Below are 144,179 nucleotides of genomic sequence, written 5' to 3'. Positions count from 1 at the left end.
TTTTTGATGCTGTGATGGATTTCGTTTTACTGGCTTAGATGCTTTGGGCACTTTGCCACTGCTGATCTGTGTCAAAGTAGAAGTGCTCCCTGTGTAAAGTGTAATGGTAATTGGATGTCCATGATTGGTATGTTTGCCTTACTAGTAGAGTCCCTAGTAAAGTGCAATATGTGTGTAAGGGCTGGTAATGCAAATGCTACTACTGGGCCTGCTGCACTAATTGTGCCACCCACACAAGTAGCCCTAAAGAGAGAACTCAGGCCTGCTAATGCAGTGCCTGTGTGCAGTTTGTTAAACTGCCATGTTGTCCTGACAAGTGCACCCACTTGCCAGGCCTTACCCTTCCCTTTTTATGCACCTCAGACACCCCTATGGTAGGTCCAAGGTACCCCCCTGGGCATGGTGCAGTGTATGTGAAAGGTAGGACATGTACTAAGTGTGTACGATGTCCTGACAGTGAAATACTCTCCATTTCATTTTTCACTGTTGCAAGGCCATCTTGCCCACTGGACAGAATAGGGAAGGCTGTGTAATATGTTTCCAGCCTATCTTCCCATAGGCTTAAGATGGAGCAGTGAAGTTTAGTGTGCCGGAACTCACAATTTAATAACACATCTTTTTGTGAAGGTGGTTTTTGCATTGTGTGTTTAGAAACCACTCTTTTAGAAGTGGCTGTGTTTTTGTGTTCTAACATTTCTGTGTGTCTCTGCCTGGTTGTGGATTGACTGTCTGGATTTGAATGTGATAGTCTCTGGGGGATATCTTGACCCAGGGGAGGAGGTGAGACAGCAACAGGCTGACCTGCATCTGGAGTGTAGGGGGGAGGAGTAGCCCCTGGAGATAAAGAGGCCTTGGCTGCTGCCATAAAACAATGGCTCCATTTCCAGCTGAGTGAATGAGGATCCAGACACCCCCTAATGGAAGGAAAAAGATATCACTGGCAGGAAGACACTCAGAACTGGTTTGGACAGGGGTCAGTGCCCCCCTGAACACATAGACTTCAAAGACATTTAGGGGTATAACTATGAGAGCTGAAACCCCTGAACATTGGAATGGAACTGTTCAAGACTGTAAAGGATTGAAACTACTTCGTCCGCCAAGGAAGAAACAGCTGAAGAGACTGAAGGAAAGGACTGACCCTTGCAGGGTGCTCTGGGGCTGGCCTGCAGTTTGCTGATTTAACCAAGGGGAGGATAAATTGACTTTGCTGTGTGCTGTGTCCCCCTGCTTGAAAGGACTTTACTGTGAGCTGTGTCCAGAAGTAACTTATCCCCAAGGGCCAGAGGAGAGCTGGCTCCCTGTTGTGGAAACTCAGGAACACAAAAGTTTCCAGGTGTGTCTCAGCGACGCTGTGTGCATGTACTTTTTGCAGGCTGAGACCCATGTAAGAATTGCCTTGTGATTGTGGGCACCTTGAGTCCAAGTGAGACTCAGCGACTCTGTGTGCGTGTGCTTTGTGCAGCCTGAGACCTTCGCGAGGATTGTCCTGTGATCGTGTGCTCCCGGAATTTAAGTGAGTTTCAGCAACACTGTGTGTGTGTGTGCTTTGTGCAGCCGGAGTCCTTCGTGAGGATTGCTCTGTGATCGTGTGCACCTGGAGTCCAAGTGAGTCTGAGCGACTCTGTGTGTGTGTGTGCTTTGTGCAGCCTGAGACCTTCGCCAGGATTGTCCTGTGATCGTGTGCTCCCGGAATTTAAGTGAGTCTCAGCAACGCTGTGTGCGTGTGCTTTGTGCAGCTCAAGACCTTCGTGAGAAATGCTCTGTGATAGTGTACACCCGGAACTCAAGTGAGTCTCAGCAACGCTGGGTGCATGTGCTGCGTGCAGCCTGAGCCCTTCGTGAGGATTGCCCTGTGAACATGTACACCCAGAGCTCAAGTGAGTCTCAGCAACGCTGTGTGCGTGTGCCCTGTTGCAGCCTGAGACCTTTGTCATTGCCATCAGCACGGACCAGCATCCCCAGAGGAGCTGTACACCTGCCAGAGCCTGTCTTTGCCTAGGAGGGACCTCGGACCATTCCCTTAGGGGGGCCCGAGTTCCACTGCCCAAAATCAACGAAGTCGTGAGGAGATGAGAGGAGAGTGAGGTTGCACCCCCCAGGTATCGCTCAGTGAGCGTGCATGTGTCGCCTGGGGCAGGATGCGGGCTCCGAGAGAAACACTCTCGGCCTTTCCCATTCTCGCAGCGCGAGCCTCTGCTCAAGGTTGTATCGTGGCCCGTGGATGTATGACGTTACAACGCAGGCTATTACAACGCCTGCCTTTACAACGCGGTTTTTACATCGCATACCATTACAACGCATAGTGCTTTTAAGCGCTGGATAGTGATTTATTTAATTTACTATTCCAACTCCAGTCCCCGTGGATAGTAGGGAAGGTGTTGGATAGTAAATTAAATATATTCCCTATCCTAGAGCGCCCCCCAGCGCAATGCGTTGTAATGGTTTGCGTTGTAATGACCGCGTTGTAATGGTAGTGCGTTGTAAAAGTTTCGTTGTAAAGGTTGTTCACCGCGGCCCATACTTGCCGAGGAGTGGCAGTACCAGAGCCGGAGTGTGGCGCTGCACTTTGTTTTCCACCATGCCCGTGTTGGGGGCATAGTTTGCCAGTAGCTGACCGCAAGTCACTAAGAGTGGCATAGAGACCGTCTAGAGCACCGTGATCGGTGCCGGAGTACATTATTGTTGGCATTACGAACTGCCTGATTGTTGTATTGCACATTGCATTATTTTTGCATTACAAACTGCCAGATTGTTGCATTACGCATTGCATTATTTTTACATTACGAACTGCCTGATTGTTGCATTACAAATTGCATTATTTTGGCATTACGAACTGCCTGATTATTTCATTACGAAATGCCTTATTTTGATATTATGAAGTGCCTGATTCTTGCATTACGAATTGCCTAGCATTGAATTAGGACTGCATTGGATCATTGAGAATTGCTCATTAATACTGCAAGAACCTACAAGGGCTTGCTGGCCTAATAACCGGCAAGGTAAAATATTACAAATCCGCATATGTTGAATTTTTATTGTGTGGTCTCATTGTATATCTTTTCTTTTATAAACATATGATTGTTTTTTATGAAACTGTGTGGAGTCCATTTGTGGTGTCACCTTTGGATTGCTAAGAGCGTGGTTGCAAATACTTTACACATTTGCCTTGAAGATAAGCCTGGCTGCTCGTGCCAAGCTACCAAGGGGGTGAGCAGGGGCTATCTGAGAAGGTGTCCTTCCTTTCCCTGACTTAGAAGCAAGGGCCTCTATTTGGACTAAGGTACCTACCTCAGCCAACTAGAGACCCCCGGTTCTAACAGTGACCACCTGACATGAAGGTACATTTTTGACAGGACTGTAAAAAATTCAGGACAAAGCGTTAGAATTCAGGACAAAGGGTCAACATTCAGGACAAAAACTCAGGATAAAAGGTCAATTTTATGAACACATCCAAGGAGAGGCCATACTACACTACTTTATCAGTGCATTTATTTACAATTTTATACATTGCACTATTTATTCACTATTGTCTTTAAGTGATTGCATCTAGGTATGCTACATCCAGGTGGCACATTATGTCCTTGTTCAATAGTAAATTAACGCCATGGAGCACAGTGCCAAGGGCATCACCCCAATACAGATTTATTCAAACTTTCCTGGAGAAAAAGCAACACCATAACTTTGATTGTTTCTATACATTTTAAAGCATATGGCAAACAGTTTGGGACGTAAGTGACCTTTTCCTGGTTTAAACAAATTAAACAAAAACATCTGGCTCACCTCAACCTCCAGTAAACGTTAAATCTAAAATAATTAATGAGGCACAGCATATGGTGTGAGCGACAGTCTCACACCTAATGTCAGGATGCGAGGTACGCACAACTTGTCTGTAGTCTCACACGACTAGAGTGTGCTTTTGGGACTCTACATTTAGCTCAGAACTGGGAGCCCAGAATGACAGACATATCGAATTAAAGAGCAGGATGAAATTGAGATCAGAGGCGAGATCCATAGCAACTGTTTCAAAAGGTTGTTGCTAAGAACCAGACAAATAAGAGAAGAACAAGGTGGGACGATTCCTAAAATCAGATAAGGTGTGTTGTATGTGTTATCCTATGTGCGCTAAGCAGAGATTTCAATCTAGTACCATGTTAAATTAGGCAGCATGTAATTGTGTGATATACGCTGAGGGGCTATGTGGCCACTGTATCCATTTTATAACCCGTACATGTATGTTTTGGTCTGCTTTGTTTCTGAAGCTTGTTAATTTGTTTAATAAAAATATATATTTTTAAATCAGACACGGTGGGCCTGATATGAGTATCAAAAAGTATTGTTCACCTGGAGATTTGTCTCAGCAGAGAGGAGAAAAACAGAAGAGACACTGCCAAGTGGTTGAACATGCAGCACCCACCCACTCTGGCAAGCTCTACTGATACAATGGTCCACTTGTCGCACTTGCGAAGGGTGAGCAGGAGCCAAACTCTTTGGAAGGTTATGCTGGGCAATTGCCCACTCTGTATATGTCTTAAAATGGTTCTGCAGTTGAGCCAAGACCAAATCAGTGATCTGCCTCATCCCTAACTGCCAAAGTTCAGGCAGAATCTTCAAAATATTTGCGATGTAAATTACACAAGCAAAATGTAAGATGATAAAGATTTTAAATGTAAGAAGTGTTTTTTTAACATATGTTAGGGTTTTCCCCTTGATATACAATTAGACCTCAGATTGAACTGTTAATCAGTTACCTTTCAATAAGAAGGGATTAATATCTATCATTACCCTGCTGGTTTGGAGGATGGAAATCTGGCCAGAACGACACAGTACCACGGAGCCCAGTTTAATTTTTGGTCTTCTCTTCCACTTTCAGTAATGGGCTACATGGCACTAGCGAAGATGGTTGTGCAACCTCAGTTATTATTTGGCAAGCTTTCCCCTGCATTTTCTGACACCTTGACACATCCCATTTCAGATTTGGGAGCTGGGGCGCAGCCAGTTAGCTCTTTACACACTAACGCTACCAGTGACTGCGGGTGGTTCAATCAATCAATCAATCATAACATTTGTAAAGCGCACTACTCACCCGTGAGGGTCTCAAGGCACTGAGGGGAGGGGTGCTGCTACTGCTTGAAAAGCCAGGTCTTGAGTAGCCTCCTGAAGGTGAGTAGGTTCTGGGTCTGCCGTAGGAGGATGGGGAGGGTGTTCCAGGTTTTGGCGGCGAGGTGGGAGATTGATCTGCCGCCGGTGTTAGTTCTTCGGGTTGCGGGGGACGGTGGCGAGGGCGAGGTCGGTGGAGCAGAGCTGGCGGTTCTGGGTGTAGAAGGTGAGTCGGCTGTTGAGGTATGTCGGTCTGCTGTTGTGGAGTGCTTTGTGTGCCTGGGTGAGGAGCTTGAAGGTGATCCTTTTGTTGACGGGAAGCCAGTGCAGGTCTTTTAGGTAGGGTGTGATGTGGCTGCAGCAAGGGATGTCAAGGATCGAGCGTGCGGAGGCGTTCTGTAAGCGTTGTAGTCGTTTTAGGAAATTTGCCGAGGCTCCTGCGTAGAGGGCATTGCCGTAGTCTGGCCTGCTGCTGACGAGGGCCTTGGTGACCGTTCTTCTTGTTTCGGTGGGGATCCACCTGTAGATCTTGCGGAGGGTGTTGAAGCAGGAGGACGAGACGGTGCTGACCTGCTTGGTCATGGAGAGTGTTGAGTCGAGGATGAAACCTAGGTTGCATGCGTGGTCGTGGGTGTTGGTGCTGCTCCAGATGTGGTCGGCCACCAGGAGTCGTCCCATGCCAAGGGAGTGGAGCCGAGGATGAGGACTTCCGTCTTGTCTGAGTTCAGCTTCAGGCAGCTGATCTTCATCCATTCTGTGATGGCTCTCATTCCTTTGTAAAGGTTGGTTTTGGCGGTGAGGGGGTCCTTGGTGAGGGACAGGATCAGCTGGGTGTCGTCGGAATAGGAGATGATGTTGAGGTTGTGCAGTCAAGCGACGTGAGCGAGTGGTGCCATGTAGATGTTGAACAATGTCGGGCTGATCGAAGATCCTTGGGTTACGCCGCAGATGATCTTGGTGGCTTCGGAATGGAAAGGGTGGAGGCGGACGCTCTGGATTCTGCTGGAGAGGAAGGAGGTGGTCCAGGTCCGTGCTTTGTCTCAGATTCCAGCGTTGTGGAGGCGTGTGCATAGGGTGCGGTGGCAGACAGTGTCGAAGGTGGCTGACAGGTCCAGGAGGATTAGGGCCGCGGTTTCGCCGTTGTCCAGTAGAATCCTGATGTCACCTGTGGCAGCTTTGAGGGCAGTTTCGGTGCTGTGGTTGCTGCGGAACCCGGACTGGGATGGATCCAGGATGCTGTTCTCCTGAGGTAGCGGGTCAGTTGTCTGTTGATGGTCTTTTCGATGACCTTTGCTGGGAACAGGAACAGGGAGATGGGTCGGAAGTTCGTGAGGTCTTTGAGGTCCACCTTTGGTTTTTTGATTTCAGTTTGCTTCCAGCTTTCCGGGAATGTCACAGTCTCAAAGGCGATGTTGAAGGCCTTGCAGAGATGGGGTGCGATGGTGGAGCTGGCTTTGTTGAGGATGTTGTGTGGGCATGGGTCTGACAGACAGCAGGAGTGGATGGTTTCATGATTTTTATGGTGCTGTCGTCGTCGTTTATGTTGGTCCAGACAAGCAGGGCATTCTTGTGGGCTGCGTAGCTGTCTGGTGTCTGTTCGCGGTGCCATTTCTTCTCTAGTTGTCAGCAGGTTTGCTTGGACGTCTTAAGCTCCATGGTGAACCAGGTTGCTTTCTTGTGTGTCTGTTGGAGGGTTTCCTGAGCGGGGCGAGGGTGTTGGTGCAGTCGTCGATCCACTGTCTAAGGTTGCAGGCGGCGGTGTCGTGGTCGGTGGTGGCGACGGGTGGGCTTAGGGCGAGGGAGGTGTTTAGCTGGTCTTCGGTGACTTTGCTCCAGCATCGGCGTGGGATCTGTTGGGTGCCGTGGTGCGTGGTGGGTTTCTGGAAGGTGAAGTGGATGCAGCGATGGTCGGTCCAGTAGAGTTCGGTGGTGTGGCTGAAGGAAACGTGGGAGCTTGCGGAAAAGATGGGGTCAAGCGTGTGGCCGGCAGAGTAGGTGGGTGTTGTGACAAGCTGTCCGAGTCCGAGGTTGGAGAGGTTGTCAATCAGGGTTGTGGAGTTGGTGTTGGAGGTGGAAGTTCAGGTCCCCGAGGAGGATGTAGACAGTGGAGGTGAGGGCGTGCCTTACTGACGAAGTCGGCAATGGTGCAGCTGAACTGTGGCCGTGGTCTGGGGGGTCTGTAGATGAGGGTTCCTCTGAGGGTGGTGTTGGAATCAGTGTGGATCTGGAAGTGCAGTTGTTCGGTGGTGCTGAGGGTGTTGTCGGTGCTGGTCGAGACTATTAGAGTGTTCCTGTGGACTATGGCTAGTCCTCCTCCTGTTCCATAAGTGCGGACCCTGCGGGTGATCTTGTAGCTGTCCTGGATGGCTATAGCGATGTCTGGTGCCACGGAGGGCTTCAACCAGGTCTCCGTCAGGAAGGCGACATCTGGGGAGGTAGAGTCAAGTAGGTCCCAGAGTTTGATGAAGTGTTTCCTGGCTGAGCGGGTGTTGAGTAGAATGCATCTGAGGTGGTTGCATCCTTTCTCGGAGAGTGATTTGTTGGCTTGGAGGCTGGTGAAGCTGCAGCTCTGGCAGGAGAAGGGTCCCTGGGTTCGCTTTGGGGCGGACAGGAAGCAGGTGTTTAATTGTCCGGTGTTAAGTGCATGGAGGGTGCTGGCATCGTAGCTGAGACGTGCTTCATGGGGACCAGGGGTTCTGGCACTGAGTGCGGTCCAGGCGCGGACAAGCGCAGATGGGCTTGCCTTAGGCGCGCCCGCTGCTCGCCCACGCAGTGGCTGCCATAAGAAGGGTAGGTGGGAGGGAGGAGCAGCTGGGAGGAGGGAGCGGACGAATGGGCGAGTGGGGGGGCGGGCCACAGGGGACGCAGCGGTGGGAAAAACGGGGGGAGGAACGGTGAAGGAAAGAGAAGGCAAAAAGGGCACAGGGAACAAAAATAATACAAGAGGGAAAAGGAGGAATGAAACGAAACAAATAAACAAATAAAAACAAAATGCAATACAATTACAACAAAAGCAGACCTACGGCCTACCACTGGCCACCAGGGATGAGATGCAGGTGGTAGCCTGCGGGTGGAGGAGGGCCTCGAACTCTGCTCAGCAGCAGCAGCTGGGGCTCAAGGCACGGACACACAGGTGGTGCTGTGCGGCGTGGGGAGCGACCCACCTAAAAAAGGGTTACGGGTCGCTCTCCCCACTGCGCAGCAGCCGCCATAAGAAGGGGAGGAGCAGCTAGGGGGAGGGAGCGGACGAATGGGCGAGTGGGGGTGAGCGGGGGGGCGAGCCGCAGGGGACGCAGCGGCGGGAAAACGGGGAGAGGAACAGCGAAGGAAACAGAAGGCAAAAGGGGCACAGGGCACAGAAATAATACAAGAGGGAAAAGTAGGAATGAAACGAAATAAATAAAAACAAAATGCAATACAATTACAACAAAAGAAGGCCTATGGCCTACCACTGGCCACCATGGATGAGGCGCAGGTGGTAACCTGCGGGTAGAGGAGGGCCTCGAACTCTGCTCAGCAGCAGCAGCTGGGGCTCAAGGGCACAGACACACAGGTGGTGCTGTACGGCGTGGGGAGCGACCTGCCTAAAAAAGGGTCAGCCCATCTGGACTTAGAAAACAATTATTTAGCTGCACAGCTCTAATGGGTGTTTCACTGTTTGTTTAGCCACCCCCTGGCATAAGACAGATTTACCAGTAAAGACTTTAAAGCGGGCTTGCTGCACTGCTCATCATTTCATACTGACCATTCCACCCAACACCACAGAGGGTTATTCCACCCGGCGTTGTCTTATCTTACCAGAACCCGTAAACTCACTAACACGAAGAAACCCTATGCTCACGCAAACCTTTACTAGACCTCCACACTCGCACACAACAGCTTCGCTCAAGGCAAGTCCTTCAGTGGCATGCTACAGTCCTCTCAAAATTAGGATATTTGTTTATTGATGGCAAGTTACTAGATGTCCAAACCCTTATGGCAGACTAGAGTCTTCACCTGGGTCAAATCCTTTCTTACGAACACCTTAAACAATCATTAAATGCCCTTTTTCATGTCCGTCACCTAGTACCAACCCCACATAAAGTGTACCAGATGCTATACACCATAGGGTCTGGCAGCAAACTGATGAGATGGGTGCACAGATCTTTCCTGCAACGTTAGGACCACTACAGGGCTTCTCTCTGTACTAAGTGAGAGACTGACATGGCCAAACTTCTGCACAATGGTGACTAGGCAATAAAAAGGAAATATCCCCACAAAGTATCACACAGCAACCATTTTAAGTATATGCAATTTAATATTCAATTTCTATTCAATTTAATATTAAATATATATTACATTTAATATTCTGAAATGAGCATCCATTACACCTGCCTGAAATAATAAAATATACCCAGAAGTTGCAAGTGCCAGTCCTCACTGTATTGAAATATGTTGCTTCGCTTCATTTGCTTGCCCCACACTCCTTTCATCCCAGTGGAGAGTTCCCAAGGTGAAGTCAACCAAGATGGGCCATGTTCTAATGAATTTCCCCGAGGTGGTCCTATTGGGTGTATTCTTCCACCCTAGGGGGCTCATTGCGATGGCGTAACAACCGTCACACCATAGTAATGAGAAATACCCCCTCCATATTATGATGGCGGTGGGCATCACGGTGGACGCAAAGTCCGTACACTGCTTTTTCTCCTATTGGCAATCGTTAGGATTGCCGGCCGGGCGGAGCTGGGCCAGTAATATGGTGGCGGTGTCTAGCAGGCACCACAAGCCATATTGTGATGTGGGTTTGTTCAAGGCCAAAAGGCAGACGGGGATTGGCTTTGGGGGCCCATTGCGGACTCCCGAGGGGGTGGAGGGGAGAGGGATGCACTTGGGGGATACCCATGGTACCCCCCTGTAGTGCCCTACACCAAGTGGCAGGCACATCATGGTGCCTATCACGTGGTGCAGGGAAATGCTGTGCATGCCCTTTTACCATTGCGGATGGTGCTGCATCCAGCAGCACCGTCTGCAATGGTGAAAGGGCAGGATGCTCCCGCCAGTATGCCGGGCACATCCTAATTGGGCTGGTGAGACCGCCGCACGTCTGGCGGTCGGTCCCATCCCCGTTATGATGTCGGACGGACTGATGTCCGCCGGCCATCTTAATAAGCCCCTAAGTTCGAGAAGCCCTCCACCAAGTTCTTTGACCATGCCCTTTCTTCTAACAAAACACAATATTACACCGCTCTGGAAGGATTCACTTCCTCCAGTTATCGTTGGACCAATGTCTCACTCTCTTGGTTTTGACATGACCCCTGGTATACAGGGAGAAATGAGCCGGTCTGATAAAATGTTTTATTGGACAGGGGTGAGATATTTTGGTGGAGGGCTTTAAAGACTGCACCAAGGATGATACTCTACCTCGTAATCCATCCCCGACACCTGTACTCTTGGTTTTTATATAGTAGTCTTTTCCACATCTAGACAACTACTCAAGGCAGAGTTTAAACACGTTCTTTTAAGAACCACATGGTTCATTGTTCTGCTTTCCTACACTGATAGTTAAATCAGCGGCAACTGGGCAGGTGGTTGGGGAGGGACAGTTTATCATGGATCAGTTTGTTAATCAGAAATGTCTTCAAATTTTATGCTAATTCTTCATAAATAGCCTAGCACTTTTTTTCTGGAATTCTACAATATCTATTGCTACATACCTGGCTACTATCATGATGTGTAACTTCTTTTGGCATACAACACTAAAATCTTTTTTAAACCACAAGTAATGTTTCAGTTTAGTGCATCAGATTACCATATTGCATTGACATTTAGTTGAAGTGAAAGTTTCCAAACATGAACTTTAAAACGTGTGTTAGAAATTGGGTCCAGGGTCTGTAGCAGGGTTGTTGGAAGTCTTTGAAATCCTTGAGACTTCAGAACAGGGGGCAAGCCAGCAAGCACTTGGTGTCACTTAGGTTCTGGGGTGTAGAGATGTAGGTCCAGTCTTTCTCACTCCCAGGCAAGGAGGGCAGCAGGGCAGGCACGGCAAAGCAGGAGACCATCAAAGACCAGCAGATTCCAGCAGAGTGGCAGTCTTTTCAGCAGCGCAACAGTCCTTCTTCCTGGCAGAGTGTCCACAGGTCCAGAAGTGTGATGAAGTGGTAATGTCTAAGGTCTAGTACTTATACCCACTTGTGCCTTTGAAGTGAGGGAGACTTCAAAGAGAGGCCTTTGAAGTACACAGGGAGCCTACCTTTCCTGCTCTGGCTCCAGACTCACTACAGGGTGGTATGCAGCTATTTGTGTGGGGACAGGTACAGCTTATTAAAGTGTAAGTGACAGCTGCTCCCTCCCATCTTGCCCTCCCATCCTGCCCAGGTTGGCCCATCCGGATGTGGATGGCCGTCAGTCACACCTAGGCTGTCTGGGGGAAATGCACAAAGCCCAGCTGTCACCCACCCCATATGTGTATTCAGAGACAGACAAAGGGCACAGAATGGGTGAAATAACAAACTGCCAAATTTCTAAAAGTGTCATTTTCAGACTTTCAACTTAAAATCCAACTACACCATAAGTTGTGATTTTTAAATTGTGAGTCCAGAGACACCAAACTTGACAAATCTATTTTTCCCAATTGGAAATTACACTTATAAAGTGTACTAAGGTAATCCCAGTGTTAACCCATGAGAGAGATAGGCCTTGCAGTAGTGAAAAATTAATTTAAGTGTTTTTCACTATCAACATAGTTAAAACTTAAAAGTACATATCCTACTTTTGGTATGCACTGCACCCTTCCCCTGGGGCTGTCCAGGGAATACCTTAGGGGTGACCTATATGTATGAAAAGAAAGGTTTGGGCCAGGCAAAAGGGTTAACTTGCCAGGTCGACATGGCACTTTAAAACTGCACACACACACTCCCTTCATACCACCTAATTTTTCAGATACCTCCAACTCCGCCACGTCCTCTCTGCACACATCACTCCAGGCACTTCGCTTCCTGAGTTTAGCCCGCTGGAGGCTCAGGTTATGATGGGGGACTTGGGCAGGGGAGGGGTGTCCCGGATATACCGCTACCTTGTGAACAATGGCCCTACCGCCTTAGATTCAATACATGCCCGCTGTGAGGCTTGGGTGGGTCCCCTGGAGGAGGCGGACTGGTGTGATGCCCTTATGGCACCTAAAACCCTGACGACTTCTGATGGAGCGAGATAGAGAATAACTTTTTATTCCAACTCGTGAAGTCATACTTCTATAAAATAAAATAATCCTATTAATGATTTGTGATGTATTTGTACTAAATCAACTTAGATTAAACTTTTACACGCGGGAACATTAACATAGGTGCTCATAAATGTGCATTACTGTTGCATCTTTTGTTCGTGCAAAAATAATAAATTAATTTTGTCGTTCTGTCATGTCATAACTAACTGCAGCTGAATTTAAAAAGTGGCATGTGCTTATTTTGCTTTCCTTGTCTATGTGATGTCATTCTACTCTCTATAGGTGCATAAAGAATTTTGTGGATTTTGAAGACTGGTAGATATAAAATGCTGCTTTATTTGTTTGCTTTTTGCTAGGTAACATTAGACTAATGGGTGGGATAAATAGTTAGTAAACAAAGGGTGGAAACAGAATAAATAATATTTCTTTCATTAATTATTTTCTTGTGTTTGTTTATACATTAGAGAAATTAAATTGACTGCTTTGGGCATAGTTCACTCGAGTTTACTAAAATGATGAATTTAATTTCTGCACGAAGCCTGAGATGTCCTTTCTAAAGTTTTCCATCGAAGTAACATTTGTTGAACTACGATGAGGCTCTGACATTATTCTGGTCGGACGTGGCCAAGGTCAGGAACCGGCAGAAGGAACATTTGATAACTTGGCATCCGAGGAAGTGAAATGAAACCAGTGAAAAACTATTACAAAATTGTTGCAAGCAAAGGAAGCCTCGGAGCACGTACAGTAGAGACAATGGAGTCTAAGAAAGTGACGGATCTGATGTTTTGAAATAATGGGGTGACATGTCACTTGTCACTCATGAACCAATGGGACATCGACTTTTGCAGAAAGATTTACTTTTACTTAGATTAGCTTAGCGCAGAAAGGTATAAAGACCCATGCCCCGAGGATGGGTCACGCTGCTGCTTTCTAACCTTTGGATGAGGGTGTCGTGCTGTCGGACTTTACTTGGAGCACGTAAGAAACCCTAAAGACTTTACTTTATTTCCATTTATTTAGCTAATTTAGGGACTTAGGTTTTAAATAAATGCTAAACTTATAATTCTTTGCAAATAATCTGAATTCTATAAAATGCTTACAAATATGCTTACAATGATTCTAATAAAAATGCATAAATAAACTATATTCTTATAATTCAAATAAATAGCTAATAAAATCTTACTTTTGAAACAAGCTGGTCTTGTCATTTCAGGAGAGCAGGTTATCATTAGCTAGATGCCATCGCCATAGTGGCCAATTAAATAGTTAGGATTTGTTTGAATAATGTCATTTTTTTACTGCGGATGTATATAAATGTATATAAATTGTATATAAGTTTAATTAGGCCACATGATTCAGTTGGTCAAAATATGTCAGGTTTTGTTAATGGGTCCATGTTTTTAAGTGGTGATTTTTAGAGTATGTTATGAAGTTAGGTAGCGTAGTTTATGACATATTTTCTATAGGCCGCTGGATCAATTCTTCTGGTAGCAGATTTTGATGGTTGCTATGGTAACCAATGCGTTCTGGTATGGATATAGGATCGATGTTTAACACATGTTGAGTTTGTTTTCGTGCTATATGTGAGTTGTACCGGTACAGATAGTGTGATGAGAAGGTAGTCACACAGTACATTTGATCTGTTTCAGTGTAGTGGTATCGCCGTGTATCACTAGTGTTGTGGCCGTGCAACACATGTTAGGGCTAGGTGTGAATGTTGTATAGTGAGGATTATCTAAGAAATTTGAACAGCATGAGTATAGGGACAATGAGACTGTTATAAAACTAACTGTGATAAAAGTAACAGTATATATTCGAGCTTGAATGAAGGATAGGATAACGTCGGTACATGATTATCTATAAACAGGTGAGAGTCCTGTAGGGATACATGTTTTATATCTATAAACAGGTGAAAGTCCTGTACGGATAACGTCGCTTATTTTATTAACGGTGCATGATATCTATAAACAGGTGAGAATCCTGTACGGATTTCATGTGTGTTTGATTTTAGGGTCTTTCCGTTTGAAAGTGTGTGATTGTTTTGTAATTGTGTTCAAGTCGAACTTTCGAATTGTCACTTAGTTGTGCATTCTGAGGGAAAACGAGTTCATTAATTACTTGCTTGAAGGGTAGAGTAAAGAGATTACTTTACTAGCAAATGTATATTCTGTGAGAATAGCGTCGTCTATTCCACGCAAAGAATTTCTTGTGTGATTGAAATTCTGTCACTTATTAGAGAAACAGACAGATGAGTCTTTCTTGTCGTTGTTAAAATTAATTTTCACTGAAAAAGCGTTTTCAAAATGGCGCTGTGAAAAGATTTTGTGAAGGAAGGGTGAGAGCTGGGAGTGAGACGCGAGAAACCGCAGCTGCTGTCTACGTCACAGGGTCGCGCTGTGATTGGGTGACATACGTCACGAACTGTGTTCTGATTGGATCTTGAATCTCTGACGAGTTGTAAGCTGATTAGCTTTTCAGTAAAACTCTATTTCTATTGGGTGAGCAAAGTGGTGACGTAGCTCAATCCTGATTGGCTTGTTGGTGTGTTTCGCGCACGGATTGGCTGACTTTGCAGAACATCCCGGAAATATTTTACGAACAATTTTATTAATTGAATTTGACTTTTAAAAAAATGAGTTATCATTTTAAACATGTGGAGAAAAAGCCTACGTTGCTTCAGAAACTTAAAAAATTTATTTCACCGGACAAGAAAATTAAAACGCAAGGTGGTAAATTACTTCATAAATATAAAACACCTGCAGCGTATATGGAAGGTGAATATGGTTATCATACTGTTTTGTGGTTTGATATTTGGAAACACTATACAAAAGATGATGGTGTTTTGACTTGGCCGGACGATGGTTCTTTTAATGTAAAGGTTTTAAGAAATTTAAGAGAAAAGATGAATACTCTTGTACCAAAGCCAAGACCTACTCAATTTGAAGCTTTAGTTGAATGGGAGGATGAAATGTTTCAGCTACAAAGAGAAGCGAGTGGTATTAAAAGACCTCCTAAAATACCAAGCTATAGAAGGGAAACACATGAAGACAGAATGCGAATGTGGAGACAGGGAAGCATGAGCGAAGGACTTTATTTAATTAGAGAAATGGTTTTAGGATCTCCTAGTGAAAAAAGAACTGAAAAGAAAAATAATGCCCCATTAGAAAGTGAGACTGAAGATGTAGTTTTAGAAGAAATTTTCACTTCTAATAAAAGAAATGAACCTTTGAGACCTCCTCGATCATGGTCTACTCCGATGGTTTCTACAGAGACTACACCGAGTGCACCTCCGATTAGTGAATCTTCTAAATTATACCCAAATAATTCTGAATCTTTTGAAACTCCAGAAAAATTAGAAACTGGGACAAATGCTGATGTCTGTATTGGAGGTAAACATTTTTCGCTAATTCCAAGAGAAAGGGAAGCTCCAAAAAACTATATGAGAGAAGTTAAAAATGAAGAAGTTGAAACTTCTTCTGAATATTTCCGATCAAAAGAAGAATTAATTCGGCAAATGACAAAAGGCATGGAAACTGTGACTGTTCCAGTAACTATTGGTCCTGTTCAGCCTGTTTTTGAACAAAGGGAAATTAATAAGCCAGGTTTAACAATTCCTTTAAATGCAGAAATTCAAAAAGTTGCAGTAAAATTTTACTCAGATATATCTGAAATTAATTCGGGAAAAACGAGAATGCCTGATCTGACTTTTAATGAGGGTTCTTTTTCCAAATCACCGATGGGTGCAGAATCTGATGCTGAAACTTCTGACATTAGAAGATCAAATTCTAAACTTGATGTTGCAAAATTAAAAGCAAATCTGGAGGAATTAATAATTGGTACAATTGGTCCTGACAGTTTAAAATTTTATCGTGATGATGAACTCCTGTTCATCTGTAAGAGTATTCAGTGGAAAACAAAAAACAAATATGATCAATTAGAAGAACTGGCAGCAGAACTTGAAATTGATTTGAACAGGCAAAAGAATTTTGGAAAACATTATAGATTAGATTTTACAGAAAAGGATATTGAAAACTTGAATTCAATGGGAAGAATAATGCATATAAAAGAATTAATTGTTTACATCAAAAAATTAGGTGAGTTGAGTAAGTGGAGAGTGAAATGGACAAGAAAGAAGGAAGATGAGAAATTAGAAAAATTGTCAAAACAGTTTCCAATGAGAGAGATTGCAGGTGGAGGGTATGTTCATGTCCCTTGGTCAAGACAAGACATTCTATTGTTTACAAATGACTTTCCTAGATTAAGAGAAAAGCCTGTTGAATGGTACCGTCAGGTAGACAGGTTTATAAAAGTTTCAAAGGTTCTGTGGATTGATCTGGATGGATTTTTTGACATTGTTGTCCCATCAGATCTTTGGACAGAATGTAAAATTTCTATAAGTTGGCCAAAAGAGGAACCTGAACGAATTAAAGAAACAGGTGCTCCAGCTCCGATAGTAATGGATTTTTATGAAAAAGTGATTTACTGGTTAAAACAAAAAATTCCGCCAAAAGAGGTTGATTGGGTTAAAATAGATAGAACAAATCAAGAACCGAAAGAATCAGTTCATTCATTTTATGAGAGGTTACTGTTAGTTTTTAAACAATACAGTGGCTATGAGAAATTGGATGAAAAGGATATGAGTCATTTTATCTATAGATTTGTTTATGGTCTCAGACCAGAGGTTGGAGAAATGATCAGGAATAATATTGTCGGTTGGCAATCACTTTCAGTTGATGACATTTTAAGAAAAGCAAAATACTGCAGTGATGAGTTAGAAGTGAAGCAGAAAAAGCTCAAGGAGAAAGCGATGTGGGCTCAAGTAAAAGTGGCTGAGCAACAGATTGCTAGTCTTGGAAATAAAAATACTACTTTTATTCAAACTCAAAATTCAAATCAGGGTCAAGGAAAATTTAAATTTAATATTAACAGAAAATTTAATCCTAAAGTTGAGGAATTAAAACAGAAATTACCTTGTTTCAATTGTAGAGAAATTGGACATTGGAGAGACGAGTGTAAGAAACCACCTAGAAATTTAAAAAGTCCATTGTTAAATCCACAGATGCAGAGTGATGTTGATCTGCAGCGACAGCTACAGTTGCAACAGAATTTAAATGATTTGAGTCTTCAGCGACAGCTGCAAAACCAATTGAACCACCAGCAAAATCAAATACCGCAACCTCCTTTTCCTAATTGTGGGGGAAGTCAAAAATATAATCCAAGTGTGGGATTTCAAGGAGATGATCAGGTAATAAGAACCCAAAGGCAAATTGTGCAAAATGCTTCAGGACAGTTTTTGTTAACTGAGCAACAAGAAAGTGATTCTGATGATTACTTCTGACGGTGCCCGAGAGAGGGGGAAGAGTGTGTTATTGGAGCCACTCTTGAGGTTGACCAGTCTGGTCCATTTGTAAATGGGAAAGTTAATGATGTAGACATCACTTTCTTAGTGGACACTGGTGCTACCCGTTCTACTGTTAGATCAGTGGAAATTGAAAACCTACCTCTCTCTGGGGAAACCATCCAAGTAGTTGGAGTAAGTAATCAACAGATCAGAACGGATCTAACTGATCCAGTACCAGTTGAAATTGGAAATTTTAAAGACAAACACAGATTTGTGGTTTGTAACAGCAGTCCGCTGAATTTGTTGGGGAGGGATATATTGTGCAAGATGAATTGCAGAATATATTGTTCTCCTGAGGGAGTTGAACTACAAACAATGGAGGAAGATGGTTTGTATCGAATGACTATGATGTTGGTAGAAACAGAAGAAACAAAATTGTTTCCTACATTTGAAAAAGATAATTTACCAGAAGAGCTCAAAGAAACAGTAAAAGCTGAAATTTGGGATTTGACTGGAAATGAGATGGGTCTGATGAAACATGTCGATCCAGTCAAAATTACTTTAAAGCAGGGAATTGAATTTCCAAATATTCCTTAGTATAAAATGAAAGCGGAGACAATTGAGGGAGTTATTCCTGTGATCGAAAAATTTATTAAGCAAGGTGTTTTAAAAGAAATTGAGAGTAGTCCTTGTAATTCACCTATTATGGGAATTAAAAAATAGGATGGAACATATAGGATTGTTCAGAATTTGAGGAAGATTAATCAGATTGTCGTACCATGTTGTCCTGTGGTTCCAAATCCTGCAGTTATTTTATATCAGATTCCACATGATGCAGAATGGTATACTGTTATTGATCTTTGCAATGCGTTCTTTACTGTACCATTACATCCTGAGAGTCAAGAAATTTTCGCTTTCAGATTCCAGAGTAGGACCCTCGCATGGTGTAGAATTCCTCAAGGGTATACAGAAAGTCCTTCTATCTTTAATGAGCTGTTAAAAAGATCTTTGGAAGATCTAGATTTACCTGGCAGGTCAACGTTGGTGCAGTATATTGACGATTTGTTGATTGCTGCTAAAACTAGAGAAAATCGTGTGACAGACACGATTATACTGCTAAATCATTTAGCAGATGAGGGACATAAGGTGTCTCCAGCTAAATTGCAGTTTTGTAAACAGGAAGTAAAATATCTAGGTCACAGAATTGCAAAGGGAAAGAGGCAAGTGACAGTTGAGAGAATTAAAATGATTCAAGCAATGCAACCTCCAAGAACACAAAGACAGGTCAGAATGTTTTTGGGAATGGTTGGTTACTGTCGACAACGGATAAGTGGATTTTCGGTAATTGCAAAACCACTACAGAGATTGACAAAATCAGATGTAAAAGACCCAATTGTTTTAAACGAAACTGAGTTTGAGTCTTTTGAAAATTTAAAAAGAAGCTTGCGTGAAGCTCCAGCTCTAGGCATGCCGAATTATGAGAAAGATTTTGAACTATATTGCAGTGAAAGAGAGGGATGTGCTTTGTCTGTGTTAATTCAAAGACATGGGAATCTAAAGAAGCCCATTGCATATTTCTCTGCAGTTCTTGATCCAGTTGCTAAAGCCTTACCAGGCTGTTTAAAAGCAGTTGCTGCAACAAGTGTCAGTCTTGAGCAGAGTGAAGGAATCATAATGGGATTTCCTGTGAAAGTTTTTGTGCCTCATTCAGTTGAAATATTACTGACAAGAGGTAAAACTCAGCATTTAACTAGCAGTAGATTGACTAAATATGAAAAAATAATTCTGGGAGCAGATAATGTCTCTATTGCAAGATGTGTGAATCTGAATCCTTCCACATTGTTACCTGATTCTGAAATTATTGATGAAAATGATGTGGAACATGAATGCTTGGATGTTATGGAATATTGCACCAAGCCTAGGCAGGACATTAAAGATGTTCCTTTGCCTGAATCAGATTTTGTTTACTTTGTGGATGGTTCTTGTTTGAGGTCAGAAGGAGGTGTTTTAAAAGCAGCTTATTCAGTTTGTACAGTTGCAGATGTTGAAGAAGCATCATGTCTTGAAGGAATTCGTTCAGCACAGGTGGCTGAATTAATAGCTTTAATTCGTGCTTGCGAAATATCAAAGGATTTTAGAGTTACCATAATAACTGACAGCCAGTATGGGTACGGAGTTGTGCATGATTATGGACAGCTCTGGTCTCAGAGAGGCTATTTAACTTCAGCAGGATCACCAATTAAAAATGCAGTGTTTATCAAGAGATTGATTGACGCTATACAATTACCTAAAGAAATTGCTGTGGTTAAATGTGCAGCACATACGAAAGGTGTGGATTTTATCTCCAAAGGTAATGCTTATGCAGATGAGACAGCAAAATACTGTGCAAAAAATTGTCGTGCTTACAATCGGGAAAAAAGCAAAGAATGTGATTCAAATTCATTGATGCTAACATCGGTAGTGGAAACATGGCAGGAAATTAGGGATTTGCTAAATGAAGCTGATGATGAGGAAAAGGATTCGTGGTTAAAGGCAGAGTGTAGACCACGTAATGAGGATGGAATATGGACTTACAAAGATGGCAGAGTAGTTTTACCAAATTGTTTAATTGCTGACATGGCCAGATTATATCATGGTCCTGGCCATATTGGAAGAGATTCCATGATCAGACTTTTTAAAGAGACTTGGTTTAATACCAAATTTAGGACTATTGCTGAGTCTTTTTGTCAGAGGTGTTTAACTTGCCAGCAAATGAACCCAAACAGAAAGTCAATTGTAGGTACAGGAATTATAGGTCGAGAGGGTGGTCCTTTCACCAGATTGCAAATGGATTTCATTGAGATGCCCCTACACAATTGTTTGAAATATGTTCTTGTGATTGTTTGTTTATTTTCAAGATGGTTAGAAGCTTTTCCTACTCGACATTGTGATTCAGTTACAGTTGCAAAACTGTTGCTTAGAGAAATCATTCCAAGGTACGGTTTTCCTGTCACTATTGAGAGTGATGGAGGAAGCCATTTCGATAACAAACTTTTGAATTTAATTTGTGAAGCATTAAATATTGAGCAGAAAATACACTGTGCATACAGACCAGAGGCATCTGGAGTTGTTGAGCAAATTAATGGAACAATTAAGAACAGGATTGGAAAAATGTGTCTAGATACAGGTGTAAAGTGGACAGATGCTCTTCCACTGGTTCTAATGTCATTAAGGAGTACACCTGATAAGAAGACAGGTCTGAGTCCTCATGAAATTTTAATGGGCAGGGTCATGAGACAAGCTTTTGTTCCAGTTGGCAAATTGTTGAGCATTAATGACAGTGCTATTTTAGAATATTGCAAGAGACTGTCTGATGTAGTGACTTCTGTGTCTAATCAGGTGGGAACACAATCAGATGAAAAAGTACAGACTCATGATTTGAGACCTGGAGATTGGGTCAGGACAAAAGTTCATCGAAGAAGAAATTGTTTGGTCCCTAGGTGGCAAAAACCTAGGCAGATAATTCTAGTCACTACAAATGCAGTAAAATGTAAAGGATTGAAGAGGTGGATACATCCAAACCACACTATTCCAATTCCTACTCCTGAAAACTCTGATGAAGAGAGTGATTCTACAGATGATTCTGATTCCGAAATAGAAGGTGAAAGAAATCCAGATTCTGAGGATCGACAGAGAGTTCGACATCTGGAAAATTTGCAAGTGAATAAAGACTTGAACAGAGAAGATTTGGAAATCATTGAAATAGACTCTGAAAGTGATGAAGATCTGATTAAAAGAAATTCAGCAGAAGAGTCTGCCAAGAAAGTGAATGGAGTAGAGACTATTGAAAATTTTAAAGACAGAGAAGCTGAATCAATTGAAATTTCTGACCAGGAGAGTATCGAAAAGCAGAGGATAAGCTCTGGAAGAAGGAACAAGAAACCAGAAACTGGGAAGTTGAAGGTAATTGAAGAGGAGGAGGAAATCGAATTGCCAAGTACCAGTGATGGAAGACAGAGTATAGTTCCTAACGGAGTGAAACTGCCGAGTAGAAAAGGTCCTGTGTCAAGAATCGAAATTTCTGACAGTGACTCTGGAGAAAGTGACGTGAATGATGAAGATGGAAAAGATCTTGGAAGTCAGAAACAAATGTTTCAGAACCGAAAAGAAAGATCTTGAGAAAAGGTGATTTGTGGCCAAGCGGAAGTGGAAAATTGAGAGTCAGGCTAATTAAAAATTCTAAGGAGCAGGTGGATGAAATTACTAGTCTAAAAGAGCCTGAAAAGAAAGCCGAAAAAGGGAGGAAAATAGAAGTAGTGTCTAGAAAAACTAAGAGAGTTGTGAAGCCTAATCAGAAATATAGGTCTCCTGAATGGACTTATTTGATAATTCCTCCTATTATTGAGATTAATAGTAGCAGCCAGGAAGATGAAATTGAAGAAATTAGTGACAATGATTGAAGTACTGATTTATTAAATTGGGTTTTTAATTTTATTATTTGGCAAAAGGCTGAAGAAATTGTGTTAGGTGACACAAGGTCGAAGAAAACTTGTTTAGCTGGGAAATTTTTTGTGACATAAGGTCGAAGATACATTGTTAGGGTAAAAAAAAAAATAATCTTTTAAAAGAGGGGTGTGTACAAGTACATTTTGAAATTAATATTTTAAAATAATTTTTTGTTCTTTTTATTTTCTAAGACAAAGTTTTCGAAAAAAAAAAATGCCTTATGTTATGGAACGGAGTACTTCAAAATGTTCTATATTCAAGAGATGCTGTAAGATGACTCTGGTATGTGTGCTCGTGTTAATTCTGCTCTGGTTAGTTTTAGCTGTTGTTATTCCTTTTGAAATCAACAAAAATTTACAAAAAGTCAATATGACAAGCAAAGCTTCGATTAGTCAAAACAAACATAGTGCAACAAGCAAAGTTATTGATCACAAACCTGAAATTCATCAGGACAAATCTATTAGTGATTTTTCAAGCAATACATTCACAAGGCTTTTAGGAGAATATGTTAAAGTAATGGACGCTAAAGACTGCTATGTTTGTGTAAAGTTACCTGCTTCTGTTTCTGAGGGAGTAACATACAATATGCTTCCTCTTACATATGGTATAACATGTAGTGTGTTAGCTAGTTTGTTCTATCAGACTGGACGTTTAGAATATTATTATTCAAATTTTGATGAAATTTTTGCGAATTTAAAAATTGAGAGTGTTTTGAATAAACATAAAAAAGCCAAACAGATGAGAGAATTTTTCCTAGTAACTAACGAACTCACTTATGAGTATGCTTATAAGAATAATCTAACTTGTAAATTAAGTACTGAAGGAAAGAATTTCCTGAACCTTGTTGAGGAAAGGAGAGCAATTTATAAAAGGAACGAATTAGTTAAGCAGACTAAATCTAGGTTCTGGCAAAAAGAAGATGAGAAGCTTAATGGCAAAACTTTTGATAATGTTGCAATTCACATAGATAAACCAGTTAGTGGTAAGCTTTGTATTAGAAGAGATAATACACTTTTTGATAATTATTTTGTGGGTGCTAGTAATTGTGAAGATACTTATCAGATTATGGGAGGTTGGGGATTCAAAGGTGGCAAGGATCCAATTTTTCCTGGGATTTATTTTATTTGTGGTGACAAAGCTTACTATAATCTCCCAGACCACTGGTATGGGACTTGTTTTGTTGGAATTGTTTTTCCAAAGATATTTCATGTTGACAGAAATACAGAAGGACTGTTCAAAATTAATAATCATGTAAATAGATATAGAAGAGAAAGTTTCACGGAAATTTTAGGAGATATTTTTGAAGCAGTGATACCCATAGTAGGTATAACCTTGAATGCAGGGAAAATTAGAAAATTATCCTCAATTGTCGATAGATTGTCCACTGATACAGCAGATGGTTTCCAATTAGTGAATGTTGAAGTCATTGCAATTAGAACTATGGAGATGCAAGATCGCCTTGCTTTAGATATACTTCTTGCAAAAGAGGGAGGAGTTTGTGGCATTTTACATGTGCAACATTGTTGTACCTACATACCTGACAAAAGTAAAAATATTGATATGTATATTAAGAATATTACAGAAATGCATTCAGAGATAGTTCCATTAGAAGAGGAGGATTTCTCAGAGCGACTTTCGAAAAGGTTTCAAGCTATAAAAACCTGGTTTCAAGAAATAGGTGGTTCAGTTCTTGGCAAGATTTTAACACCTTTGATTGTGATAATATTTATAATAGTTCTAACAAAGATTGGTTGTTTATTACACAAGAGAAAGAAACAAATGAAAGAAAAGAAGAGAATTTATAAAATAAAAAAGGAAGAAGAAAAGGAAATAGAATTACATAGGGCATGTTACGATAATTGCAGAAACAAATTTTTAGAATACTAACTCAAATGGATTTGAATCATTTTCTAATTAGTTTAAATTATCTAAATTTTGGGTGTGGTGTGGTGATTTGTTAATCACCAGATGAGGGAGTTGATGGAGCGAGATAGAGAATAACTTTTTATTCCAACTCGTGAAGTCATACTTCTATAAAATAAAATAATCCTATTAATGATTTGTGATGTATTTGTACTAAATCAACTTAGATTAAACTTTTACACGCGGGAACATTAACATATGTGCTCATAAATGTGCATTACTGTTGCATCTTTTGTTCGTGCAAAAATAATAAATTAATTTTGTCGTTCTGTCATGTCATAACTAACTGCAGCTGAATTTAAAAAGTGGCATGTGCTTATTTTGCTTTCCTTGTCTATGTGATGTCATTCTACTCTCTATAGGTGCATAAAGAATTTCGTGGATTTTGAAGACTGGTAGATATAAAATGCTGCTTTATTTGTTTGCTTTTTGCTAGGTAACATTAGACTAATGGGTGGGATAAATAGTTAGTAAACAAAGGGTGGAAACAGAATAAATAATATTTATTTCATTAATTATTTTCTTGTGTTTGTTTATACATTAGAGAAATTAAATTGACTGCTTTGGGCCTAGTTCACTCGAGTTTACTAAAATGATGAATTTAATTTCTGCACGAAGCCTGAGATGTCCTTTCTAAAGTTTTCCATCGAAGTAACATTTGTTGAACTACGATGAGGCTCTGACATTATTCTGGTCGGACGTGGCCAAGGTCAGGAACCGGCAGAAGGAACATTTGATAACTTGGCATCCGAGGAAGTGAAATGAAACCAGTGAAAAACTATTACAAAATTGTTGCAAGCAAAGGAAGCCTCGGAGCACGTACAGTAGAGACAATGGAGTCTAAGAAAGTGACGGGTCTGATGTTTTGAAATAATGGGGTGACATGTCACTTGTCACTCATGAACCAATGGGACATCGACTTTTGCAGAAAGATTTACTTTTACTTAGATTAGCTTAGCGCAGAAAGGTATAAAGACCCATGCCCCGAGGATGGGTCACGCTGCTGCTTTCTAACCTTTGGATGAGGGTGTCGTGCTGTCGGACTTTACTTGGAGCACGTAAGAAACCCTAAAGACTTTACTTTATTTCCATTTATTTAGCTAATTTAGGGACTTAGGTTTTAAATAAATGCTAAACTTATAATTCTTTGCAAATAATCTGAATTCTATAAAATGCTTACAAATATGCTTACAATGATTCTAATAAAAATGCATAAATAAAACTATATTCTTATAATTCAAATAAATAGCTAATAAAATCTTACTTTTGAAACAAGCTGGTCTTGTCATTTCAGGAGAGCAGGTTATCATTAGCTAGATGCCATCGCCATAGTGGCCAATTAAATAGTTAGGATTTGTTTGAATAATGTCATTTTTTTACCGCGAATGTATATAAATGTATATAAATTGTATATAAGTTTAATTAGGCCACATGATTCAGTTGGTCAAAATATGTCAGGTTTTGTTAATGGGTCCATGTTTTTAAGTGGTGATTTTTAGAGTATGTTATGAAGTTAGGTAGCGTAGTTTATGACATATTTTCTATAGGCCGCTGGATCACTTCCTCTACACTGCACCTCATCCAACTCTATTACCTCCATATGGCTTCACTCCTGTGCGCCTGCACGGGGCAGGGCTGCGCCCCTCCCCAGAATGTACATGATGCAGTCCTGCCCTTGCTCCATTTTGGTCGGGTGTGGAGTTGGAGCTTACGCAAGTTCTGGGGTGGCAGGTCCCTCACGATCCCATATGCCTTCTTCTGGGAGTTTTTGATGGCTTATATGGCTCCAGAGCCGGTAAGCGCTTTTTGGGCACGGCGGCGGTGGTGGCCAAGCGAGACATCGCGGCGGCATGGGCCCAAGCCAAACCCCCTACTGTAAGAAAGTGACAACGGGGTGTAGATTGGTGCACGTCTCAAGAAGAACCCCTCTTTGAGGCCAGGGAATGTACCGAGAAATTTCATAAGATATGGGGCAAATGGTTGAATCTATTGTCCTGAGATGAGCGCATGTCCTTTCTCCTAGATCGCTATATTGCTTTTTAAACAAAGTGACTACTTTCAATTGCGATTGGGATTCTTGCTGTAGGCCCGGGTTGGACTTTGATCTACTGTGTAACCGTATGCTGTCTTTAATTCGTTTGTTTCTTTAAAATGCCAATAAATGTGATTATCAAAAAAAACTGCACACAGGCTCTGCAAAGACAGTCCTGAGACATGTTTATATGGCTACTTAAGTGGGGGGTACAATCAGTGCTGCGGGCCCCCTTGTAGCATTTAATTTACAGGCCTTGGACACATGTGGTGCACTTTAATAGGAACGTATAAGTAAATTAAATATGCCAGTTATGGATAAGCCAATGTTACCATGTTTTAAACTATAGAACATGTGCACTTTAGCACTGGTTAGCAGTGGTAAAGTGCCCAGAGTCCTAAAGCCAGCAAAAATGAAATCAGCAAAACAGGAGGTCAGAAGACAAATAGTCATGGGAAACTACGCCAAGGATGCCAGGTGTAACAACATTCTTTAACTCTCCCTCTTTTTTAATTTCAACTGATGTTATTGAGTTGTATATCAGAGCAAAAGCAAGAATGTACACTACACTTCTGAAGGGGAAATAAATCATGAGGGTGGCGTTCCGGGGAACAGTAATCTTGCAGTACAAAATTCCTCATTAAGAGGAAAGAAAAAAGAAACCCCAGCTACACAGCCAAAGAGAGAAAGAGAAGGGAAGGTGGAAACAAGGAAAAGAGAGGAAGAAAGGGGTGATTAGACTATGTAATGGTAGCGAGTCTGCCAGAGTCCTATAGCCGGATGGTATCTGAACTTTCGGGTGTTCAACAGATGAGCCGTGGACGCACTTTACAACATATGTAGCATAGCATCACCTATGGTGGTTTGCATTTCTGCAAGTATATGTCAAAAGAATCCAGTGTGTGTCTAGCACTGGATGCAGTGTGTAGCTTTGTGTATATTATATTGTCTGCACTTCTAATAGTACATAACATGTTCCACCACATTTCGAAGGAGATTGCAGAAGTTGAATTCCCCTCCATTAGGACAATGGGGAAGTATTTTCCGAGATCCCCAAGGCAATTGTCAAGAAGTGGATCAGAGACTGTATTTTCCCCCAAAGAGGTTGGGTCCTTTTACAGGTAAAGAACATGTGTTCAAAATAGCCTACTTCCTCCCCGCATTTCCAACAAATGTCCGTCTTGGATAAACCAAATTTGCAAACACCTGGCAGGTGGCAATAGGTTTGATGGGTAGACCAAAATCTGGCTAAAGCTGGGGCGATGTGTGTTGATATCTCACTGTCAGGTAACTACACATTAAATATTGCACACCTTAACTGAAAAAGAAATAAAAGTTCGTCCAATCAGTGGGAAATGCACTATTGTATGTTATGAAACCTTTACTGGTTAGTGTGATCACTTCAGGTGTATATGTATGCACCCAGAGGCCCACAGAAATTAATCTTGTTTGGTACAGCAGGAAAAAGTGACGTCCATTGTTAGTGCTAGGAGATCACTGAAAGCACTATGAATGTTTAAGTAATTATTTTACACGTGTGTTATACACACTATAATGTAGGCTGCCACTAAATGCATGCATAAATTTAGGTTAAAGATAAAAAAGTGCTTTTAAAATATAGATTTAAGTAATATGCAGATTATACCTAGTGCAAACATTTTGTATAACTGTCCATTAGAAGCACGTATTTCACAGCTCACCTTGGAACACCCTTGCAGTACCCTCTCAAAACCAAAATATCTTGTCATCAGGTAGCTTCAGGTGACTCCATCAATTAACACCTCCCAAGCAGCCTTTACATTTGCTGATTAACCAATTGCACACATTTGCATTTCTTTGGGGAAGCAGCCACCCTGACAAGATGGCTTATTTCTTTTTAGCTGTCTGCCCCTCCCTCCAGAATGAAGCACAGGATTCTCGCATCCTTCCACTTCAGCTCGGCAATCTCAATTGTGGGAATTAACATTTGTCCTTTAGCTGAGAGGCTAAAGTTATGGACAAATGTCATCCGTTAAGACATCAATCATAGACAATGGACGTTAGGGCTACATTACGGACAGTCCATGAAAATTACAGACTGGTGGTCCCCCTAGTCACTCACAAAAATGGGAGCCAGTGGTTGAAAGAGTGCTGACATATTGCCCCATGCTGTAGGCTGCGGTAGGAATAAACAAAATGTGAACAGCATCTTAACTGACCAATGGATAAAGGCAGCTGATATAAAGCTCTCTTTGTATGTATATTATATACACATTTTTTAAAGCAATATTCCTGCTAGACAGCTAAAGCTGTCTCCAAAGCCAGACCTACTGAACTGCTTGTATTTTATGCATTGCAGCTGTTTGTTTCTACTGTGGGCACTGTTTTACCTCTTCTTAATTTCCGATGTATAGAACTTGAGCTCATGCTAACGTGAACCGAAATTGTGTTTTCATCCATTTTGGAAGTGATGAAATCCATTGTAATTCACCACTTGGTGGTTGCTGTTGTTGGTTCCTGCTTTAACAAATAATTGTGAGCTTTACATGGAAAGACAGGACTTTCCTAGTCTTCTGATCATGGTGTACTCCGCCAAGGACAACCTAGCTGTCCCAGACTGTATCGTTTACAGTGTTTCAAATCACAACACCTGAATAGAATCTGAGAACCTCTTAATCCAATGTAAAAGTTTTATGAGAGAATCTTCAAATGGATTCTGTAGTAAAATGATTCTTCTTGACTGTTTCTCATTGGTGCCTATCGTGAGAGACATGTACTTGTGAAGTAATGATTCTTATATAAACCATTGAAAACTTTGCCCCGTGTCTGTTATTCTTTTTGAGAATGTCACAGCCTTATTTCTATCTGTGGGCTTGATAGTACTACTATAGACAGGTCCAAATGGGGAGCACCAACTTCCTTTAGGGACTGCACCCCTTACAGCCCTACCATTTTCCTGCTCTAGGTAAGGTAAAGGAAGAAGAATTTGTGATCTGGCATTACATTCATACCCTCATCCGGGGGCGCCTTGAACCCCTGCTTTTGCAGTTTAAGCAGGGGTGGGGTTCTTGGTGGGCCTCTTCTGTCTGCAGCTCGACAGACAAAGGCTCTTAAATAACTTGAAAGGAGGCTGGTTGGTTGGTTGAGTGAGTGAAAGGACTGATGGATAGCTGTGTATGTGAAAGGGTGGGTGGGTGGCTGAATGAGTGAAGAGATGGATGTAAGAGTGAATGTGTGAAAGAATGAATGCATACGTGAACATGAGGGTGGATGAATGGATACACATAGGGGCAGATGGATAAGTGAAAGAAGGGATGGGTGAACAAAAAAGGATGGGTGGATCGATGAAAGGCTGAATGGATGAAAGAGTGAAATGGTGGATGGATGATTAGAAAGAATGGATGGATTAGTGAAGGGGTGGGTGGATGAGTGGAGTGAAAGGGTGGATTGATGACAGAATGAAAGGGTGGATAGATAGAAGAACTAAATGGTAGATGGATGGATTGATGGATGGATGCTGGGACGCCCTGATCCCCCCAACTTTAGAAGCTACAGCTGGGTGGAGTTCTTCGTGGGCCTTTCCATCTGCAACTTGGTAGACAAAGGGAAGCTAGTGAGTGAAAGGATAGATGGATGGAAGTGTGATTGAAAGGATAGATGGATGGGTGAGTGAAAGGATTGGTGGGTAGATGGATGAATGACTTAAAGGATGGATGAGTGAAAGAATGGATGGATGAGTGAAAGAATGAATGGATGAATGAAAGGATGGATGAGTGAAAGAATGGATGGATGAGTGAGTGAGTGAAAGGGAGGGTGGGGGATCGATGGGTAAGATGAGTGAATGGGAGGATGCACAGATGAATGGAGTGAAAGTGTGGCTGGATGAGCAAAAGGATGGATGGACAGATGAGTGGCGTACAAGGGTAGATAAATGGATGGAGTGAAAGGGTGGATGAATGAGCGAAAGGATGGATGGATACATGACTGAAAGGATGGTTAAGAGAAAGAATGGAGAGTAAATAGGTGGGCGGATGACAGGATGGATGGGTGGATGAGTGAAAGAATGGATGAGTGAAAGAGGGAGGGTGGGTGAATGAAAGGGTAGATGGGGGATGGTTGAAAGAATGGATGGATGAGTGAAAGGGAGGGGTGATGGATGGAAGAATGAGTGAAAGCATGGATGGATGAGTGAGTGGGTGGATGTGTGACTGAAAGGGTAAATGGATGGATAAGTTGTTAGGTGGAAAGATGGGTGAACGAATGGATGATTGGGTGGCTGAGTGAAAAGATGTATGGATAAATGAGTGAAAGGATGGATGAATGGATGGATGGATGATGAATGGAGTGCAAGGATTGATAGATTGAGTGAAAGGGTGGATGGATGGAGTGAAAGGGTGGATGGATGGGTGGATGGTTGGATGGATGGATGACAGAAATGATGTATGGATTAGTGAAAGGGTGGAGGTAGAGATGGCTAAGTGAAAGGGTGGATGGATGGATGAATGGATGGATGAGTTTGGAGATGCATGAATATGTTTGAATATGGCTGGGTGGTCAGACGGAATAGTGAAAGACTGAATGATAGATGAAATAATTAATAGATGACAGAACATAAAGGTGAAATTGTGGATATCAGCAGGTGGATGAAAGGATGAATGGATAGATACTTGGATGGAAGAGACAAGAGAGCTCGTCTGGGGAGGGTGGTGGTGGCTTTGCTTCATTTGCTTGGTGCCATAAAAGCTTTGGTTTGAAGTGGGGGGTATTTTAATTTTCTTGCTACTCCCCTGCCTACCCCATCAAGCAAACCAAACAAAACTCTGCTTCTGTTCCACGAACTACGTGCTTGCAGATGCGCGCAGAATCTCTCTTATTGAAGACACGCATCTATAGTGTTCAACGAACCACGAATGAGGAAGCACAAAACACAGTCATACTTTGTTCCGCTGACGTTCGGAACAGGCGAGTGATTGTTCATCTCGGACATGAATCACATGGTAACACCCGCCTGATGACAGTTGATCTGATTGAGCCGGGGGGGGGGTTCCAGGTGTCCACCACAGGATGCTGGCCAGGGGCGTATCTATCACTAGGGCACCAAGATCACTGGCAGCGTGGCACATGAGACCAGGGGGGTGAGGGTGTGTCTTTTACCACTCAGAAGTAGGAGGGGGGGGCATTTTCTGTGATTGCATTAGGGTGCGTGGCACCTTCGTTGAGTCACTAATGTTGTGACAAAATAGATCCGCATGGTGTGTGTTTTTGATTAGTCTCCAGGGTCCCATTTTTGCGTCGGTCAAATCTGTTGTGTGTAGTTGGTGTTCTCTCACTGGAACAGGGCAGCTTCACTGCTTGATTTACGACGATTGTTTGCATAATAAGCAAAGAGGAACAGACCGAAGATTGAAGGGAAGAAACTAGAAACAGGAAGAAACTAGCCGGCAAGCCCCGCAGAGTCAGCTGATGGGAAATCACAACCACTTGTTTCTTGCCATCTGGAGGAAAGCACACGCTTCACCTTGCGTCCCGGTGGAGAGGCAGACCCGTCTTTCATCATGGGCTCGGAATTCTACTTTAACGTGGACCATGGCTACCTCGAAGGGCTGGTCCGAGGGTTCAAGGCCGGCATCCTGTCTAGCACCGACTACGTCAACCTAGCGCAGTGTGAAACGCTGGAAGGTGAGGGTCACAAAACCACCACTATTTCTATTCTCCCTCGAAGCTCTGGGCGCGGCTCAGTGCCGAGGCTGAAGGCATGAGGAGTGTGAACGAAGCAAATCTTAAACAAATTATTGAGGAAACTATATGGAGCTGCTTAAGATGGCCAGGGCGGGATCATTTAGCCGCAGTCAGTGTTGCTACTTTTATTCCTTGATCCCCTTTTCCACTCTAACCCATTATTTTCAGAAACCAAGGGCTGATAAACTTTAAAGAAAATCCTTTTGATGGAATAGTTAATTGCTAATTATTTTATAATTATTATATAATTGCTTGAATGCATAGTTAATTGATGAGAAAATGAAATCCAACTTTTGCTAGGGATGTTGATGTTAAGGGGGAATAGCCCCCTTTCTGTGGCTGGGATGCAGTCTGTGCTCTGGAGAACAGCGCATAGGTTGCTCTGAAGGTGACCTTGTCTTTCATAGGCTGCTCTGAAGGTGACCTTGCCGCTCATAGGCTTCTCTGAAGGCGACCTTGTCTCTTGTTGTAAAATCAAACTGAGTGTATCCGGGAGCTGCCAGGCTCTGCATTACACTGGCCGGCATGCACATGCCAGCACTTAACACACTGAACTTTGGCAGAAACGAGGGCGTCCCTGCCTATATATCCTAGAATAATGTGTTCGTGTAGTGTGCCCTTTAACCAAGGTTATGTGAAAAGGGGTGCATGAATTCGGGAATGTTGATAACTTGGAGAATTTAAAATAACAATATTTGACGAGCATTTAATAAAACGAGTGGATGTTCAATTTTTTAGTGACTCGCAATCAGTGGGAAGCTGTGGTGTAAACCAGTCGATTTCATTAAAAACAGGTGAAGCCCGTACAATTGTGAATTAAACCTCAAAAAGACACAACCTAAGTCAATAGTCTAAAAATTGCCTGAAAACGTACCTCATTCCGAAGATTTTTCTGCATTTTTTGTGAAACATTTTACTTGGTGGAAATTTCTAAATGGCTTTTCAAAAGTCAAAGGCAGAAAGACAAAGAACGAGGAAGACGGGAGGGAGTATTCCCCGCTATTTCGATGTGCCATTTAGGAGATATCTGTTGCTCGCACAGTAAAGGTTATTCCCTTTTTTGTCCACTCTGGGCCTGTGACCTGGAGCTTGCTACAGGTAGTCAGAGCCCCCAAACACCTCGGTTTCTGTGAGATGCATGGATTCCACACTATCGCCTTGCATGGGCCTGCTCAGTGCCCTTTTCAGTCACTTCTACTTCCAACCTTTCTTATATTTCACTTCAGTCAATGATGCAAATACCATCTGATCTCATCACTTCCATGGCATTTTGTACACCAGGATGCCAGAATAATGTTCCTGCATCAGTAGTGAAATTGACCTTTAGCAGGAGTTTCCTTTACGCACTCTGGGCTACCAAACTAGATGGCGAAATGACCGCCAAGTAAACTGCAAATTGCAGTAGTCACCTAGCCTTTCTTGAAAGAGAGAAGGCTCCTCTTATTGCAGTGGCGGTGACATTACAAGATAAGAGGATAGCCTTATGGGCACGAGGAGTGACCCTCTGCCAGTGAAGGAATACCCTTTGACTATGTTCAACCATTCCAGGAGCATGCGTTGACCTCAGCAGCGCCCTCATAAAGTGAACTCATGCCACGTAGATGTGAGGATGTTTGAGGTTCACTCCTAGATAATGAACATGGCTCTCACCCCCACAGAAACAAGGGTCTTGGAACTCAGCTCCACAAACTCAATAAGAACGTGTTCGAGTAAGGTCTATTGAGTGCTGATGGTTTGTGGCATCAACGCCTGTCCGCAGACAGATGGTTCAAGCCTCCTCTGGTCCCCGTGCTGTCCTCTTCCTGACCCTGGGGATCGGGCATTACGTTTGGGGCTTGGTTTATTTTCATATCGAATATTGATATTCGCGTGTCGGCTCGTCATTTTATGGCCATAAATGTGCTACATGTGGTGAGAAATTTCCCAGCTTTGCCAGACCACCTTAACCCCGCTCCCTCAGATAATGCTTGAAGGGGAACGTGTTCCTCTTCTGCAGATATTTTAATATGTGTAGCAGAGACGAGTCTAGAAGAGGAGCAGTGTCATAAGAGGTGATTTAGGTACAAAGTTTACTGTTCTAGCTTGCATTATAAATCATTGAATCGATCCTTCCTATAATGCCTCGGGTAAGAATGCGCTTTATTGTCCAGGTTTCTCTGCAGTTATAACTGCAGCTTGCGCCCTTCCTGTAAGCTACGTGCTGCGTGGTAGAACAGGTGCGCCAGTATTCAAGTCTCTGCACGTGACCTCTGTGACCTTGAATGCCCGCAAGCGGCAGGTGTTGTGTAAGCAGACAGCGCTTGTCCTACGGGTTGTTTGGTGCAAACACCGCTCCCCGGCGTCGGTTCGCACTGGCGAGGCTCGGCCTGGTTCAGTGGGATCCCAGCAGTGCAGGATTACACCCGCGTGACTCTGACAGCAGAAACACTCCCTGTCTGTACCGCGCAAAATGGTCCAGGTTCTCACTGGGTGAAGAGGAACAATTCATGACTACAGTGCCCAGAGTGCAATGTGAGAGCAGATAAGAAGGAGGTATTCTAAGGACCAGGCCTACTGGAGATAGGATAGTGTGAATGAGGAGGGAACGAGAGAAAAATCATGTATTTCACTGGATGACATGAAGTAGTCAATAGGACTGCCCTTCGGATAGTGCCTGCAGGCACACCCACACACATCGGTGTAGATCACATCTACATGGAGCTATGTACACAGAACAACACATATACATCCATGTACATAAAGAAGCACTCCGAGTCCTATCCGTGGACAGGCGGACTGGCACAAATGCACCCACTGGCAAACGGCCGGTCATAGAGGAACCCATGCCACATATTAAAGTCACCTAGGCACACAGAGCATCATGCCTCCAGCGTGGCATACACAGAGCACCCCCCTCGCCCTTTTACAGTAGCTTGGCAGGTGAGATTCGCAAGTTAGCTTCCTTTTTTTGTTTCTTTTTTGACATATATGGCATTATTGTACCGGTCAGCCGTATATTGGAATCTATATACTTAGAACACATTTGTTCAAGTGCATATCATTTATAACAAAGAAGTGTTGTTTAAATACGTAGGCTCTGTTGTGATTCTCTGTTCTCCCAGCTGTAAGGCCATGCCCAGCATGCTGGAGAAGTAGCTCAGTGAGTGGAACATTTGTACCCTGGGTGGAGTGTTAAGCATCAGGTCTCGAGCTGGGACACTCCTTTCCTCGTAAAATATTTACCATGAACAGAGAAATAGGACCATCTGCTATTTTATATATTAAAGACGAGTCTTGGCAGTCAGTTGCATCCAACAGGAAGGCGCAGGAAAAATGGGGGAGAACGGCGGGTGAGTGAGCGTACAATCACCCAGAATAAGTGCCACCCGCCAGAGATGTGATATAGTCACACCAGGACACAGATATACTGGCACTCATACTCAACACCAAACACAGAGGAACCAGCACACAGAGAACACACATGCAATCAGGCAGCATGTACACAGGATTACATAGATGACATCTATATATATAGATCACTGAAAAATACAAAGGTTAAAATAACATTACAATTAGTGAGAATTTCAGTGACAACGTAATGTTTCAATCACATAAAACCACCGAAATTTGCTTGTTATAGTTATCTCTGGTAACTATAGCTCGTGCCTTAAAGTAACTATAAATCTCCATAGTTTTTTGTCAATAATTTAATTGCAAATGTTACAGTGATATTATTAATGACGTCATAGAAGATGCCATGGGTGATGTAATATTTGGGGTAATTAGCAGAGCATGGCTAGTGCGCTATTTAAAGTTACCTTCGGGCACGAGTCATACAGCTAGATTAATCAAAGACCCGTTTTGCGAGTCTTTAATAGCGATTCATAAGGAATTGAATGCATAGTTAATTGATGAAAAAATTAAATCCAACTTTTGCTAGGGATGTTGATGTTAAGGGTGTATATCCCCCTTTCTGTGGCTGGGATGCAGTCTGTGCTCTGGAGAACAGAGCCATAGGCTGCTCTGAAGGTGGCCTTGTCTCTCATGTAGGAATTGCAAAAAATATTGCGATTCCTACATCTTCCTTATTTGCGATTAGCTAATTGCTAATCGCAAATAAGGAATAACTTCCCATTCATTCCTATGGGCCTACAGGCCCATAGGAATGAATGCGGAGTTATTCCTTATTTGCGATTAGGAATTTGCTAATCGCAAATAAGGATGCGATTTCAAGGGTGCCAGGTTTGTCTAAAGGACACCCTGTAGCACCCCTGAAATGCAAATTTACACAGGTGTTGCGCACACACATGTCCAAAGGACATGTGTGTGTGTAACATGCAACTGAGAAAAATGCACTAAAGTGCTTTTTTTTTTCTCTCGCTATTTACCATGAAGTCTGACTTCGTGGTAAATAGCGACCAAATATTGCGAATTCGCAATTTAAAATTGGTTAATGAATTGCATTTAAGGAATCTCAAATAGAGATTCCTTAAATGCAATTCCTCGCAAATATGCGATTTCGCTAATAGCGATTTTTGCATTTGGGATGATGAATCCCAAATGCAAAAATTGCGCTCGCAAAGGGCCAGATTCTGAGAATCTGTCCCTTTGCGAGCCGATTTTTCTTTCATGAATCTAGGTGATAGTTACCAAAGATGTCTATAACAGGTGATTTTCAGGGGTTTTGAAGATTTAAAACGTTAGGTTGTCACTGAAAGTCTCACCTAACTCTAACGTTACTTTAACCTCAATAAATTTCAGTGATTTTCTTGGTTTTTTCAACGTAAAGTAACATTTATGCCACACCGGGCCTTCAGTCAGGCTCGGTATGTGGATGACTTCAGGGGATGTGTCCAATACCCCACAGGCAGCCAAACCCACTCAGCGCACGGCCACGCCCTGAAACCAGGCCATGCATCCAACCCCTCAAACAACCGCAGGAAGCAAACCGACCCCCCAGAGCACAGGGTTGACTGCAGTGGTACACGCAATTCAATGTTTATTAAAATTGATAACTTACAAAATATTTAAAAAGTCTTATTAAAATAATTGTCTGTGACTCTTTATTTTTGCAGAATTTCGTTATTGCATTTTTTGGGAGAAAATGTTAAAATAAATAGTCAAAGACATATTGCCTTTTTTAAGATAAAAAAAACATATGTCACTGAGCAGTCCAAAAAATGCAATCATAAAAACAACAATAATAAGGCCACAAAGTTTTTGGTACATCTTCAGGCCACGTATAACAGCAACCATAGTGTCAGTCCATAGGGGGTGCAGCACTTCAGACTGTAGAGCAAAAGCTCCAGCCTGGTAGGTGCTTTAAAGAACATATTGTAAGTTCCAATGGGGTCATGGTTTCAATGGCTCCGAAGAGCAGAACTGTCTACAGCCCCACACAGCATATGAACATACTTTGGTGGTGCCTCAGCACTTTCTAGGGACTTCACCAAAAACAGAAATAGCGTAAATTGCCCTTGCAGGGCATTATGGAGGTCACTTTGAGGGAGCAGAAAATATTCAATGAGCAGTGGTGGCCGCTCATTTATTATTCTGTTCTTACTTGTTTTTGGGGATTTTTCTGAGTGTTCATGCCCCCCCTAAGACACCCAGTTCTTTTTGTTAGAGGGGCAGAGGGGGTTCCACAGGGTCCTGTGGCCCGACGACTCCCTCCAAGCGTCCCCATGAAATGGGGCCATGCAGGAGCAAGCATTTTTCTCTCAAATTAAGGGCCACTCAACTGGGGCACCCCAAACATTCATTTTTCTGTGGGGATGCTGGGGAGTCCCAGGGCACCTGTGGCCCCACCTGGTTCCCTGCTCCTGCAGGAGTCAGCACTTTGTATTTACTTTTTTAAGTGGGGTGTCTGTCTTTGGTGTCCACTCAGGGAACCCCATAGTAGTCCCTCATTGGGAACTGTGGGGGGAGACCAAGAGTCCTCGCAGCCTCACTGGTTCCCCTGCTTGCACCCATTGTGGGTGCAGCAGGAGCTGGCATTGCTCCCAGCCTACATGAGCAGTTTTTACTTTGCTCTCTAGGGCCAGTTGCAATTGAAAGTATTTTTTCTGCCAGATAGTACTGACTGGGAAAACTTTTGTTATCCCACCGGGCTGGAGCAGCTTTGTGCTCCCGACTGGTGGGAGAACATAACTTTTCCCTACCCATGCCCGCAAGCAGAGAAACAGATGGTGTCCCAGGGGTTGGAGACTCCAGGACATTGAATGTGAGTCAACCCCAGGCGATTTTATGGCTCAAGGAAGGGTGGCCTCCCCAATTAATAGTTCACAGTACCGGGGGATGGGGTCCATGGGGCCTCTTCAGGCTCTGGGAGAAGGGCCAGATGACCCCTTCCCTTTATTAAAATGACAGCCCCGGGGATAGGGTCCCTGTGGCATTTTTAGACTTGGGGAGGAAGACCACTCACCCCACTACCCTTTAATAACTCATTGCCCCCAGTGGATGGGGGTACCTGGGTCCTCTTAGAGCTTTATGGAGGGGGGCTACACGGCCCTCCCTTTAAATAATACATATGCACCTCCCCCTGGGCCCTGGACTACCCCAGGGGTATTTTTGAGAGAGGTCCAGGAACCCGCTCTTTTTTTTATTTTGCCACAGATTAGCAGATGCTCTGTCAATTTGTGGATTTTTAAAAATCAATAGTTTTTGGCCTCAGACAGGGTCCTTCTGGGACCCCACCACTAGGCCTAGGGGGTCACTCTGCCCCCTTTCTTTCATTGTGAAAGTTTTTGTTAGGACTGAGAACTGAGTCCTGACCCCTAACATGGCTGCTGCCACATCGGTGTTGATGTAGTGCCAGCCAATCAGTGGGACCCCGAGTGAGATGGGTATGCCCAGACTTGGGTCCCGTACTCTCCATGCCACTGGAGTCAAGCTAGCCTGGCTGATGAGGTGTGACCTGAGCTGGCAGTTCGTGCTAAAATGTTCCTATGGGTAGCAGGGTCAAGACTGATCCCAGATCTCTGTACTGGGGTGTATGTTTGTCTTTGTTCAACATTCTGTCCATCAATTGTTCTTTTTGCGTTAGCCAATCAGATCTCAGCATAATTGCTCTAAAACTACTGAACCGATTTACACCAAATCACAAAAAGCATTCTTTCTGAACTAAGATCTAGCTTTCTGCCACATTTGGCGTGAATGCATTAAGCAGTTTGGGCTGTAGCTGTGTCTAAAGTTCCTATTGAAAAATGAATGAGAAAACATGTTTTGGGACCCCCCATTTTCTCGATACCCGCTTGAAGGATGACCGTGAAACTTTCCAAATACAAACTAGTCAAAAAGTAGCACATTCTTAGGAAGTTCGTGGAGATTTGTGAAACGGTGCCAAAGTTATTAGCAACACAAAAAAGGCATATCCTACGGAAACACAATCATAACTATAACTACCATGTCACTGGGATAGATAGATAGATAGATAGATAGATAGATAGATAGATAGATAGATAGATAGATAGATAGATAGATAGATAGATAGATAGATAGATAGATAGATAGATAGATAGATAGATAGATAGATAGATAGATAGATAGATAGATAGATAGATAGATAGATAGATAGATTCATGAGGCCCCGGGGTCCCGTCCCCCAGGGCTGCAATTTGTTTTAAAAGGGGAGGGGACCAACGTGGTCCTCCCCTCCCGGACCTCGTGAAACCCTGGGGACCCCATCCTCCAGGGCTGTTTTTTTGAAAGGGGAGGGTGGTACATTGCCCCCTCCCCAAGCCTCATGAGGCCCTGAGGACCTCATGAGGTGTACATGAGGTCTATATATATATATATATATATATAGATGCAATGCTCTCTTTTTAAAAAAATCTTTAAAATTAAATCTATATGTGTTTTGCTTATAATCAGACCTTTGCCCTGGTGCCTGCCCAGGACACCCACCATTCATACATTAGGGGCCACGGGAGAGCCTGTGGCACCAGCCGGCTCCCCGGAAGCTGGTAATGTTATCAGTCTAGTTGTTGCGCTACACGGATTGGTGTTGGTTAAAGGGTTTGTCTCTTTAAGCGTACACGTTACACTTAGGAACTCTATGACCCTGTTAAAGGCAACGTCCTAAACGCGTTGGTCAACACTCTTGCACCTTTTATGACCGGGACTCAAGTTCCGTTTGTCTTATAGCAGTACGTCTACTATGTAAGCGAGCACCATACAACTGTCAACAAACACCAGCTTTATTGTCTCAAAACTCACACTAGAAGGTTCGAGAAACCTTCCCCCCGCACCAGAGAAATCTTACCAGGACTGGCCAGCTTTCAAGCAAGCATTCCATGGCAGGAAGAAGTTCCGACGTTCCCTCTACAATCTTGCATGTTCCAGCCTTTATCTTGACGAAGCTCACGAAAGCTTTCCAGGGTACATTAAACAATCTCTCACAAGAACAATCCTTGACCGTGATTAACTCAAACAACTTGCAAGCATGGCTGTGCGAACAGATAATGCTCAAGCCAGGCAGAGTCAGAATTCAGGATGACATGAGGCTATGTCAAAGCCAATAGTAAGAACTTCATAATACTTATCAATGTACAACACAATGCACATTTGCGCTCCACAGCTTATAGCATCACATGCTTCATCTCTCAATGTACAACACAGTGCACACTTGTGCATCACTGCTTATAGCATCACATACTTCATCTCTCAATGTAGAACACTGTGCATGCTTGTGCACCACTGCTCATAACACTGCACTTTGAGACCAAAAAGTACGTTCCACACCTCTCTCTGCCTCTCATGCTTTCAAATGCACATCCCACACAGTCTGTCCATGATAGCTCCCACTGAAAGACTGCAAGATTATAATAAAGAAACCTTTTAGAGATACAAGGCATATGCAGGACATCGTACATTCAGGTTAGGGTAAAATAACACACCAAAGTCAATTAAAATAATGGTAGTCAAAGGTCATCACAGAGTGTCAGACCACAAGAGTGCCTCTAGCACTACAGCAGAGTGAATGAATGTACTGAATGTATGTGTGCCTACAAGCTCCTTTTTGTATTCCAGTATCGGCTAGCCACTGCAGTAAAATATCATGAGATATAGAATTGAAAACTGCAGATAAGTCAAGGAGAATTAGGATAGTAATATTACAATTGTCCAATGTGAATTTGATGGTTTTCAACACTCTCAAAAGGGCCAATTCCATTGAATAATGTGGGCAAAAACCGGTTTGGGGGGCTGTAAAAACTTGTGGGTTTCCAAACAATTCACTAGTTGGAATTTGACCAATTGTTCCAGTATCTTTGTGGGAGCAGCAAACAGAGAAGTGGGTCTGAAATTGCTTCAACTCAGGATCAGCATTAGGTTTCTTTAGTAATGGTTTTACCAAGGCTAACTTCCACTTGTCAGGCACATTTTATCCTGAGGTTAAAAAAATGAGTACCATTACATTTTGTTATGTCCAGCGATTGTGTGTGCGAGAGAGAGAGAAGGAGAGAGAGAATGTCTGGGTATGTATGTGTCAATGTGTGTGTGTGTGTGTGTGTTAGAGTTCTAGCGCCAGGGCCTGTCTGGGAACCAAAACCGGCCCGGCAAAGTGCTCGGCCGGTCCCCCGGGGGGAGATTGGGGGTACGACCGAGCTCTTTACCGGGCCGGTTTTCGAACGATTTTGTTAGAGGGACGATTTTGCAGCTATGCTGCATAAATGGCCCTGTAACAAAACGGCCCCCAGGGGCCTAAAACCGGCCCCCACACTTGCGGAGCACCGGGGGATTGCCCGGTGCCCGCAACGGCCTGTCTGGCCCTGTCTAGCGCTTTTTACAGATTTATAGAAAATAAGTTTTTAATGAAGTACCTTCACCTGAAGATCTTTCCAATTGTTTTATAATTCAATAATGCACATCGGTAACTATTATGGTTTCAATTAGGTACATCGAAATCTTAATGATACACTCAATGTTAATGTAGAATGTAGAGTAGATTATTTCCACGCTCTGACACCGTAATATAATAATGACACAGAGGGATGTACAAAAGTTCCCCGGGAAGAGTGATAGAGGGGTGTGTGTGTGCTAGTGAGTGGGGGGAATCCCCTAGTTGGAACTAGAACCCTCACACACCCAGCAAGCTAGGTGTCATGCTTCATCATATGGGCTCTGCTCCTCGTCAGACTGGCGCTGCAATGTCTGACGGGCTCCCGAAACCGGGGCTCTTTATCGGAGATCTTTTGTTCCCGCCATATGGTGCATGTGTGTGAGAGGGCCTGGGGAGTGTGGTCGTGACGTGAGTGTTAGGTTAAAAAAGGTGAGTCAGTCTACATAAAGAATTTATTCTCGTAGTAGACTCCCTTGATTAAAAACAAATGAAAGTGGTGTGGGAGGGGAGAAACAATGACCCCAGTACTATTAGGGTCTATTGGACTGCTACCCTCAATTATTGGTCGACATGTTTCTTGCCTGATGGCAATTCTTCAGGACCTAAATATGATCGTACCACACTGTGAAAATGCTAGTGACAAATATATATACATAAAAGTGACGGGTTGAAACTTGCAGGTATGTCTATGACCGTATTATAGTCAGAAATACCAAGATGCAGGCTAGTCAGTCCTGCTGCAGTTTGCAAAGCCTGTGAAAATAAGATAATATTCATAAGAACAGACATAGTACAGAGCAGCTGCATTGATACAAATTATCACCCTGTAAGTAAAGTGAGCACACACACACCCACAATAACTGTGCTACTTAAAAGACCGAACATAAAAATTGCTATCAGTGGCACACCATCGATGTGATAGATTAGTACCAGCGATTATATGTGTCGGTCAGATTAGGCATGAAGAAACAACATGGTAAAGTGCTCTATCGTCTGAGGAATATGATCAGGGCACACTTACCCTTACCCGGATCCCTGGTGGACCCCTCAGTCTGCTCCCGTGGGACTGGCTAGGGAGGTGTAGTACCTATTTTGCAGGAGACAATAGTGATGTATGGTCTCATAGCAAAGATATTTAGAGTTGCTGGCAGGAAGGTATGGACTAACCAGATTGCCTGTCAACCGAGGTAAGGTAGAGAGCCTCCCTATTCGCCCCAAGCAAACGAGTCCTCCGGTGTGTCTCCCACCGCCACAATCGGCCAGGGATACACCCACCAGAGGGGTAAGGGCGGACTTCCAGGCCAGCGCCAGCCGTCCCAGTGCCGAGCCCCGGACTCAGCCTCAGAGAGCCAAAGTGAGCCGGCATAGCCGCGGGGCAAGGCAGCCACGCCTGCCCCGCCTTACTAGTTAGGCGTGCTGCACCGTGGTGCAGTGGGAGACAAACACCCGGGGAGTCAACTACTCGTGGGATGTCAAGGGGGGTAGCGGAAGAGCTTACCTGGTCAGACGTAGTGGTACCATGGCGTCTACCTTAAAGAAAACAGACCTAATAATTCCTCTTACATGAATTTGTCCAAGTCTGAAAAACAGGCTATGGTGGAACTTGGGAATGATACCAGCATAGTGATCAAACAGGCAGACAAGGGTGGGGCCACTGTGATCCAGAATCATGTGGATTACGACACAGAATGCAGACGCCAACTCGCTAACATCTCCCACTATAGACCACTCAATACTGACCCTACCAAACGACTCATGACCACGATTACCAGCCTTATACTTGAGGGCGAAACAAACGAGTGGATCTCCAAAAATGAGGCAGCATTCCTAGTCACCACGGACCCGGTAATCCCTTATTTTTACACCCTCCCCAAAATTCACAAGGGTGTCACTCCAGTACCAGGGAGACCCATAGTCTCCGGCATAGGCTCCCTACTCGAGCCCTTGTCGAAATTTTGCGACTACTTCTTGCAACCAGTGGTGAAGAAAATCCCATCTTTCTTACAAGATACTCGGGATGTCCTTCGACTCATTGAATCTCTAGAGGGGAGGGAAGGTGTGGACCTCCTCCTCACGATGGATGTTGAGGCGCTTTACACCAATATCCCTCAACAGGCCACTCTGGACGCAGTTGAGTCCACTCTACTGTTGGAGGACTGGTCTTCCCCAACACCGGTTTCATTTATCATGGCATGCGCATCCCTGGCCCTGACTGAAAACTTCTTCCAATATGGTTCCCAACTCTACCACCAAATCCAGGGGACCTCGATGGGTTCTACCTTCGCTCCTAGCCTGGCATGCATTTACATGGCTACCTTTGAGGAAAGAGTCATCCAATCTGCACACAATCCTTATCGTGAAAATATCACTTTGTGGCGCAGATACATCGACGACATCCTGGTCTTCTGGAAGGGTGATCGCAGTACCTGTGAGGCATTCTGCAGCTGGATCAACCACCAGAATGCATACCTTAAGTTCACGGAAACAATATCAACCACCACCATCCCTTTCCTGGACCTATGCATTAACCTCAGCCCCACCGGCCTGAGCACGACTCTGTTCCGTAAAAGCACTGACAGAAACAGCCTTCTACTATTCCAGAGCCATCACCCACGGGCCCTGCGGGATAACCTACCCTTTGGCCAGTTCCTCCGCATTAGAAGGAACTGCTCGGACAAAATAGATTTCCAAAGGGAGGCCACTCTGTTACAACACAAACTACAAGACAGGGGTTATCCCACCAGACTAATAAAACAGTCATGGAAAAGAGCCTTGAATAACCCTAGGTCAAGCCTACTGGAAGAACGCCCCAAAGTTCAAGACGAATTGATAACGTGTGTGACCTCATTCACTCCCAACTCAACATTCCTCAAAAAAACTATAAACAAACATTGGTCAATTATCAACTCGGGGGGGTTAGAAATTCCCAAACCCAGATTCGCATTTAAGAGAACTGCTAATCTGAAAGATGCCTTAATACACACCCGCCCGAGACATAACAACAGTGATAACCAGAGGAGATTGTGGGACCTTCCCCCAGTTGTAGGCCACTTTCCCTGTGGAGGGTGTGCGGCATGCCCCCAGACATCCCAATGCAAAGAAGTAAGATTGTCTGACACATTTCGGTGGCAACTACGTAAGCACACCAACTGTAACAGCACCAAATGTATCTATATGATCACTTGCCCTTGCGGCAAAAATTACATTGGCATGACCATGAGGAACATAAAAGTAAGGATTTTGGAGCACAAGAGCAACATCAGGTGCCACAAAACGCATACCAGACTATACGAACATTTTTCCCAGAACAACCACACGGCAGACAGTCTCACTTGGTTGGTGTTGGAAGCCCACCCAGCCATTTCCAGAAAGGCCTTATTCAGGATTGAACAAAGGTGGGTCCATCGTCTTCGATTGGACCTTGATGGGCTGAATGATTCCGTCCCATGGGTATCTCTAGGAATATGACCCTGCGACCCTACCTCATACAATGTTCACTACTAGTTGCGATATTTTTACAACTGGTTCTTTGAAATGTGGAGAACGGCTTACAACCCACCACCTGGTCAGTTGGACACTTGCAGTCATCCGCTCTGCTGCCCAGCCTTTTAAATAGGTTAGCCATCACCCTACTTCCCTACCCACATCCATTCAAAATCGCCACCACTTTAAGATGGCCGCCATAGCCACCAGACCTTCTCCTAGTAATTCGCGCTTTACATGCATGCGCAATGCTGAGTGGGGGAAGCGCCTGGTCCCGTATTAAACAAGGTCCGATTGAGATCTCAATACCCTGCGGTGTGGACTCTCACATTTAGCTGTTTCGCTGCATAGTCCCTTGAGCGATACAGCCACTAGCCTGCTCTCCTCACAACTTGTCACCATTCCAATATGGCAGCCATAGCCAACAGCCCGACCCCTGGTTCAAATCTCTCTCCACACTGCGCATGCGCTGTCCGGGTGGGGCGGCCCCTCAATGGAGAATGACGCCGCTGTAAACAATCCCAGTGGCGCTTAAATAGCGTGCGCGCAGAGAGAGCATTACCAGCTGCTCTGCGCCATTACCTAGACGCTGTACGTGGGGTAGGTGACACCGTTTGGACTGCTGACGCCGGAGGTGAGGTTTTCTTTAAGGTAGACGCCATGGTACCACTACGTCTGACCAGGTAAGCTCTTCCGCTACCCCCCTTGACATCCCACGAGTAGTTGACTCCCCGGGTGTTTGTCTCCCACTGCACCACGGTGCAGCACGCCTAACTAGTAAGGCGGGGCAGGCGTGGCTGCCTTGCCCCGCGGCTATGCCGGCTCACTTTGGCTCTCTGAGGCTGAGTCTGGGGCTCGGCACTGGGACGGCTGGCGCTGGCCTGGAAGTCCGCCCTTACCCCTCTGGTGGGTGTATCCCTGGCCGATTGTGGCGGTGGGAGACACACCGGAGGACTCGTTTGCTTGGGGCGAATAGGGAGGCTCTCTACCTTACCTCGGTTGACAGGCAATCTGGTTAGTCCATACCTTCCTGCCAGCAACTCTAAATATCTTTGCTATGAGACCATACATCACTATTGTCTCCTGCAAAATAGGTACTACACCTCCCTAGCCAGTCCCACGGGAGCAGACTGAGGGGTCCACCAGGGATCCGGGTAAGGGTAAGTGTGCCCTGATCATATTCCTCAGACGATAGAGCACTTTACCATGTTGTTTCTTCATGCCTAATCTGACCGACACATATAATCGCTGGTACTAATCTATCACATCGATGGTGTGCCACTGATAGCAATTTTTATGTTCGGTCTTTTAAGTAGCACAGTTATTGTGGGTGTGTGTGTGCTCACTTTACTTACAGGGTGATAATTTGTATCAATGCAGCTGCTCTGTACTATGTCTGTTCTTATGAATATTATCTTATTTTCACAGGCTTTGCAAACTGCAGCAGGACTGACTAGCCTGCATCTTGGTATTTCTGACTATAATACGGTCATAGACATACCTGCAAGTTTCAACCCGTCACTTTTATGTATATATATTTGTCACTAGCATTTTCACAGTGTGGTACGATCATATTTAGGTCCTGAAGAATTGCCATCAGGCAAGAAACATGTCGACCAATAATTGAGGGTAGCAGTCCAATAGACCCTAATAGTACTGGGGTCATTGTTTCTCCCCTCCCACACCACTTTCATTTGTTTTTAATCAAGGGAGTCTACTACGAGAATAAATTCTTTATGTAGACTGACTCACCTTTTTTAACCTAACACTCACGTCACGACCACACTCCCCAGGCCCTCTCACACACATGCACCATATGGCGGGAACAAAAGATCTCCGATAAAGAGCCCCGGTTTCGGGAGCCCGTCAGACATTGCAGCGCCAGTCTGACGAGGAGCAGAGCCCATATGATGAAGCATGACACCTAGCTTGCTGGGTGTGTGAGGGTTCTAGTTCCAACTAGGGGATTCCCCCCACTCACTAGCACACACACACCCCTCTATCACTCTTCCCGGGGAACTTTTGTACATCCCTCTGTGTCATTAGTCTATAGGACAAGTACACTGGACCCCGTAAAATATTGTCCTAACCTAGTTCCCTTCCTGTATTGACCGTAATATAATACCCACTTAAGTCTACACACAAATCGCACCCAGGTCCCTCTTTCAGATATTAACCTGAATCCTAGGTTATGACCTGACAGGGGAACCTTACACCCCAAATGTGGCAGGGTATATATTTATTGTGTCTGCCTGAAACCCAAGAGGTAGACAAGTTATGTCCTTACAGAGATAGTATTCTTTACCAAAAAACAGCCAGGTCAGAACTGAAAGAAAACATAGCCTAGAACACAAAATGTGGGTAGGACATGTCCCTATAGAAAAAGCCTAGAACATAAAGGAAGGCATGTCGCATCCTTAGGTAGATAGCATGCATGGAGTCATGCAGAGTGCGCATGGCTGGTTTGGGCGGCCCGAGTAGCAATCACCATGTTTCAGTAACCCATAGGTCAGTTTGTGTGATCTTGATCAAAAACAGGTCACACTGGCAACGTTATTTCCTTGAATGACAGGTTCATCTTTACCGATCAAGACAGTCTCAGTCTTATATTTCCAGGCCCCTTGGTAACTGTTTGCAGGAACTGCAACTGTAGCAGCTCCAGGTGGTGCTCTTGACAGGTTTGCTCCTGAGGCTTCTTCAGAAGTGGTGCGGGACCCTAGGCGGCAGCCTCACTCCTTGCTGAAGTTGCTCGAACGAATGACCAGTGTGGCAGGCCTGGTAAGCGGGAGCTTTGTTCTTTAAATTTGCAGCCTCTGAGCCATAGGGCATGTTGTCCGCTATGGAGGTGATGTGTATTTTCTCGTGATATGCCGCATATTGAGCAGTGGGAGCGCCACTCCCTATGGATATGCTGCGGGGATACCAGAGAGCACTCTGCTGGTTTGGGTTTTAAGTTTTCTTCAAACAGTTTGTCACATGAACTGCAAAGGGATATGGTGTAAATCTACACACCTTGTTCAGCACCAGTTGCGTTCTCGATAGAATTCAGCTTCTCTGGATGCTCCACGTCTAGAAAACAGTTGGGCTTCTCTTCATGGACAGTCTCTCCTCATGCAGGGCCAATCACTTTCCTTACCTCTCTGAGCAGGCAGGCAAGCTACTGCATGCCAGGCAGACCCTTGCCTTCTCCAGCACATTGTGTAGACTTCAGGTAATATCCCTCACGAGAGTCTGGCTGTCATGCAGACACCAGGCGTGGTCTCAAAGCAGCACTTCACCTTATCGGCAGAGCACTCCCTTCCTTGGTCAGTGAATTAGCTTGGAACTGAAACAAAATGGAATAGTTAGGTCCCATTTGTTATACTCATTTTCCTAATGGAATGTTGACCAATTGTCTAGGGTTCTGGCACTGGTTTCTGGCGGTTGTCCTTCAAATGTCATTGTCTGGCTGTAGTGCAGACAGAGCCTTTGCGCAGAGTGATGGCTCTCACAGCAAGTAGTGATGATGCTGGCTCCAAGCAGTAGTATCCAAAACATAGGCACAACATAGAGTGAAGACTGTACCTAGTTGTCATCAGCCTTCCTAAAGCATTAATTGGGAAAAAGCAAAAGAGGAGGCACTGACTTGAAACCTATTCACCCTGAACAACAGAATCTGATGTCTCCCCCTCCCCAGTACCATCAACCAAATGAAAATCTAATCAGCAATCCTTTGCACAAAGATCCTCATAGAACTGCCAAAGGGCAGTGTTGTCCCCATTCTTCATGACTTTAGTGTCTGGGTTGCCACCCTGCAGTCCCTCAGCCGCAGGAACGCAGACAACACACTTCCACTATCTGGGGAAGTTGAATCCACGCTCCATCTTCTGCCATGCTAAACCATGGCATACATATAAACCAGGGGCCATCCAAAATGGATCCCACTGGTCTTAGCAATCATACTCACAATACACATGGAGTCTTGCTGCCACACACATGCCATACACCCACCATGCATATATGCTTTCAACTGACACACATACATAAAGTCCGCACAAGGGTCTGAGTATTACAGTTCAGCTGAACTTTAGGTTAGTGGGGCAGTCAGCCACGCTCCTTCCTGGAGCAGTAGAAAGGTCTGCTCAGGACTAGTAATCTACAAATGTCAGTATGTTGCCACCAATTTTTTGTGTCAACAAACCAGGACATGATTAGTAGTCCCATGTCAGTAAAGAAGGCATGCGTAGTGCGCTAGTCAAGGTCAAAGAACAGGTTCTGGACATTGTCTTTGCCAAGGACAGGCCTAGAGCTCAGCACACAAGGTAGATTAGCATCTTTGCTATGCCAACAGTAATCAGGATACCAGTTCCACATGCAGTCGGGACACTTAGGACAGGATACAATACGTATACTATGCAGGGAACTTTCCCATTAAAACCTATACCAATGTCTAACTTAGCCCCCAATCCCAAAACAAAGCGTACCCTAATGTATCATAGCATAACAAAATGTATCACAACACACAATCCAATCCTATATTACCCCAGACATCATGAGACATCACCTAATATAACACAACACTGTTCCCTCCCTGTACCTACAAATGTTCTCATGGCCTCCCCTGGGTAAGCCCAAACATAACTCTGCCTTACACCCTGCCTTCCAAACCACATGTTTTTCCATTGTAAACAATGTCATGAAAAATATCTCCATCATTCTTTTATCAAAAGTCTCTAGGTAAGTGCTGCTTATGTCTCTGCAAGTGTTTCCAGGATAACCACGACATAAGCGCACCAGACTCTGGGTTTTACACCTGTGTGCAAGTGTGTGTTTGTGGCCCTGGCACTTGAGAATAGCAACATACTCTTGCCGACGTCTGTCTTTCAGAAATTTTTGACCCTGAGCCCTCTATATTACCCCTAACATGTCCCAATGCATCCACCTCCAGCGGTGATCTGCACATTCCTCTGTAGCAGCTAAAGCAGTGATGGAGGAGGAGGGTTCTCTCTAGGCCCTATGGGCCATCATGCTGGTTCCCACGAATAGGACACATTACAATGCAAACTTTTACAATGCATGACATTACAACGCAGTTTTTACATCGCAACATCCAATACAATGCATGATTTTACAAAGCATGCCATCACAACGCATTTTTAGAACTTACACTTACAACGCATTCCATTACAATGCATGCCATTACAACACATAATACTTTTAGAACAACAGTAGTGCAAGTGTTGGATAGTGTAGGGGTAAAACATTACTATTCCCACTCCAGTGAGTGCAACAGTACGGTAAGTGTTGGATAGTCGAGAAGAGATTTGTCGTGTCCTGAGGCGGAAAGCCGGGACTTTACTCCTGACTTTAAAAAAATGTGTATATTGTGTGTGAACGAACCTTGTGCTTTTTAAATCTCACTCACTTTCACCTGGGCACTTTAGAGCAGCGCTTGGCTCGGGCAGCAGCCCTCAGCGCTTCCACGCTGTCTCAACCCCCTCCTACGCCCACAACAAACTCGGCACCGCGTCGACGGTGGCCACGCCCCCTTTAGGCCACGCCCCCTCCGCGCCAGTATTTAACGCTGATTACAAGCGTCAGGCGCTCAGATTTGTGGTGTCCTGAGGCGGAAAGCCGGGACTTTACTCCTGATTTTAAAAAAATGGTATATTGTGTGTGAACGAACCTTGTGCTTTTTAAATCTCACTCACTTTCACCTGGGCACTTTAGAGCAGCGCTTGGCTCGGGCAGCAGCCCTCAGCGCTTCCACGCTGTCTCGACCCCCTCCTACGCCCACAACAAACTCGGCACCGCGTCGACGGTGGCCACGCCCCCTTTAGGCCACGCCCCCTCCGCGCCAGTATTTAACGCTGATTACAAGCGTCAGGCGCTCAGATTTGTGGTGTCCTGAGGCGGAAAGCCGGGACTTTACTCCTGATTTTAAAAAAATTGTATATTGTGTGTGAACGAACCTTGTGCTTTTTAAATCTCACTCACTTTCACCTGGGCACTTTAGAGCAGCGCTTGGCTCGGGCAGCAGCCCTCAGCGCTTCCACGCTGTCTCGACCCCCTCCTACGCCCACAACAAACTCGGCACCGCGTCGAAGGTGGCCACGCCCCCTTTAGGCCACGCCCCCTTTTGGCGACGCGCCCTCTAAACATCTCCTTAAAATGTGCCTGGCCAGGAAGCGCAGCGGACGAGCGCAGCGGGAGCGCCTAAGGCAAGCCCGTCTGCGCCCGTCCGCGCACGAACGGGCTCAGAGCCAGAACCTATGCCGGGGCCAGCTTCCAACAGGGTAAGCTATTCTCGCCGGGACCTCTTAAGCCTCAGACCCACCAAGAATACTAGGTGCCACTATCACCATGATTTAGACGGACCTTTCATCAGCTGTGTACTTTGCCATCCAGCCCAGCTACACCTTGCTGACCCACCCCCTGCACTGCCCGGCCTCAAACTAGCCGTATTGAATTGTAGATCGCTCCCCATGCACGCTCTGCTCATTAATCACCTACTTGCTGACCACGACCTCGACATTCTATTCCTTACGGAAACGTGGCTCACTGTTCACTCAGACTCGGATGTGGTCTTAGCCTTACCCCCAGGCTTCCTCATCCAGTCCCAACCACGTCCCTCCGGCAGAGGAGGTGGACTTGCTATCCTCCACCGGGATCACTTTTCCTGTAGAATCAATGATGCCCACATCTCAGACTCTGAAAGCTGCCACTTTTCCATCCAACTGGCCCCGACAAGCTCGCTGTCAGGCCTCCTAGTATATCGCCCCCCTGGTCACTTTGGCCCCTTTGCCAGTGCTCTCCTGGAATCAATATCTTCACTGGCCCATTCCACCTCCAACTTTACTATACTAGGAGACCTAAATATTCATTTTGACGACCCCCTAGACATAGGGGCTGTCGATTTGATTCAAGACCTGGCGGCCTACGGTCTCCAACTGACCAATTTAGGAGCCACCCACATCAAGGGCCACCTTCTTGTCCCAGTCTTTACCAACGTCCACTCCCTCCAAACCAAAGTGTCCCTTCCCCTCCCTTGGACGGACCATTTTTTGGTCCCTCTCTTTCTACCAGGAGTCTTCAGGAAGCCCCACATGCCCGCCACTTACACCAGGGACAGGGCATGGTCCAGACTCTCCACGGAGGACTGGACCAGAGTCCTGAACTCCACGACCCCCACTCCCTCAGAAGACCCTGTCATTGCGGACAGAAACTTCAGGGATTGGATCACCACGTCCCTAGATTCCATCCTCCCTATAAAATCTCGTGAGGATAAAAATGGAAAGACAGGATCAGCCCCCTGGTTCAGCCCGGAACTTAGAACTCTCCGCAAAGAATGCAAAAAAGCGGAACGACTGTGGAGAAAAAACTGGCTCCACTCCAGTAAGGATGCCTACCGTAGTTCGGTGAGAACCTATAAAGTCACCCTTAAAATCACTAAAGCGTCATACTACGACGATAGAATAAAAAAGGCCACTAACTCGGCAAGAGAGTCCTACCTGATAGCCAAAGAGCTCCTGAAAATACCAGCTCCCCCCTCCTCCAATAGGTCCCCTTCAGGTAGAAGTGATGAACTGGCAACTTACTTCGACTCAAAAATCTCTAGCATCCTGGCTTCACTCCCCCCTCCCAGCGAGTCATACCTCTGCAACATGGATGCGTCCGTGACCCACACAGGAATCATCCCTCATCCACAGCTGACTGCATTCAGAACAGTATCTCTGGAGGAAGTAGGAAAGACTCTGGCCAGGATCAAAAGCGGCTCCCCCGGCGATCCCGCCCCCATGAGATTCCTGAAAACAGTGGCCCCTGCTATCTTGGCCCCGATCACAGATCTGATTAACATCTCGCTGTCCAAAGGCTCTGTCCCCCCGAGCTGGAAGGATGCAGTAGTCAAAGCACTCCTTAAAAAAACCTCAACTGGACCCCTCCGATCTGGCAAATTACAGGCCAATCTCGCTCCTCCCGGGCATTAGCAAATTGGCCGAAAAACTGGTCAATGTCCAACTGTCCCAGTTTCTGGAATCTAACAACCTCCTGCGTCGCTCCCAGACTGGGTTTCGTCCGGGCCACGGCACGGATACCGCCCTCCTCGCAGTCATCGAGGAGGCAAGGTGCATTTTAGATTCAGGAGGGTCAGTGGCAGTGATCCTCCTGGACCTCAGTGCAGCCTTTGATACGGTGAACCACCGTGTTCTGATCCATTGGCTGGCCAGGGCAGGACTCGGGGGCACTGCGCTTGCCTGGATAGATTCTTTCCTATCAGGCCGCTCGTTCCAGGTTTGGGACGGCAACTCCCGCTCAGCCTCACTCCCCCTTTCTAGCGGAGTCCCCCAGGGGTCTTCGCTAAGCCCCACTCTGTTTAACGCCTACATGACCCCGCTGGAGGATGTAGTTGTCCCATTCGGGATCAAGATAGTGAGCTACGCAGACGACACGCAATTGGTCGTCTCACTCTCACATCTTGACCACCACCCAGACAATCTGTTGAACTGTCTCCAGGAAATTCACCACTGGATGAGTGATTCATCGCTCAAGCTCAACGGTTCTAAAACCGAAGTCATGCTTATGGGCAAAAAATGGTCGACTATTCCTCCTTCGGTTTGGCCTGATGTTTTTGGCGAGATCCCCATCCCGAAGAAGGAAATTAAGACTCTAGGAGTTTGGCTCAAACCCGATCTAACCATGAAGACCCAGGCAGCCAAAACAGCAGGGACTTGCTTCGGACTCATGCGCTCCATCCGGAAGATCCTGCCGCTACTCCCCCCTCCATCGAGGAAGCTTCTGGTCCAAGGCTTGATCCTCTCGCGTTTGGACTACAGTAACGCTGTCTACCTAGGAGCCCCCAAATCTACCCTGGCAAAACTTCAGCGCACTCAAAACGCGGCTGCTCGGCTACTAATGAACCTTCCCAACAGAACCTCTGCTAGGCCAGCACTCAAGGCCCTACACTGGCTCCCAATGCGACAGAGGATAGAATTTAAGGCCATGTGTATCGCCCACAAACTCCTCAATGGCCTAGGCCCTTCGATCCTGAGCAACATGGTCACTCCTTACAAAGCTCCTAGACTCCTGCGCTCGGACAATGAGCGTCTGGCCAACGTCCCAAAATTTAGAAAGGTCCGCACTGGCGGTCGATGCTTCACAGTGAAAGCATCCTCAGGCTGGAACTCGCTCCCACGGAGCTTGCGGCTGGAACCCTGCCACCTTCTTTTCCGCAAAAAATTAAAAACCCTCTTGTTTCCCAAATAGGCCCTCCTTCCCCCCTTGGTCATCACAAGTCCTTACAGCGCGGGGATGCCTCCGGGTCACCAGGCGCTCTATAAATCGCTAAATAAATAAATAAATAAATAGTGTAGGGGTAAAAAATATTATTCCCACTCCAGTGAGTGCAACAGTACGGTAAGTGTTGGATAGTGTAGGGGTAAAAATAAACTATTCCCACTCCAGTGAGTGCAACAGTAGGGTAAGTGCTGGATAGTGTAGGGTTACAAATTACTATTACCCATTACTTACCTTATAATGCATTGTAATGGCATGCATTGTAGTGGCATGTGTTGTAATGGCATGCGTTGTAGTGACATGCGTTGTAATGGCTGCGTTGTAATGACTGCGTTGTAAAGATAGTGCATTGTAATGGTTGTTTCCCATTCCAACTTACTTCCTTATGGGTCTCTTCCTGCAGGTCTGCAGAAAAAGCCTCATGAATACTACTGTAAGCAAATACCACATCAAAGTTGAGAAGTGTGGGAGCCACATTGCTAAATGAGCCAATTAATGTGAAAGAGAAGGAGAAAGAGGAATAATGAAAATGAGAAAAATATAGTAAGATACATGCAAGTCGAAGGAGCGAGTGATAAAAAAAATTGGTATACCAGAAACAGAAAAGGAAGTTGGATAGGCAAAAGAGGGAAGAAAGAAGAGAAGGAAGGAAAGGTGAAAGGAAGGAAGCATGGAAAAAAGAAGGAAATGTGGAATGAAGATTGGAAGGAAGTGCGAAAGGCAGGAACTATGAAAAAAGAACAGAGGGAAAGATGAGAGGATGGATGGAGAGAATAAAGGGCAAAGAGGGAAGGAGTGAAAGGATAGAGGGGTGGGTGAAAGGATCAATTGGTTAAGTGATGAATGAAAGAATGAAAGGGACAATAATTGAATGGATGGATGAATGGGCAAATGGAGAAAGCATAGATGAAAAAAGAAAGGGTAGAAGACTGAAAGAATGGATGATTGGAATGGTCAAGGGGTTTGATTGAAGGATGCATGATGGAAGGGAGAATGTATAGATGACTGGGTGGAAGAGTTGATTGGAGGATGGATTAATAGGTGAAAGAGTACATGGATGATGGATGCATGGATGGATGGATGATGGATCGAACAATGGATGGAACGATAGATGGATTGATGGGTAGATGGATGGAGAAATCGGTGGATGGATGTAAAGATTGATGTATGGGTAAAAGTATGAATTGATGGAGTAACAAAAGTATAGCCGTAACCAATGATGGAGAAAAGATGATGGATTGAATGAAGAATGATGAACATGTGGAGATAACTCTTTAAGGAAGAGTTGGCCTCGCTTGCTTGACTCTGTCTCAACAGATCTATGATTCAAACGACAAATTCCATTGCACGACAAACATCCCCCCCTCGAGCGAAAGACTAAAATGGGAACCAGCTCTTTCTAACTCCAAGGTCAGAATCCCTTGCCTGACCCCAAGATGGCTGCCACAGTGTTCCCTACCACGTTGTGCTACTCCTCTGAGAAAAAAACTGACTTCAACCACACCTCGAGCACATCCTCCATCGGGCCTACCCTTCAGGATACCGAATCTGTGAACCTACCTCTGACCGTTGAGACCTAGCTTTTTGGCCGATGCCCGGTGGAGCTACTTGATAGCTATAGAGGAGATGGGCTGTGGACTACCCCTTCGGCTGTCACCTACCCAGCTGGACAATGGGCAGACGTTACTTTGTCTCTCCGTCATATTCTCCCTCCTACCCCTTTACCGCACCTACTTTCTCCTTTATGCTCCATTTATCCCTCCTCTTTGCTCTCTAATTGTTTTCTTATTGAGACCTAGCCGCTTGACCGATGCCCGGTGGAGCTACCTGATAATTATAGAGGAGATGAGCTGTGGACTTCCCCCTCGGCCGTCACCTACCCAGCCGGACTTTGGACAGACTCTCCTTTGTCTCTCCAACTAGACTATCTCTATCCTTTCTCCCTCCTACACCTTTACCCCACCCCTTTCCCTTCTAAGCTCCGTTTATTTTGTCTTCTGACGCTCTTGAAATGTTTTGATGTAATTTTGTGGAACCTTATGTAAAGTGCTCTGATACCTCCGGGTCTAGCCAGCGCTATATAAAACTCAAATAAAGTGGAGGATAATTTATTTTTTAGCTACTCACTTTCTCTTACCACCCTCACTCTTACCAGACCTAGAAAACTGCTGACTCACTGAAGTAACTGCACTGTCAGGCTAGGGCCAGGGCATGGAGGCCCAACAAAGGCCTATCTTTTGAACCCTGAAAGGCACACAAGCCCAAACTCTTAAGTGAAATAAGCAACTATCAATTTATTTTTATTTATTTATTTTATTTATTTTATGCAATTTTTAAAGCGCGCAAATACCCGTACGGGTGTCTCGGCGCTATCGTTACAGAACTCACTTCTTACGATGAGGGGGGGGATTAGGCAGAGAACAGCCATGTTTTAAGGCTCTTTCTGAACTTGAGCAGCGTAGGGGCCGTTTTGATGTGGAATGGTAATGTATTCCACAGTTTGGCAGTAGCGATGGTAAAACATCTATCTCCCCAGCTAGCCTTTCTTGTCCGTGGGACTTTCAACAAGTAGGCCGAGGACGATCGTAGGGTCCTAAGTTTTTCCACTGGGCAGAGGGCTTTTTTTAGGAACTGCGGTCCTGAGTTGTTCAGAGTTTTGTAGGCTATACACAGAGCCTTAAATTTGATTCTGCTCCTAATAGGGAGCCAATGTAACTCTTTGATGTAAGGGGACGTGGAGGTGAACTTGGGGATGGATAGTAGAGTTCTGGCCGCGGCATTTTGCACCGTCTGGAGTTTATTGAGTACCCTTTCCTGAGCGTTCAGAAGAAGGGAGTTACAATAATCGGTCCTTGAGAACACTAAGGTGCTGATAAGTGTTTTGCCCGCGGACTGAGGTAAGTAAGGGAGTATTTTTTTTATTTTTTTCAGGGTGTAGAAGGCAGACGATACCACAGCATTGGCGTGATGGAAGAAAGTCAACTTATTGTCAAATGTGACTCCTAAATTGCGGACCTTGACTACCGGTGTGGGGGGGGGGACCCAACTGAGATGGCCACCACTGTGGGGACAATGCCGGATGCAAGTTCCCGAATGTCATCACTTCCGTTTTATCGGAGTTTAGTTTGAGACAGTTTGATGACATCCAGGAGCTTATCGCCTTCATTCCCTCTTGGAAGTTGGCTGCAACAGCTGTTCCATTATTGTACACCGATAATACTAGTTGAGTATCGTCGGCGTACGTTGTAAGTGCAATTCCATGCGATTTGATCACCCTCGCCAAGTCCGATACATAGATATTAAAAAGCGTCGGACTTAGCGAGGAGCCTTGTGGAACTCCGCATGGGAGGGAGAAGGTCTGGGAGGTGAATTTACCCAACTTGACTGTCTGAGGGCGATTGGCCAAGAATGAAGCAATAAGATCTTTGGCCTTGCCTCTTATTCCTAAAGCCGAGACACGGTTGATCAGAGTGACATGATCGACCGTGTCAAATGCAGCGGAAAGGTCCAGAAGTATTAGGACCGCCGCTCCTCCCTTGTCCATCGTTACTCTGATTTCATCTGCCGCTTTAAGCAGTGCTGTCTCCGTACCGTGCCCCTGTCTGAAGCCAAACTGGGTGTCATCAAGTAGATCGTTGTCATTGATGAATTTCGAAAGCTGGATGTTCATAGTTTTTTCGAAAATCTTGGCTGGGAAGGGGAGACAGGCGATCGGTCTATAACTGGCAGGAAGAAGAGGGTCCAGAGTTGGCTTTTTTAGAAGTGGCTTAATAATAGCCTCCTTCCAAACCGATGGATAGACGCCTGTTGAAAACATAGCATTGCAGATAGTAGACAACGCGGGGGAAACCGCTTCTGAGATGAGATTCAGAATAGCAGGGGGACATGGGTCGAGGGGGGATCCAGATTTGGTGCTGGCTACCAAATGTTGAATGTGTTCCTGATTGATGGTGTCGAAAGATGAAAAGATGGGAGAGGTGTTGATGGGAAGTGCTAGTGGCGGGGGGAAGAGGAGGAATGAGAGAAGGTGAGGAAAATGGAACTAACCTTCTCCTCAAAGAAGCTGGCCAGAGCGTCCGATAGAGACTGAGAGCCTTCTAGGCGCGGGGCAGGGGGATTGGACAAAATTGTAACCACCTGAAATAGTTCTCCTACCGAGTTTTTCGCCTGGTTGATTTGTGACGTATAGTAACGACTTTTTTCAGAAATTATAAGTCTTTTGTAGATGGAAAGGGCGTTTTTATAGGTCATTTTGTCTGCAGGGCTATAGTGGCGACGCCACTGTCTTTCTAGGTTCCTGCAATACTGTCTCTGTATCCGAAGGGACTCTGTGAACCACTGGGCCGATGGTATTTTCCTATTTCGATAGGAAATTTTAATCGGGGCTAGTTTGTTACAGGCCGTGTTTAGGTTCGTCAAGTAATTAGAAGACGCTATAGTGGGGTCTTGTTCGTTGGGAATATGACCTTCCTGCATCATCTCTGTTAAATGGGCTAGATTGATGTTTTTCCAGTCTCTGTAGGAAAATTGAGAGGAGGTTGTAGTAGGAAGTTTGGTGGGGTTAATTTCAACAGAGAAACAGATCACTGCATGATCAGTCCAGATCAGGGGGATTACTTGGGTAACAGTTATGAAGGGACTGTTGGTGAATAGACCGTCTAGTGTGTGGTCTGCTTGGTGAGTGGGAGATTTTATCAATTGCAGCAGGCCGACCGCTGCTAAGTCTGTGGTTAGCTGCGATGTATCGTGGTCATTGGAGGCTTCTAGGTGAAAGTTAAAGTCACCTAGAATGGTGAAATGAGGGGAGCCAGCAACTGCTTCAATCATATTGCCTATGTTGGCTAAAAACTTGGATCTTGACCCAGGAGGGCGATAGATTAGCATGCCCTTAAACGTTGACTTGGCCGAGAGGCCTAATGTAAAAAAGAAAGCCTCGTATTCAGGACAATTAGATTGTGTCGTTGTGAGTTTGAACTGGTCTTTATAGATTATTGCTATACCTCCACCCTTTTTATTTTTTGGCCTGTCTAGTCTGCATACATTGTAATTGATAGGGGTGGCAGCTCTGAAGTCTGGGCCGGAGGCTCAGACTTTCCCTGAAATCAACTCTCTATCCAATGCTATGTCTTCCAGGCAATTGTATTTGATTAGTGAGAGGGAGACAGAATCCAAACCTTTCTATGCAGGTAAATGTCTCAAAATGTTAAAAGGGACCCCTACGCCCTAGTGTGCACATGTGCAGGGCTCTGGGAGCACGCCAACCCTGCTATAGAATCATCTGAGCAGAGACAGTAGCAAAGGCGAATCACTCACGTGTCACAGACAGAAAATCTACCCCTTCCTCAGCTAAAAGATCCCGCACTCATTTGTGATAGCAGAGCTAGCTGACAACTGTCACAGACAACAGCAGAGCTAACCACCCTGCTCCCAGCGAAGAGATGTTCCTCATCTATGAAAGCAGGTCTAGCCATTGCTCAACTGACTGACCCCTCACTCAATGCAGACAGCAGAGATGTGCCTCAAATGTCTCATATACCAGAACTATACCTGAATTATCTCTGAAGAGATGTGGATCTCTCTGTCGACTTGCCATTGTCCTCATCCATCCCTGGGATCCCTGGGACAGAGACCTTCCAGAAACAAGACTTTCTAAGGACATAAAGTCATAAAACAGAGAACTTAAGAGAAAGGAAATTATCCTGTGCTGGAACGGAGAAAGCAATGGGGACAGGGGGTCACAGGTACAGAGGAAATAATGGCAAGGGCACTGTCAGACATAATGACATCAGGCCAGGGATCACCAGGGACGTGGATACATGGACAGTAGAGTTAGGAGGAGGAACAAGGACAGATCTCTCCCAGATGCATGACTAGAGGGGAACAAGAACCCCGCTTAATTGGGATCCATTGAAACGACACCCTAGATAATAAATAAAAGTATTGCGAACACTGCTCTAGAAAGACTCTGACATAAAACTACGTAGGTTATTAATTCTTAACCTGTGTAACCTTGACCCTTGGGGGTTGCTAGGGGCCCAACTACCTCTTCTGTTACCTCCAGTAAGGCCCACATAGCAAGATTGATGAGATATCGTTGGAGGCAATGTCCCCTTTTCACACCACTCTGCAAACGCGCCTCCTGGCGCTCTACTAGTAGGTGGATGAAGTCCCATTGCTATTTAGAGTCCTTGGCGGCCAACAACTCCTCCTGTTACTTCCAGCAAGCCCAACACAGTGGGTTTGCTGAGAGGTTTTTGTTGGCCACACTCCCTTTCTCCACCACTCTGCAAACGTGCTTCCTGGCACACGACTAGTTAGAGGAGGAAGGCCCCATGGATCTTGATGTTCCTTGGGGGCCACCTAGCCCTGCCATTACCTCCAGTAAGACCCACACAGCTGGATTGCTGAGAGGTCGACAGAGGCCACGCCCCCTTTCTCCACCATTCTGCAATTGCGCCTCCTGGCAAACTGCTACTTGGGGGAAGAAGTCCAATTTAGAGAACATAATTTCCCCACCAGCACTGCGCTGAGAGGTGCGTTTGCAGAGTGGTGGAGAAAGGGGCATCGCCTCTGACCACCTCTCAGCAATCCCACTGTATGGTGGGCTTAATGGGAGGTCTTCTTGGCCATTAAGGACCCTCAGCAACCAAGGGGACTTCATCCCCAACCAGGAGCGCGCCAGGAGGAGAAAGAGGGCGGGGCATCCTGCGAGTTGCAGGGTTCTTTTGTTGGTTCTTTCCTTTTTAGGCAGGGGGGGCCGTGTGGACCACCTTCCCTTCCCCAATCTGAGCCCCTGGGACCCCATCCTCCGGGGCCTGATCCTTTTCAAAATAATTTTTTTTTAAAAACAGGATGGGGTCCGCGTGGCCCCCCTCCCAGGCAGATTCTGCCAAGGGGACCCCATCTCCCGGGGCCCGGCCTTTATTTTACTGTTTGGGTTAAATTTGAAAGGGAGGGAGTCTGAGGGGCCGTCTCCCATGCCATTTTTGGCACAGGGGACCCCATCACCCGGGGCATGGCCATTTATTAACTTTTAAAAAAAGAATTGGGAGGGGGTCCAATATTTCCTTATGGACTCCATGGCCACTTCATCGGGTTTCTGCACTTCATTTAATTAGGCTTCGGAGTGGGCTGGGTCCCAGGGGAAATTAAAAATATTGATGGGGGGGCAATGCGGGCCCCCCGCAGCCCCGGAGACCACCACCTCCCCAGGGCTGAAGAGAAATAAAATGAGTGGCCACATTGCCCCACAAAGCCACGGCGACCGCCACCTCCCCGGGGCTAATACAGTCAAATGCGGGGGATCATGCATCCCCCTGGTGCCCCGGGGACCACCACCGCCCTGGGGCACAAATTAAATCACAAAAGGGGTCTGTTGCGGGGGGATGAAGAGAAATAAAATGTGGGGGGCCACGTGGCTTTGGGCAATTAGAAATAATGATGGGGGCGGCGCGGGTCCCCTGAAGCACAGAGGACCCCATCCCCCAGGGCATGATCATTTATTAACTTTTTTTTTTTATATAATTGAGAGGGAGTCTGATATTTCTTTGTGGACTCCATGGTCACCTCATCGGGTTCCTGCACTTCATTTAATTTGGCTTCTGGGTGGGCCGGGTGCCAGGGGCAATTAAAAATTATGATGGGGCCACACGGGCCCCCTGCAGCCCCAGTGACCGCCACTTCCCCGGGGCTAATACAGTGAAATGCGGGGGCAATGCAGTCCTCCCGCTGCTCCGGGGACCACCACCCCCTGAGGCATAAATGAAATCACTAATGGGGTCCGTTGCGGGGGCTGAAGATAAATAAAATGCAGGGGCCATGTGGGCCCAGCAGCCCCAGGGACAACACCTTTCCCAGGGCAAATGTGATGAGCCCTAGATGACCCTCATGACTACCAACCCCCAGGGTCTGCTCCAGAAAAGTTCTGGGGTGCAGTTTGCTATGGCTTGGTGGAAGCACTGTTCCAGACCAACCATAGCAAACACTGCTCCACTTAATGGAAGTGAGAGCATTAAAAATGCTCTTGCTTCCACGAAGCGGGACAGAGTTGCTTTTGGACAGAGGGAGCTGCATGTTTGCAGCTCCCTGTGTTCACAAAGTAATGCCGGCTCCCACAGGAGGCAATGAGCTGACAGGGCCAGCGGGGAGACCAATGCCGTCATTGCTTTTGGACAGAGGGAGCTGCAAACATGCAGCTCCTTCTGCCCAAAAGCAATTCTGCTCCGCTTCGTGGAATCAAGAGCATTTTTATTGCTCTCAGTTCCACGGAGCGGAGCAGTGTTTGCTATGGCTTGGCCGGAGCAGTGTTCCTGCCAAGCCATAGCAAACTGCAATGTCCCGGAGGTGGGCACCACAGGACATTGCTAGAGCTGGCCCTGGGGGGGTGGCAGCCCCAGGGCCATCTAGGGCTTCCTTCTTTAATCACATTTGCCCCCGGGGAGGGGGTGGTCCCTGGGGGCCAGGGGACCGCAATGAAGCCCCTTAAGTGATTTCATTAGTGCCTCGTGAAGGTGGTGATCCCCGGAACCATAGGGCCTCCCCATCTTTTTTTAAAATAATAAAGTCTGTACCCTGGGTAGGTGGCGGTCCCCGGGGCAGCTGGGGGCTTCTAGTCCCCTGCCCCCACCCAGCATTTGACTGTATTAGCCCCCGGGAGGTGGCAGTCCCCTGGCTGCGGGGGAACACATGTCCCTGCATTTTATTTCTCTTCAACCCAGGATGGGGGCAGTCCACAGGGTTGCAGGGGGCCCAAGCGGCCCCCCATCATTATTTTTAATTGCCCCAGGACCTGGCCCACAAAGGGGCCTCATTAAACTTTCAGCAGGATTGGCAGATCCACAACCACTCCTGCCAAGGTTTTAAAAAAAAGAGGCCTAGAGGGTCTTTCTTTCTTTTGACTCAGTTCAACCGAGTTACAAGATGGCTGACAACACTTACTGTTCTGAAGTGTTGGCAGTCAATCAGATCTCAGGCCCGAGATTGGGAGAATTTGCGGAAGCACCATAGCCTTAGTCATATATCTGAGAAATTTCTCAGCAACTGCTCAACGGATTTACACCATTCAACATAAAAGGTCGCTTTATGGACCAAGAGCTACATTTGTGCCTAATTTGGTGTAATTCCGTCCAGCAGTTCGGGCTGTAGCCATGTCGGAAGTTTCCTATGGAACTTAACATGGAGAAAAAGCGTTTTGGGACCCCCCATTTTTCTCAGCCCCTGCTTGACGGATCACCCCGAAACGTTTTAGACAGTAGCAGAAGTGACTGGTGTATTAGCTTTGAAGATTTTGCAAGGATTCGTCAAACAATGCCAAAGTTCTTGGCAAATGTCAAATGTAAAAAATGCTCTTCCTATGGAAACTACCTCTTAACTATAACTACCGCCAGTAGGTTATATATATATTTACATGGATATCGAACTAAAAGTACTCACTTTAGGACTCACATTTTGTCCCAGTAATCATCTGGAGTACACGCAATCGCGCATAGATCTGTTCAGTTTTGTGCGAAAATTAAAACTTCACAAATATTTTAAAATCAGATCTAATATGAGAGAACATGAGGGTCCATCATCCAGGTTGACTGCTACAGACGCATTAACTGGAAAAGACTTACCAGCAATAGAGCTCCTCGAAAATCTAAGGCTGGAGATTGATGAAACTCAAACATCTAACAATGACATGGCGGAAAGAGCGGTCAATGTGGGCATTGAGCAAGAACGGGAGAAAAGTCCTTTTAAACCTAAATCTTTGTTTAACCTCCAAATGCCATGGGGTGCATTGATGTTTTCTCTGAAGCCATGAAGAATGATCTCTTAAAATTCAGAGTCAAGGCGAAAAACAAAGTGTTTTCTAACAATCTGTCTAAGGTGGAAAAGCAGGCACTCCAGAATTTGACACCGGATCAATCAATTATCATAAAGCCCTCTGATAAAGGGGGAAAGTGGTGCTGTAAACCAGGGAACAGTACTGCAAAGAGGCATTACAGCAAGTAAATACCAACTGTTATCAAAAAGTAACAGGAAACATCTATCAAAACTGCATAAAAGCATATGATGAATTAATTGCTATGTGGTACAATAAGAAAATGTTGGGACCAGAAGAACCTTTGTTTTTACGCAGTTCCAATCCCGTTATTCCAACCTTCTTCCACATTCCTAAACTGCATAGGGACAATATACACCCACCTGGCAGACCCATTGTTTAGTCTCTAAATGGACTAACAGAACATCTTTCCATGTTTGTCGATCATTATTTGTTTCCGTTGGTGGCTCAGTTAGATTCGTATATCAGGGACACTAAAGACTTTTTGAACAAGATTATGAATGTTGTATGGGATTCCACCTATCAGCTTATGGTCCTTGATATCACAAACCTCTATACATGTATAAACCTTGAGGATGGAGTAAAGGCAGTGAGGTTTTATCTAGAAAAACGCCAACTGAGGTACTCTGAACACAATAAAATGCTCATAGAATTTATTGAATTCTGTTTGAGGAATAACATCTTTCTGTTTGGAACAACACTACAAACAGCTCACTGGTACGGCGATGGGCACCTGCTTTGCCCCCAGCTACGCGAACTTGTTCGTAGGCTGGTGGGAAAAGTAGGTACCCAAGACCTACCAAAGTGGTACAGTTGGAGGCCAGGTCATAGAGTGGTATCGCTATATCGATGACCTGTTCATTGTGTGGTAGGGAACAGTGGAATCGGCACATGGATATATTGAGCTCCTCAACCATAATGAATTAAATATAAGATTCTTGGGCGCAGTGAGTCCAGTGGCAGTGGACTACCTGGACCTGAGAGTATATGTTGAGGAGGGCAACATACAAACTGCTCTGTACCGCAAATCCACTGCGGGTAATTCGATACTCTACGCAACCAGCAGCCATCCTACCAAACTTGTCCAGAGTATTCCGTACGGTGAATTACTCGGATGAAAAGAAACCGTTCTAAGGAAGGAGAGTTTGAAATGGCTGCATCAGAATGCATTGCCAGGTTTACTGTGAGGGGCTATAATCCTACTGCACTCAGCGCCACGTTACAGAAAGTGAGCGGCATGCAGAGAAACCAGTTGCTTTTGGAAAAGGGAAAAACAAAAACGGATAAGGGCAAGTTCCGGATGGTAACTCCCTATTCGGCAGAGGCTAATCATTTTAAGAAAATGCTGAAAAAGAATTTGCATATTCTTCATACAGATACCATCATCAGTGAGGATATTCCTTCATCTCCTTTGGTGACTTTTAAGACAGCAAGGTCTCTTCGGGGCATGCTAGTTAAGTGTCACTTAGAGAGAACACCTCGTAAAATGAGCACATTGAAACACATGATGGGATTTTATCCTTGCAGCAAAAGCAAGGCGTGTGCCAATAGTAGGAGAGTTTTATCGTACACTATTCCAGACATAGATAAAACTAGAAAGATAAATAAATGTATCACATGTAGTACCCCTATGCAGTTTACTACCTTGTATGTCCGTGCGGACTTCGCTATATAGACAGTACGGTCCACCAATTAAAAATCAGGATATTGGAGCATCTAAGGGCCATTGACAAAGTAGATCAGGCGTACCCTGTGGCGCGTCACTTTGCAGAGAAACATAAGAGTGACCGCAATTAATTGCAATTCTATGGTCTGGACTATCTACCTTTAAACATGCGGGGGGGACAGAGTAAAAAGGCTGCGCAGACTTGAGTCGCGTTATATAATAGACCTGCTCACTAAACACCCACGAGGTTTAAATTGTGGTGAGGAATTATCGGTACATATAGGTTGATTAGCTAAGTTTAAGAGCTATAAATGGAATTTATAATTTTTTGTTCTGATGATGGTAATGCCATTGATTTAATTACTTTAGTGACTTTACTCATTTATTTTTCCAATAAATTTTAAAGCTAGCAACTAGGAATAAAAAATGTATAATGGACAAGGTAACTGCATTCTGACATGTAAAATGACATAGGAGATCACTTATGGTAGTTTCCCGATGAATTATATAACATTGACAAAAGATATTTAAATTGTTTGTTTATAAGAAATATAGATTGAATAATGTGACATGATGGTTGTAAAATGTATAAAATGTTTATGGAAAGGATAACAGCCGATCCACGGCCTGATTGACTTGGTTAGATCAAGTGTGACCATAAGGGGGTCGCTCTGAATCGGTACGTCGAGTGTTTTAAATAATTGGAACACCTTTGTATGTAACAAGAATCACGTGTGCATAACATTGATTTAGTTATTGCTATGCGAAATAATGATTTACTATTGCAAATTGGTGTTTGTATATATGCACATAAGGGATTAACCCATTACAAAATGGCGCTCACTTTTTTCAGTGAGTGTTGGTCCTTTCCTTATTTTTATTCAAACAACACTGTTTAAAAACATGGCGTGTCCGATGTGCCGGTAACAACGAAAAAGGCACTTCCGCCGAAACGCGTCTGTTGTGGGTCACGCAATAAATGTGCATCTATCACCCGAGGGAGTGCGATATCTTCTTTTTGTGAAATTGAAGGAGTGGAGCGATAGATTATATATATATATATATATATATATATATATATATATATATATATATATATATATATATATATATATATATATATATATATATATATATATATTACCTACTGGCGGTCGCCAGTAGGTATATATAGTTAGGATTTTTTCTCTATGGGATTTTTGAAAATTCTATGTCTAATAACTTTGGCGTTTGTGGACGGAATTGGCTGAAATTTTCAGGAAAATGGCACATTTTGTTTCTGAGCAGCCCCTGAAAATTTTGGGGGGGTTCGTCAAGGGGGGGCCGAGAAAAAAGGGGGGTCCCAAAACGCGTTTTTCCCATGTTAATTTCCATAGGGCGGTTGGCCTCACTTTTAGCCCGAACGGCTGAATGGATTTGCACGAAACTTGGCAAAATTGTAGGGACTGGTAGCCCGATGTGCCTTTTGTAGGTCTCAATATATGTGCTCCAGTGGATTTTGAGAAATTAACGTTTAAAAAAAGATATATATCTGTAACAGCGGACTGGGCAGCGCCCCAGGACGCGTACTTTTCGCGCAACGGAGCTTTGTGAAGCGAAGCTGATTGGTTCTCCGGCATCTGTCAACATTCCAAACAGTCCGTAGCGGCCGCCATCTTGTCTCTCGGTAGGATCGAGAGACAAGAGGAGGCCAAAGCGAAGGGGCAAATGAGCATAAGGGGGCATAGTACATTGTCGCTGACCCCCTAGGTTTGATGTGGAGGTTTTAAAAGGGCCCCGCGGGGCAAAAAAAAATAAAAATAATAATAATCGAACAGCTGAATGGATTTGCACGAAACTTGGCAAAATTGTAGGGACTGGTAGCCCGATGTGCCTTTGCTAGATCTCAATATATGTGCTCCAGTGGATTTTGAGAAATTAACGTTCAAAAAAAGATATATATCTGTAACAGCGCACCGCTTCGCGTACTTTTCGCGTTACGCAGCTTTGCGAAGCGAAGCTGATTGGCTCTCCGGTGTCTGTAAACATTCCTAACAGTCCGTAGCGGCCGCCATCTTGTCTCTCGGTAGGATCGAACAGCTGAATGGATTTGCACGAAACTTGGCAAAATTGTAGGGACTGGTAGCCCGATGTGCCTTTGCTAGGTCTCAATATATGTGCTTCAGTGCATTTTGAGAAATTAACGTTCAAAAACAAGATATATATCTGTAACAGCGCTCCGCTTCGCGGAGATAAAATTATATGTGTATTACCTAGCTGTTGCTAACACCAGTTAGCGACGGCTAGTAGAAGATAGCGACCATCTTGGGCCCCACTTTGCATGTGAGTGATATTTATCACTAATGACATGCAAAGTGGGCATGCCAAGATGTTAGCGACTGGAAACAGTCGCTAACATCGCTATCTCCTATTATCAACTTTTGGAAATATTCGAGATAAGCGCGAATATCTCCAAAAGCTACCACCTGCCCTGAGCAGTTCTTAGCCATGTTATCCAATGGGAGGTGGATAACATGGCTAAGAGCGTTAGCTCGGTAATGCATGAATATCGGTGAGTTTTCAGCGATATTAATGCATTGCGGTCGTTTTTTATCGTATTTCCGATAAACCTTGATAATAGCAAGGTTTATCTGCGATAATTTCTGACGGTAAAAAAATCGTTGCTAAGCATCGTTATGGATAAATATCGCTTAACTTTGGTAATATGCCCCAACGTCTGTTAACGTTCGATTCGAAGGAAATCAGGAAGTGTTGAAAAACATTGTCTGCGCCATCTTGTCTTTTTTCAAATGCCACACTTTTGTCGTGCACGGCAGCCATTTTAGATGCCTTGACCAGACCCACTCTGTGCACGCTGTCGATCCTTAGCATGGCTCCCCACCCTCGCAAGCATCTCCCCCAGGCAGTGGTCACCCCCGCTCTCTGTCTTATGCATGGGTAATAAACCTCCCCCCATCTGCGCTGCTCTTCCCTGAGAATCACACCCTGTGCCCGCCCGACACCTCCCTTTCGCCCTATTCACTACCGCACCCTCTGACACTCCTTTTCCTCTGTGTCCGATTGTCCAGGCTGGTCCTAGGGTATCAGCTAGCCCTGCAGATGTAGTTTATGGCCACAGCTGTAAAAAATCACCCCTCTTCAAAGGAGTTATAGTAGATCAAGGCCTACACTCGATGAGATCCGTCACAGCAGAAGCGTTGCTATTATCTGAAAACCATCCTGTATTGTGATTGGGGAGGGGACCGAGCCTGAAGCGGAAGATTCCAGGGATGACTCTTTGTACATCAAAGTTTTTACAATTATGTGTCACATTAAAAATATATAGCACTCCGACAAAGTAGTAAGATTATAAAACTTTAATAATTTATAAATATATACAAGAAAACAAAAATAGTAATAACATATAAACATTTTTAGGGAAAAACAACGAAGTAGCGGTCGGCTGTGCGAATAGTCCCAACGCAGCACAACGTCCAGATTTCCGGCGTGGGGCGTCGCGGGGGGGTGGGTCATCAGTAGCAAACTGTTGTGCGAATAGTTCCAAGGCAGCAGAACGTTGAAATCTAGATGACACGAAAGTGATGTCTAGTAAGTTGCCACCCAGCAAATAACGGCATGGGGCGTCGCGGGGGGTGGGTCATCAGTAGCAAACTGTTGCGCGAATAGTTCCAAGGCAGCAGAACGATGGCACCAAGGTGATGTCCAGTAAGTTGCCGCACTGGTTTTGGTATCGTACAATGCTGCTCCGAATAACGGCGTGGGGCGCCCCGGGGGAGGCGGTGTGAACGGGCCTCTCCAGGTGGAGTGTCATCTGTTGTAGTGGGGCGCCCCTTTACCGTTTTAGTTGCCATTCCGTCCGTTTTTGGTCCACTGTGTCAAAAGCCGCAATTCAGCTGAGTTGCGCCCACTCTTGCGGTGCAGCGATAGGCGGCTGTCACAGGACTCTCAAAATGGCGGCAGGCTGTTTCCTTTTTGGGCCTGGTCCACTGAAATGGCCCTGGGACACCTTGGAAATCGGACGCTTGTCTGCTAGGTCTTGGACCCCATTCTCGAAAGCGTCCCCTCCGCCTTGAGAATTCATCAAAAGTTTTGGGGGCTCCGACTCCTGCAGGCTTCTGGTGGGGAGCGGCTGCCATGATTGCTCGCGGAATGACCACGACTGAGCTACGAGATGGTGGTGCTCTCATGCTGACGCCAGCTTCAGTCTGAAACATCCAGAAACAAGGTGGGGCTTTCATCGTTTGGGAAAAAAAAAAAGTTTTCCTCCAATGAAAAGTGTTGTTTTTAGGTCACATGATCAAGCCTTCCATCATTAGGAAACCAAAAGTAAAATGAACCAATGAAAAGTTTTATAAACAAGTCACATGACCTGTTATGCGGCATAGGGTGTAAAATGCGGAGAAAATACGTTGGCACGTGAGGCGGCGTCATTAGCGGACCGATGTGCGAATAGGCCGAAGGCAATACAACGCGCCAAGATCCGGATGGCACCGAGGTGGTGTCCAGCAAGTTGCAGCAGTGGTGTGGCCATCCTACAATGCTGAAAGTCGGCGTGGGGCGCCCCGTTGGCCTGTGAGTTTGCGTCAGTAGCGGACCGATGTGCGAATAGGCCGAAGGCAGCACAACGCGCCAAGATCCGGATGGCACCGAGGTGGTGTCTAGTAAGTTGCCGCACTGGTGTGGCCATCCAACAATGCTGAAAGTCGGCGTGGGGCGCCCCGTTGGCCTGTGAGTTTGCGTCAGTAGCGGACCGATGTGCGAATAGGCCGAAGGCAGCACAACGCGCCAAGATCCGGATGGCACCGAGGTGGTGTCTAGTAAGTTGCCGCACTGGTGTGGCCATCCTACAATGCTGAAAGTCGGCGTGGGGCGCCCCGTTGGCCTGTGAGATGGCGTCAGTAGCGGACCGATGTGTGAATGGGGCCGAAGGCAGCGCAACAATATTTTCGGAATAGAAGACACCACTAGGCGCTGAGATGCCAAGATCCGGATGGCACCGAGGTGGTGTGTAGCAAGTTGCCGCACTGGTGTGGCCATCCTACAATGCTGAAAGTCGGCGTGGGGCGCCCCGTTGGCCTGTGAGTTTGCGTCAGTAGCGGACCGATGTGCGAATAGGCCGAAGGCAGCACAACGCGCCAAGATCCGATGGCACCGAGGTGGTGTCTAGTAAGTTGTCGCAATTCTGTGGCCATCCTACAATGTTGAAAGTCGGCGTGGGGCGCCCCGTTGGCCTGTGAGATGGCGTCAGTAGCGGACCGATGTGCGAATGGGGCCAAAGGCAGCGCAACAATATTTTCTGATTTGAAGACACCACAAGGCGCTGAGATGCCAAGATCCGGATGGCACCGAGGTGGTGTCTAGCAAGTTGTGGCACTGGTGTGGCCATCGTACAATGGTAAAAGTCGGCGTGGGGCGCCCTGTTGGCCTGTGAGATGGTGTCAGTAGCGGACTGATGTGTGAATGGGGCCAAAGGCAGCGCAACAATATTTTCTACAATATTTTCGGAGTAGAAGACACCACAAGGCGCTTTGGGAAAAAAAAAAAGTTTTCCTCCAATGAAAAGTGTTGTTTTTAGGTCACATGATCAAGCCTTCCATCATTAGGAAACCAAAAGTAAAATGAACCAATGAAAAGTTTTATAAACAAGTCACATGACCTGTTATGCGGCATAGGGTGTAAAATGCGGAGAAAATACGTTGGCACGTGAGGCGGCGTCATTAGCGGACCGATGTGCGAATAGGCCGAAGGCAATACAACGCGCCAAGATCCGGATGGCACCGAGGTGGTGTCTAGTAAGTTGCCGCACTGGTGTGGCCATCCAACAATGCTGAAAGTCGGCGTGGGGCGCCCCGTTGGCCTGTGAGATGGCGTCAGTAGCGGACCGATGTGTGAATGGGGCCGAAGGCAGCGCAACAATATTTTCGGAATAGAAGACACCACTAGGCGCTGAGATGCCAAGATCCGGATGGCACCGAGGTGGTGTGTAGCAAGTTGCCGCACTGGTGTGGCCATCCTACAATGCTGAAAGTCGGCGTGGGGCGCCCCGTTGGCCTGTGAGTTTGCGTCAGTAGCGGACCGATGTGCGAATAGGCCGAAGGCAGCACAACGCGCCAAGATCCGATGGCACCGAGGTGGTGTCTAGTAAGTTGTTGCAATTCTGTGGCCATCCTACAATGTTGAAAGTCGGCGTGGGGCGCCCCGTTGGCCTGTGAGATGGCGTCAGTAGCGGACCGATGTGCGAATGGGGCCAAAGGCAGCGCAACAATATTTTCTGATTTGAAGACACCACAAGGCGCTGAGATGCCAAGATCCGGATGGCACCGAGGTGGTGTCTAGCAAGTTGTGGCACTGGTGTGGCCATCGTACAATGGTAAAAGTCGGCGTGGGGCGCCCTGTTGGCCTGTGAGATGGTGTCAGTAGCGGACTGATGTGTGAATGGGGCCAAAGGCAGCGCAACAATATTTTCTACAATATTTTCGGAGTAGAAGACACCACAAGGCGCTGAGATGCCAAGATCCGGATGGCACCGAGGTGATGTCTAAGTTGCGGACCGATGTGCGAATGGGGCCAAAGGCAGCGCAACAATATTTTCTGAAGAGAATACACCACAAGGCGCTGAGATGCCAAGATCCGGATGGCACCGAGGTGATGTCTAAGTTGCGGACCGATGTGCGAATGGGGCCAAAGGTAGCGTAACAAGATTTTCTGTATGGAAGATACCACTAGGCGTTGAGATGCCAAGATTCGGATGGCACCGAGGTGATGTCTAGCAAGTTGTGCCACTGGTGTGGCCATCGTACAGTGGTAAAAGTCGGCGTGGGGCGCCCTATTGGCCTGTGAGATGGTGTCAGTAGCGGACTGATGTGCGAATGGGGCCAAAGGCAGCGCAACAATATTTTCTGACTGACACCACAAGGCGCTGAGATGCCAAGATCCGGATGGCACCGAGGTGATGTCTAAGTTGCGGACTGATGTGCGAATGGGGCCAAAGGCAGCGTAACAATATTTTCTGAATGGAAGATACCACTAGGCGTTGAGATGCCAAGATTCGGATGGCACCGAGGTGATGTCTAGCAAGTTGGTGTGGTCATCCTACAATGCTGAAACTCGGCGTGGGTCACCCCATTAGCCTGTGAGATGGCGTCAGTAGCGGACCGATGTGCGAATAGGCCGAAGGCAGCACAACGCGCCAAGATCCGGATGTCACCGTGGTGGTTTCATAGTTGAGAGGCACTTCATCTGCAGTGGGGCGCCGAGATCCGGATGGCACCGAGGTGATGTCTAGCAAGTTGCTGTACTGGTGTGGTCATCCTACAATGCTGAAATGTAGTGGGGCGCCCATTTACCGTTTCAGTTGCCATTCAGCTGAGTTTCGGCTGCTCTTGATGCTACAGCGACAGACGGCTGCAAGAGGACTCTCAAAATGGCGGCCTGTTCTTTGGATTTGGGCCTGGTCCACTAAAATGGCCCTGGGACACCTTAGAACTCGGACGCTCGATTTTTTTTTCCTTTCCTGTACATGCAAAAAAAGGTAAATGCCCGGTACGTTACATGCTTCATCTGCCACGATGAACTCTCCAGAGGAACCGAAAAAAAATATAGTTGTGGTAACTATACCATGCATCGTCATATGGAGAGGTGGCACCAATTAATTATAGTGCTGCATAAAAGAGAGATGTGGAGGAGAACCCCTGACCTGCTAGTACATTCATCAAAGAAGTGGCACTGAGAGCTTCAGAGGCAAGGGAAACGGTCCCAAATATTTAGAAGAACTTTGGAAAGATTAAAATGACATGTTTAGATTGTGGTAAATTAATTTCATGTGGACAGATGAGTGTTACTCTAATAAATACAGCATATGAACATCATCATAGTCGATGGTTGGTAGAGACATTTTGACTATATCCTGGACCTGCCCGTCCTCGCCCAAAATGGCGCCGGAATAAATGGGACTCGTAACTCCTTGTTGTGTACTGGTTGCAGAACCTTGAAATCACGAGATACGTATGCAGTTTTGAAGCACATGGCGGGCGGGGACGAGAATTGATTGAATATTTCGACATCCCTATTGATATTAAGTTCTGATGTGTTATTGATTACTGTACTGTTGAAAATTCGAATTAACGTCACCCATGGTACTTGCCCGCAAATGTATATCTAGATAATTTTATTGTAACTGGCCCTGTCGTATTTTAATTATAAAATGTACGTCCACCGATTCCGTAACTGTTAGACACCTTAGTTCTTGCAACCTAATGGCCCGCCCGTTACGTTCCTCTACAGTGTAAATGTCTATTCATCATATACGATTACAGTTTGCTCCGTGGCAGGCCCACGTGGTTATAGGCTCGTATTTGTATAAGGAAATTTTCACAATAAAGGTTTTTAAAAGAAAACATGGTAGTAGTATATACATTGGTAAAGTTTTTAATAATAGTCACTGTTTTAGAATCATTAAAAGGCAAGTGAAATAAAGCAGACCAATTACATGAAGGGTAAAAGGTATAATACGAAGGAATGCAGTAAAGATAAATGGTCAAGGGCTGTTGTGTTTTCTATTCCTGCAACATAAAGTGATCGATAAGAATCTCATATTCAGGCGTATCGGCGACTAAGACAGCAGGTCGACCCTCTTTTGCTCAACGGCTCCGTCATGGGACGAAGAAACGCTCTTTTTCTCGAAAAAAGAATATATTTTACTTGCAGAACAGTTGTAAAATTTCCGGGAAAGTACATTAGCCTGGAACATTATAACATATATTTAAGAAAAAATAATGTTCGGAAGTAATTAAAAGCGTAATTTTTAGGTGATATGACCAAGGCTTTCATCATTAGAATAAGAAAAGTAAAATGAACCAATGAAAAGTTTTATTAACAAGTCACATGACTTGTTATGCTTACGTTACGCGCTGCGCGCCCCGGATGACTTCCGGATGCGCTAACGCGGCGCGTCATATGACGCATTACGCGACAACGCAGGTCCAGAATATAGTCAAAATGTCTCCACCAACCAGCGGTCGAAACACAACCCCTTTCAGCAGGCTAAATAGTTCTGTTAAATGACAACAGAAGGGACAGGCAACAAGAACCATCAGTCAAAGAGGGGAGGGCTAGTTCTTCTCTACCGGGTTACATTGGGGCGCTACCGGAACTGATCGAATTGGTAGTCTACAGTGTTTCTGGATGTTTCAGACTGAAGCTGGGGTTAGCATGAGAGCACCACCATTTCGTAGCTCCGTTGTGGCCATTCCGCAACCAATCATGGCAGCCGCTCTTTATCGTTATTTTGGGCGGGGTGGGTGGCGGAGCCGAGCTGTTTTGCAGCCATCATTGTGTGAAGTTCAGTTCATCTCACTAGTTTTGTATTTGTCATGAGGGGTTGTTCCTAATGTTTCTATTTTAGCGAGGTCAAAAAGAGTGTCATGCCTCGAGGTCCGCAAACGGGCGGTCCCTTTAAGAAACCCCTTCATAAGCTGTTAGAGCCCTGGGAGCGACGCTTTACGTCCTTGCGTCAAGCCCCCGTTACAGCGTTTCCTGTCCTGGTTTCCTGTTGCCTGATTTCCGGATTTCCTTAGTGGAGGATCAAGCTCTCCTCCGTTCCTCTGCGTTTGAGGTTATCTTCTTGTTCCTGCTATAGTTCCAAGCTCTGGAACTAGTTCTTGAGCCCCGTTTGTTTATAGACTGCTCCGCCCGACGGCCGGGTTTGACTCCGCCGTCCGGCCGGGCAGAGTGTCAGTGTTCCCCTTGGTTTGCTGCTCCGCCCGTCGGCCGGGCTTGTGCTCCGTCGTCTGGCCGGGCAATCACTGACCTCTCCTCCTTTTTCCTTGGCTCCGCCCGACGGCCGGGTTTGTTACTCCGTCGTCTGGCCGGGCTGTTTCTCCCCCGTCATTTCCCTATTCACTGCTCCGCAATTCAGCCGGGCTTTTCCCCCGCTGACCAGCAGGGGACCCTTTAGGTATTTAGCCGTGTTTGTGTCCTTCCCTCACCCGGCGGCCGGGCTTAGTCTCCGCCATCCGGTGATTCCCTTACCCGCAGTTTGTTTCCTTCTTGGTACTTATCATCTTCCCTCACTTCCTGCATTCCTGGCCATACTTGCTGTGTGTGGGTTCTGCACTTGCGTGGACTCGTGAATGATTCATCTACACTACTCCCAGAATCACGGTAACAGCGCAGTGCGCTATTTCTATGTTATTCTCTATGAAGTCATACTTGTATTAATGTATGTTTGTTTTACATCTCAGCCAGTTAATTCTACGTGAATGTTACCGTCTGGTTCGGGTGGGCTCTACTGCAATACAGATGTTGGTTTAAGAGTCTTCTACATATGACCAAGTAAGACTACTATAATTCTGAACAGTGTAGACAAGTGCACAGTATTCCTCGAGTACTCATTATTGTGTTTCTTGTTTGTTCCTCCACCTTAGCTCAACCTAACTCCTGTCCCCCATACACTGTTATATGCCTGCAAAGTTTATTTACTCTTGGTATGTAGTACACATAACCTATAGATGTGCCTACTGTTCTTTTGTGCATGTTTCTGAGGGTTAGTAATTCCTGTTTTGGTTTTAGCCCCTACAACCATCAGAGGTCCAGGCCAGGTGCATGTACAACCACACAGAAGTCGTCATACCAAGAAGAATATTTTTTCCCCGCCTTTCCTTGTTTTGTCTCCCTGTTTTCCCCTGGCGAGCCTCTCGGTACTCTAGTGCTTGATAGAGTCGGAAGGCCGTAGGGGAAGGCTGTGGAATATTCATCGGATCCTTGGCGCTCCTGTGGAACCTGCCTGAGAACCATTACAAAGAGATCCCATTAGTGGCCTACTGATTTTACTCGATTCCTTTTCTTTTTTTTTACACGATTTTTCGTTATCTGCAAAGACTAAACAGAGTATTGCGACTCTGTGTTTGTTTGTAAATAGAGAATGAACCAAAGAGAACTAATTCTAAAACAGTAAATACTTGGATAACAATCAATCAAATGGAGAGAGAAGCAGGCACGACGGATTACAACAGGGGCAAAGGCCTGCGTTAACTACCTTTCACTATCTGCAAAGAGAGAGTACTCCTAATAGAAATGAGGGGGGGGGGGCACCATTCAAAGCAGATCAGTGTGCATAAACACGAAAATGTTTTTACTTACCACGTACTTGACATTCGACAGCTTATGATATTTGCTATTAAAAAACCATTGAAATTCACTGAAAAAACCATAGGTTATAGACCATATATAGTTAGGAATTAGCATTTACAAAACCTTGAAAATTCACTGAAAAAACCATAGGTTATAGACCATATATAGTTAGGAATTAGCATTTACAAAACCTTGAAAATTCACTGCAAAAACCATAGGTTAGAGACCATATATAGTTAGCTGGACATTTTATTGACATAAAACCAATGAAATTCCATATATAGTTAGTTGCACTAACTATATATCGCGCACCCGCAATCCACTGCTGATGATGTCACATATTACATCATTCATGACATGGTCAGTGACATCACTGATGACATCACTGATGACATCTCAAATGACATCACTGATGACATCACTGATGACATCTCATTTGACATCAATGACCACATTACTGATGATATCATTCATGTGACAATACAATGCATCTCCTCACATTTTAATATAACCAGTGTTAAAAAGAGAGTATAATTTTTGAAACCATTGACACACCAATACTAGTTACTACATACGCACTCACTGATTGCTACGTCTACACACACCTTCACTCATTCACCCATACAATCATTCATACATACAATCACTCATCTTTACACTATCATATGCACTCATACACCTATACAGACACTCACAGTCTGCCACTCATCCATGGAGTTACTCACACACCTAGTCAGTCCTGGAAAGAATCAATGACACTTCCATTTTCTTGTCTATACAGTTAAACTTAGAGCACCTTACATTTTCAAACATATACTAACACATACTTACCTTCTTATACAATCATTGATACAAGTACAGATTGATCTGCACAGAGTCACACACCTCCCAGCTAGCCACACACACACACTCAGTCTCCCATACAAATACTTGGGCAATCAATCAATAACCCATATAGTTACTCATATAGCTACTGATCAACACATGCAGCAGTTTACAGAACAACAGACATAATGATGCACAAATTAAGACAGTTTAGTCACTAACCCATGCACTCAGTGAGACACATTTAATCACTCACTCATACAGTCAGTCATGCACCTACTAAATCCTTCGTCCAGACACTTACACATCCACTCATTCTTCAATATGTAAGACATATTTAAACTTTATAGAAACAAAAAATCACTGGATGTTGTTATCAGTGATGTCATCAGTGATGTCATTTGAGATGTCATCAGTGATGTCATCAGTGATGTCACTGACCATGTCATGAATGATGTAATATGTGACATCATCAGCAGTGGATTGCGGGTGCGCGATATATAGTTAGTGCAACTAACTATATATGGAATTTCATTGGTTTTATGTCAATAAAATGTCCAGCTAACTATATATGGTCTCTAACCTATGGTTTTTGCAGTGAATTTTCAAGGTTTTGTAAATGCTAATTCCTAACTATATATGGTCTATAACCTATGGTTTTTTCAGTGAATTTTCAAGGTTTTGTAAATGCTAATTCCTAACTATATATGGTCTATAACCTATGGTTTTTTCAGTGAATATATATATATATATATATATATATATATATATATATATATATATATATATATATATATATATAAATATATATATATATAATATATATATATATATATATATATATATATATATATATATATATATATATATATATATATATATATATAAAATCTCAGTCCTCAAATGAATCCACAGCTATTTTAAAGGTTGCCTCTATTGCCAGAAGGGTATGTCGGCACGTCATGTGAATGCACAAGAAAGCTTTAAGTACGAATCAAAATCTCATATTGCACCACAATATATTTTAACACCAAGAGACAGTTAGCCATGTTCCACAATATCAAGCATAGTTCCATTCCTTGTGTCATGATATTGAAAGTCTTTAATTAGTGAGTGAGTGTGATTGAATGAACAAAACGAGTGAATATGAGTCATTGTATAACAGCTCTTGTCTTGTGTCCACTCCATTGCTTGGCTCAAGCAGGCAGGAGTTCAACAAGATGGGGTAAAATAAAGTTGGCTCCCTCCCTGAGAGAATTAAGAGGAAGACGTTTACAATATAAGGACCCAGAAACATACTCATTTGTTTGAGGGCTGTGTAAAACCTTGTATTGTAACCACAGGCCCCTTGAGAGTGTCAGGTCACTACCTATCCAGGATATGTAAAATCTATCTAGGATACATATTTAAGTAATCTGTTACACCCGGTTCTATTTTTGTAGGGTACCTGGTCTGAAATAGGAGATATGCTAGCTAGTCATGTGTTGTGCCAAGGGTACTATACTTAATTGCTGCGTGGAGTAGGGTCCTGGTTCCAGGAATTGTAAGTCACATCTACATGGGATTGAAGTAGCACATCATTTAGAAGTGGACTCATGGAGGGTCAGTAAGGGTAGATAAAGGTAACAGCTGCTAGCCCTAGTTTGCATTTTGCTACTCCTGGCACTGCGCTTACTACCCCAGATCCCTTGGATCACGAAGGCAGTAGCAGGCACAAACATTTAACAAGGCTCAGGAGCTCTCCCTAGTTTCTGCTGATTTCTCTAATTGCCTTTTCCTTAGCAACTGAGCACCAATAGGAGGCTATTCCGGCACTAAAGAGGTCAAACGTGTGATTGTCACTGAGGGTCAAAGGGTGCATGATGTCACTTCTGCCACCCAATGGAGTAGTCCCCTTTACTGTACAATAAAGCAACTTTGATGGCCAATGTCGGTTTGGAAATTTAGGGGTGTGTTTTCTCCGCATTCTGTAAATCCTCACATTGGTATCACTTTGATGTTTTTAATTGTATTTCAGATTTGAAATTACACCTGCAGTCCACTGACTATGGCAGTTTCCTGTCGAATGAGACCGGCCCGTTGACTGTGTCCACCATCGATGACAAACTGAAGGAGAAACTACTGACAGAATTTCATTACTTCAGAAACCATGCCTTTGAACCGCTCGCTACCTTTCTGAACTTCATCACGTGAGTGGCTTTCTACGGGTGGCTGGATGTGGTCCCACTCAGATACAGATAGTTGGGTTTGGAAGGGCAGACACAGAAAGGGGAGCTCCTTTGTTGCATTAGGCAGACATCTTTTCGATTACAGAAATTAGGCTCGATATAGAGAAGGGCATGTAACCCTAACTGTATGTTTGCTTCTCTGCATGAAATTAGCGATGAGCAAATACGCATAATAGCTTCCTTTGGTCTTAATTTGTAAAATGTACCTTATTTAGAGTAGGGTGGAAATGTAGGTGCTGGTTACTGCTAGATCTCTTGTGGTGGGATTGGTCCCCATGTTGTCTTCCTGGTCCTGCTGGGAGAAGACATCTTGTGAATCCTAATTTGGAGGTCTGAGGTGGCACAGGACATGGATACTAGTGTAGCTATAAACAAAGAATCTGCCTTCTCTCGTCTTGTGATAACTCTGATAGTTATGTGTCATCAGCAACCCAACCAGCATTTCCCTATACGTTGGCTGAGCCCACACCTGCTGTGGTGCTGACGTCAAGGGCCATGCTCTGCGTCTTGGGCACTGGGCGCATTCAACAATACGTCCCCAGCGGCAGCTTTTACCATTGCAGACTGACCTTGTCATTGAGAACTTCAGATTAAACTCGGGCAACTAAGGAACGAACAACCCTCCTCGGACTGTTTCCTAGTTTAATTAAATGTAACCAAAAAAAGGACGTATCTAGGGGGTGGGGGCGGTGGGGGCGGTCCGCCCCAGGCGGCACAATTTTGGGGGCGGTTCGCCGTATGGCACTGGTGGCCCGCTGCGGGCGCGGCGGCCTTTTAATTTATTTGGGGAAACAGTGTTCCCAAATAAATGATAAAGGCCGCCGCGGCCGCAACGGGCCACCAGTGCCGCCCACGCGGCCCAGTTTAAAAGTGCACGCTGAGCCTGCGTGCACTGACCTGCTGCTATCGGGCAATAACCACGCCTCACACCAAACTGGAGTAAAGGCCGCTTTATTGGACAGGTAGGCAGAATAATAAATGCATACAAAATATACACAACATTGTCTTAAACTAACACCCCAAGCCCCTAAGCCCTGACCCCCTTACCACTTGTTCCCACCCTTGTACCTCCTACCTCCTTCCCAAAGCGCCTAACTCAGTCTCCTGCCTACCGGTTGTCTCCAACTTCTCTCTCCTGCTTCCCTCTGCCGAAACCTGATCCTAATGCCCCCAACCCCTTCCTGCCTGTCTTACTTTCCTCCAAATCTGCCACCAGGAAAAACCCCATCACAGGTGTTTTTCCTGTCCCCCCCCCCCCAAAGCCCGTAGGTAGAATTTGCCTAGTATGTACAATATGAAGAAAAACGCTGTCGCCAAACAGTGTAACCTTTATTACATAAGCTCAACAAGTGCAAGAAAAAACTGGAAAAGCCCTCTTTGACACTGTCGATGTAACAGGCATAACATTTTGAAAACATATCAACTGTAAATAGACGAGAAAAGAGATTCCATAATAAAAGCTATGATTGTTCCTACAAGCACAATTTTAAAAACTATAACCTGTGCCAGAAAAAGGAAGGAAAAAAGAGAGTAAAAGGGTAGGTGGGGAGGGTGGGGAAAAAAAGGAAAGCACGGTGGGAAAGTCTCAACAATATTGCACCAGTGAACTAGAAAATATGCATGAATTCAACAAACATTGTCCAACCTTATGATCTGGAAAAAACAAAAAACTTACTGTCGATGTAACAATCTAAAGAAAATTCAACACCATGGGTTAATGCATAACAGTCCAGCGAGCATGTATTTGATATTCAGTAGATACATTTCATTTCCCATAAATGATAAGTGAACCCCATCATGCCGGAAGAAATAGAAATCCATAGACGTGACTTCTTCGTGTACCAGCCAAGCAATTCTATGAAGGAAGCAGAAACGCCGCATCTCCCTGTTCACCTTCCTGCGGGCCCTCTCCACCGCAGTGTGGCTCTCTGCCCCTCTCCAAATGCGACGAGGCATAAGTGCCGTCAATATGATTTTTGTTGTCGGACAACTTTTCATAAAAATCTCTAAATCATGTTTCATTTCTATTAATAACCCAAGCCCTGAAAGTTGCATAAGTCATTCTCTCCTAAGTGAAGCAAAAGAATATCTGGCCTATTGTTACGACCACATTCCCCCATCAAAGGCAAGAATTGACCCCACCTCATTCCACTTCGTCCCCGCCAAGACAGAGCCACTGCTGCAGAAGAGAAAACTAAATTTCTCCCGAAATGACGCTTGTCCGCTTGCGTGGCCGCCCATTTAATAAAGGAATGACCGATAAGCCAGACCTGCTTGCACTGTAACCGCAAACCTGCAAAGAAAAAACAATTACATTCTGGAACTTAATTTAATGTTCTAAACTTCTAACATAACGTAAAAAGCAATCTGAAGAACATCTTCCCAATTTTTTAATATCCCCCACAGAAAAATCCCACCTGGCCGCTTCAGAGGCAGCCCCAATGAGAAAGGAATGCGTTCCAAATTGTTGTGGGTTCATACCGATGACTTTCAATGCTTTCCTACAGATTGCCAACAATTGTGGTGCTGTAAGGCGGGACCCATTGGGATGGCGAAAAACAAACAAAGACACTGCGCCTCCCACTTTCAAAAATTCAGACCAGGCTCGTAAAGGGCATAACAAACCACCTATAGCTTGCAAAGTAACTACAGCGCCTTTGCCTGCTTGGTCGGTCTTTGATTGTTCTAGAAAAATTTCAATATAAGAAGCAAATCGGGAAACATTAGAAACCTTCAGATCACTGTGCGTGGCAGAACCCAAAAGCTCCGACACCCTGAACGCTCCAAAAAAGAGCCAAACCATGCACAACTTGAGCAAATGGAACTCAAAAACAGAAAAACAAATATCAGGCAAAACCATGAGAATTCTAGCGTGCAAGTGCAGTGAAATGGGCTCACTATGACGAGCCACCCTTTTCCTTGCTTTCGCCCAAAATGCTTTCCCATAAAAATGCAACTCCCGCCAATTTTCCAGCAATAGTGGTAGGAGAAATGTTCTTGTGAATGTGAAGCATAATAAAATGGACCACATCATCTCTACGCTGCTGGCAACCCAAACCAGTACAAATTCTGAAAATAGCACCTGACCCTAAAAATTCCAGCCATGCTCTTCTGTAAGCCAATTTGGTGCTTTGTGCTAATGAATTCTCGATGAGCTGATAAACTGTCACATCCCCAGACTCCAAAGGTTGCAGGGAAAGGTGGTCCTTCTCAAGTCCGCTCCGGGCGCCAAACCACGGATTCTCTCCCACTGAAAACGAGACAGCGCATCCGCAATGTCATTAGAGGAGCCTGCAATGTGTTTTGCCCTAAAGACAATGTTAAATGTTAAGCATCCCAACATGAATATCTGCAATAGCTTTAAAACATGCTTGTCTTTAGCCTTCTGCCCATTCACTAGATCCACCACCGTCTTGTTATCCACATTGAATAAGACTGTCTTGTTGGCCAAAGCAGGACCCCATACTTTGAGGGCTACAATGAGTGGAAAGAATTCCAAGAAAGCTATGCTCTTCTTCTGCGCAAACCAATTTGCAGCAAAACACGAAAAAACGCCGTCTCTGCCTCAGAGGAATTTGCCTCAGGCGAGAAACGACGCTCGAGCAGCCTCCCGTGACATGCGCCAGCTGTCTAATCAGCAGCGTGTCACCCGAGCCGCCGGGGCGTACCATTAGCCCGAATCTTCCCAGGGGTGAACACTCTTCGCGTGTCACCCCCAGGAGCCCAGTATAACTGCTAATGCGCCAGGTCAGTGCTTCAAAAAGGCTCAGCTGCTCTCGTCACAGCCTCCACACATGCCAGCCAGCCTCACGCCTCTTGAAGCACTCATCGCTCACGTCTCTTGGTGCACAGCTTGAACACACCTGTGGAAGTAGGGGCGCTCACGCATCCTGATAGTGCATCGACAGACAGCACACACTCCTTGATGCCGGACACAGCTCGTTCACACCCCTTGAAGCGCTGATTGCTCACGCCTGTTGGTTTGTTGGTACAGAGCTCGAACACACCTCTGATGCACGGGCGCGCACACATCCCAGCCAGTGAATTTGGTGTACATTTCAGAGACACCGAAACGCACCACTGCCCGGTTCCAGCTTGCCTACCCCTAAATGTGCGCCCACATGTCCTGCTTCTGGAACAGCTCGCGCACACCTCTTGATGCACGGACGCTCACGCATCTTGCTAGTGGTTACAGCCAGCTCACACCTCCTGATGTACATTTCAGACACTGAAATGCACCACTGCTTGGTTCCAGCCTGCCTACCCCTAAATGTATTGGCGCCCCCATGTCCTCCTGCTGCTGGAACAGCTCGCGCACACCTCTTGATGCACAGACGCTGACGCTGACGCATCCCGCTAGTGGTCACAGCCAGCTCACATCTCCTGATGTACATTTCAGGGACACTGAAACACACCACTGTCCGGTTTGCCTCCTCCTAAACGTACTTGCGCCCAATTGTCCTGCTTCTGGAACAGCTCGCGCGCACTTCTTGACGCACAGGCGTGCAAGCATCCTGCTGCTAGGTGGCGCTCGCTCACCCATCAAAAGCACTGACACTACACTAACTCTTGCCCGATCATAACCTGCTAAAACACTTTGGTGCCAGGCGCCCATCAGGCCCGCCCTCCTGCCCGGCACTGACAGCTCCTGTTGATGAAACAGCTTGGTTAAAATGGACATCGTTTCCTGTAGACTTACGGGAAATGAAGGCCGGGTGTATATCACCGAAGAGCCTGCTCCGGGCGCGTCTGGATGAAGCATCTTTCATCGTAGGAAACCCATCATTCAGAAGCATGTTTGCACTGAAGAAGGACCACACGATAAACGATAGGCGCTGCGGACAATAATGTAATACGAAGGGAAAAATATTTGGCACATGCATTTTGCATTAGAATGACCAAGGTTTTGCTTTTGGAGAAGATAACGAAGGAACATGATGGAAGGCGGGCTCGGCAGCACCACACTGACCTGTAGTTGATTTTCAGGAAACAAGGTGAGAAGAGCAAAATTAGTGATTGCTGCAACCTGGGTGGCTTCACCACAACCCCCAACACATCTACCACAGTGACCTCCCCAACAGAAGAGTTGCAGTTTGAGACTCTAATGCTCTCGCCAATCTTGGTGAACTGCCTCATTGGTGTCTCTTCCACCACCTTCCTGCTGATGGTGTCCCTCAGCCTGGCGGTCTTCATCTCCAGCATGAAATCATAAGACTTCTCCTGGAAGCCGCGCATTCTGATCCTCAGGAACCAATTTCTCTGCGACTTCCTCCTTGTCCAGACCACCATTCCGCCAACCCTCTACAACCTGATGAACAGAGAGGTGGTGCGGTAGGAAGCCAATGGCTACCTGCTCATCTTCACCATGTGCACTGCCATCATGTGCTCATTCATGAACCTGGCCTTCATGGCCTTCGAGCGATACTACTACATCTGCCACTCCATCCACTACATCCACAAGTTCACCATCAGCCGGACTAAGGCAGGCCTCTGCGCCATGTGGCTCCTTGCCCTCGCAGCATTAAAAAATGGCCGATGCTCAGACCCCTTGAGACCCGGCCCACTTAAAGGCCTGGCTGCCAAGGTTTCAGATGTGTGACATTTTCTCATAACTTCAGACTCTTCAGTGTAATTATGATTGACATGTCAACGACTATGAGCATAGCTGCCAAGGTTTTAAATTGCTATGTGTGACATTTTCATAATTAAATTGTAATTATGAGTGACATTTCAACGACTATGAGTGACACTTTTTTGCGAGCAAAACTCAAGCAATGAAGACGAGGGAAATATATATCAGTAATGACACCCATTTGAGCAATGAGAAACTCCAAGAAGACTAAAACTGATGCAAATGCCTGCGGTGGCGGACTCATAATTACAATAAAATTATGAAAATATCACACCTAGCAATCTGAAGGCTTGGCAGCTATGCACTTTGAGGCTGCTCTTTACCAAGTAACGTTGGAACTACTCAAAACAACAATGTTCAGTAGATTGCTTCTTACTGTGTATCATCTGTGCCTTGTCCATGCACATCAAGGGTTGAATCTCTGTGGGAGTACCCCCATATAAAGTCATGTAGATTGCACAATTTTCTGCTCTAATGTATAATTCAGGTGTAGCTTGCTCAAATTATTTTAACTTATGTTGGTAATATATTTTAATGGGCACATCTAATGGGGTCACAGTAGTGTAGCGCAATACAACCCATCCCATAATCTCCATGATTATCTCATGTACATCTAGGGTTCGATGAAGTCTGTGTGTTCTCTTTTGTACTGCCAGTCACCGGTGTATTCAACTGTGTAGCCTTGGACCGTGTCATGCATGTGCATGTAACTTGCATGATCGAGGTAACTATTAGCGGCGATACTACGTGTCTCGTATCTCTCGGACCTCTTTCAAGTGCTCGCCATCCTTTTTCCTCCAGGGGCGGCAATCCGAGGGATAGCCCTGGGCGCCACAAGCTCTAGATACGCCACTGATTTCTGCTGCCACATAGCATCAGAAACTACATTTCCCTGTCACGGCAGCAAGAAATAAGGTCGCTGCACGGGAACGGGTTTCTAGTTTTATGTAATCGAATCAATATCAACCATACAGACACTGCCTTTTGAGCACTGTAAAGAGAAAATTTGAGCTTTAAAGACAAATCATCATTGGTTTCAGGTTATGGTGTACAGAAGAAATAACCTTATCACACTTGGGGGCATATTTACAAGGCCCTATTGCCACCATAACTTCACTTTTAGTGACGTTGTGGTGGCGATAGGAGCCTCGCCTTATTAACACTTAACGTGGTTTAACACAGCCTTGTAAATAAGGCACCCTTTCACGCTACACTTAGCGTGAAAGGGGCAGGCAATGGGTATTGTGGTGTGCGTTCTACCGCAAAACCCATTGATTCTGACGCTGCCCCCTATTTACAAGGGTGGCGTAAAAAGGAGGCAGTGCCAAAATTAAGACCAGGAAAAACCTGGTCTTAACATGGTGAATGAGGAGAAATGCTTTATTTCTCCTTTTTTTGCTGTTTCCATAGAAAAAGCAAATTGCCATTGATTGTTTATGTGCAGGAAGGTGACCCTTCCTGCACATAAACAATAAAAAAATGAGGTTTTGCAACTTCTATGTGTGCTGCATTAAGCAGCAGACATAGAAGTATCAAAATGCCATGAATGATTGTTAAGGGAGACCTTTCTGCACATAAACAATCATTTCCCTCGACGGAGACACCCTTGAACTATGGTGCAAGGGTGCATGCGTTGGCGCTAGGCAGCTGAACTCAGGGCCAGCACTAGGGAGAATGCAGGGGTGTACCACATTTTTGTGAATTCAGCTCATTCCTGTATTTTCAGAATGGAGAAGCGTGGTGTTAGCAAAGTTTGCTCAACGCCATGCTTCTCCATTCTGTTGTAAATATGCCTCTTGGTGTTTCAATAGTTCAGACTTACATGTAAAACAAAGCACGTAGTTAAACGAAAGGTGATTGTGCAGAATGGCGAACGTGTGGGCATTTGATAACAGTGGCCAGCATTTAGTATATATGGCACATTGGCTAAGCTGCTTATTTGTGAAAGCCTACTCCTCTATTCAAGACACTGGTATAAGAGTGTGCACCTTACTAATGTCTCCCTACAGGGGCCACGGGGGCCCTCACATTCTAAGCACAGGAGAACTTCTGAAGACAATTTTCTGCCACACCTGCCTACACCTTGGCCATGCTAACATGGCTTCTACCTGGATTCAGGGGTGTACTCTAATTGGATTTTTGCATTTCTTACTGCCATGGCGAAGAGTTGAGGCACTTTATGGTCAGAAGCACTCTACTCTGTAACACACAGTTAGTGATTATTCAAGTGGTTATTAATCATTGTTGTGTATTGTTTTGTTATTGGGTTAGCTTGTGCTCTTAGGTGATTGTCAGAAGCATTTTCTGCAGTTTTATATTGTACATTAAGTTAGCAGGAGTTAGGTGAAATTAATAATGAAAGTTCCTGCAAGTTGAAAATGATATGGGAGGATAATCTAAAGGAGGTTAGATAACAAGGAGAGGTTACAAATTTGAGTTTGTGATAAGTAGCAAATCAAACTGGAAAACGTGGGCAGGCTAGAAAAGATGAGATATTGTTAAATTGCAAGGAATGGTTACCCAGAATGCGAGTTGATTTGTGAGGAGAGGTATAGGTAGGTTGTGGAAATGTAGAAGAGCATAAGATGGAGATCAGTGGTGGTTTCTCCATGGGGGCGTTTGGGTGCCGCCCCCCCCTGCTTTCTCGCCGTGCGAGAAGGCAGAAACAAATGGTAGTTATTGTCGTAATATAACTACCATTTGTGATTTGTTTCTGCCTTCTCGCACGGCGAGAAAGCAGAACTTCCTGGTTTAGAGTGGGGGTGTTACTCGAGGGCAAGGGGGAGTGGCTTGCCCACTGTTGTTAATACTGACTGTTTGGGCAGCCTGAGGCCGCCTAAACAGACAGTATTAACAACAGAGGGAAAGCCACTCCCCCAAGCCATTCCCCCCTGCCCTCGAGTAAGAGAGAAAATGACGTAGCCAGGGGCAGCCGGCCGCATCAATCAAAAACGCGGCGGTGGAGAGGGAGGCTGCCTGCCGCGCCGCCTTCCTGATGACGTGCTGCCTGCAGGACTTGAACCAGGATGCGGGAGTCGGGACGGAGTCTCTACGGACGGTAAGTTTATTTTATTTTATTTTATATATAATATTTGTTTTGTTTCCACTTTCCAAAGCCCTCCCGCCTCCCCCCTCATCCCGCGAGTACGACCCCATTTGCAACCCCCCCACCACTCGACTGCCGAACAGAGAATTTAAATTACTTAAAATGAAGCAAGCCGGCATCGCGTGTCTCCGGAATACTTTGCTACGTTTGTGGCCCGGGCTCGAGTTCGCATTTTGAACTCTCGTTTTCCACTGTTGTTTACCTGCATTCAACCGTACGCCTTATGATATTATTTATATGAAAAGCCTCAAAGTCTTTGGGCAAATCAGAGAAGGCTTTTGTGGACGGAGCTGAAAAAAACGTGCATTCATGCCCTGAAGGACAGACTGCACTTTCTATTCACCACTTGCAAGGAAATCTTGGGCTTTCAAGTGACCTACGAGCGAGGGTTTGGAGTGCAAAAAGGTCGGCATTCAGATTTATATGAAAAACAAGCGAAGGCACGTAAAAAAGACTTTCTTTTTCTACCCGCTACCAGTCAAAGCACCCCTCTCCTTGTACCTCACATTCAAGTGTTAAAATATATGACCACTAAGGGCGTGGGTTCGCGAGTGGTTCCTTGCGGCTGAAGTGCATGGAAACTGCTGTAATACATATTGATTTGACCCAGTAGCGTAGTTTGGATGGCACATGAGGCGAGCCCTGGTGCGAGAAATGAAAATGCCATTTTTGACTGCTGATCGGGGTAGTAAGATACAGCAAATACGCTACTGGGTCAAATCAATATGTATTTCCAGCAGTTTCCATGCACTTTCCCTGAGAAAATCAGGGATCAGGTTGCTCACTATGCTAAATTGCGTAGTGCAATCCTGTCTGTGGGCTTCTGCCCCATCACTTTTTGCAGCCACCAGCCGCCACTGATGGAGATGCATATCACAGACTAGGCTAGGCTCAGAGTCATTAAGGCATACAGAGGATGGAGTGTAGGAAAAGAATCATTCAGTGAAAAAGAATGAGAGAGATTAATCACTTTCTAAAAAACTCACGTCAGTTATCGTGGAGGGTATTAGAAGTATGGCGAGAGGGTTTTTGAGACAGGATGCAGTCTCAGGATGTATAAAGAGTAGAAATAAATGATGAGGGTTGTTAACATGTGGGCAGGTGATATATGTTGTTGAGATGTTGGGTGTTTTGTTTGGCTGTTGTTGCTGTTGAAATGTTCTGTCGATTTTTGGCTACACAGATATTGGAGATTATTTAGATTTTATTGGATTGTTACTTGGCTCATTGTAATACAGGGAACAGAGTTATGTGGTATGTCCGGATAGCTGGTCCTTAAAATCTATCTGATAAGATTTGGAGGATTGGGCCATCTCTGTTTGGGGTTTACAGCGATTTTTCTTGTTATGAATTTTATTTGAGATGGATGTATGAATTGCATGTTTTTAGGGGAACGTAATTCTCCCTAAAATTAGTAATGAGTTGTTTGTCAATGCATTCAGCTGCTTTGGTTTTTGCTTGAGCTTAGCAAGTGTCCGTAGGTGGAGAAGCCAGAACTTGAGATCATGTAGATTCTCTGTTGGATCATGCGAGAAATAGGCCGGTCTAAACAATTCTTCTACACTCTAATTGATTCTCAGTAGCTATGATCTTTGCAGGTAGGGAGTTGAATAGGTTTATGGCTGAAATGGACAAGGTGGTATCACTAATTGGTTTCTTCCTGTAAGCACAAATTATTAGTCAGTTCTTCGGTTGGGTGTTTTTTTTTGCTTTCATGCATTTTGATCCTTTGCTGTTAATTACTCTGTATGTGATGCATAGTAGCTTAAAAGAGAATCTACTTGAAATCAGGAGCCAGTGTAGAGCATTTAGAATTAGGGAAATGCACGTTCATATATTTACATTAAGACATAGGGCCTGATTTAGATTTCGGCAGACAGGTAACTCCATCACAATGGTGACAGATATCTCGTCCGCTGAAATATAAATCCCATTGTATATTATGGGACTTATATTTCGGCGGACGGGGTATCCATCACCGTTGTGGCGAAGTATCCTGTCAGCCGAAATCTAAATCAGGCCCAAAGTTTTGCTGCTGAATTTTGGATTAGCTATAACTTCAGATAGTTGAGAGTGGAACCTTGTGATATAGTCCAATAGCATAATCAAGTGTGCAGAGGCTTAGTGATGTTGCTGCTTGTACTTTCTGAGGAAATCCAAGATGAAGAAAGATGCATCTAAGAGTTTTCATTGTATATACAGTTGACTGAGACATCCTCTCCACTTGAGTATTCATAGAAAGTGTAAAGTCAAAAGAAGATTCCAAGATTTCTCACTTATTTTGCTATTTTGTGCAGGTCCCAGTTCATGTGGCCAGAAAGATAGAGGATCATCATTTTTCCATTCACCTTAGGTCTCTTTCAGTTTCTTGAAGCATTTAGCTAGAACTGGTTTCACGTAATCCATTGATCTACGGATATGAGGCAGGAGTTGAGTTGTGATGTTCCTATATTCTTCTGTTTCTCCAGTTGGAGAATTATCTGTGTGTCCTCTGCATAGTTGTAGCAAATTAAATTGAAACTGATGATTAGTGTTAGTAATGATTTTGTGTATTTGTTAAAAAGTAGGGGTGATATGACAGGTCCTTATGTGTTTTTTATGCAGTGAAGATTAGTTGAGAAAGTGGGTGTGCACAACAGGTAGGACCTGTTGTTTAGGTAACAGGAAATGCAGTTGAGACTGATGCCATCTATGGTGACTTCCTTGAGCATAAGAAGTTACATATCATGGTGCATTGTGTCAAAAGATGGTGAATGGTCCGGGAGTAGTAATCCAACACATCATTTTTGTCGACTGGTGTTGCAATTTGGTTCCGCTCATTTAGTGCACTAAGATTTTTTGATCACCCAGTTTTGGACTATTTACTGTGTCTCCTCCATGGTAATCAAATGGTAAATGGACTGTGAACCTTTACATCCAGTGTCCACCTTTTAAGATAAGGCGGCTGTGATGCAGCAAAAGTAAGGGGCACTTGGTTGGTTACACGTGCACATGTGTGAGGACTGCACGTATGAGACTACTGTCATATGCAGCACGGTGCCTGCACATCTGTCGCCTGATGCAGGGGGTATCTCTGCAAGGTTAGGTGGTTACCTGGGATAAGCCTTCTAATATTAGTAGGCCCTCTTCGGTAACATTAGTATGGTTTACTGTTTTGTCTGCAGTGACACAGGACAAAGGAAATGAGAAATGCTGGTGCAGGAAGTAAGTAAAACCAGCTCTCTGTAGAATTCACAACCTTGGAGGTGAGGAGGTCTGCTCAAACTGTTCCTGTCCTAGAGCTCCCCACCAGGAGTAAAATGAGACCAAGATAATTGAAAGACGTACAACGGGTCCCCAGTTATGGCCTTTAAAAGACCTGACATTTGACCCCCCACCTTTTGGAAAAAATCAGCAAGTGGTGCTCTGCCATATTTCTTTAAATTACCCCCAGGGTAGGCCAGGGCTCGGGGATTGGCACAAGATTGATTTATTAATTTATCTCGGGGAGAGGGCATGGATGGGGCCCCCTCTGCACATCTTCAGTTGCCCCCAGGAGCCCTCATCTCCCCGGGGCCGTGTGAAGATTAAGGGAGCCCAGGACTGCAACTTCAAGCTGCTAGCCCAGAGGAAGCCCATTTGGGTGAAACGCGTTGGCTGAGGCTGTAGCTGTGTATATCCCTCATCCTTTTTGAAAAATAAAGACGTTTTTACACTGAAGATTGTGAAGATCTAGCATTCTTGGTGTATTATATGCCACTTGCTTAGTGCTTCTCTGTGCTTTGTTCTTTGAATGCTGATGCAAGAAGAATGGGGAGAGCGATGTGGCGACCCACCCACGCAGGAGAGGTAAGGGGTAGCTGGCCCTATCTCCAGGACCCTGCTGATAGACCAAGAAGGGGGAGCACCGTCGCTCCCTGTGCCCTTGTCTGAAGGTAGTGGGGCGGCCACCACACACGGAATACACTGGCCACATAGGGCGAGTAGGGGACAAACAAACTGCTGGCTCCTGCGACAGCAGAAGAGGATGCCAGCCAGGTGGGAAGCTGGCAGGGGCATCTGGAGGTGGGTTCCCTGTTCTGACTCCAAAGAAGAGGCCAGTCTGGGTGCCCAGGTAGGACTGGGCAACCTCAACAGAAAATAAAAACAAAAAGGAAACCGTGTGAGGCAGCACTGTTGCAAAAGTAAGCGACCGGAGCTACTTTATTAATATTTACTGTCCTCAGGGAAATACCCCAAAATGCCTTGCGGGAATTCCTCAATTGGCATATTTTTTGTTCCAGTGGTAGTCCCATAAATCGAGGTTTGCAGGAGGCACAGCACCCAGTCGTATACTGAGATACACAGCTCGTAATCTCATTTGATAAAGATCTTAATAATGCAAAATCACGTTTTGCAACCGTGATGCAAGCCATTGCAGCCTGGATGACAGAAAACTGTCTCCAGTTGAATAGCAGCAAAGCCTAGAATATTCTGTTTGGCAGGGCCCAACAGTTCTGGACCCCTGACTGGTGGTCTTCTGAAATAGGTTCAGCGCCAATTCCCAAAATGGCTTTTAAAAATTTTAGTGTTCGCCTTGATCTGTCATGACCATGAAAGAACAGGTTTTGGCTACCACTGACACCTGTTGTTATGAGATGTGACTGTTGCGAAGGGTTTTTCCTCTACCTCTACCTTGTATATGAATATCACAAGGGATTTTGATCGTGATACTACCAATCATTGACAGAGAGTGCAGGGACAGCAGTAGTGGATCTGTTTTCGCAGCTAAGTGGTCAGTCGGCAAGATGAGGTAGGGCTGTGGCCTAGCGGCCAGAGCTGCTGACTTTGGAGCCGGTAAACCAGGTTTGAGTCTTGGCGTCGGCTCAACATCCTGTGATTCTAGGCAAATCACTTAATCTCCCCACACCTACCAAAATAGTGAATGTGTCCTTGTGTAATATAACTGGTGCTCATGTAAAGCGCTCCAATAACTTCAGGTCGAGTTTGTGCTATATAAAACTGCAACAACAAAAATAGGATACGCTGGAAGGCCAAGCCAGCCACCATTTGCATAATCCAGACAAGACACCGCAAGTGTAAATTTATGCCCACAGTACAGAGACAAAAATATGCACTGTGATGATTCTTAGATAAAACAAAAAACATGTCTGGATAATGACTGTGGTTTTGGGATCAAGAGAAAGTGCATCATCAAAGGCTAAGACTTGTTACTGCTATATTGGTTGGGTCATTGATCTGATGCTAATAGCAAAAGATTCAACTTCCTGTTTCCCATATTTGGGCCCACCACTGGAATCTCAGTAATGGCCAAGTTCTATTTCACAAAACAGTAGCCATCCTGTTGGTGATGGCCTAGATGTAGTCAGAGAAACTGCATGCCACCGGAAGTTTAGGAGATTTTATTAATTACCTCTGTTTCATCTGTTTAGTTGTGGAACAGCTAACTTTGCAACTGTTATGAAAGGCGAAGTTATGTAAACAGGAAGGGAGAAGCAGCAAAGATGGACCCTGAGAATCTCTTTAAGGTGGCCCTGAGAAAGGCAACTGGAATGTGGAAGTATGATGGATGCAACACCAGCCTCCAGGAATGAGTTTAGCTACTTCAGGGTGATCCGAATCTGGGAAAGATCTTGGAGAAGTACTACATTGTCCTCTATTTTAAAAGTCACCAAGGATTTATTTATTTCGATTTATATAGCGCGTTATAACCCGGGGGTCTCCAAGCGCTTTGTCAGGTACGCACAGCAGACATTCAGAGGACCATTCGAGAGTTTACAGCCCCATCCAGGCTTGTTGGAAGAGCACAGTTTTTAACTTCTTTCGAAAGCACAGCAGGTTGTTTCTTTCCGTAATTCCACTGGTAGCTTGTTCCAGGCTGCTGGAAGGTTAATAGAGATAGCGCGGCCACCAACTGTGGCCAGCCTAAAACGTGGTTGGGTGAGGAGAGTAGCTTCCGACGATCTTAACATCCTACCAGGCCTATAGGAAGTCAGGCGGGCCTTCAGATACCCTGGCGCCTTTCCGTATAAGGATTTTTGTGCAATGCAGAGCCCTTTAAACAATACCCTCTGCCTCACTGGCAGCCAGTGCAGCTCACGCATGAGGGGGGATGCATGCGTATTCCTCGGTTTCTTAAAGATGAGCCTTGCAGCGTCATTCATGACAACTTGCAACTTGTCCAGAAGTTTTTGAGGCAGGCCTATATATAGCGAATTGCCATAATCCAGCCTCGCTAAGATCATAGAAGAGACCGCACGCCTCAAAGTTGAGAAGGACAATAGTGAAGAGATTTTTCTTAGTTGTCGGAGAAGGCCAACACAGGTTCCCACCACCGCCGTGACTTGTTTCTGCATGGATAGCTTGCCATCCACATGGATACCCAGGCTTTTTACTGCCGCCGCTGGTTCTGGGGGTGTCCCTAGTTCTCTTGGCCAGAAGCCATCATTCCAAGAGTTGCCTGCAATAGTGATTGGCAACACCTCGGTCTTGTCAGGATTGATTTTTAGCGAATTCATGGACATCCAATTGGCTGTGTGCTTAAGAATATTTTGTAATCTCGCAAACGCCCCTGGCTCGTCCTCCATTTGGATGACAATTTGGGTGTCGTCAGCGTAATTGTAAACCTGGCAATCCATCTGATTAAGCAGTGAGATCAGAGGCTGTAAATAAATATTGAATAAAAGGGGTGAAAGGGCGGACCCCTGCGGCACCCCACAGGTAATCGATGTTGTAGTGGAGAACAAGTCTCCGAGCTGTACTCTCTGCGTCCTCCCTTGCAAAAAGGAAGCGAACCAGGCATGTGCTGTGCCCTGAATGCCGAATTCCCTCAACCGCGACAAAAGTTGTTTATGACAAATGGTATCAAATGCCGCGGAGAGGTCTAACAGCACCAGGGCACCTGGAATTTTTCTATCTCTCCTGTTCCTCAGCTCATCCAGAATGGACAGCATCACTAGCTCCGTGCTATGATTAGCACGAAACCCAGCCTGATTCGGTTCCAACAAGGCATTCCTCTCCAGATGGTCAGCAAGATCAGAGAGTACATGTTGCTCTACTACTTTGGCCAGGAATGGTATTTGGGAAATTGGCCTGAAGTTTTTCAAGCATTTCACATCAGCCCCCGTTTTTTTTTGCAGTGGGATCAACCGGGCTTCCTTAAAGGCCAACGGAACTTGTCCTAGTTGTAGAGATGCATTAAGGAGAGTCAAAACCTCTTCTTCTATACCCGGCATGAATCATCATCGGTGCACAGGTCATGATGGTGAACGTCAAAAAGCGATTGACTGTGAATGATTGAATCGAAGTTATTTCAACTAATTTGTCAAAAAAAGTTAAGATTTGAAATTGGCCAGTAACTGCCTACATCATCCGGGTCAGGCGGTGGATTCAGGTAAAAAGGTATCATTGAGGTTTCCTGGAACAGAAAAAGAGGGGAAGAAAGTGATAATAACAGCATGGAGAGGTTTGGCTAATCTCAGATGGATTGCCAGGTAAAGATGTTGCGCAGGCTCAGAAGAGGGGGACAGCTGATTTACTGAATGAAATAAATGAGGTGAATTAATGGCCTCAGAGAACAGCGGGGTTCCCCCAAGGACAGTCTAATGTTCCAGCTGGCCTCGGAGCAGTGTGGAGCTGCCGGAAATCTCATAAGTCATGGATATTTCTTTACAGATCAATGGAATAAATGATCCAGCTGCCCTCTCCCCATCTAAAACTATACTGTAAGGCAGCAACTCTTTTTAATCAAGGAATTTGAGCATTTTATTTTAATTTGTATTTAAGTTGCGTTTTTTCCTTCATTCCAGGTACAGTTACATGATTGACAACGTCATTCTGCTGATCACTGGGACGTTGCACCAACGACCAATATCTGAACTGGTCCCAAAGTGCCATCCTCTTGGGAGCTTTGAGCAGATGGAAGCAGTGAGCATTGCACAAACTCCAGCAGAGCTCTACAGTGCAATTCTAGTGGACACCCCCCTAGGTATGATAGATATGTTTCGTATTTTATTCCTAGTAACCTAACACCATTTTTCAAAATGTCTGACTCACGAAAAATCAACACGTTTTTATTAAGTTGTTTTTGTTGTTTTAAAAAATATATAAATTAGAGTCCACTTAAAATGATAACAAACATCATGTACTACACACAGATATCCTGATTTTTGGAGGGGAGGTGTAGTCATTATTCACATTTCATCAACTGCTTATCGCCCAGTTTCACGAAACTGTGGTAAACGTATGTGGAGTTGGGCGCCTAAAGGTGGGCCAACACAAGGGCAGATTTTCCACGACTTTAAAGAGATACACGGCCATTGTGCAGAGCTGCGTGCCGGATTCGCTTTTTGGCATTGATACTGCAATTTTTATTGAGATTATCACACATTGGTTCTTCTCTCCCCTAAGTGCTTTGCAGCCCATCCGAGGAGGATGATTGTGACTGCAAATCACACAAACAGGCCTTTTAAAACATGTTTTTGTAAATTCCTCCTTGGCAGGCCGCCATCCGTGAACAGCACGCACACTATTGCCAAGTCGTTGGATACTTGCAGCCAGGCATGGGAGTGGTTCTCAAGTACTAGTATTCTGACAGCACATGTGATGATGCTCTTGCAAGCCAATATTTACAAACAGTGTAACTCTTTCCAGCCAATTGAAAATGTGCAAAAATTGCATATCCGCTTATCCGCAGTCTTTGCAATAGCAATCCGGTTGCAGCAGTCGGACCTCGGGTACGGCTGACCACCAAACCCAGGCCATAAGTGCAGGGTGAACACATTGTGTTTGTGAAAAAAGTGTTTAAATGGCACAAGTAAAACACATGACAAAATGTAAACCAGGGTTTTTTGGGGGATATTTTTAACAGAATATTATGCATGAACATTTAATTTATAATACAAGTAGTGCAAAATCATGGCATTATTAACAATCCCAATTAGGCTGATACAAGACACGGGATTTCGGCCTTCATGACTTGAGGTCATCATCAGGACAAGGGAACACAAGAAAGGTAATTGCTGCCTAACGGGGAAGAAAAAGAGAGGTAACCCCCACATTGAAGAGATGTAGATCAATGCAGAGAAACAAGGGGTACCTGAAGGGAATTCAAGGCACCTGGGAAGGAGGAAAAAAGAGAAAAAGGGGCTAATGCTAGCCACCACTAGCATGACTAAGATGAAGCAGCCTCCTATTGATCCAGTAAAAGTGTGGTCAATACACTGCGGTGGAACAAACCGCAGGAACTTATATGCCAGGTGCTGGGCCAGCCCAGCTGGTCACCAGGGGGGAGGGAGGTGGTCCACAAGCTGTCCTTCAAGTTATAAATGATATTGAAACAAGGATGAAGTAGTTCAAAGGGATGTAGGAAAAAATCGGAACAACCTGATCAATTAATGGCACGAGGCAGACTAAAATAATAAAGGTTGCACTAATGAGGACCCATTGGTGAATATGACCTAAAGGAGAAGCACATCCATGTTTAGCATTTATGGGAACTACACAAAATTAATTCATTGGGATCTCCAAAAGACCTGGAATGAATCTGAAAGGGATAAAGAAACGTTATGATTAAGGACGCGTGCACTGTTAACTAAAGGCAGCACTGCCCAAGGGTTCTTACTAACCCAATTGGGAATGGAAATTTAGGGGTAAGCGACGACATCCGGAACACGTGTTCCTCAAGCGTGCAGTTGCTAAATAGGCTGCAAAAATCTCCAAATGTGTTGGAATTAAATTGTAAGGGATAGTAATGAATATTGATTAAAGATGTGCGGCTATCAGGGGCGTCTGCTCTATAGGCGCCAAAAGGGCGGCAGCCCTCCACAATCACGGATCACTGGGATGTATTGCACATGTGACAGGCGTGGGCTGTTACATCCCATCCTTTCACAGTTGGAATATATTTCTGACATGCTGCACTAGTGTCAGACTGTGCAGCATGCCCAGTGGCGTAACAAAACTTGAGGGCCCCCGTGCAAAGTGCTTGGAGGGGCCCCCTCCAGACTAAATCAGGAGCTCTCAGGCAGGGCACTGTTCTGATGGGGCCCCCTGGAGATCGGGCCCCTCCTGCACTGCGGGGGTCTCTGTTACACCACTCAGCGTGCCAGATAACGGTGAATTGGCGCTTGTCAGTCATGTGCCCTTCTGCCCCATCAGAATCCATGGTATAGGAAACAAGCACTGGCATAGCCAATAGGTCTCGCCTTTGGGACCTTATAAGTATTTAACTATGCAGAACAATATCCTTGGTGCAACATCAACTGTTGCATGGCTAAACACTTATAATGTGGTGAGACCTATTGGCTGAGGTGAGACCTATTGGCTATGCCAATGCTTGTTTTGTTAGGCACGGGGATATTAAATGATTTGCCCAGAATCACAGGATGTTGAGCCTCAAACCCGGTTTCCCAGATTTGAGGTCGACCGCCATAGCATTTAGGCAACATCCTCTCCCTATTAGGTTGAACTTACAACTGCGAAGGCTTTGTGAATCAGCCGATTGTGTAGACCTGACAGACTGTTCTCTAATGGGTTGTAGCTACAGTTTAGGAACAGATCACAATCTCAGTTGTAAACTGGTAGAATCACACAACTTTGATAAAAGCAACACTGTAAAAAGGAACACAAACTCCACACAGTCCGGTGGTTAACTTGTGCAGGCAATTGCAGGTGCTGAGCATAGGCACTCATTTTGAGGCACCCAAATTATTTTTCATCCTCTGGCTTGACCCGGCATAAGAGAAAGGCAGACAGTGAAGAAAGTAGGAGGAAGAGAAGGATAGGAAAACAGTGAGAACCCAGAAATAAAAAAAACTATTGGTAAGACAAAGGCAGAAGTGTAGGGGGTGGAAGAAAGAAGTATGCGGTAGAATCAAGAAAAGGCCTTGGTGTATAGCAACCATGATATTTTCGTTCCTTACAATAAAACCGTTTTTAATCCCGAAAATTAAACACGGACACCTGTTATATGTGTCGATGTGCATTTACATTTAATACTCTATTTTAGTAAGGGACCTTTCCCAATAATCTGTTATGGCGAACCCAGGACACAAAACGGGTTTTAAATGACAAAGCCCCAGATGCATGAAGCTAAAAACCGCTCGCAAACGGGCAGATTCTGAGAATCTGCCCCTTTGCGACCGGTATTTTTGCATTTGGGATGCATCATCCCAAATGCAAAAATCGCAAATTGAAAATTCGCTTAGTTGCTATTACTTGCATTTAAGGAATCTCAAATTGAGATTCCTTAAATGCAATGCATTAAAGTTAAAAAAATAGCGATTTCGCTAATAGGGCTCGCAAATTACCATGAAGTACAACTTCATGCTCATTTGCAAAAACTTTGAAAAATGCACTGAAGTGCATTTTTCAAAGTTTCATGTTGCGCACACACATCCCCTAAGGGCATGTGTGTGCGCAACATATGTGCACAGATCAATTTCAGGGGTGCAAAAGGGTGTCCTTTGGACACCCCTGCACCCTTGAAATCGCAATCTCATTTTGCGATTCGCTAATTGCGATTCGCAAATTGAAAATTCTTCCCATCCATTCCTATGGGCCTCTAGGCCCATAGGAATGAATGGGGAGGTATTCCTTAATTGCGACTTGCAATTTGTAAATCGCAATTAAGGAATTTTAAGAAATCGCTATTTTTAAAGTGATTTCTTCTTGCATACCATTTTGTTATTCATTATTAGGGATTCCTTATTTTTCACTAATAAGGAATCGCAAAATGGATGCTTGATGCATCTGGGGGAATGGCTTCCCAGGGGTCTCTGACACTTCAATGTGTTGATGGACAATTCCTAGTGAGGTAAAAAACTTTAGCATACATATTAACCACTTTCTTTCCAAAGCTGCGCATTTACTGCAGCATTCGTAAACAAGCACACAAAAAATCCTCTTACGCAACAGAATATGTGCCTTTAGCCTCTTTGCCCGTGGACTGAAAAAGGTAGCGAAGTTAATTATTTCTCATAATCAGTAATTATGATAAGATAACGGAGCAGCCGATAATGAAGCGCTGAAATCATGGAAGACCAGCGCCCTAAGAAATATAATAGCATATTAGCATAACCATGTATGCAAAGTACATAGAGCAGCTGCCACAACACCCTTTATATGTGTCGATGTGCATTTACATTTAACACTCTATTTTAGTAAGGGGCCTTTCCCAATAATCTGCTATGGCGAACCCAGGACACAAAACGGGTTTTAAATGACATAGGCTTCCCTGGGGTCTCTGATGCTTCAATGTTTTGATGGACAATTCCTAGTGAAGTAAATAACTTTGGCATACATATTACCTGTTCACAGTGGAAACAGAGGTCATGAATGCATAGCAAGTAATAAATGTCGGAACGCAGGTAAAACATGGAAACCCAGACAAAAATAGAGGGTAAAGAAATAGATACAGATGAGGAGAAGAGACAAGCTCTGGTCACACGCCACTCCCGGCACCCTGAGCGCAGCGAACATGCTAATTAACAATCGCACGCAGTAGACCTAACAAGCCCGGTAGTGGTGCGTGCGCGCGAAGTCTTCACTTTTCAAGAACGGCAGTCATGCTTGTGGCGCGCCCCTGCTCGCTCCCGCAAGGTGGATGCCGCCACAAGCACGAGTGCAGTGCTTGAAAAGTGAAGACCAATTACTAAAGGCCCTCCTAGAGCAGCACATGCGCGCGGCCTAGGCGAGACCTAAAAAAGACAGCCTTCCGTCCCATCTGAGCTTTTGATTGGGCTTAAGGGTGTGAGCCTCGCTCTGGTGCCTTGTTTGCTTGTGAAAGTTGGGAATCGACGTGCAGTGGAAACTGTATGCTGAAGACTACCCCAGGTAAGTTTTCCACATTGTGTGTATGACTGAGAGCATGCTTATGTTTATGTGCCTTTCTGCAAGCTTGTACCAGTGTGTTAGGATGTGAGCGAATGTGTGTTTGTTTGTATGTGTCCTGACTATCGTTCGGTTTTATACTTTCGTTTGTGTGATAGCCCCATCACTTTCTAAATTGACCAGCTGCCACTGCCTGCTATAGAATAAGAGCAACAGTAACGTTGCTTTTTTTTTTTACCTCAGTTGGAGATCATAATGGCATGGGGAGTGGGGATAGTCGTAACACGTCTTCCTCGAGCGTGCCCTTAAAACAATTAGCAACACGCATAAATAATGTGCCAAAATCAAGGTGAGGGAAATTGAACCAATGAAGCAAAGCAGGTAGCACGAAATCAAAGATATATGTGCATGACTTGGGCGGATCAAACCTAGCAACAGCCCAATATGGGCACTCACCTGAGCTCACAGTGTGGGGCTTTTCACTCGCAGCGCATCCTGAATTAATCAGGAGCTACACGTCTGAACGAGTGCGGGTCCAATTGAATGCTGGGATTGGCAACCACTAGACCGCATGGGAGGCAGGTCTCAACTGGGGTTATGGGTGTCTCCTGTGGCTTTAAATATTACAAATGCACATTACATAACTCTTGTGTGAGGCACAATAGGAAACACAAACCAATGGTTTGTAGTGCCATCTTGGGATTCTGTAGTGTTAATTGTTCCTTTCAGCGCATTATAGACACATAAACTAAAACAATAAATAGCATAAGTCTTTAAACGTAATCCACTGGTCATTTGCAGGAGTTGTATAGGTAAGCATATTGTGGACAGACTTGAATTTTGATCTGTGTAAATGCAGTGCGTCTTTCTATAATATTAACTGATGTGGTCAAAGTCTATGATGCAATTGCTAGCTAGAAGGACCACCGCTGTGCTGCTTTTTTCCATTTACTGATGTATTTTACGATTACATGTTTTTGCATCCAGCCAATTTTTTTCAAGACTGCCTCTCAGAAAATGACCTTGATGAAATGAACATTGAAATAATGCGCAACAAGCTGTACAAGGTACGTTGGTTTCTTTATGTCACGTAATTTCTATATTTGTACAAAGACATACATTTTTCACAAATTTTGAAAGTTTCATATTGTGCGTGATGGGGACTTATTGCACTGTGAGGTTAATTCCAAAAGTTAAAAATCAAATTTGTAATGCAAAAATGTTTGCTGTGGCTTGAACTGATATGGCCAAATGTGACACAGGGGAAAGATAACGGGCCAGGGCCAGACTTGGAACTTAAAGCAGCCCTGGCAAATTATTTCAGAGCAGCCCCCATATGGCGCGAAGGGAGCGAGCGCAGAGAGTGAGCCCGACCACTACTAGGGGGGTTTGGGGTGGTTCTCCCCCAAGAAAATGTGGGAAAAAGAAAGACCAAAATGGTGCATTTTACAGCACATTTTTCATTACAAATGTAATTATAAAAACTTTTAAAGCACAGTAAATAGTACACAATGACCTTAAAGAGCACCAGATAATCCAGTCATTATGCCTGCAATTAAGGCAGGCCAGGTGCCTCTGTGCCTGCCTGGTCACGAGGGGGGGGTGGTGGTAGACAGTTGGTGTGGCGCCGAAAGTAAGTGTACGCGGACCGCAGCCTGCACGCACCGGCTGCACAGCACCCTGTCCCTGCGCACACACAGGTCAGTAGCTGGGTGGACTGGTATGGTAACTTGGGTTGAATTTAGAAGTGCGTGTGTGAGGCACACGCACTACTAAATTCAATCCAACTACTGCACCGCAGCACCACTGTCTGTCTGTGCGGGTAAAAAGCACCACTGCCATTCGTGAGTGAGAGGTCATCTCATCAATGGCAGTTGTGCTTTTTCTCCGCAAAGCAGAGGCAGGAGTGCACACTGCACTGTGCATAGCTGCCAAGGTTTCAGATTGCTATGTGTGACATTTTCATAAATTCAGTGTAATTATGAGTAATATTCAGTGACTATGAGTGACACTTTCTCGTGAGTAAAAATTAAGCAATGAACATGAGAGAAACATATAAATATCAGATATTGCACCCATTTGAGCAACAAGAAACTCCAAGAAGATATTAAAACTGCTGCATAGCACCCGAAATGGAAGAGCACTAACCAGAGACAGACTGCGTGACTGCAGTTCGGAGTAACAGAGGGCAGGAAGACACTACAGTGCTCACAAGATGATCTCATTGATCTGATCATTCAAGACCACACACTAGCCTAAAAGCTGAATTTATAGCATAGCAGACACATTTTCAGATTGCTTTTGTGTGAGATTTCCATGGTTTTAGTGTACTTGTGAGAGATATTCTACTGCCTAATGTGTGGCAAAATGAGTGGCACTTTCTCCCCAGTAGAAATGAGCAATGAAGTCCATATTGAGAGTTAGAAATCACAAATGACCACCTTTTGGGCAATGAGGAGCACTTACCAGACAATATTGTCCATTTTAACACCATTAACAGCCAATCAGAAGTAGCCTGACCCACTCAGTGCATCCTAACTCCATTGACCGGATCAGAAACAGCCAGGGCCAGGCCAGTATGTTGGAACCCTGAACACTTCCAGCAGATCTACCCCTGCTCAATGCACTTTAACCCCCTTACCTCCATCAGAGCCATCCCAGCCAGCTGAATTTCATTCTAGCTCATTCGTATCCACCAGAACTAGTGTGACACTGCCCAGTCCCTTCTAAACCGTTTAACCCTCATCACAACCATCTTGGCCCTGCCCAGTCCCATCTAGTAGCCTTTTCCCAGTTTGATTTAGTCAGCCCTGCCCGGTGCATGCAAACACCATATCTATGCAACACAGTCAGTTTAAGCAAATCTGGCCCCAGATACAGCCACCAGAACCAGATATAGACTTGGTACCTGGCTGTTTTTTAATCTGGCTGAATACTATTTTAATGTCTCAGCACAAAAATCACCGAAAGCTGTCATTTTTTTCCCTCTTATCAGTGCACATTTAAAACAGAAAAAATATGAGTAAAAACCTTGGGCTATCCACCAGAAGGATACCGCTCCACTAGAAAAAAAAATGCTCATGACGAGACTGCTCGTCATGAGTCACGGTGGAGCTGTGTTCATGATGAGCTGGTCTCGTCATAACATCTCCGCGCCGCCCACGCGCGATTAATTCTCCTCCTGTGCAGGTGAATTAATCAGTGGGAGGGGTCGTGACGAGACCAGCTCGTCATGAGCACAGCTTCACTGTGACTCATGACGAGCTGGTCTCGTCACGAGCACCGCGGCGTAGTGCTCACACCGTGGGGGAATTACCCCCGCAGCGAAGGGGTTAAAATGTGTGGAGGAGCTGCTTTGATGGTCCGTGACTGATAAAGTCTTAAAAGCACAACTCACTTGTGACAAGTGCACCTCAGTGCCTACCTACCGGGATAAGCGCCAGCGTGTCCTCATTGGGCCCGGCTGGGGCGACCAGCCGGTGCTCTTTTGTGCTGAATATTGCACTGAGAGTGAGTCCAGGCTGCCTTGCTTTAGAGCCTACAGGGATCGGTCCGTTGCTGCTAAAACAAGGCTGCCACCCACCACCTCAGACCTCACACTGTGTGTGAGACCTGGGACCAATCACCACCCGCCTCGTCCCAGAATGTGAATGCCGGAATATGACAGAGGCAAGCTTGTTTCCTTCCCAGTGTAAGAATTGGCTTTTGTAGTCTGGTCTGCCCTGTTCCCATGATGCACTGGGCCAGGGACAGACTAATTTGCATACAGCCAGGTTCTGAAACTGGGATGGTGCAATGAGCTAAAAAACGGTGTTGGATCTAGCCCTGATCTCTTGACTGGGTGAGAGCACTCTGCTTAATTCAGAGACTCTGTCCATCACCAACCCTTGTTGTAAATAATTTTGTCCACCCTATGCGTGGAAGGGTATACTCAGATGTGAGTCCCTTGCTCATTGCACCATCAGGATTCAAGCAAGCCGGGCCGAAGACGGCTGAAATGCCAGAAACCGGTCCCCGGAAGCTTGTTTCCTTCCCAGTGTAAGAATTGGCTTTTGTAGTCTGGTCTGCCCTGTTCCCATGATGCACTGGGCCAGGGACAGACTAATTTGCATACAGCCAGGTTCTGAAACTGGGATGGTGCAATGAGCTAAAAAACGGTGTTGGATCTAGCCCTGATCTCTTGACTGGGTGAGAGTACTCTGCTTAATTCAGAGACTCTGTCCATCACCAACCCTTGTTGTAAATAATTTTGTCCACCCTAAGCGTGGAAGGGTATACTCAGATGTGAGTCCCTTGCTCATTGCACCATCAGGATTCAAGCAAGCCGGGCCGAAGACGGCTGAAATGCCAGAAACCGGTCCCCGGAAGCTTGTTTCCTTCCCAGTGTAAGAATTGGCTTTTGTAGTCTGGTCTGCCCTGTTCCCATGATGCACTGGGCCAGGGACAGACTAATTTGCATACAGCCAGGTTCTGAAACTGGGATGGTGCAATGAGCTAAAAAACGGTGTTGGATCTAGCCCTGATCTCTTGACTGGGTGAGAGTACTCTGCTTAATTCAGAGACTCTGTCCATCACCAACCCTTGTTGTAAATAATTTTGTCCACCCTAAGCGTGGAAGGGTATACTCAGATGTGAGTCCCTTGCTCATTGCACCATCAGGATTCAAGCAAGCCGGGCCGAAGACGGCTGAAATGCCAGAAACCGGTCCCCGGAAGCTTGTTTCCTTCCCAGTGTAAGAATTGGCTTTTGTAGTCTGGTCTGCCCTGTTCCCATGATGCACTGGGCCAGGGACAGACTAATTTGCATACAGCCAGGTTCTGAAACTGGGATGGTGCAATGAGCTAAAAAACGGTGTTGGATCTAGCCCTGATCTCTTGACTGGGTGAGAGTACTCTGCTTAATTCAGAGACTCTGTCCATCACCAACCCTTGTTGTAAATAATTTTGTCCACCCTAAGCGTGGAAGGGTATACTCAGATGTGAGTCCCTTGCTCATTGCACCATCAGGATTCAAGCAAGCCGGGCCGAAGACGGCTGAAATGCCAGAAACCGGTCCCCGGAAGCTTGTTTCCTTCCCAGTGTAAGAATTGGCTTTTGTAGTCTGGTCTGCCCTGTTCCCATGATGCACTGGGCCAGGGACAGACTAATTTGCATACAGCCAGGTTCTGAAACTGGGATGGTGCAATGAGCTAAAAAACGGTGTTGGATCTAGCCCTGATCTCTTGACTGGGTGAGAGTACTCTGCTTAATTCAGAGACTCTGTCCATCACCAACCCTTGTTGTAAATAATTTTGTCCACCCTAAGCGTGGAAGGGTATACTCAGATGTGAGTCCCTTGCTCATTGCACCATCAGGATTCAAGCAAGCCGGGCCGAAGACGGCTGAAATGCCAGAAACCGGTCCCCGGAAGCTTGTTTCCTTCCCAGTGTAAGAATTGGCTTTTGTAGTCTGGTCTGCCCTGTTCCCATGATGCACTGGGCCAGGGACAGACTAATTTGCATACAGCCAGGTTCTGAAACTGGGATGGTGCAATGAGCTAAAAAACGGTGTTGGATCTAGCCCTGATCTCTTGACTGGGTGAGAGTACTCTGCTTAATTCAGAGACTCTGTCCATCACCAACCCTTGTTGTAAATAATTTTGTCCACCCTAAGCGTGGAAGGGTATACTCAGATGTGAGTCCCTTGCTCATTGCACCATCGGGATTCAAGCAAGCCGGGCCGAAGACGGCTGAAATGCCAGAAACCGGTCCCCGGAAGCTTGTTTCCTTCCCAGTGTAAGAATTGGCTTTTGTAGTCTGGTCTGCCCTGTTCCCATGATGCACTGGGCCAGGGACAGACTAATTTGCATACAGCCAGGTTCTGAAACTGGGATGGTGCAATGAGCTAAAAAACCGTGTTGGATCTAGCCCTGATCTCTTGACTGGGTGAGAGTACTCTGCTTAATTCAGAGACTCTGTCCATCACCAACCCTTGTTGTAAATAATACCTACCGGGATAAGCGCCAGCGTGTCCTCATTGGGCCCGGCTGGGGCGACCGGCCGGTGCTCTTTTGTGCTGAATATTGCACTGAGAGTGAGTCCAGGCTGCCTTGCTTTAGAGCCTACAGGGATCGGTCCGTTGCTGCTAAAACAAGGCTGCCACCCACCACCTCAGACCTCACACTGTGTGTGAGACCTGGGACCAATCACCACCCGCCTCGTCCCAGAATGTGAATGCCGGAATATGACAGAGGCAATGAATGCATACTGTTACAACCAGAGAAATCGTCAAGTACTCAGGCTTAGACTATTATTTTTTCTTGGTTGTAATTTTAATGGCATAAACACTTCAAGAGTTTTGAGTAACTATTAGAACAAAGCAGTGAAGGGAGTTGTGATAGCGACCTAATTAGTAAAATAAATATTTGAATAAAGATATTATCACTGATGAGGCAATCAGCATGGTTGAATTGTTCCATTGTTGATATTTGTTGTGTAGCAATAAGCAATTTGTTGAACATAAAATTAAGAAAAACAACATATACAAATAAATGAAAATGTATGTGTCCAGTTTCAACATTATTTAAAATGCACTGCTTATGCTAATTGGAAAAAAGTATATGAATGGAGAGTGTAATGGAGTCCGTTTTCTTTTTCAACTGTACTTTTTGAAAAGTCTCTACTGCAGCATTAAGCACTAGCAATTGAGTTTTTGTCAGCTCTCAACCACACAAATTATATGCCACCCCAATGCATCCATAACTCAGCCTAACCTGGACGTGTGTGGGGGAAGAGGGCTGGAGCAGGGCGCAGTTCTCATCTGTTGGGAAGTCCTTTAGTAGATTGAGATTGCGTGCACTCTGCTGTCCAGACCGTGAATTAAAGGCACATTTTTTTAATGTATATGATGCATGCTGGGCAATTAATTGTGTGGCAAATCAGTGGCATTTGTAGAAGACGAGTCAATGTGTGCGTTTAGGCCAGCTGCAGTGCAGTCAAATGTTACATCATCCGATCAGTTCTCAGCCAGAGTAAGGTATCGTGGTGTGTCTGAAGTGAAGTGTGTCGCTCAGTGACAGCCCTTAGTATCTCTCCCTCAGTGCCATTTCCTAGTTAGTGTGCCTGGGTCACTGCGCCCTATACTCACTGTTTCTCCATCCAGGGCTTGCTCCTCAGTGGACTCCGCAGCAGCTCGGTGTTCGGGGCCTCTCTTCCAGGAGGCCTCCTTCCGGATCCCAAACTGCGTCTGCACCTCATGCATGGCTCCTCCCTCTGATCCTCACACGTCACCCTGTGCGCCTCTCCTCGCTCACAAGTGCATATTATTTATACTGCGTGTGTTTTTTTCATTTGGAAACTCCAGGGTCGGATTCCTGCTGAGATCCCATGCTGCCACAGGCCTGGAAGCAGGGCTGTCTTCTGATTTTGTTGCTGGGGGGCGATTTTTCAAAAATCGGCGGCCCCTGTAACAAAATCGGCCCCCTGTAAAGAAACTGGCCCTCACCCCTTCCGGCCTCCCGGGGGATTGCCCAGTGCCCGGTATTACCAGTTCGGCCCTGAACAAGGCTGTAATAGAGTGGGATTCTTTTGGGTATGAATGGGTTGAGGGATTCAGTGGGCCTCTCTGGACCCTGGTGCCACTGCACCTGCTAAACCAGTGGAAGCTGACAGCACACATTTTTTTATATGAACATACCTAAGTTGCTTCTAGACCACACCGGGCACATGCCACCGGTTCCCCTGTTGAAAATTTAGACAGTCTCTGAGGGGAGTAGTAAGCCCTATGAAGGGTAAAAAGGTGGTTCCTGCGTAGCCAGGCTGGTTTGACTAGGTCCCACAAGACATTACAGGACATTAGCCATAGATCGTTCAAGTTCAGGGAAGGCATCAAGGAGCCCCACAGTAGGTCTGGGAGATGGAATTCCCCATCAATCTCTTCCAAGATTAAATTGTACCATAGGGAAACTTCCTTGGATACTGATGGTTTATCGAGCAAAGAGGATTCCAGTTGACTGCCTCCCCCTAGAGGCGTGTTGAAATGACGGGGGCCACTAGCTGACTGTGCTTGGGCCCAGCTTGAAATTTGCAGATACTTCAATCTAGAGAAGTTGGGGCCCACCTTGCTCGCTAGATGTTCCCAGGAAAGCATGGTCCCTTCCACAAACAAGTCACCCCATGTTGAAATTCCGGCATCTTTTAGAGGGATTACCAGTACATCGTTTACCCAACCAGGAGCAGCAGGGAGATCCCATATAGGAGATCTGTTCGAGTAATATCCTAGTTTAGTTGCAGCTCTGAGATTGAACCAAGTTCTTGCTAGGCCCTGCAACACCTTCAATTTAACCTTCTTGAAAAATTTAGGGGCACCAAACTTAAAAAGAAAACCCGACTGCCCCACTCCTTCCCCCTACAGTAATGCTGTAAACATCATCCCTATGCCTTGGTCTGATGGGATTTTTAGCAACATTCGTGCGTGTGTCATCTGAAAAGCCCACGCATATATCTGAAGGTCAGGACCGGCCAAACCACCTTTCTCCCTACGACGCCTTATTTTCTTCCAAGCTATTCTTACACTTTTGTTTTTCCAAATAAATGAAGAGATGTCACTCTGCATCTTCGCCATCAGTGATGTGTCAAAATACAGTGGTATGGTATTAAAAATAAAAGTGGTAAAATGGACATTTTCACTAAATTTGCACGACCCAGAACTGTCAGAGGGAGATGTCCCCAAGACCCCATTAGCTTCCTGCACTCTTTAGCAACTATAGCAAAGTTGGTAGAAGCAATCAAGTTGATATCTTTAACGATTCTTAAACCGAGATATCTCAAATTACTACTTAGTTGCTCATTAAAACCTGTTACATCGCTATTCCATGCCATGATTTCAGTTTTGTACATATGTTCTATGACTGCCCACACCTGACGTCTTTTTGGGATCTAATTAGTAACAAACTGACATCCTCCATTGGTTTTACAGTGGTTATTGATCTTTGGCTAGTCATCTTCGGTGTAGTAGATCAGAAGCGAAGTCCTGCCAAAAACCTCTTGTTTTACTCTATCTTGGTGGCCCAGAGAGAAATCTGCAAGCGATGGAAAGAGGCTTCTCCTCCGTCTTTACATGACTGGTGTACTTCAATGCTACAAATATCAAAATTAGATATCGCCAGGGCTGGGAAACCAGATAAAAGAGCTTTTTGGCATTTACTTGATTAGTCTCACTAGTCGTGCTGTTTTTTTTTTTTTCCCCCAGGTCCGATGATTACGAAGCCATGATATACTCTCTTTGCTAAACAACTTCGCCTATTCTCTTGGCGTATCGGTGATATAAGCAATGGTGGTAAATGGCTTATGATCAATATCTGTCTGACAAGTAACAAGGTGTCAGGATCGGCAGGGTGAACGACATAGCTGTAGGGTCATGGCAGACCCGCGTATCGTTTATACCCTTACCAGTCTTTGACTGAGTCAGCATGTCAGCACCATTATTTGCCTTTCTTCCCTGTTCAGAGGTTTGGCAGATTACAACCATGGTGGAGATGAGGACAAAAAAAAAAATACCTAAATTGCTTGTGTGGAAAAACAGTAAACTGAAACTCTACAAATATACAAAACGATGAAATATAAGACACTATAGTAGCCATGGTTAGGCTATGAACCTGACAATGACCTGCAGTATTAGGGCTTTATTACGAATCTGGCAGTCCACGAACCGCCAGACTCGCTGGGGCGCAGTGGTGGCGGTCTTCCGACTGCTCCATTACAACCAGGGTGGTCAGGCTGCCGTGGGGCCACTGCACTGCCAGGGATCAGATATCCCTGGCTGTGGCGCTGTGGTGCTGTGGTCTTGAGGCTGCAGAATGATTGGCGGGCCGCTGCAGCTCCGCCAAGCACATTACGTGTTTCCTCTGCACTACATTTTTCATATCAAGACCGCAATGAAAAGTGTGGCAGTGAGGAAACAAAGGGGGCCTTACAGGACCCCCTTGTGCCTCCCTGCTTGTGGATTTGCACAGGGGGGCACAATAGGTGCCCCCATGTGTGCATGCACATCAGTACCTACAAGCTGCAAGTACTGCCTTTGACGTTCCCATTGCGCCCTGGATATGCCATAGAACAGCCAGCCAGGAAGGAGAAATCTCCTAATCTGGCTGGCTGTTTGTACATGAATTTGGCCGTGCGGGAGTGGGGCTGTCCCACACCACCAAACTTATAATGGGTCCAATGTCTCTAATATATATTCTCTATATTCATGCGGACCAAGAAACAGTCCTTTTCTGCATGGCTAAAAAAAGTTAGATTTACCGCCTGCTGCAGGTGGGAGATGAGGAAAGGGATTCAGGAGGGGGCCTGGTGCATGGCAGGTCCTTGTGCACTAGGGGATCATCGCAATCTCTCCCACGGTGTTGCAAGGAGTCAGCTGGTTGTCCGGTTGATTCTCACCCCATAGCCACTGACCCCTGCGTCTGCAGTTTGAGTGAGTGTGGATTAATGCAGGTAAAAATGTCCAGGTGTTCCTGGAACCGAAAATACCAGAAGTGCGAATACTAGAGTGGAGTGGTATCCTTCTGGTGGATAGCCCAAGGTTTTTATTTCAGTCCATCGGCCAGTAGTTCAGTAGCCTCTTCTTTAGCGGTTAGCTCTATATAAATATAGGAGAAACAATTAAATCTATTTATTTAATCAATAAGGCATTTAGTTAAGCACAAAACATTAAGTGCCTCATTACGATAGAGAAACAAAGTGGTCCTAGACATAACTAAATCATACCAATAAATGAAAACCCTTTTTTTGTTTTTTATGGGATTCAATTCTGCAAAAGAAAAGAAGATAAAAACACAAAAACAGCCAGATGCATATACAATTCTTACAGTACCCAAAAACACGAATTAGTCTGAGGCAACTTAATTAGCAATTTATTTACATTGTATAAATAGAAACAGTAAAGGCTGGGGGTTACTGCCAGGTGCAGTAAGAAGAAGGTGCAAAGATAAGTGCTCACGTGAAAAAGGGGAAAGGAATTCAGGAAAGTTTAAGAAGAAAATCCAATAGTTTGTATTAAGCTACGGTCCAATTCTCTTAGCGAAACATTGGGCCTGCCCCGAAAGTTATTCACATAATATTTTACAGATGTCTGTCACAGTGTCACCGCATCTGCGCAGACGATCAATGGGAGGTGCCAGCAAAGGTGCAGGCCCCAAATAGGGGGAGATCGTCAACGTTTCGACCCTGGCGCAGTTGAGGGAGGATTAACACCTCAGCTATGGGTCTTCCTCAGGACGGGGTGAAGGGAGGGGACCTAGGTTGCAAGGAAACACGCCCCCAGCAGTGAGTTGGGCAACCTGTCAATGGTGTGCCACAATATTCCAAGTGTTTCTGATATTCTTATATGGACATAGTGAAGACGTTCCACATGGGAAAATGAATTCCAAATAGTTCCGCTCAAAAGAAACGGAATGAGAAACGTGGGGGTAAACAACTTATTATTCCGCCCGTCGATCCAATCAAGAAGTGGTTCTGATAGTCAAGGCTTGAAAGGTCCTCGTTGGGTTCCGTAGACGGAACCCAACGAGAACGTTTCAAGCCTTGCACCTGGCAGTAACCCCCAGCCTTTACTGTTTCTATTTATACAATGTAAATAAATTGCTAATTAAGTTGCCTCAGACTAATTCGTGTTTAGAATCATTTTTGGGTACTGTAAGAATTGTACATGCATCTGGCTGTTTTTGTGTTTTTATCTTCTCTTCTTTTGCAGGATTGAATCCCATAAAAACCAAAAAAGTGTTTTCATTTATTAGTATGATTTAGTTATGTCTAGGACCACTTTGTTTTTCTATACCATTTAATACCAAGGTCCTTTGATTTTCGCTGGGGTTGACCCCATTATTTCAATTATTACGATAGAGATCAGACGAGCGTCCAACCATCATCGTTTCGGACATTGGGCCGTCCGACAAGGAGTCGGCGGTCTCAACAGCCCAGTTATGACGCAAATGCCATGGGGGCGGTCGTAAAATGCTGTTTACTATTGCAGCTTGAGCAGCAGCCTAGGAAGAGGGCTGCTGCACAAGCTGCAATGGTAAACAGAATTTTTCAAACATCCATGCACAGTGTGCCAGGCACCATGTGGTGCCTGGCTGTTTGTGCGGGCACCACAGGTGACCTAGGGCCACATTGCCAAGGCCCACGGAAGATGGGGGCCCTTCTAGAGGCCCCCAAAGTCACCTACCGACAGCCTTTCCATGGTGGTCGGACGGCCCTGGAATGGCAGTTGGAAAGGGAAATCGTAATCCCTGTGGCGGTGCCTGTGCAGGCACCACATTCATTGTAGGGATTACGAACCGACTGATGCTCCCGACAGGCTCCTTGAGCCTGTCGAGAGCGTCAGTCGGTCCCTCCGGCTGCTGCAGTCCGACCAAGTACATCATAATGCAGTGGTCAAACCGCTATGATGGATGTCAGTGGGACCTATGGCCTGCTGGTGGCGATCCCACCGACATCATAATCAGGCCCGTATTTATTTATACTGCCCAAAATTATATATTCAGTATATCTTTGAACAATTTTCCTACAATACATAAAAATAGATATCTTGTTTTCTTTAGGCTTACCTGGAAGCATTTTATGACTTCTGCAAATCACAGGGAGGGACTACAGAGGACATCATGTGCCCAATCCTCAAGGTAAGTTTCAATTTACATTTCTGCAACACTTAATTGACATTGGGTCGTACAAATGTACGTTCATGACCAAATTTACCTTTTTTATGCCTGTCAGGAAATCTCAAAGGGATTCTTGGCAGACATGAAAGTTTGAAGATCTCTGCAGCCATGAATCCCATTCAGGGGGTGAAAGGTGGGCATTCCAACGTGTATGCTGGCTTGAAAGTGTGGGAATATTTTGGACATTCCCAAACAACTCCCACTTCCCTTTCCACCCTGTGTAAGGTTGTACATTTACTCCAGCACAGGGGCTGGCATAACTCACCTTTCATGGTAGGGAGTGGAACGATCCACCGCAGATATGGTGGGGGTGTAGCAAAAGGGCTTTTACCATGGAGAAAAATCATGTTGAGGGTGAAGTGTGCATTTGCATGGAGGATCCTATACCCCAAGAGCGGACTTCTATGCTATGGAGAACTCTGCACAGCTGGAAAAGGATCTCACGGGAAAAACAGGCATTGGCAAAGACAATAGGTCTCGCTTCTGAAGCCTATTGGCTTTGTCGATACTTTTTAGCCATCCTTCATAGCATCCTTTTTGTTTGTAGCGTGGCTAAATAAGAAAAACAAGTCTAAGGAATGGCCAACTGCGTCCATTTTGGAGGAAACACACGAAACAAGCAGACGCTAACAAAAGGGGGCCAACTAGCACTCATTTTTGGGGACAAACACTTATTACACCTCAACAATAAATAACATTTTAATAATGTATTCTTTTTTTTTTTTTTTATATATTTTTATTGAAAATGTTTTTCCCCTCATTTCCCCCCCCTCCCTCCCCCCTAGATTTACATGGACAAGGCACAATAAGATACATAAAGCAACCATATAGACAAGGAAAAGGGAAAAAATATTACAATATACTTAATACATACAGACCCTATCATGACATGTACATACAAAATCATATATATCAACTTTCAATAATACATATATTCTTCACGTTGCCTTATTCAGTTCCAAACTTCCACTGAATCAGGGGACCCCAAATTTGCATACCCAGCTTCTTACCCTTTCTCCCCTTCCTAGCATAAATAGCTGTTTCCAATTTTTGTATTGATAGGGTTTTACCAAGCCATTGATGGTACGTTGGAGGATTTGGATCAAGCCAAGCTGAGGCCACTAGTAATCTAAAAATTGCCATTGCTACAAACACAAAGTATTTACAATTTATTTGCCCATTGGGGAATACTCCCAGCAAGATGGTTACTGGATCTAACTCTATTGTTGTGTCTAAGGCACTTCGGAAAAAATTCCCAATATCATATTTTATCTTGTCTAGGTGTGGACAAGTAGAAAAAATATGTATCAAATTAGCCTCCATACTGCCACATCTAAAACACGTAGTGCCGGATAGGCCCCCCCATTGAGCAATTTTCCATGGCGTATAATACAAATGATACAAAGTCTTGTAATGCTGGGCCTGAAGGGACGATGAACACAATAGTTTACTTCCCATCTCAAGTGATTCAGAAAAAACATCCCTTTCTCTATCTATATCTAAATCTGAAGACCATTTGACTATCCATTTCTCGAGGTCGTCTTTTTTTAACTTTGTCATTTCTGAATAAAATCTCTTTATAGTACAATCATGGCCTTTTTGTATAAGATCCATCATTATACTCCTCCCAAAACCTAGTGCTCCCCCTCTTTTATTTAATATGCAACTCCTTATTTGAAGATATTTAAAAAAGTGATTTGTATTTAACATATATTTATTTTTCAAATCTATAAATTGTATCATACCATTGTCATCCAGCATGTCCCCAATCATACCTATCCCTCGACTTTCCCACTCTTGATATACAATTCCTGAAAACACTGCCCTAGGTAATGAAGGGTTATTTTTAAATCTAGTATATGCGTTGTATTTCCCTATTCCAGCCTTTTTGGAAAATCCTTTCCATATATTGTAGGCCGCCATAATTATCTTAAAACGTGTTCTTTTAAAGTAACTTCCATCGGTAAATCTCAAAAAAATATTTTCAGCATTTGTGCCCAAAACTAATCCATATATAGCAAGCGATCCTGTCTTATCCGATCCATCCTTCTCTGCCCCTCCAATTAGTCCCACCATTCCTTGCAATGCTGCAGCCCAATAGTATAACTTTAGGTCCGGTAATGACCACCCCCCTTTCTCCCTGGGAAGCGACATAAACCTCAATGCCCTCCGAGTTTTACCTCTTGCCCAGATAAAGCGATTAATCATGTGTTCGCAAGTTTTAAACCATTTATTATCAATTAAAAGTGGTATTGCCCTAAAGAGATATAGTAATTTGGGTAAAATCAACATTTTAATAATATTGACTCCTCCAACTAGTGACAAATGTAAATTCTCATAACGATCCAGATCCTTTCTTGCTTTATCGATTACTGGGACAATATTATTCTCCACCAAACTATCTAAATTAGACATGATATTAATTCCCAAATATTTCCCTGTCGATACCACTCGGCTATCATCACAGGATGTCCACGAATTTTTGATAATTTGAGTTTTAGACGCATTCAATGAGTACCCTGAGACTTGACCAAATCTTAAGGCCTCAGCCTCTACAAATGTAGTTGCTTCCGTAGGGCAAGGTGTTATCACCGCAACATCATCAGCATAAGCTAATATCTTACATGGCCCAAGAGCTGTACAAAATGGGGTAATCTCTGGTGCTAATTCTATCTTACGTATTAATGGATCCATATACATGGCGAATAACAGGGGAGAGCATGGGCAGCCTAGCCGAGTTCCTCTCTGGATTTTGAATTGTCCTGTAATACCCCCATTTATCCTTAATGCTGCAACCGGTTCCTTATATAGAGTCTGGAGTGCTTTCAAGTAACCTCCCCTAATCCCAACTCTGACTAAGATCTGCCACAAATAGTACCAGGAGACCCGATCGAATGCCTTTTCCGCATCCAAAAGCATTACTGCCATAGGGTCTCCTGTTACCTCGGCCGCATCAAATAAAGTTATCACTTTTCTGATATGGTGAGTCGTCCCTCTACCGGGAATAAAACCGTGTTGATTATCACTAACCAGGGTACTTATTATTCTAGCAAATCTTACAGCCAGTGCCTTTGAGTAAATTTTGGTGTCATTATTCATCAAGGTTATTGGGCGATACGAGCCTGGTTCAATCGGGGATTTCTCTTTTTTTAAAATTAACACTATATCCGCACCGCTCCAGGATTTGGGAACGGACTCACCACTCTGTGCAGCTTGGAACGTTTGAATTAAATCACGTCCCAAGCATCCCCAAAAAGTTTTATAGAACTCAATCGGTAGCTGATCAGGGCCAGCAGCCTTACCCGAGGGTAAAGCTAACATGGCCTTTTTAATCTCTATGCCATCCAGCACAGTCTCTAATTCATCTGCGTCTTCGGGAGAGATAGTTTTAACCTCAATATTCTGGATATATTCGTTTATTCTATCGTTACTGCTGGGATTTTTCTCATCATATAAAGACTGATAAAACATCCTAAATACTTCCCGAATTTCTTCTGGATCTGAATGTAAATGTCCCTTTTCATCCTTTATTTCCTTAATCATCCCTACCGCCGCTATCTGCCTAGTACGTATAGCGAGAACCCGACCTACTTTCTCACTAAACTCATAACATCTCTCCCTTCTGACTGTGTATTGCTTTGCTGCTCTATTTGCGAGTTCTTCCTCTGCTTCACTTTTCACTTTCATTAGGTCTATTACAAATTGTTCAGTCGGTTCTCCCCTTATTACACATTTAATAAGCTGTTCTTCTGCCTCCAATACTTTTTCCTCTCTCTCCCTATATCGCAATCGTTCTGTTTTCCTCTTATAGGCACTATAGCTACATGTTTCACCACGAGCTCCTGCCTTAAAGGCATCCCATACTATACCAACCGCTGCGCTTCCTCTATTATATTCAAAGAATTCATTAATCCATTTAGACATATGTTTTATATAGTCATCATCTAAGAGCAGTCCTCTTTCAAATGTCCACTCCCTCCTTGTTATTGTTCTCACACCTTGCTTTATTGTTAGGATTAGGGGGTTGTGGTCACTAAGTATCCGGGGGAATCTGTCGATTTCTACTGTATTGATTAAATCATTGGATATCAAGAAATAATCCAGCCTAACGCATATCTGGTGCGGTGCAAAATAGTATGTATAACCCAATTGCTCTGGTCTAATTGTCCCCCAGACATCTCGCAATGTGTTGTTTTCTAGAAGATCATTAAGGGCCTTATAAACCTTTTTCTTCCTACCATTATACTGTCTTATTGTGCCCGATCCCAGACCTTCCGCTCCATTAATATTTAGATCTCCTCCTATGATGACCCGATTAATTAATAATTTATTCTAATATTTGTGCTTTTATGGCTCAGACTATTCATGCTAAATAAAGCTTTTCTGACTGATTGACTGAGTGCCTCAAGAAATCATGATCCAGAGCAAGAGAGACAAAAACAAAAATGGTTGAAAGAAAGAGGCGGAAGAGTAAGAGTGAAAAACAGTGACAAGGGGAGAAAGTAGGGATGAAAAAGAACCTGCAAAAGTGAGATACAGAGGCAGGGAGTGTCTGGTGGTGGTTCCAAGAAGCATAAGGTGGAATCAAAACTATTCAGCCTTGGTATTCGCCTCCCTTTCCTTCAATGGTGCCAGCCACAGGCAAAACTTAGACCCTGGCACTTATTCTTTTACAAATTAGGCACTGTAACACAGCACAACATCTCTTAAAAGGCCCTAAGAATATGCATGAACAAGCAAAGACTGTGATGCGCCTCAAGCTAAGACTCATCCAAGCTAACACTGTGGTCCTAAGCCATATGGTAGCAAAGAGAGTCATTGCTGCAGAGACGAGACCTAAGTGGCGCATGGACATGGACCAATGTCTAGAGGCAGAGAGGAATATTTATGAAAACAGGTGGTGCTGGGGGAAATTCCAAAAAATATGGGGATTGTGGAAGAATTACTATGGGTTAAATTAAATAGAGGGGTAAGACAATACATATGTAAATCAGGGGGACGTGAAATCTCAATGAAGAGGGAGGAGGTTGGGAAACTGAACATCTGTAGCGGGATGTGTCTCCTGGCGGGAATGGGGAAATTCACCACTCAATATTTAATCTATCCAGAGATATCAAAATAATGCCCTTTTGACTCCTGAGCAGCATAAACAATGCACCATGGCTCATCCTGATTTGTTTGGTTGGGCTTGCCTGGTGGACCAGTCTGCCTCGACCTCTGAGGTGCTTTGGTGGAATCTTAGCCTGGCTAGAGGTGGGAATGCCTTGCACTCAGGGTGGCGCATGCAGTAATGTTTGGGTCTTTACATTAGACGACTGCAGAGGAAGGAGTTTGTTGTCTGAAAGAATGACGACTTGGTGTGGTAGAGGCAGGAGTCATATGTTGAGAGCATATGGGTGATCCCGGGATAGGATGACATGGAAAGGAAGAAGTTGTAGAGAGCATAGAATGCTTTGAAGGCTGTCAATGGTGAAGGACATCATTGGATGAGAGAAATGATTACATGAGTTGGTTGGTGTATAAAGAGGACAGCGGTGATTGGTTGACCCAGGGCTAGTCTGATGAATTAGCATAATGTGTGTGCATGCACACGACTGAACTGCACACACAATGAGGGTCATCTCACTGGTCTTCTTGGGCTTCTGTCTCCTACAAACAGTTTGAAGCAGACCGACGTGCTTTCATCATCACCATTAACTCTTTCGGCACTGAGCTGAGCAAAGAAGAGCGCGAGAAGCTGTATCCCACCTGTGGCTCTCTCTACCCTGAGGGTCTGCAGCTGCTTGCCAACGCAGAGGACTATGAGCAAGTGAAATCAGCAGCATCCTACTTTGCAGTACGTAAAACCTATACGCACGCTTATGTGTACCACTCGGTATATAACCCCTTGAGAGAACAAAAATAGGCATTTCAATGCATCATCCAACGCACAATAGAGTAAGGTATCTAATGAAACACATATAAGGGATACAGTTAGAACAGTGCCTTTACAGACGCAGTAGGAGGATATGGGCAAGCATGTACAATTACACAATATCGGTGTAATTTTACATCAGTAATTCAGTTGAGCAAATAAATGTAAATTTTGTACATAGAAGATAGAAGATTACAATCATCAAGGTAGGCATTTGAACATCTAAGATCAGCTTGTGCAAAAATCAATGTGACTCGGATCCTAGGCAACCCTGTGATAGAAATGCTCTTACCTCTTGAAAAAGGCAAAAGGTTTTGTTTCACTGTAAGAAGCCGTAGCTCCATGCAGACCTGCCAGCCTTTTAGCCTTTTAAATCACATAACTTGGGAAATGTAGCTTATGGATTATTAATTTGCCCAATAGTGTTTAAATGGCGTGATGGAATGAAAGAAAGTATTCTTGCTGCTTATTTTACCAATAGGCTTCATTCTGCATGGTGGCGTCTTGCACCCAAAACGTTGCTCATGACCTAGGTTGAGAATACTGATGCACAACGCATAAGAGTTCCTACTACAAGGAGCATGAGGTATGCAAGGCAAGTCTTGGGCATACAGATCATTAAAAAAATCTTAGATAATTAATTTACTAAGAACAGCCTTATCACCTTCAGTCCTACAAAGCAACATCCCACATAATGACATACTTTCTTCTCCAGCATGAAATCCCCTCTCCCAAAAGGGATCACTTCCATCAGGCCTGAAATTTCGGAAACATACTCGATTTGCTAAAAACAAAATATCTGTACCCTGATGATTATGCCAACTACAGTCCCTTCACTCATCTCCTGTGCAAATTCCTTCAAAACGTTACAACACAGCAGCTTCAAAAACCTTCTGATCAGCACAACTTATTGCAAGAGAACCAATGCAGCACAGAGACCACAACCATGCAAGTCGCTAATAACAATCTATGAATCACAAACTACTGCCATCCCTTCCTCTTGTCCTTCTCAATCTCCCAGTGACATTCACACTATTGACCACCAAATATTATACAGCACTCTTGATTGTTTTTCCCAAACAAGCACAAAATGGCCACTACCATAGATTTCACAAAATACCCATTCCCAGTCAAATGCAAAGTTCCTAAATACACCATCCTTTCCTCCATGATATCCAGGACCTCATTTATGGGGTTTTGGCATAGGGCAGAGCATCTTGCTGCGCTGTCCTACATCAAAGTGACGTATTTATCCAATACGGTGCATTCCTCTCCTTTCCCCCTGCGCTTGCGCCGTTTCGGCAGGCTAGTGCCAACACAGGTCCCCTTGTGCCTGTGTTGTTGGCCGGATTGTTTTTGTGCAGGAAGGCCCACCTTCTTGCACAAAAAGAATTGTGGGAGGCTTTTTCATCTTTCTATCTGTGCTGCAGAAAGCAGCAGACATTCAAAGAGGAAAAAACAAGGAGAAATATAGTTATTTCTCTTTGTTGTGCCTCCCCTGGGGAGGCGTAAGGTGTTGACACATCCCCAGGTTTAGATGTTTTTGTAATCTGGGGAAGCGTCCCAATCCATGGGTGTTTTCTGGGAACACTCACCCTAACACCCACAGAACACCTCTCTAGAGCAGAGTAAGGCAACGCAGCAATTTCCGCTGCCTTACCTTATTCCTCATCAACAAGGAATTCAAAGCCATGCAAAGTGGCTTTGCGTGACCGTATAAATATAATTTTGTAGTTTGTGCGGCTGGAGCGTCACATACAGTGACACCACATGGCAAGAGGCTCATAAATATACCCCTCAGTGTCTACATAGACCTCCTGAGCTGGCTCTTTGTGGCTCAAGATATCTCCTTTCACCAACATGCTACTGGCAGGAAACTGTTTCTTGAGGTGTCATATACAGGTGATGTACTACACCTAAACACTGTCTACTATATATTTAGTCAGGCTGTCCTTCAAATAGTACCTCAGGCAATGCATCTAACCCTAGGAGCTATCCTCGGACTTATAACACTTCAACCTGCATCTATCATCTATATACTCCATGTTTTCTTGTATATAAACCTGCACATCGTGGACATACTTTTAAAGGGTCCTTTCCAATTATAGCTATATACGCTTCCGACAACTATTGCTGAATTTGATGCTTACTACGTTAGGCTTTGCTATGACCTTAGTGACCTCAGTACTGCTATTGTTAGTTAAAATGTTCACAGACTTTGCCCATCTGTACATTTGCACTCTGTTGCACTTGGGATTGCACATCCAATAGGAAACCATCAAACAAATTAAGAATGAAATCCCATAAACCTAAAGCCACAGAAAGAAATTCACACCCATTACTGAAGGCAAATTGCTATTGCAAATCATGAGATGGCTCAGCGAAATGCAACTAGACTATTTTACGCCTACCACCCCTTCAACTCCCAAGTCTCTCAACTTCTACAATGACCGTCCCTTGCCTCTAAAGACATGTCAGAATGAAAGCTATGCCCATCGCTCTACCAAGTCAGTTTCCTACCTCTGACCAAATATTTCTTTGATGCTTCCAACATCCGCACAAGTCCCCCTCCTAATGTACACCAAGTTTTCCTGATCCCACTCTCATCCCACTCGTAACCTCCTGCCATGCATGCAGCTCACCTAATCTCAACAGAACAGACATCCAACCACACAGCCCTCGAACTCAGGGACCTTCACGACTTTCCACTCCCAGCGTGCACCAAATGCAAAACCCTGTGCATTATCTCAAAGGTCATGCACACATACCTGATTATCTAGCTGGTGAACTCTCCACCACTGGTCGCTTCTACACCAGCTGAAGCACCACCCCACTAACCTTATAAGTTCACAAAACCAGAAAGGAAAACAAGTCGTTTCCTGTTTTGCTCCACCTGAAGTTAGTTCTTGCTGTACTTGTAATAGCAGCATCCCTTAAACAATTCAAACAGGAACTCAACCTTTCTCTCCCCTGCGTATATACTCACGGTCGCCAACCCTCTGCCTGGAATGTACAGTTTGAACTATTACATCGTGCACATTATTTAAACCATGTTAAACTTTTCAGTTGTAAATTAAAAGCCCCTCTAACCTAGCAACCCTTTCTCAATGATGTAATCTACTCACTTTGCCATTGTGACCGTGGGCGCTGTGACTGCATGAAGCAGCTTGTCTCAACCACCATCATACCAAGTGAAAAGGAACCCTTTGGGTCTAGGTCATTGATATGTATGTCTCCCAGACACATATTAAAAAAATATGAGTGGAGTAAGCACATGTGGAGATGCAGTCAGATATGGTCAGTTATTTTACAGCTTTGGGGCTGCTAATTTTCATTTCTACCCTCAGAACTTGTGGTGAAAGATACAAAAAGCTGTTCATCTCATGCAGGGCAAGTATTAAGACGCTATATTTAATGTTCTTTCTTTTGCGACACTGACATTATTTTTTGTTGTTCTGCAAGGAGTACAAGGCTTTATTTGAAGGAATAGAAAATGGAACAGGGGATAAAACGCTGGAAGACAAGTTCTTTGAGCATGAGGTAAGATATTTTAAAATAAATGTAAATAGCCTGTAACTGTACTGCTACAATGATGAATCCTACAAGGACAATCATCAAGGGGGGTTATTGGTTGCAAGAAAACCCCAGTTCAAAAAATGTAAATCCCCTAGAGGCTTATATTTTGATACAGTCAGTTTTCATGTACAATGTCACCGGGAAAGAATCACGTTTTGGTATACAGCTTTGTGCACACTTAGGGGATGGATGGAAGAAAAATCATATGGTTGCAGGCAAAAAAGTGATTCACAGTGGATCAGCCTCTAACAAAATGTGATGCAGAGGAAAAGCCTGCAATATTTATATTTCACTTACATATAGGTGCCAGGCAAACCGAACTGAGTATCACAATGCATAGTCAGAAAGCTAAGGCAACCAGGATATATCAAACACCAAACTTTGGAAATGTCCATAACATCATCCCAAGTCGTACTACAGTATCTAATATTAGGAGCTGGAGCAAGGAGAGCACGTGCAACCAAGCTTTGTTGCATATAAACGCACGTAAGTGCAATTTAGCACTTAATCATTGTAGCTATCCTTGAACTTCAGCATTGCAAAAAAGAAAGGTCTTTACAGAAAGTTTCCTAAATGCAGAAACCTCCCTCCCAGCAAAAGTGGTGGGGTAGAAATATGTGGAAATCACTGCAAACAGAATAAGGGGTCATTTTACAGTGTTCGATCCAAGGCTGAGCCGGAGACCCTGGAGGGCCGGATTATATGTCAGGTAGAGTGGTTCCCCAGGTGGCATACCGCGCCACTTGATCACAAGAGGCTCGAGGTTTCTGCGCCCAGAATTTTCAGAAATGGGAATGGAATACCAGCCCCTAGCTGACTTCTGAGATGTTCCAGAAAAAGTGACTCTACAAAATGGACTTTCTTGCTCTCAAATGAAGGAAACTCTGCACAATAATGTGTGCATGTTAGTGCAGCACCAACACTGCATTAAACATGAGCCTTTGTGCTCATCTCTGGCAGACAAAGGCACACATTAACCACTGGTGGAGGGCGGGCCAAAGGTGGACCAGAAAAAGAGGAGGAGTTCCACACATGTTTCCATGCTGTTAATTGTTCCTTCCTACTTTCTGCATTAAAATGCAAGCTATTCCTATCCTTTAGATTGTAATCACTTTCCCTCTCTCTTTCCTATACAGAAAAAACGGAGTCACTCTCCTAAGCCTCTTCACACCATAACCAAGGCCATTTTGATTCCTGCCACAATCTTTAAAATGCAGGGAGTTACTGTAGCAATAAATTCACAGAGTGACTTCAAGTGCTGGCCCATCGCTATGTGCTTACCAAGTCACACCAAGTAGATTTCTTTTACAGTGCTTTCCCTGTTCCCTACCTGTTCTGCTCCCTTTTGCGTGTTCTATAACAATTCTTCAAAACGCAGTGTTTACATGTTAACAGAAAAACAGTATGGGTTGAATGTTTTATCAAATTATCGATCATGCACAGGCTTCCATCATCAGTGTAACTATGGGATTCAAAAGGCCTAAGGGGCTACCTTGCTTTGGAGGGTCTTCCTGGAATCAACGAAGCCTACAGATGAGGTTCTCTTGTAGTTTTCCTATGGGGGTAAAATTAATGTCATGTCTAGTGTCAGGAGGGCCTTGTCATTTAGTCAAACAATGGGCCTGCCAATGCGGATGTACTAGTTCAGGCCCATGAAATGTGTCAAGTGACCCTGTGTAGTGTACTGAGTGCATAGGCCAAGGGTAAACTAATGAGCACAATATTCTCCCCAAACAGTAACACCATTAAAGTCTCTCCTTCTCATAAGGTCCTCGCACCTCATGTTGTGGTTTAGCAGGCAATCAAAATAGCCAAAGAACTACAGTTTCATAGAGTGCTTATATAAAGCAGATAGTGAACCCAGAAGGGTAAAGTTGGACTGGAACACATGCAAAGTCTTGTACAGAGCAGGATAGATAAACTCTTGCCTTGTTGGGACAAGAAGCTCCACATGGGGAGAAAAGAAACAACGTTTCCCACAGGTTTCAGGAAAGTTGTATCCAGTTACATGATACAGAGGTACTCTAATCCTCAGGGCAGAGAGGATAGAGTCAGAACTCCACAAAAAGGCTACCGATGAGGAGGCTTTACAAAAACCGGGGGAAACTATAAACTGCGTAATAATATGTAGATAAACAGCAGGACCACAACAGGGTATACTTCTGTAGTAATTGTGCCAATCCCTGCAGTGCAAGTAAGAAGCATTATCCCAGTACGTGAATCAGGAGCATCAATCCAGGATGGAGTTCTGGGTGGAGGATTATCAAAGTTAGTTGATTGATTGATTACTTTATTTCGATATGCATATATCATAAAAGCAGTACAAAAGATAAAAACAGCATGTCGAAAAAAAAGTGTGACTGTACATTCGATAAAAGAATAAAACACATTAGATCAGCATAAATTAATTAAAAAAGAGGATTACATTGATATGGACAGTCTTCTATGTCTAATCAACCAAGCCCATTTTAAAAACTTGGCAACAGCACAAACAATGGGAGGGGCTGTATTGGTTAAAAGAATCCGGAGGGCAACAGAGTACTGGCGGGTACCCAATTCTCTGCAGATAGGACCAAGCCATCGTGATCTGGGGCGACCATAGTCCGGGCATTCGAAAAGAAAATGTGGTACCGTCTCTGGTTTATCGGGACAGAGAGCACAAAAGCGTGATGAGGACTGGGGTTTATTCCACCTGGAGCAGAAGTCGGCCAAGGGTAGGGTTCCTAACCGGAATTTGATGTACAGGGACCGATCCATGGCGATTGTTATTATGTCCATGTACGGCTCGTAGGTGACGACATCTTTTATCAGCAGAAAGGCTGCGGTGGTTTTGCAGTGCTGTTGGCTACTGATGCGCTTCACACCAACCCACTCCCAAAAAAGTTTTTTTAAGGTCTCCTTCGGGGGAGCGGAGTGGCTATGCCAGCAGGAGTCCAGGCCTAGGTCCCCTAAAAGATGTTTAATGTCCTTCAGCCATTTGATGCTATGCCAACCGTCGGAGTGCATCACCTCAGCTAGACCATTGGCATAAGATTTTAGCTCAGGAACCCTCCACAGGCGAGCCCAGAGCAAGAGGGGTCGAAGACGGGCCTGATCCCTTATAGCTTTGCAGCCAGTATCCATGAGCACTGGGATAGTCGGACTACTCGAAGGAATGGCAAGGAGATCTTTAATGAATTTATTTTCGGCCTTGCTCAGTAAATCCACTTTGCCCAGGCCCCACAGTTCGGCTCCATAAAGTGACGCAGGGACCGCACGTGCTTTGTATATGTCTAGTAGAGGGGCAACACAGTGTTTTGTTGAGTTGTTGAACTCCTTAAGGAGGGCCCCCCCCCACCCTTTTGTGGACCATTGTCATTTTATTGATGTGGGCGGTCCAGCTCATCGCGTCGTTAAGTCGAATTCCCAAGTAATCGAATTCTGCCACTCTTTCAAGGGGTATGGAGTTCAGAATGGGAGGGCGGCCAAGTTTGCGTGGTGGATGCATAACTAGGTACTTGGTTTTTTCCACGTTGATGACAAGTCCCTTAGTGGTGCAAAAGTCCTGAAAGCGGTTCAGTAGTGTCTGGAGACCTTGGGGGGTTTTGGAGATGAGGAGGGTGTTGTCGGCGAACAGCAAGGTTGGAATTTTTACGCCTCCCAGAGTGGGGGCGTCTGCTGGTTCGCCGAGTAGGTGATCTACCACTCCATTGATATAGAGGGAGAATAAGGTGGGGGCCAGGACACAACCCTGCCTTACTCCCCTCTCGACCCTGATCTTATCGGTCTTTTCCCCGTTCAACCCCCATCTGACCTGGGCATAGGTGTTATTGTGCAGTTTGATGAGGAGGTTTAATAAATACGGGGGCATCCCCAGTCCGTGAAGCACCCTCCAAAGTTCCTCCCTAGGAACCAGGTCAAAGGCAGTCTTTAGGTCAATAAAGGCCAGATAAAGACTGCCTTTGCCCAGCTCCACCACCTTCCAGTGTAGTAGCAGGAGCCTAAAAACCTGTTCGATGGTTCCTGTGCCTGGACGGAACCCGGCTTGCATATCGGACAGGATGTGGTTATCGTCCACCCATTGTGAGATCCTCCCCAAAATGGCTTTCCCCGCCAGTTTCTGGCTCGAGTCTATTAGGCTTATGGGCCTGTAATTCCCAGGTAGATCCCGGCTGCCCTTTTTGTAGATGGGGACCACCTCCGCACCTCTCCAGGAATCTGGTACAGGGCCTCCCACAACGATTGCATTGAGGAGTGCGGAGATTAGTGCCCCCCATTCTTCCGGATATGCTCGGAGGATATCGCCTGGTAGGCCATCCGGACCAGCTGCTTTTAATGGTACCAAGGTTTTAATCTGCTTTGTGACATCCAAAACAGAAAAAAATTCCAGGTCTTGGACTGGGGTGAAGGGCGGGAGGTTAAAGGGGTCGTTTAGTCGGCCTTCGGCTGCAGAATAGAGTTTTTGGAAGTGGGAGAACCATGTCTGGGCATTGATAGTACAGGTCCTCAGGGTGTCATCGGGACGGTTCCTATTGCCCACCAAGTCCCAAAAACCTTTGGCGTCTTTCCCACGACTGGCAGCCAGGAGGTCCTGCCAGAAGATATCCTCCCACTCCATCTTAGCATATTTTTGGCAGAGCGCATAATGTCTCCTGGCCACCCTAGTCTTGGACGGTAGTTTGGACTTGACTGCTTCAATGAGAAGTGACTTCGCCTCCCTGCACTTCTGATTGTACCAGCCCTGTCTAGCTCGTGAGCTTGGATTCCTTCTGTTCGTATTGGCTGGAACTACAAAGAGGTCACTAATAGCCTGGGTTATGGTACAGAACCTTGGGGCCACCTCCAGCAACCCATCCTCTTGGGGGTCAAGATTAACTAGGGCTGAGGCAAGAAGCTGCCTAATGGCAGAAGTTTTCTCCTCTGAAAGTGCCAACTTCGCCCACTTTAGCCGCCGTCCACAGTTGGCGACTACTGACAGGTCCGGGGCAGGGTTACGAGAGGTTATACTCGCGGTGCTAGTTAGCCGCCTGTGAGACAAGGTGAGAGAGAGGAGGTTGTGATCACTCTCGACAGATGGTATAATCACCATGTCCTCCACCATGCTCCACAGGTGCATGTCAAGGAGAAAGTAATCGATCCGTGACGTATGCCCTGGCCTATTATAGGTGTGGGCCCCTGCTTTGTCGGACCTAGTCCTGCCATTGGCAGCCCTCAGACCAAACTCCATAGCTAATGAGTTGATCTGGAGGGCCACTTCTGTCCACTTTTTAATGGGACTGAGTTCAAGGGACGGAATCCCCCACCTGATGTCATGTTCCTCTTGATCAGTTAAAATTTCGAGGTCCAGGGGCTCAAAGGTACAATTGAAATCGCCCGCCAACAAGGTACAAGACCTGTGAGGTGACGAGCGAAGCTGGGCTTCTAGACAGGCTATTACTGGGGATTCTCTACCCCCCTTTGTGCCTCGGGCGTAAATGTTAAAAATATTTAGGACGATTCGGCCCTGGGGATTTTTCAACAATATGTTGAGGAGATCCGGGCATTTGGTATCCCGCTCCACCACCCTGCAGTTAAGTGCTGAAGCCACCCAAATTAAGAGGCCACCCGAAGGGCGGCCCCTACCAGTTGCACTAAGAACTGCTGGCAAAAAGTGGGTGGAATATCCTACCTTGTGCAGGGGCACCCCACTCCAGGTTTCCTGGAACAGGCATATGGAGTGTTGCTCCACTAGCGCGTTCCAGTCCGGCAGCGCTAGCTTCCTCTCGAGGCCCGCCACATTCCAGCTGAAAGCCCTAATCGGGGGGTCCGTCACAGCCGTAATGCTACAGTCCTCGACAGGGTGCAGCGTGTCCACAACACCCACACCAGGGAGGCTAACCAGAAGGTCAGAAAGTGCCCCGATCTCCCCTTGCTCTTTTTCAAACTCGACAGTAGCCTGGCTTTGTGATGTAGCCGAGGGGCTACCGGTTTTGAGGAGGGGTGTAGGCTCGGCAGCAGGGCTCAAAGCCACAAGGGCCTCCCCGGGAGCGTCACAGAGTCAGCAACCCCAGGAGCCCCAATTCTGTGTCACTGGGGCTGGATATAACTGCTGTGAGAAGACTCCCGGGGAAGGATGACAGTGGACGATGTTTTCTACGAAAAATTGACCCCCAGGACTACTATTATAGGGGAGTTGACCAAGATGGATGGTAGGAGTGGTTGTGATAGTCCGTGGGTAGAAGAATGTTAAGTCGACTACATCGACACCCATTCCAGCCGTAGATCGCCCTTGGGAGCATATCAAATGGGCGACTCTTGCGTCTTGGAAATTAACCACCACACAATCCCCTTCAAGAGATTTTTTCCCGTGTCCAATCCAACCCACCCTGCGTACGCCAAGAATTATGCCATCCACTCCCGAAGGGAGGGGCCCGTTGATTTTCAGCCAATGGATGACCTTGTTCTTAAGCGCCTGATGATTTTCCTGCTGGGTATTCCTAATAGGGGGGACTTTAGTGAGGACGACAACAAACGGGTGGCACTCAGGGGGGAGGTTAACTGGGGGACACTTTCGTGTAGGTTTCTGCGAAAAAGCCGGTGGAGAAGGGTTATTGGGCGGAAGGGTGGTGGGTTTAGCCTTAACGGTTGTCGCTGCACCACCAGTTTTGGCGTGTAAAGCGGCCCCAGGTTGAGAAGTTGGACCCGTCCCTCCCTTCTGGTGTTTCCTTTGACCTAGGTTAGGCACAGGGGTTGTTACAGCTGGGAGAGGAATGGCATGCACCTGGGCAGCATGCGTGGAGACATTCGGCCTTGACTGCCTCGAGCCATCCTGGAAGGCGGCCGAGGAAGCGTTCCCAAGAGCTGGTCGCTTGGGCGGCTGTGTCGACTGTTCTCCTGGAGGATGACTCACTAGAGCCTCTTTCCCAGTGTTCCTATCTGTCCTGTCCTCGCTGGACTTCGGCTGTAATTTGAACAAGGTTTTCAGGGAAAAGAAGTTGTCCCTGGTAACCTGTTCAAAACGGTCAAGCCTGTCCCCCAAACTTTTGACTTGGTCAATAAGTGGTACCAAAAGAGACCTGACCAGTTTCTCGATCGGCTCCAAAAAGAGACCCTCGTTGGCTAGGTCAGGTACTGCTGGGACCAACAGGGGAGGTAGCACTGTGTCAGCTACGATTGGAGGGGCATTAGAGTTCCTAGGTGGTGCAGATCCTCCAGCACCTGGGAGTGTGGGGCCCCTCTGGGGCTGATACCTGGCGTGCTTAATAAGCGTGGAGTGACAGCCCTTTCGAATGATGGTCGCCCTTTTCCCTTTCCTTTTCATAGGCCCCTGGATAGATCGAGTCTTGGGCGGAAGTTGTGGATCGGGTGTGGGAGCGTCAGAGCAGTAATGGGACTGAATGCCAGGAGAACCGGCTGTGGGAAGGTCGGGGCAGGACTCCACAACCACGGTACAAGGGCTGACGAGGTGAGAATCAATCAGCAAACTTTCTACCCCATCTGTTCCAACCTCTAGTGGTGCAATGTGAGAATCCCCAGGTAAATCCCCAAGCAAGGGTGCAGGGGAAATGGAGATTGATGAGGACATCACTGATGCCGAAGAAGGGCTTTTGGAAGGGGGGAAGTCAAAAGAGAGGCGCCGTTCTGATATGGCGATCTCATTGTCAATAACAGCCGCCACCCTAGTGAGGAATTTATCCATAGAACCAAACATGGCACCCCCTGGGGCACTTTCACCGCCACCCCTCAAGGCCTTACCGGAACGGGTTGACATGCTGGATTCCGGGCCCACAGTGAAGCACCAAGAACTTGGACCCGTTGCAGAGGATGTAAGGGGGGTGGCCCAGCCCTGCCTCCTCCTGCCCCGGACGGCCACAGACGGCCCGCCCTCTGCCCGGGCTCAGCCCGGCGACGCCCGCGCGCGTCCGCGATGCGGAGAGAGCCTCCACCTTTTGCAGCGCCTCTGGGCGCGTGATGACCGGAAACAGGTGGGCTGGCCTCGTGAAGCCTGCTGGGAGCTGCAGTTCCACCTCGCAGCGTCAGGGACCCAGCAGCCTCAACGGCGGTAGCAGCGTCAACTGCGGTGGCCCCCGGCGTCAGGTAAGAGTTTTCTGAATGCCCCCGCTCTCCAGTGAGAGCCTCCTCCTTTTGCAGCGCCTCCGGGCGCGTGATGACCGGAAACAGGTGGGCTGGCCTCGTGAAGCCTGCTGGGAGCTGCAGTTCCACCTCGCAGCGCCAGGGACCCAGCAGCCTCAACGGCGGTAGCAGCGTCAACTGCGGTGGCCCCCGGCGTCAGGTAAGAGTTTTCTGAATGCCCCCGCTCTCCAGTGAGAGCCTCCGCCTTTTGCAGCGCCTCCGGGCGCGTGATGACCGGAAACAGGTGGGCTGGCCTCGTGAAGCCTGCTGGGAGCTGCAGTTCCACCTCGCAGCGTCAGGGACCCAGCAGCCTCAACGGCGGTAGCAGCGTCAACTGCGGTGGCCCCCGGCGTCAGGTAAGAGTTTTCTGAATGCCCCCGCTCTCCAGTGAGAGCCTCCGCCTTTTGCAGCGCCTCCGGGCGCGTGATGACCGGAAACAGGTGGGCTGGCCTCGTGAAGCCTGCTGGGAGCTGCAGTTCCACCTCGCAGCGTCAGGGACCCAGCAGCCTCAACGGCGGTAGCAGCGTCAACTGCGGTGGCCCCCGGCGTCAGGTAAGAGTTTTCTGAATGCCCCCGCTCTCCAGTGAGAGCCTCCGCCTTTTGCAGCGCCTCCGGGCGCGTGATGACCGGAAACAGGTGGGCTGGCCTCGTGAAGCCTGCTGGGAGCTGCAGTTCCACCTCGCAGCGTCAGGGACCCAGCAGCCTCAACGGCGGTAGCAGCGTCAACTGCGGTGGCCCCCGGCGTCAGGTCAAGATATCAGTAGAACAGAAAAATATGTATCATGATTGTAGTGTCGTGCATGCAATAATGACAGACACTACTTGATGTTCAAGGAGCTTTATTAACACACTACTTCCTCGTCCCTGTCCCTACTCTAACTAACTCTTTCCTGCTCGTGCCCCGCCTCTTCCTCCACCCCATGACTCCACCCACACCCAGCTACTAGAATGCTCAAAGACATAACATCTCCCCCGTTGTTAACAAAAGAACGAAATAACTTTATTCAAGTTCTTCAATCAGTCTTTTAGGGCTGTGAATGTTCCTTCTCGGTCGCAGACTCATACCGCCAGCATCCAATTCAGCCTCAGTCTGCTGATCAAGTCTTTGGATTGTGCCCACTTGACTGGGTCCTTGTGTGTCCGGTATGTCTCCATCTTGTTCAAGAGCCTCCTTCAGGCCCGGCGTGCATTTTTAAAAGTGAGACACATTTCTGGTAATCCTTCTCTTGTCAGATGCCGCAGTGACCATGGTGCCCTTTTGTTGGGTGATAACCAACGGTTCGTCTTTGAACCTGCAATCTGTCTTGCGGGATTGTTCTTGTTTGACCACCACACAGTCCCCCGTCTGCAAGGAAGGAGACTTGGCTCGCCGTCGATGGTCCGCATATGATTTCATCTTATTCTTATTGGTGCGATCAGCAAGAGCCACCTCTTGGTGGACATGTGTCGGAGACACTGGTCGCAGAGCACCTTCCCATGTCGGGATTCTGTTTCTGATGGGTCGCCCCAGGATGAGAGTGGCCGGGCACTTTCCTGTGGTGGCATGTGGGGTAGTCCGGTAGGCTCGCAAGACTTCGTTGAGGGCAACTTGCAAGTCCTTCTTTTCAAGCATGGCTTGTTTGAATGTTTTCTTCAGAGTTGCCATGAACCTCTCAATAGTGCCATTAGCCTGTGGCCACAGAGGCGTGACCTTTCGATGTCTAAAGTTAAGGTGTCGTGCAAACTCACTAAACTCCTGGCCATTGAAAGGAGGACCATTGTCCGTTTTGAGTTCCTTTGGGACACCCCAGGCGGCAAACACCTCATCAAGAACTGCGATGGTGCAGGAGGCATTAGTGGAGGGCACGAATTGGGCTATCGGAAACCTTGAGTACTCATCCATGATAGCCACCACATACTTGCCCAATTGAAGGGGTCCGTAAAAGTCCATGGCTAGTTCTTGCCAGATTCCATTTGGTAGTTTAGTCATTTGAAGCGGGGCCGGGGGTGTTCCATGGCTGACTAGTTGACACTGGGGGCAGTCTTTGAGGGTGGCCTCCACCATGGTATCAAGCAGCGGGAACCAGACTCGCTCACGGATATTTCTTTTGGTTGCAACCACTCCCCGGTGACCTTCATGAGCCAGGTTAATGACTCCTTGTCGTAACTGCCTCGGGATGACAATCCGATGGTCTCTCAGGAGGAGCCCCTCCGAGGTGGCAGATAGCTCTTCACAGATGTGTCTAAACACCTGCATTTCTTGGCGGACCTGAGTATCGGTCTGCTCCTCCTCGCTGTCGTGTCTCCATCGATGGGTGCGCAGTCGGCGCATGACTTTCTGAAGAACGCCATCTTGGGCAGTGGCTTCCTGGATTGCCTCTAAGGGAATGGCCGGAGGTCAGGCTGATCCTACTACAAAATGGATGTATTCTTCAGCAATTGACGGAGGCGAGGCCTGGGATTCCTGAGGGTGTCGGGGCATGTAGTCCGCCGGATTCTCCCCTTTCCCCGGTTTGTGTATGATTGTGTATGTGTATTCCTGAAGGCGCAGGCCCCAACGTTCTATCCTAGGTGGCATTTTGGCATTAGGGTTGCCAAATATGGTGACCAACGCCTGATGATCTGTTATCATGGTGAAATGCTTGCCATAGATGAAGACGTAAAAGTGCTCACAAGCCCAGACAACTGTGAGACTCTCCTTCTCTGGTTAAGAATAGGCCTTTTCTGTTTCAGTCAAACTGCGAGTGGCATAGGCCACGATGTGCCGTTGATCATCATCTTTGTCATACTGGGCCAAGATGGCACCCAGACCTACTGGACTGGCATCCACTGTTATTTCAGTCTTTCTCTTGGGGCTAAAGTATGCCAGATTGTCTGCAGCCTCAACAGCCTGTTTGATTTCCTGGAAGGCCCTCTCACATTGGGAACTCCACACAAAAGGTTGTCCTTGCTTGGTGAGAGCTCTCAGGGGATGACTGATGGTGGCATAGTCTTTGATATATCTGACACAATAGCTCGCCATGCCCAGAAAGGAACGAATGTCACTGACATCTTGGGGACTCTTGGTGGCGGTGAGTGCAGTCACTTTCTCCGGGTCAGGCCTCATGCCGGCTCCCGAAAACACATGGCCAAAGAACTTGAGAGTGGATTGGTGGAACTCACACTTATCTTTATTGAGAGTCAAGTTGGCCTCCAGAAGAGCATGGCATACTCGATCCAGCGCCTTATCATGCTCCTTGGTGTTTGACCCATATACCAGGATGTCATCACTGTAATTCAGCGAGTTGGGTATGTGTCTGATGGTCTGCTGAATCATTTCCTGAAAGATTTCAGCTGCTGATGAAATGCCGAAACTTAGTCTCTTGTATCTAAACAAACCTAAATGTGTAGCAAAAATCGTTATATATCTTGATTTCTCATGGAGTTCCAGCTGGTGATAGCCCTTGTTCAGATCAAGTTTGGAAAATACTCGGGCTCCATTCAAGGCGGTTATCATGTCACTCAGGTGGGGTCCTGGGTGACGCTCTCTCTCTATGGCAGTATTGGGATTTCTCATGTCTACACATAGGCGCACTTTGTCTGGAGTGCCTTTCTTTGGGACTATGACAACAGGAGACACCCATGGCGTAGGACCATCTGTCCTTTCGATAATGTCAGTTTGTAACAGCACCTGAATTTCCTCCTCCACCGCTTGCTGAAGATGAAAAGGCACTCGTCGAGGGTGTTGAGCCACAGGGCGCACTTGATCATTGATGTGGAGGCGGATCTGGCATTTGTTCATTTTGCCTAGCCCAGTAAATAATTTGGGGAACTTGCGGATTAAATCCGGATCCTCACTGACTCTGTAAAGGATCTCCACCAGGCGGAGACGTTCCGCCGTCGGCAGGCGGAGGAGGCACTCCGCCTCGGGACCTTCAATGACATGGTTTTATGCTGTCACCGATTTGTCTTCGTGTGAGAGAATTGTTTCGAATTTGCCCAAGCATGGAAGTGGTTTCTTCGCCATCCAGGTGAAAACTCTTACGTGTGCTGGGCTCAGGTCAGGTGGTGATTTCATCTTGTTATATTCTGTCACGGGCGTGTAGTTCAGGGATGCCCCACTGTCAAGCATGAACTGTGTCGCATGAGTCCCCACTTTTATGTCCAATGGAGGATACCTTTTTAGTTGATCAGGGTCTGATACCATGCAGACATAGTCATCAGTATAATTAGACTCTGCCGACGTCGATCTGGACTCTCTCGACGGTGATCGTTTCGGTGACCTTCTGGTCCACTGAGATTCACGAGAGTCTCGGCTGGAGCGGGACGATCCAGAGGATGACATCGCCCGGTCTTGCACCGCTTTGGCGTGGTGTCTTCTGGGGTCAGACTGCCGCCTGTTCGTTTCACCTCTCCTTTCTTTGTTATATGTTCCACACATTGCTTCAAAGTGGTTCTTGCGCCCACACTTGTGACACTGTTGACCCATCGCTGGACAGATGTCTGAATGCGGATAATCGTATCCACATCGATAGCACTTTCTAGACCTGTCCAATTTCTTTGCAGGTTCGGCCTTCTTGGCTCTCCGGCTAGACTCATAGCGTCTGCGTCCTTTGTGTTGATGACGAGAGGCCGGTCTGGACCTTCTCTGCTGTTCACCTGACCTCCTGCGAGTCTTGGTGCTGTGCATCCAGAAGGATTGTTCTTTTCTCTCGCTTCTTCCTGTCTCCATGCACTTGGCGTGTTCCTCCGCCTGATCATGTACCCTTGTCATTTCTTCTATATCATCAAGGTTATGGCTTTTTCTTAGCAACCTCCTCCGGAGTGTTTCGGAGTGACAGCCTTCAATCACTCGCAGTCGGATAGCATCTTCCGTTGAAAACGCATCAAAATTGCAGTACTGAGATAGTCGTCGTAACCTGGAGATGAAGGTGCTCATCATTTCTTCTTTGTCTTGACGAGCTTGATGAAAAACATATCTCTCATAGTCCACGTTCCTCTTGTGTATGAATTTCTTATTCAGCGCTTCTTTTGCTTTGGCATAAGTCCCTTTGTCATCTTCTGGCAGCTCTTTAATCACTTTGCTGACTTCTTTACCAACTAAATTATGCAGTGCAATGAGTTTCTCTCTATCTACAGTGACCTTTGAACCTTCAAGATAGTCCTCAAAATCTTCTAGCCACTCCTGCCATCGAGGGCCCATGCTTCCGCCAGCCACCAACATTAGTGGTTCAGGGGGACGCAAGTGTGATATTCGAGGTTCAATCGAGGTAGCCACGGCAGCATGGCCATTCTCTTGCGGTGAATTCGACATCCTTGAGCGTAATTGGCTATGTCACCTTTTATTTTACTGGTGCCCGTCGTTTGGTCGAAACCCGTTTTAAGGTATCACTGCTTGTTTCGCATTTACCAATGCTTGTTTGCATTTGCCAATGCTTGCTTTCTTTTACCAATGCTTATTTTATTTCATTTGCCAATGCTTGCTTTTGCATTTACCAGTGCTTGTTTCGCAGTTACCAAAGCTTATTTTGCATTTGCCAGTCCTTGTCTTTGCATTTACCAGTGTTTGTTTTGCAGTCACCAAGGCTTGTTTGCATTTGCCAGTGCTTGTTTTGCATTTACCAGTGCTTGTTTCGCATTTACCAATGCTTGTTTGCATTTGCCAGTGCTTGTTTTGCATTTACCAGTGCTTGTTTCGCCTTCACCAATGCTTGTTTGCTGGAGCCGTGAGCCGCCTGACTTCAAAATGGCCGCTTCCCATTTACACATAGGGATTGTCCTGCGGGCTGCCTGACTTCAAGATGGCCGCCGCTAGTGAAATCTCGGCTCCCGCGAGATTTCAACTTCATTCATTCTCCTCACTCCGATCCAGTTACTGAGACTCACCGGATCGCCGATCTTGTCAGCAGCACTGTAGCAGCCGCGCTCCACTAGCTTTCTCTGGAACTTCTTCGCGAAGGGGTCACGGAGGCTCGCGATTCTGTCGCTTCGCTTGCTGTCACTTCCGACGCCTTGCCAAGTTGCACGCATCTGGGGTGAGCTCCCGTTTTGGCGCGAAGTGACTTCTCGGCAGCAAACTTATTTCAGCACTCACTCGGCAGCGCTCCACACGATCGACGGATCGTGGAGCTGTCACAGCTTTCGCTGGCCTGGGTCCTCAGGCGGCGATCTTCTCTGGTAGCACACGTGTCGCGACGGCGACTACTTCTCGGTGCTGCCCAGGGACAGGGCACTCGTTTCCTCAATGTGGGGATGGCAGGTTACTTCATCCCACCCTTGTCGCCAGCTGTAGTGTTGTGCATGCAATAATGACAGACACTACTTGATGTTCAAGGAGCTTTATTAACACACCCCTTCCTCGTCCCTGTCCCTACTCTAACTAACTCTTTCCTGCTCGTGCCCCGCCTCTTCCTCCACCCCATGACTCCACCCACGCCCAGCTACTAGAATGCTCAAAGACATAACAATGATGGAGGTCACATGGGGTTGTTTGTCTGGGACAGAATCTGAAACACTTATCAGTCTGCAGATCGATGGAGCATAAAGATAAAGGCAAATTCCAGGAGACCATTATTATGAAGCATATCGTAAACATTCAATAAAAATATAATTGTATTAGAACTGCTTCACCATTCCAAGATGACAATCAGGATGGTGCCCACAAGAAATATAACCTCATTAGCTCAGCAAAGATATCATCCTCTTCTGTACTGCTGAGCCATGCCAACCGAGATCCAACTTATGCCGCACAGCTTCTCGACAAATGCTGTGCCCACTCCCAGCTCAGAGAAGAAGGCGAAGGACTGCATGCTGAGAAGGACGATTCAGTCATCTTCATGAGTGCCCAAGGAAAGGGCGACTTTTTTCAGGAGCCACAGTGCCACAATGCATAGAATAGCACATGCGAAAAGTGTCAAGTATCTCCTTAAGAGGGTCTCAGGAACAAAACAATCTCACAAAGAGTTAACAAACCTCCTTGGCCACCCTTGCAGCTCTTGACCGAAGATGAGGATTAATACTGAAGTGATTGCCGAGGCATCCTTGACATCATTGAATCCTAAAGAAGTTCCGACTGCCTGCTGCAACAATAATCAGGGACTAAAATATTAGCAAGCACGAGAAGAATGACAAATAATAGAACAAATACTGGAAATGGTTCCTTATATAAGATTCAAACAGGAAGTGATGTCACAGGAAAAGATTCTACTTCACCTAGGATTGGGAACCACTCAACAGACAGCCATCTTTTAAAGAATTGTTTATAAGACTTGCCTACGCCTCGTTCCTGAAACTCATGGCATTTGTTTGGTAAATGAAGAAGAAGCTCAAGTTTGACATCCTTTCCCCAGCAATGAATTGTGCAGTCCAATCGCAACCCTTTATGCCTGACACTTCAGGCCGACCACAGGACCCGCTCTGTTCCATGCCAACTACAGGACCTGCTCTGAATGTCTGCGGCATGGAGACAGCAGAACATTCCAGGTGGCAAGGACACTTTATCAAACCCTCAGCATGGAGTCCAACAAGGTGCTACCTCTCCTAAATGTGTGTAGTCTTTGGTAAGCTCTACGCACTAGTCTTTTGTGCCCCTTTTGGTAATGTCTGTTTCCACAGGTGCGCCTAAGTCATTACAAACTATTTTTGCTTCTACAAAACATGTTATACCATTACCAACATGATTATCTTTGATTACGCAGTTCTGTAATACTAAAGGTTTTTTTCTGACTTCATAGTCTGGAACCACAGGGTGCTTTGCTGGTCATAATCAGAGAAATTCATGTTTCAACAAAAATGTGATTCCAAATCGTAATAAAATCAGACCAAATGTGTGATGTTTTTCATGTAACATACCTCATTGCATTGGTTAGGTTTGCACAATTATCTCCATAAACCAGGTGTTTGTAACATGTGCTGATGTTTCAGACAGAGGCCTCCTAACTGTATAAAAAAGAGGGGGTTCCACATTTCCACTTAGCGGTAAGAAAATCATTGTCACCTGCGCTTCAATAAAATGTACTTGTTATATTTATTTTTAGGTCAAAATGAATGTGCTGGCATTCATCAATCAGTTCCACTTTGGAGTATTCTATGCCTACATCAAGCTGAAGGAGCAGGAATGCCGCAACATCGTGTGGATCGCCGAGTGCATCTCTCAGAGGCACAGAACCAAAATCAATAACTACATTCCTATCTTCTGAAAAGCGTGCACTCCAGCAACGAAAGAAACTAACAGCAAAGGTCTCCCCCTGCAGCCACTTCAGGCGGATGAGCTTCCTTCCTGAGAGTCAAGTGAAATGCTAACATGAAAGTCTGTATCCGGGTCATGACCCTGTCACCAGTAGTTTCAAGCCTGAGCTAAAAGGTGGCTGCCAACAGGCCGAGTCTGGTATGACACTATCAGCCAGGCCTTGCATTTTAACCAATAGATAGCCTTAAAAATTCCCACCGTGCAAAGTTGTGTTGGTTTAAAAGCCAGATCTGACTGTGTGACGTGTCACAGATGATACATCTTCTTTTGGAAAGCCCAAGTCGTTCCATCCCTCTGTACAAAGCATGTTTGAATTCACTGGGGGTTGACTCTCTTCCCTGTGGTGATACATTTCTAACAAAAGGTGCCAAAATAAAATGAAAAACTATTTTCAGAGTTTTGTTTCCTTTAAGTAAGTCATCAAGAACTCAAGGTATTGTTAACGTGTTTATTAAATTGGTGTTGTGTGTTTATATATTTAAGGCACAATCATAGCTGCCAAGGTTTCAGATTGCTATGTGTGACATTTTAATATTTTAAGAGTAATTATGAGTGACATTTCAATGACTATGAGTGACACTGTTTCGTGAGCAAAATTAAGCAATGAAGAGGAGGGAAACAATAATTCAGAAATTGCACACATTTGAGGAACGAGAAATTAAGTTAACTGCTGCAAAAAGTAAGAAATATAAACGACTTCCATTGATCAAACTAGCTAAAATTGTAGAAATTAGATAAAGCAGCTTGGAAGTGGTTCAAAATGTCATTATAATCAGCTGAATGACTTGCAGTCTCACTCAACAGCCACCAGTGACCTGAGCTGTAATGCAACTGAAAACCAAAGCAGAGACATACTGTGTGAGTGACAGGGGCACAGGCAAACTCAGAATAAGTCTAGAATGGAGTGGTAGGCACACTTCACACACAGAACTGGGTAAGCTGTCAGGTATGTTTGCACTGACTGTTTTCATGAGTTTAAATGGTTAAAGTTCTCTGCAGTTTAAGATGCCCTAATAAATCAAAAGTAATCCGTAGCATTTAATTGGACGCCCTGAATAAACACGGCACAGTGTATTCTACTTCATAAGAAGCTCTAATAAATATTGGTTCGGTAAAGGAGTGGGGTATGCTTTGCTGTGCTAGCTGCCCTGACCCGGGCAGACTGAGTTTCTGAATAAGTGAAGATCCGCTGTGGCCTTCATGTGCTGCCTCTTATCTCTTTTCCTCTACTCGTGAGGAAGAGAGTGACGATCTGAACAAACAAGGAGGCCCAATGAGGGGGTGGGTGGGTGGGGGGGCTCCTTTACCAAGCAATATAAAAAAAACCTTTCCAGTCGCTCTAGAGCCCTGCGGCCTCTCCCAAGGCTTCACCAAGGAGAGATAACCGAGATGCGCCGGAAGAGCTGCACGTGGGGGCTCAAGCCAGCATCTTAACTTAGCGCGCACAGGCTCTCTCTCCCACTGTCCACGAACATGAGATGATAGCAAAGTTTCACTGACCTCACAGAGGAAGGGTCCTCCACCTCCAGTCTGTCCAGGCGGCCCCAGTGTCACCGACTTCTTTCCATCGGCTACAGTAAAATATTGCATGATTCAATGGGGGGCGGAAATAACAATTTGCACGTTGTGCCCGAGCCGATGCAAGCTGGCGGACGGTGCCGTAATTATAAATAGTGCTCCCTTTAACCATGAACATCATGCCGTGCAGACCACAAACTATAGAGCCGCATCGAGCGCCCAAAATAAACTGCGCGCGCTTCCACAGTCACTGAGTCAGTGACGTCCCGCCGCGATGACATCAGCCAGTAAGACCCGAGGAGCGGCAGTGATTCAGCCAAGATACAGCCTGCTGGAGCAGCGCGCATAAGCCACAGGATGCGTGCTGCCACAGACTCTCAGTTTAAATCAGGCTTGACAGTCCCTCAGGCTAGTGACATCCTCAAATACTGGTAATTCACTCAGCTTTTAAATACGCTGATTTGCGTGACAATCCTTTCACATGCGGTAATGCGGTAATGAAACTTAAAATGCGTTAGTGTCACACCGGATGTGTGACACTTGGCAGGGCTGCACAATCTTTAGCTACATTTTTAAAATGCCTTATAAGGTCTCGATTCACAAGGCTTTGGTTAAAAAGTCATAGGTTGACTCCTCTATTTTGTGCACATTTCAGAATTTCTAGGGATTCACAAAGCATTCCAGGAACACTCCAGTTAATTTGTAATAGTGGTCATTTCCTTGGAGGTTTTTAAATGTGTAGTATTTACTCATGAGGAATTTCCAGCAGATGGAAAATGATGTATGCCCAAATGCAAGGCAGATGCGCTTTTGCACATGCACGTTTCTCCTCGATGGGCTGTATATTTTCTCACACGTAGAACTCCCTTCTTACTCCCATGAAATATAGGAGTGCTTCTTCTATATTCCCACACATTTATTCCTCTTTTTGACAGAAGCAAATGTAAGTTTATTCCTAGGGACTCAATTGACAAATCACAATCAGAGAGAGAAAGTTGTGTTCACTCACTACACTGCCTACAGGTTCCATCTGAAATGAATAACTGTAGTTCGCCTCCCAGGGATATGCTGCCTGATGAATTAATGTCTGGGTTGGTTGTGAGTGCTTACGCTTCGAGGGCTTTGAAGCTCCTTTGCACATAGATGGGGGAGTTTAGTGGTATGATACCTAGGCTTCACAAGTTAATTATCTTTGACAGCAAGAACTTGGACCCAAAACCCATAGAGAGATGGATGTTTGCTTTGCAAAATTGGATTGTTGTATTCTCTGGTTTGGAACATGAAGCCTGGACAAACATGTTGGGGACCAGACTTGCTGGGCTCATAGAGACTGGAGAACACATTTAAGTCGACACCGCATTGATGGGTCCAGGCAGTTACCCCACTTTTTAGGTCTCGCCTGAACCAGCGCATGCGCTGCCCTGCGAGACATTTAGTAAGTGGGCTTTTAACCCGTTCCGTGCTGCCGTTGGCCATTTGCCGACGAAAGCACTACCTCCCCAGTGCTGCCGTCGGCCAATAGCCAAGATTTTGCGGAAGTGCGGCACTTCCGCAAAACGGGCGGGGCCGCCGTTAAGGCGTTAAAAGTGCTACCACACGCTTTTTCTGGCCTAGCACTTGCGGTTACATGCGCAGCCACGCCCGCAGCCGGCAGCTTATAGTGCCCGATCAGGCGCCATCTGGCTTTCCCCTCGCTTGCTCTCCCAAGCACCTCACTCCGCCCCTCCCCCACCACAGAGCGTGTCTCGCGGCCGCGCGTCTTCTTTTATTTCCTTTTAGTCCGTCTTGTTATTTTTGTGAAATCTATCTCTTTAATGCACTGAGATGCGCTAGAGTGCCGGACGACATTATTGCTGCACATCATTTTGTTTCGTGCCCAGCACTGCCTTTTATTTTATATTCTTATTATTCTCCCATATATCCCGAGGACAGGCAATCTGTAATCAGTTGAATTGTTACAAGGAATCCCAATGTACTTAACGAGGCTGCCTATTCTGTAGCTCAAAATCAGAATTGTGATTATTTTATAAATTTGAGGGCTGTCATTATCCCTCAAGTGCAGTATAACTCCAAGAAAACCTGTTCTTGATGGAGACTTCTGGAAAACTTACTTCTGCTGTGCCTAGCAAGTGAATGTTAATTAGCCTTCGTGGTGTGCCTCTGATCCCTCGGCTATCATCGTCGTGTCGGTGTTCATGTTTGTTAACACCACACTGCACTGCTCAGTTGTTTTCTAGGTGCTTGAGAGGGACTCGTTCTAGGGCAATACATTGTATTACCAATGCCCAGCCAGTTCAGAGGTGGGAGAACCTTTAGAAGCAGTACTGTTCCATACAAAGGGAGAATTGGTGTGTACATCATTCAACACAGAAGTTATATGTATACAGATACAGAGAGAGTCAACAACAGTAAAATAATTTACAGTTATTGCCTACGTAAACTAGAAGATTGTCTCTGTTATCACTAGAAGTTGGCACTTTATATCTCTCAGGCATGGGCATTGTCCAGACTCAATTGACTCAACTTTCCTTTTTATAGTAAAGCAAATACTTGAGCATTGCAGAACTGTCAGAGATGAATTGCTTCAC

The 144,179-nt window shown here is 45.4% G+C and overlaps 1 protein-coding gene across 1 annotated transcript; it reads left to right on the top strand.

The window, feature by feature from the left end:
* The first annotated feature begins 31,500 nt into the window (after window positions 1-31,500).
* Window positions 31,501-140,467, top strand: ATP6V0D2 (ATPase H+ transporting V0 subunit d2). Its single transcript, XM_078687074.1, has 8 exons — window positions 31,501-31,734; window positions 79,832-80,003; window positions 96,568-96,746; window positions 102,578-102,657; window positions 114,170-114,247; window positions 119,946-120,122; window positions 123,663-123,740; window positions 139,862-140,467. Exons 1-8 carry the CDS (start codon window positions 31,611-31,613, stop codon window positions 140,021-140,023), a joined length of 1,050 nt encoding a protein of 349 aa, XP_078543200.1. The 5' UTR covers window positions 31,501-31,610; the 3' UTR covers window positions 140,024-140,467.
* Window positions 140,468-144,179: the final 3,712 nt, after the last annotated feature.

Source organism: Lissotriton helveticus, chromosome 4_1, assembly GCF_964261635.1.
Source record: "Lissotriton helveticus chromosome 4_1, aLisHel1.1, whole genome shotgun sequence".
Classification (NCBI taxonomy): Eukaryota; Metazoa; Chordata; class Amphibia; order Caudata; family Salamandridae; genus Lissotriton; species Lissotriton helveticus.
This window is presented reverse-complemented; position numbering and strand designations above follow the sequence as displayed.

What these genes read in the sequence shown, in the direction of transcription:
- ATP6V0D2 (XM_078687074.1), top strand. Translation starts at nt 31,611, where the DNA reads ATGGGCTCGGAATTCTACTTTAACGTGGACCATGGCTACCTCGAAGGG. An exon ending in ACCTTTCTGAACTTCATCAC is followed by an intron (nt 80,004 to 96,567) that starts GTGAGTGGCTTT and finishes CCTTCATTCCAG; the next exon opens with GTACAGTTACATGATTGACA. An exon ending in TCTAGTGGACACCCCCCTAG is followed by an intron (nt 96,747 to 102,577) that starts GTATGATAGATA and finishes TTTTGCATCCAG; the next exon opens with CCAATTTTTTTCAAGACTGC.